The sequence below is a fragment of the Triticum dicoccoides genome, chromosome 7A, assembly GCF_002162155.2.
Source record: "Triticum dicoccoides isolate Atlit2015 ecotype Zavitan chromosome 7A, WEW_v2.0, whole genome shotgun sequence".
NCBI lineage: Eukaryota > Viridiplantae > Streptophyta > Magnoliopsida > Poales > Poaceae > Triticum > Triticum dicoccoides.
Window position 1 is genome coordinate 665,563,784 of NC_041392.1, and position 144,179 is coordinate 665,707,962.

Below are 144,179 nucleotides of genomic sequence, written 5' to 3' on the forward strand. Positions count from 1 at the left end.
CTTCGTACGTCGTGTCGAAGAGCCTGCTCAGAGTTCGGTGCTGCGCCGGGTTGAACTCCCACAAATTGAAATCCCATTCTTGACATGGAAGGATCCGGCGGACGAGCATGACCTGGACTATGTTGACAAGCTTGAGCTGCTTGTTCACCAGGGACTGGATGCATTTTTGCAGTCCGGTCACCTCTTCTTCGTCGCCCCACGACAAGCCCGTCTCCTTCCAGGACGTGAGCCGCGTAGGGGGTCCGGATCGGAATTCAGGGGCTGCGATCCACTTCGGATCGCGTGGCTCGGTGATGTAAAACCACCCTGACTGCCGCCCCTTCAAGGTCTCCACAAAGGAGCCCTCGAGCCATAGGACGTTGGCTATTTTGCCCGCCATGGCACCTTCGCACTCCGCCTGGTTGCCGCGCACCACCTTTGGCTTGATGTTGAAGGTCTTAAGTCAGAGGCCGAAATGGGGGCGGATGCAGAGGAAAGCCTCGCACACGACGATAAACGCCGAGATATTGAAGATGAAGTTCGGGGCTAGATCGTGGAAATCTAGGCCGTAGTAGAACATGAGCCCGCGGACAAATGGGTGGAGAGGAAAACCCAGTCCGCGGAGGAAGTGGGGAAGAAATACTACCCTCTCATGGGGCCTTGGGGTGGGGAGAAGCTGCCCCTCCTCAGGAAGCCGGTGCGCAATGTCTTTGGACAGGTATCCGGCCTTCCTTAGCCTTTTGACATGGCCCTCCGTGACGGAGGAGACCATCCACTTGCCTCCCGCTCCGGACATTGTTGGAGAAGGTTGAGGTAGGAAGTGCGGGCTTGGGCGCCGGAGCTCGGGTGCGCAGAAGATGGATAGGCAAAGGAGGAAGAAGGCGTAGGTAAAATGGTGGATCCTTATACCCTTATATGAGTGGATGCGACTATGCGTCCCCACCAGCCTAGTAAAACTCGCTTGCCTTCCAAGCGCCGTGATAAATGGCGCGGTTGGGTTACCCACGTCCGTATTGATGAGAATCCCGTAAATGGAGGACACGATCTCTGCTTTGACAAGACGTGACAAGGAAACTGCCTCGCAAAACACGCTGAGGTGGAAAAGTGAAAACGATTCGAATAAAGGCTTGGCCGTAGTGTGATGTCACGCTGTAGAATACGTCAACAGATTAGATTTGTGTTAATATTATTCTCTCTGTGGCAATACGTGGAAACTTATTTTGCAGAGCCGGACACTACTCTTGGTGTTTACAAACTTTTATGAAGAATTTGGAGGAGGAACCCGCCTTGCAATGCCGAAGACAATCTATGTGCCGGACTCGTCGTCATTGAAGCCTGGTTCAGGGGCTACTGAGGGAGTCCTGCATTAGGGGGTGTTTGGGTAGCCGGACTATACCTTCAGCCGGACTCCAGGACTATGAAGATACAAGATTGAAGACTTCGTCCCGTGTCCGGATGGGACTTTCCTTGGCGTGGAAGGCAAGCTTGGCGATGCGGATATTCAAGATCTCCTACCATTGTAACCGACTTTGTGTAACCCTAACCCTCTCCGGTGTCTATATAAACCGGAGGGTTTTAGTCTGTAGGACAACTTCATCATACAACAATCATACCATAGGCTAGCTTCTAGGGTTTAGCCTCCTTGATCTCGTGGTAGATCTACTCTTGTACTACCCATATCATCAATATTAATCAAGCAGGACGTAGGGTTTTACCTCCGTCAAGAGGGCCCGAACCTGGGTAAAACATCATGTTCCTTGCCTCCTATTACCATCCGGCATAGATGCATAGTTCGGGACCCCCTACCCGAGATCCACCGGTTTTGACACCGACACCTACTCTCATCAAGGATGCCTATAAGTTTGTCTTGTCTTGTGATGAATGTTAAAGGATTGGTAATATTAGTAGACGTCAAGAAATGCCTATGAATTATTCACTTGTTATTGAACCATTTGATGTTTGGGGCTTTGATTATATGGGACCCTTTCCTTCCTCTAATGGGTATACACATATTTTAGTTGCTATTGATTACGTTACTAAGTGGGTAGAAGCTATTCCAACTAGTAGTGCTGATCATAACACCTCTATTAAGATGCTTAAAGAAGTTATTTTCCCGAGGTTTGGAGTCCCTAGATATTCAACGATTGATGGTGGTTCACATTTTATTCATGGTGCCTTTCGTAAAATGATTGCTAAGTATGATGTTAATCATAGAATTGCATCTCCACATCACCCACAGTCTAGTGGTCAACTAGAATTAAGTAACAGAGAGCTCAAATTAATTTTGCGAAAGACTATTAATAGATCTAGAAAGAATTGGTCCAAGAAACTTGATGATGCATTATGGGCCTATAGAACTGCATATAAAAATCCTATGGGTATGTCTCCGTATAAAATGGTTTATGGTAAAGCATGTCACTTACCTCTTGAATTAGAACATAAGGCATATTAGGCTATTAAAGAGCTCAATTATGATTTCAAACTTGCCGGTGAGAAGAGGTTATTTGACATTAGTTCACTTGATGAATGGAGAACCCAAGCTTATGAAAATGCCAAGCTGTTTAAAGAAAAAGTTAAAAGATGGCATGATAAAAGGATACAAAAGCATGAGTTCAATGTAGGTGATTATGTATTGCTATACAACTCTCGTTTAAGATTTTTTGTAAGCAAAATTCTCTCTAAATGGGAAGGTCCTTACATTATCGAGGAGGTCTATCGTTCCGGTGCCATAAAAATCAACAACTTCGAAGGCACAAATCCAAGGGTGGTGAATGGTCAAAGAACAAAACACTATATCTCAGGTAATCCCATAAATGTTGAAACTAATATTATTGAAACTGTAATCCCGGAGGAATACATAAGGGACACTTTCCGGAACGTTTCAGACTCCGAAAAGGAATAGGTACGTGGTACGGTAAGTAAACCGACTACAACACAGTTCTAATGGCAATATTTCTTCGTTTTGGAATATTTAGAAAAATAGGAAAATAAGAAGCAGACCGGAAAGGACACAAGGCTTCCACAAGGGTGGGCGGCGCGCCCAACCCCCCTGGGCGCCCCCCTGCCTCGTGGGCACCTCGTGCGCTCTCCGGACTCTGTTTTCTTGCACGATACTTCTTTTGGTCGGTAAAAATTCATTATATAATCTCCCAAAGGTTTTGACCACTGAGGGAGTCCTGGATTAGGGGGTGTTCGGGTAGCCAGACTATACCTTCAGCCGGACTCCAGGACTATGAAGATACAAGATTGAAGACTTCGTCCCGTGTCCGGATGGGACTTTCCTTGGCGTGGAAGGCAAGCTTGGCGATGCGGATATTCAAGATCTCCTACCATTGTAACCGACTTTGTGTAACCCTAACCCTCTCCGGTGTCTATATAAACCGGAGGGTTTTAGTCCGTAGGACAACTTCATCATACAACAATCATACCATAGGCTAGCTTCTAGGGTTTAGCCTCCTTGATCTCGTGGTAGATCTACTCTTGTACTACCCATATCATCAATATTAATCAAGCAGGACGTAGCGTATTACCTCCATCAAGAGGGCCCGAACCTGGGTAAAACATCATGTTCCTTGCCTCCTGTTACCATCCGGCCTAGATGCACAGTTTGAGACCCCCTACCCGAGATCCGCTGGTTTTGACACCGACATTGGTGCTTTCATTGAGAGTTCCTCTGTGTCGCCGCTTTTAGGCCCGATGGCTCCTTCGATCATCAACAACGATGCAGTCCAGAGTGAGACTTTTCTCCCCGGACAGATCTTCATCTTCGGCGGCTTCGCACTGCGGGCCAATTCGCTTGGCCACCTTGAGCAGATCGAAAGCTACGCCCCTGGCCATCAGGTCAGGTTTGGAAGCCTAAACTACACGGCTGACATCCGCGGGGACTTGATCTTTGACGGATTCGAGCCACAGCCAAGTGCGCCGCACTGTCTCGATGGGCATGATATAGCTCTGCCGCCGAACAGCGCCTTGGAGGCCGCACACGCATCGGTTCCGACCATTGATTCGGAGCCTACTGCGCCGATCGAGGATCAGCGGTTGGACGCTGCCTCAAGGGCTGCGATCTCAGAGGCGATCGAGCCGAACTCCAGCCCCGTACTCCGCATGGCCCGTGACACCGAGGAGCCGGATTCCTCTCCGAACTCCGAGCCCCCCGCGCCCCTGCCGATCGAATCCGATTGGGCGCCGATAATGGAGTTCACCGCCGCGGACATCTTTCAGCACTCGCCCTTCGGCGACATCCATAATTCTCTAAAGTCTCTCTCTTTATCAGGAGATCCCTGGCCGGACTACGGTCAGCAAGGTTGGGATACGGACGATGAAGAAATTCAAAACCCACCCACCACCCACTTCATAGCCACTGTCGACGACTTAACCGACATGCTTGACTTCGACTCCGAAGACATCAACGGCATGGACGATGATGCAGGAGACGAACAAGAACCAGCACCTGTAGGGCGCTGGAAGGCCACCTCGTCATATGACATATATATGGTGGACACTCCAAAGGATGGAGATGGCGATGGAACAGCGGGGGATGATACCTCTAAGAAACAGCCCAAGCGCCGGCGTCAGCGGCGCCGCTCTAAATCCCGCCAAAGCAAAAACGGTGATTTCGGCACGAGAGATAATACTACTCCGGATAGCGCCGAAGAACACCCCCTCCAGCAAGATTCAGCACAGGAGGAAAGAGAAGCCAGCCCTCACGAGAGGGCGGCGGACCAAGAGGTTGAGGACGATAATTATACGCCTCCCTCCGAAGACGAGGCAAGCCTCGACGATGACGAGTTCGTCGTGCTAGAGGATCTCACCGAACAAGAGCATTTTAAACGCAGGCTTATGGCCACGGCAAGCAGCCTCAAGAAAAAGCAGCAACAGCTTAGAGCTGATCAGGATTTGCTAGCTGACAGATGGACTGAAGTCCTTGCGGCCGAAGAGTATGAACTCGAACGCCCCTCCAAGAGTTACCCAAAGTGCAGGCTGCTACCCCGACTAGAGGAGGAAGCACCTACATCACCAACGCATGACATGGCCGACCGGCCACCTCGTGGCCGCGATAGAGAGGCCTCTCGGCCCTCCACTCAAGACATGCCCCGGCGCCGCGTCAAGCATACTAAGGCACGGGAAAATGCGCTTGACCTGCGCGACATACTGGAGGACAAGGCAAGGCAAACAAGATCAATCTACGGATCTCGCAGGCGCCCCACGGCACGTGACGGTGATCGTCACTCCGGACGCAATGAATCTGGCCGGGCCGGACTCAACCAACAAAGCTCCTTCGAGCTGCGTCGTGATATAGCCCAATACAGAGGCGCCGCACACCCACTATGCTTCACAAATGAAGTAATGGATCATAAAATCCCTGAGGGCTTCAAACCCGTAAACATCGAATCATACGATGGCACAACAGATCCCGCGGTATGGATCGAGGATTATCTCCTTCATATCCACATGGCCTGCGGTGATTATCTACATGCCATCAAATACCTCCCACTCAAACTTAAGGGACCAGCCCGGCATTGGCTTAGCAGCTTGCCAGCAGACTCAATCGGTTCTTGGGAGGACCTAGAAGCCGCATTCCTTGACAACTTCCAGGGCACTTATGTGCGACCACCGGACGCCGATGACCTAAGCCACATAATTCAGCAGCCAGAGGAATCGGCCAAGCAATTCTGGACACGGTTCCTAACAAAGAAAAACCAGATAGTCGACTTTCCGGACGCAGAGGCCTTAGCGGCCTTCAAGCATAATATCCGTGATGAGTGGCTTGCCCGGCACCTGGGACAGGAAAAGCCGAAATCTATGGCAGCCCTCACGACACTCATGACCCGCTTTTGCGCGGGAGAAGACAGCTGGCTAGCTTGCAGCAACAATTTAACCAAGAACCCTGGTAATTCGAATACCAAGGACAAAAGCGATAGGTCGCGTCGGAACAAACAAAAGCGCCACGTTAACAACGACAGCAACGAGGATATGGCAGTTAATGCCGGATTCCGAGGCTACAAATCCGGTCAACGGAAAAAACCATTCAAAAGAAATACTCAGGGCCCGTCCAGTTTGGATCGAATACTCGACCGCTTGTGCCAGATACATGGCACCCCAGAAAAGCCAGCCAATCACACCAACAGGGACTGTTGGGTGTTCAAGCAGGCAGGCAAGTAAAGAGCTGAAAACAAAGACAAGGGGCTGCATAGCGACGACGAGGAGGAGCCCAGGCCGCCGAACAACAGTGGACAGAAGGGATTTCCCCCGCAAGTGCGGACGGTGAACATGATATACGCAACCTACATCCCCAAGAGGGAGCAGAAGCGTGCGTTACGGGACGTATATGCGATAGAGCCAGTCGCCCCAAAGTTCAACCCATGGTCCTCCTACCCGATCACCTTTAATCGAAGGGACCACCCCACTAGCATCTGCCACGGCGGCTTTACCGCATTGGTTCTAGACCCAATCATTGACGGATTTCATCTCACAAGAGTCCTCATGGACGGCGGCAGCAGCCTGAACCTGCTTTACCAGGATACAGTGCGAAAAATGGGCATAGATCCCTCGAGGATCAAGCCCACCAAAACGACCTTTAAAGGCATCATACCAGGTGTAGAAGCCAACTGTACAGGCTCAGTCACACTGGGAGTGGTATTCGGATCTCCGGATAACTTCCGAAGCGAGGAGTTAATCTTCGACACAGTCCCGTTCCGTAGTGGCTATCACGCACTGCTCGGGCAAACCGCATTCGCAAAATTCAACGCGGTACCGCACTATGCATACCTCAAGCTCAAGATGCCAGGCCCTAGAGGAGTAATCACGGTCGATGGGAACACTGAACGCTCCCTCCGAATGGAGGAGCACACGGCAGCGCTCGCTGCAGAAGTACAAAGCAGCGTCTCTAGGCAGTTCTCCAGTTCGGCCTTCAAAAAGCCGGACACTGCCAAGCGCGCCCGGAGTACCCTACAACAAGACCGCCTGGCATGTTCTGAGCTAGCGTAGCAATGAGGCCCCAACCCTAGCCCTCGCGATATAGCGAAACCAGTGCTTCGCGTACATAACTACGCTCTTGAAATACCATGGGCACAGGGGAAGGGGCACTATCAGGGCACGCCCGAAATACGGCTTAAACCGCACTAGGGGCTGCCGAATTCCTTTTTTTTTCTTTTTTTCTCTTACTCTCAGGACTCCATACTTCGGATGACCCATTCGGCAATTCAACTGCCGCACAAACGATGCAAGATCCAGGAATGCAGACAAGCCACGCCGCATTATGGAACTCCCAGGTGGTCTCTATTGCAAGCAGCATACCTGTTTTTTAATACAATTCCGCGGCCTGCCCCTGGCCAAGACATGTTAAATAGTCCAATTTCTTTTGCCTATCGCACTATTTGTATCGTTCCGCTTTCATAACAGCCTTTCTATAAACAAGGCATAGCTTTTTGTCTATTTTTTGCATTATCCCCTTTATATATATGTTTATTAATAACATGCTGCATCCGTACACTATGGTACGGCAAAATACGCCAGGGGCTTCAGTACCCATCAATATGGCGTGAGAAGTCCGTACACTTTCACAAGTGCGGCACCCCGAACTTATAGCACTATATGCATCAGCTCCGAATCATGATTTGGGTCAATAGTTGGGTTTGCCCGGCTCCTATGTTTTGGTGCCTTACGTTCCGCTATATCAGCTAAGGTAGCACTAGGAGAACTATTGCGATTGTGCCCCAGTTGAGCTGGGTTGAGCACCTCAGTAGAGAAAGCTAAAACTGACTGTCATGATGAGGCGAGAGACCGGTCGCTGTTCGAGAGGTTTTTCGAGTCCTTAAAGACTTATGCCGCTTCGAGCGAGGAACCGGCTTTGTCCGGCCAAGGCGTGGATAGCGCCCCGAACTCGGTCTTCCGAATACTAGGGGCTTCACCGAAATTTAAAATTATAGAGTTCTATGGCTAAGTGAGAGTGTTCAAGCATTATAGTCCGATTGCCTTGTTCGTTGTGCTGAGCGCCTCCCTCGACGGATCCAATCATGGGAAAAAGAGCGCTCAGGTTTATCCCAAACACCCCAGCACTAGTGGCATGGGGGCAGAAGCCGACGACTGGCAATCTCTCAATTTTTTGATAAACGACCGCACAGAAAGTAATATTTTAAATTCAAGCATTGCTTAGCGCATATGAACAAGTTTTCAGTGCACAGGATAACACGAGCGAGTTCATTCAAAAATTACATCCATGGTACATTCATCCGCCATAAGGCGGGCACCAGCCAGAACATCCTTGTAATAGTTCTCGGGCTTGCGATGCTCCTTCCCCGGCGGCGGCCCGTCCCTCACAAGCTTCTCGCCGTCCAGCTTACCCCAGTGCACCTTTGCACGGCCAAGGGCCCTACGGGCACCTTCGATGTAGACGGAGCGCTTGATGACCTCGAGCCTTGGACAAGCCTCCACCAGCCGCCGCACCAGTCTGAAGTAGCTCCCAGGCAGGGCCTCTCCAGGCCACAGCCGAACTATGAAGCCCTTCAGGGCCTGTTCGGCCGCCTTGTGGAGCTCGACCAGCTGCTTCAGCTGGTCGCTCAAGGGCACAGGGTGTCCGGCCTCAGCGTACTGAGACCAGAACACCTTCTCCGTCAAGCTGCCTTCCTCGGCTTGGTAGAATGCGGCAACATCGGATACGCTGCGGGGAAGATCTGCGAATGCCCTTGGAGAGCTCCGGATTCGGGTAAGTAACAAGTAGTTTACTTTTATATGTCTGCTTTGCATAGAGAATGACTTACCCGCCGCTATCTTCTTCACCGCATCCAATTCCTAGAGGGCCTTCTGGGTTTTGGCCTTGGCAGATTTGGCAGTTTTAAGGGCCGCAGCAAGCTCGGACGCTCGCGTCTTCGAGTCGAGCTCCAAACTCTCATGCTTTTTCATGAGAGCCTGAAGCTCTTGCTGCACCTCGCCGACCCGCGCCTCAAATTTCTCCCGCTCGGTGCGCTCCGTGGCCGCTCTCTTCTTGGCCTCGGACAGCGCCTGCTTAAGGGTCGCCACCTCAGTTGTGGCCCCTACAATAAGCAGTATACTCCTGTCATTTTTTGCAATTGCGTCTTCTTATAGGCATTTTTTCTATAAGGTATCTCTTACCTTCTTTCTCCTCGAGCTGCCGTTTGGCAAGGCCGAGCTCTTGCTCGGTCTGCTCGAGGCCCTGCTTCAGGGCACCCACCTCCGCAGTCAGTGCGGCGGTGGCCAGCAGCGAAGCCTGCATACGTATATTGACTCTTTCTAGTTAGACTCCTGCGATATTTAATAGATCCTCTATTCGGCTTTTCTTTCCGAACGCCAAACAGAGCATCAGGGGCTACTGTCTATGCGGTAATATTTTTTACATATTTTTACTTACCTCGAAGCCTGTCAGAAGGCTAGCACAAGCTTCAATAAGTCCGCTTTTGGCGGACCGAACCTTCTGGATCACCGTACTCATGATGGTACGGTGCTCCTCGTCGATGGAGGCGCCCTTAAGCACCTCCAGCAGATTGTCCGGCGCCTCCGGTTGGACGGAGGACGCCTGCTCAATAGGCTTGCTCCTCTTGGCAGGAGTTCGCCTGCCGCGGTCCGAAACCGTTGATGATTCCGGCGCGGTGTCCGGCTTAAAGCCGGACTTGGAGCCCTGGGAGGGTCTTGTCCCCTTTACTCTTGGAGTCCGGGAGGTTGCCTCGCGGCTCCTCCTGGACCACCTCCTCTTGCCCCGGAGCTTGTCGCGACGCCACTTCGGCGTCATCCGCAGCACAGGGGGAGGCAGCAGGCGGAACTGAATTCACGTCCGATGAATCCAGGGAGCCGCTCGACGACTCGTCGAGCCCGTCCTTGGGCGGGCTGCATGATTATATTCGACATTAGGGAAAGCTATGCAACAGAAGGAATATCATGAGTTACTCTGGTATCCGAACACTTATGATTTCGCCGGACGCTTGGCCCTGTCCGGCCACTCCTCTTCGTCCTCGTCGGCATCGGGGGCGTAGTCCGGCGGAGGGGTTTTCCTCTTCTTGGACCCCTCGGCCTCCCCTACTGGGGTGGCCTTCCTCTTCTTTCCTCCCCCCGCTGGAGGGGGAGAGGTTTCTTCTTCCTCCTCCTCCTCGTCTTCATGGGAGGAGTGCGTCTCGGACTCATCGGACGACGAGTCCGACACCACCATATGCCGGGAACTCTTTCGAGTCCCTGTGGCCTTCTTCTTCTTGGCCTTCTTCTCCAGCACCACATAAGGTGCCAGAACCAGCAGCTTCACTAGGAGAGCAGGGGCTGGGTCTTCGGGCATGGGAGCCGGACAGTTAATCATTCCGGACTTCGCCTGCCAATCCTGTCAAAGGTGAGGGAGTTTAGATCCCGCATAGAGTCAAACTATGAAGAAAACTTAACATCCTGTAAAAGATGAAAATATTTTACCTCGCCAGCAAGACGCTGCGAGCTGAATCCGCGGTCTTCGGAGGCGGATGTGGGAGCCTCGGCGCCTTTGGTTAGCCCCTTCCAGACATCTTCGTACGTCGTGTCGAAGAGCCTGCTCAGAGTTCGATGCTGCGCCGGGTTAAACTCCCACAAATTGAAATCCCGTTCTTGACATGGAAGGATCCGGCGGACAAGCATGACCTGGACTACGTTGACAAGCTTGAGCTGCTTGTTCACCAGGGACTGGATGCATTTTTGCAGTCCGGTCACCTCTTCTTCGTCGCCCCACGACAAGCCCATCTCCTTCCAGGACGTGAGCCGCGTAGGGGGTCCGGATCGGAATTCAGGGGCTGCGATCCACTTCGGATTGCGTGGCTCGGTGATGTAAAACCACCCTGACTGCCACCCCTTCAAGGTCTCCACAAAGGAGCCCTCGAGCCATAGGACGTTGGCTATTTTGCCCGCCATGGCACCTCCGCACTCCGCCTGGTTGGCGCGCACCACCTTTGGCTTGACGATGAAGGTCTTGAGCCAGAGGCCGAAATGGGGGTGGATGTAGAGGAAAGCCTCGCACACGACGATAAACTCCGAAATATTGAGGATGAAGTTCGGGGCCAGATCGTGGAAATCTAGGCCGTAGTAGAACATGAGCCCGCGGACAAATGGGTGGAGAGGAAAACCCAGTCCGCGGAGGAAGTGGGGAAGAAATACTACCCTCTCATGGGGCCTTGGGGTGGGGAGAAGCTGCCCCTCCTCGGGAAGCCGGTGCGCGATGTCTTTGGACAGGTATCCGGCCTTCCTTAGCCTTTTGACATGGCCCTCCGTGACGGAGGAGACCATCCACTTGCCTCCCGCTCCGGACATTGTTGGAGAAGGTTGAGGTAGGAAGTGCGGGCTTGGGCGCTGGAGCTCGGGTGCGCAGAAGATGGATAGGCAAAGGAGGAAGAAGGCATAGGTAAAAAGGTGGATCCTTATCCCCTTATATGAGCGGATGTGACTATGTGTCCCCACCAGCCTAGTAAAACTCGCTTGCCTTCCAAGCACCATGATAAATGGCGCGGTTGGGTTACCCACGTCCGTATTGATGAGAATCCCGTAAATGGAGGACACGATCTCTGCTTTGACAAGACGTGCCAAGGAAACCGCCTCGCAAAACACGCTGAGGTGGAAAAGTGAAAACGATTCGAATAAAGGCTTGGCCGTAGTGTGATGTCACGCTGCGGAATACGTCAGCAGATTAGATTTGTGTTAATATTATTCTCTCTGTGGCAATACGTGGAAACTTATTTTGCAGAGCCGGACACTACTCTTGGTGTTTACAAACTTTTATGAAGAATTTGGAGGAGGAACCCGCCTTGCAATTCCAAAGACAATCTACGCGCCGGACTCGTCGTCACTGAAGCCTGGTTTAGGGGCTACTGAGGGAGTCCTGGATTAGGGGGTGTTCGGGTAGCCGGACTATACCTTCAGCCGGACTCCAGGACTATGAAGATACAAGATTGAAGACTTCGTCCCGTGTCCGGATGGGACTTTCCTTGGCGTGGAAGGCAAGCTTGGCGATGCGGATATTCAAGATCTCCTACCATTGTAACCGACTTTGTGTAACCCTAACCCTCTCCGGTGTCTATATAAACCGGAGGGTTTTAGTCCATAGGACAACTTCATCATACAACAATCATACCATAGGCTAGCTTCTAGGGTTTAGCCTCCTTGATCTCGTGGTAGATCTACTCTTGTACTACCCATATCATCACTATTAATCAAGCAGGACGTAGGGTTTTACCTCCGTCAAGAGGGCCCGAACCTGGGTAAAACATCATGTTCCTTGCCTCATGTTACCATCCGGCCTAGACGCACAGTTCGGGACCCCCTACCCGAGATCCGCCGGTTTTGACACCGACACCTACTCTCATCAAGGATGCCTATAAGTTTGTCTTGTCTTGTGATGAATGTTAAAGGATTGGTAATATTAGTAGACGTCAAGAAATGCCTATGAATTATTCACTTGTTATTGAACCATTTGATGTTTGGGGCTTTGATTATATGGGACCCTTTCCTTCCTCTAATGGGTATACACATATTTTAGTTGCTATTGATTACGTTTCTAAGTGGGTAGAAGCTATTCCAACTAGTAGTGTTGATCATAACACCTCTATTAAGATGCTTAAAGAAGTTATTTTCCCGAGGTTTGGAGTCCCTAGATATTCAATGACTGATGGTGGTTCACATTTTATTCATGGTGCCTTTCGTAAAATGATTGCTAAGTATGATGTTAATCATAGAATTGCATCTCCATATCACCCACAGTCTAGTGGTCAAGTAGAATTAAGTAACAGAGAGCTCAAATTAATTTTGCGAAAGACTGTTAATAGATCTAGAAAGAATTGGTCCAAGAAACTTGATGATGCATTATGGGCCTATAGAGCTGCATATAAAAATCCTATGGGTATGTCTCCGTATAAAATGGTTTATGGTAAAGCATGTCACTTACCTCTTGAATTAGAACATAAGGCATATTAGGCTATTAAAGAGCTCAATTATGATTTCAAACTTGCCGGTGAGAACAGGTTATTTGACATTAGTTCACTTGATGAATGGAGAACCCAAGCTTATGAAAATGCCAAGCTGTTTAAAGAAAAGGTTAAAAGATGGCATGATAAAAGGATACAAAAGCGTGAGTTCAATGTAGGTGATTATGTATTGCTATACAACTCTCGTTTAAGATTTTTTGTAGGCAAACTTCTCTCTAAATGGGAAGGTCCTTACATTATCGAGGAGGTCTATCGTTCCGGTGCCATAAAAATCAACAACTTCGAAGGCACAAATCCAAGGGTGGTGAACGGTCAAAGAATCAAACACTATATCTCAGGTAATCCCATAAATGTTGAAACTAATATTATTTAAAATGTAACCCCGGAGGAATACATAAGGGACACTTTCCAGAATGTTTCAAACTTCGAAAAGGAATAGGTACGTGGTACGGTAAGTAAACCGACTCCAACATAGTTCTAATGGCAATATTTCTTCGTTTTGGAATATTTAGAAAAATAGGAAAATAAGAAGCAGACCGGAAAGGACACAAGGCTTCCACGAGGGTGGGAGGCGCGCTCTACCCCCCTGGGCGCCCCCTGCCTCATGGGCACCTCGTGCGCTCTCCGGACTCCGTTTTCTTGCACGATACTTCTTTTGGTCGGTAAAAATTCATTATATAATCTCCCGAAGGTTTTTACCACTGAGGGAGTCCTGGATTAGGGGGTGTTCGGGTAGCCGAACTATACCTTCAGTCGGACTCCAGGACTATGAAGATACAAGATTGAAGACTTCGTCCCGTGTCCGGATGGGACTTTCCTTGGCGTGGAAGGCAAGCTTGGCGATGCGGATATTCAAGATCTCCTACCATTGTAACCGACTTTGTGTAACCCTAACCCTCTCCGGTGTCTATATAAACCGGAGGGTTTTAGTCCGTAGGACAACTTCATCATACAACAATCATACCATAGGCTAGCTTCTAGGGTTTAGCCTCCTTGATCTCGTGGTAGATCTACTCTTGTACTACCCATATCATCAATATTAATCAAGCAGGACGTAGGGTTTTACCTCCATCAAGAGGGCCCGAACCTGGGTAAAACATCGTGTTCCTTGCCTCCTGTTACCATCCAGCCTAGACGCACAGTTCGGGACCCCCTACCCGAGATCCGCCGGTTTTGACACCAACAACCACCGTATCACGCAAATATCTCTTATCTTTGTTTCGAGCTGTTTTTCTGACAGATCTAGGTCATCGTGTCGTCTTCAAGCTCCCTCAAGGACAAGTTCTTCGAGAAGGTAATCAACCCCTACCTCGTGGAGGTGCTGCAACACCCTCAAACCATTGAGATGCGTGAGGGGTTGTTGCACATCCGTGATGTTGAGGGACCAAGGAGGACCGGAAGCACGGAGGCAAGGCTCGAGGCATTGAAGCGTGGACTCGAATCCAATCACATTATGATCACGGAGTTCACCAACAAATACAAGCTAGACATCAAGGACATTGTGCAGGCCATCTTCAAGCTTCATGAGAAAATCGAGCACCTTCAAGCCCAGATCTATGACCTGCAAAATCAAAACTGTGAGTATGAATATAGATTCAAGAGGATGAGTTTGGCTGCAGATTTGAGGATTCAGGAGACTCAATCATCCTTCTATGATGGTGAGCCCATGCCTTGGAAGAGGGACGACAAGCCTACATCATCAACAACTCCATCTCCTTCACCAGCAAAAGAGATATAATCACATGGGTATGGGCACTCCCCTTGGCAACTGCTAAGCTTGGAGGAGTGCCCCGGTATCGTATCACCATCACTTTTATCTTTACCGTTTTTCTTAGTTCGATCCTTTCGGTAATATCTTGATCTAGTAGAATAAAGTTTTAGTATGATCTAGTTGTGAGTTTTGCTTTATGATCCCTCTATGTAATCGAGTCCGTGAGCTATATAATAAAGATTAATGTTGAGTGAAGGGCTTGATTATTTTCTTATGATCTTGAGGGAATAAAATAAAAAGAGAAAGAATAAAAAGAAACAAAGAGATCATCTGGATCTTATGGAAAGTAATGAGCTCACATATAAAGAGTATGATGAATAAAAGTTGTTGAGAGTTGACAAACATAGTTTTGGTCATCGTTGCAATTAATAGGAAGTAATAAAGAAAGAGAGGTTCACATATAAATATACTATCTTGGACATCTTTTATGATTGTGAGCACTCATTAAAGTATGACATGCTAAGAGTTGATGTTGGACAAGGAAGACAACGTAATGGGTTATGTTTTCTTATATCTGAGATAAATTATATTGTCATGGATCATCCAACATATTGAGCTTGCCTTTCCCCACTCATGCTAGCCAATTTCTTCGCACCAAGTAGAGATACTACTTGTGCTTCCAAATATCCATAAACCTAGTTTTTCCATGAGAGTCCACCATATGTACCTATGGATTGAGTAAGATCCTTCAAGTAAGTTGTCATCGGTGCAAGCAATAAAAATTGCTCTCTAAATATGTATGACTTATTAGTGCGGAGAAAATAAGCTTTATATGATCTTGTGATATGGAAGAAATAAAAGCGATGGACTACATAATAAAGGTCCATATCGCAAGTGGCAATATAAAGTGACGTTCTTTTGCATTAAGATTTCGTGCATCCAACCATAAAAGCGCATGAAAACCTCTGCTTCCCTCTGCGAAGGGCCTATCTTTTACCTTTATCTTCTACCTTACATAAGAGTCATGGTGATCTTCACCTTTCCTTTTTACATTTTATCCTTTGGCAAGCACAATGTGTTGGAAAGATCCTGATATATATAGCTAATTGGATGTGAGTCTTTATGAACTATTATTGTTGACATTACCCTTGAGGTAAAACGTTGGGAGGCAAAACCATAAGCCCCTATCTTTCTCTGTCTCCGATTAAAACTTCATACCCATAAATATTGCACGAGTGTTAGCAATTGCGAAAGATTAAAGATGGTTGAGTATGTGGACTTGCTAAAAGCTCTTATATTGACTCTTTCCTATGTTATGATAAATTGCAATTGCCTCAATGACTGAGATTAGAGTTTGTTGGTTCTTAATGAAGTTTATGATTCATACTTGAAATTGTGATTGAATTGTTACTTTAGCATAGGAGATCATATGACTATATATGTGTGTGTGTGTGTTGCTGCTCTAAGAATGATCATGATGCCCTCATGTCCGTATTTTATTTTTATCGACACCTCTATCTCTTAACATGTGGACATATTTTTCAATTTCGGCTTCCGCTTGAGGACAAGCGAGGTCTAAGCTTTGGGGGAGTTGATACATCCATTTTGCATCATGCTTTTATATCGATATTTATTGCATTATGGACTGTTATTACACATTATGTCACAATACTTATGCATATTCTCTCTTATTTTACAAGGTTTACATGAAGAGGGAGAATGCCGGCAGCTGGGATCCTGGGCTAAAAAAGGAGCAAATATTAGAGACCTATCCTGCATAGCTCCAAAAGTCCTGAAACTTCACGGAAGCTATTTCCAGAATATATAAAAAATATTGAGCGCAAGAAGTTCCGGAGGGGGCCACACCCTGGCCACGACGGTGGGGGCGCGCCGTACCTCCATGGGCGCCCCCCCTGCATAGTGGACCCCCTGGTGGCCCTCCGATGCCCATCTTCTGCTATATGGAGTCTTTCATTGAGGAAAAAAATCATAAGCAAGCTTTTGGGACGAGACTCCGCCGCCACGAGGCGGAACCTTGGCGGAACAAATCTAGGGCTCCGGCGGAGCTGTTCTGCCGGGGAAACTTCCCTCCGGGAGGGGAAAATCATCACCATCGTCATCATCAACGATCCTCTCATCGGGAGGGGGTCAATATCCATCAACATCTTCACCAGCACCATCTCATCTCAAACCCTAGTTCATCTCTTGTATCCAATCTTTGTAGCCAAACCTCAGATTGGTACCTATGGGTTGCTAGTAGTGTTGATTACTCCTTGTAGTTGATGCTAGTTGGTTTACTTGGTGGAAGATCATATGTTTAGATCCATTATGCGTATTAATACCCCTCTGATTATGAACATGAATATGCTTTGTGAGTAGTTACGTTTGTTCCTGAGGACATGTGAGACGTCTTTCTATTAGTAGTCATGTGAATTTGGTATTCGTTTGATATTTTGATGAGATGTATGTTGTCATCCCTCTAGTGGTGTCATGTGAACGTCGACTACATGACACTTCACCATTGTTTGGGCCTAGAGGGAGGCATTGGGAAGTAATAAGTAGACGATGGGTTGCTAGAGTGACAGAAGCTTAAACCCTAGTTTATGTGTTGCTTCGTAAGGGGCTGATTTGGATCCATATGTTTCATGCTATGGTTAGGTTTACCTTAATACTTCTGTTGTAGTTGCGGATGCTTGCAATAGGGGTTAATCATAAGTGGGATGCTTGTCCAAGTAAGGACAGCACCCAAGCACCGGTCCACCCACATATCAAATTATCAAAGTACCGAACGCGAATCATATGATCGTGATGAAAACTAGCTTGACGATAATTCCCATGTGTCCTCAGGAGCGCTTTACATCATATAAGAGTTTGTCCAGGCTTGTCCTTTGCTACAAAAAGGATTGGGCCATCTTGCTGCACCTTATTTACTTTTATTACTTGCTACTCGTTACAAATTACCTTATCACAAAACTATCTGTTACCGACAATTTCAGTGCTTGCAGAGAATACCTTGCTGAAAACCGCTTATCATTTCCTTCTGATCCTCGTTGGGTTCGACACTCTTACTTATCGAAAGGACTATGATAGATCCCCTATACTTGAGGGTTGTCAGTAATCAAGTGATTTCAAAAGCCCATCAGCATGGACTTTCTTCATGAGCTTTATACCAATATGACCTAAATGGCAGTGCCGCAAATAAGTTGCACTATCAGCATTAAACTTATATCTTTTGGCTTCAATACTATGAATATGTGTATCACTACTATCGAGATTCAATAAAATTAGACCACTCATCAAGGGTGCATGACCATAAAAGATATTACTCATATAAATAAAACAATCATTATTCTCTGATTTCAATGAATAACCATCTCGCATAAAACAAGATCCAGATATAATGTTCATGCTTAACGCTGGCACCCAATAACAATTATTCAGGTCTAATACTAATCCCGAAGGTAGATGTAGAGGTAGCGTGCCGACCGTGATCACATCGACTTTGGAACCATTTCCCACGCGCATCGTCATCTCGTCCTTAGCCAATCTTCGCTTAATCTGTAGCCCCTGTTTCGAGTTGCAAATATGAGCAACAAAACCAGTATCAAATACCCAGGCGGTACTACGAGCATTAGTAAGGTACACATCAATAACATGTATATCAAATATACCTTTCACTTTGCCATACTTCTTATCCACCAAATACTTGGGGCAGTTCCGCTTCCAGTAACCAGTCCCTTTGCTGTAGAAGCACTCAGTCTCAGGCTTAGGTCCAGACTTGGGCTTCTTCACTTGAGCAGCAACTTGCTTGTCGTTTTTCTTGAAGTTCCCCTTCTTCCCTTTGCCCTTCTTCTTGAAACTAGTGGTCTTGTTGACCATCAACACTTGATGTTCCTTCTTGATTTCTACCTCCACAACCTTTAGCATTGCGAAGAGCTCGGGAATTGTCTTATCCATCCCTTGCATATTATAGTTCATCACGAAGCTTTTGTAGCTTGGTGGCAGTGATTGAAGAACTCTGTCAATGACACTATCATCAGGAAGATTAACTCCCAGTTGAGTCAAGTGGTTGTGGTACCCAGACATTCTGAGTATATGTTCACTGACATAACTATTCTCCTCCATCTTGTAGCTATAGAACATATTGGAGACTTCATGTCTCTCAATTCAGGCATTTTCCTGAAATATTAACTTCAACTCCTCGAACATCTCATATGCTCCATGACATTCAAAACATCGTTTAAGTCCCGATTCTAAGCCGTAAAGCATGGCACACTGAACTATCGATTAGTCATCAGCTTTACTCTACCAGACGTTCATAACATCTGGTGTTGCTCCTGCAATGGACTTTGCACCTAGCGGTGCTTCCAGGACATAATTCTTCTGTGCAGCAATGAGGATAATCCTCAAATTACGGACCTAGTCTGTGTAGATGCTACCATCATCTTTCAACTTAGCTTTCTCTAGGAACGTGTTAAAATTCAAAGGAACAGTAGCACGGGCCATTTATCTACAACAACATAGACACGCAAAATACTATTAGGTACTAAGTTCATGATAAATTAAAGTTCAATTAATCATATTACTTAAGAACTCCCCACTTAGATAGACATCCCTCTAGTCATCTAAGTGATCACGTGATCCATATCAACTAAACCATGTCCAATCATCACGTGAGATGGAGTAGTTTTCAATGGTGAACATCACTATGTTGATCATATCTACTATATGATTCACACTCGACCTTTCGGTCTCAGTCTTCCGAGGCCATATCTACATATGCTAGGCTCTTCAAGTTTAACTCGAGTATTCTGCTTGTGCAAAACTGGATTGCACCCGTTGTATGCGAACGTACAGCTTATCACACCCGATCATCACGTGGTGTCTCGGCACGACGAATTGTAGCAACGGTGCATACTCAGGGAGAACACATATACCTTGAAATTTAATGAGAGATCATCTTATAATGCTACCACCGTACTAAGCAAAATAAGATGCATAAAGGATAAACATCACATGAAATCAATATAAGTGATGTGATATGGCCATCATCATCTTGTGCCTTTGATCCCCATCTCCAAAGCACCGTCATGATCACCATCATCACCGGCTTGACACCTTGATCTCCATCGTAGCATCGTTGTCGTCTCGCCAACTATTGCTTCTACGACTATCGCTACCGCTTAGTGATAAAGTAAAGCAATTACATAGCGATTGCATACAATAAAGCGACAACCATATGGCTCCTGCCAGTTGCCGATAATTGTATTAAAAAACATGATCATCTCATACAACAATTTATATAATCACGTCTTGACCATATCACATCACAACATGCCCTGCAAAAACAAGTTAGATGTCGTCTACTTTGTTGTTGCAAGTTTTACGTGGCTGCTACGGGCTTAGCAAGAACCGTTCTTACCTACGCATCAAAAACCACAACGATTTTTGTCAAGTTTGTTGTTTTAACCTTCAACAAGGACCGGGCGTAGTCACACTTGATTCAACTAAAGCTGGAGAAACAGACACCCGCCAGCCACCTGTGTGCGAATCACATCGGTAGAACCAGTCTCATGAACGCGGTCATGTAATGTCGGTCTAGGTCGCTTCATCCAACAATACCGCCGAATCAAAGTATGACATGCTGGTAAGCAGTATGACTATTATCACCCACAACTATTTGTGTACTACTCATGCATATAACATCTACGCATATACATGGCTCTAATGCCACTGTTGGGATCGCAGTATTTCAAAAAAATTCCTACGATCACGCAAGATCTATCTAGGAGATGCATAGCAACGAGAGGGGAGAGTGTGTTACGTACCCTCGTAGACCGAAAGCGGAAGCGTTAAGTAACGCGATTGATGTAGTCGAACGTCTTCGCGATCCAACCGATCCAGTACCGAACGCACAGCACCTCCGCGATCTGCGCATGTTTAGCTCGGTGACATCCCTCGTACTCTTGATCCAGCTGAGGCCGAGGGTGAGTTCCGTCAGCATGACAGCATGTTTGACGGTGATGATGAATTTACCAACGCAGGGCTTCACCTAAGCACTGCGACAATATGACTGAGGTGGAAAACTGTGGAGGGGGCACCACACACGGCTAAAGATCAACTTGTGTGTCTATGGGGTGCCGCCCTCCCCCGTATATAAAGGAGGGGAGGAGGATGCCGGCCGGCCACAAGGGGAGAGCCAAGGGGGGAGGAATCCTACTCCTAGTAGGAGTAGGTTTCCCCTTTTCATAGTCCAAGAAGGAGAAGAAGGGAAAGAGGAGAGAAGAGAAGGAAGGAGGGGGCGCCCCCCCTTACCCTTGTCCAATTCGGACTGGGCAAGGGGGGGCACCTCTGGCCGGCCCTCTCTCTTCTCCACTAAGGCCCACTATGGCCCATTAATCCCCTGGGGGGGTTCCGGTAACCTCCAGGTACTCCGGAAAATACCCGATACACTTTGGAACCATTCCGGTGTCCGAATATAACCTTCCAATATATCAATCTTTATGTCTCGACCATTTCGAGACTCCTCGTCACGTCCGTGACCTCATCTGGGACTCCTAACACCCTTCGATACATCAAATCACATAACTCATAATACATATCGTCATCAAACGTTAAGCGTGCAGACCCTACGAGTTCGAGAACTATGTAGACATGACCAAGACACATCTCCGGTGAATAACCAATAGCGGAACCTGGATGCTCATATTGGTTCCTACATATTCTACGAAGATCTTTATCGGTCAAACCGCACAACAACATACTTTGTTCCCTTTGTCATCGGTATGTTACTTGCCCGAGATTCGATCGTCGGTATCATCATACCTAGTTCAATCTCGTTACCGACAAGTCTCTTTACTCGTTCCTTAATGCATCATGCTGCAACTAACTCATTAGTCACATTGTTTGCAAGGCTTATAGTGATGTGCATTACCGAGAGGGCCCAGAGATACCTCTCCGACAATCAGAGTGACAAATCCTAATCTTGATCTATGTCAACTCGACAAACACCATCGGAGACACCGGTAGAGCATCTTTATAATCACCCAGTTATGTTGTGACATTTGATAGCACACTAAGTGTTCCTCTGGTATTCGGGAGTTGCATAATCTCATAGTCATAGGAACATGTATAAGTTATGGAGAAAGCAATAGCAATAAACTAAACGATCATAGTGCTAAGCTAACGGATGGGTCTAGTCCATCACATCATTCTCTAATGATGTGATCCCATTCATGAAATGACAACACATGTCCATGGCTAGGAAACTTAACCATCTTTGATTAACGAGATAGTCAAGTAGAGGCATACTAGGGACACTCTGTTTGTCTATGTATTAACACATGTACTGAGTTTCTGGTTAATACAATTCTAGCATGAATAATAAACATTAATCATTATATAAGGAAATATAAACAACAACTTTATTATTGCTTCTAGGGCATATTTCCTTCACTCTCTCTAATAAGGCCCATGGTGGCCCACTAGTTCCCCCGGGGGTTCCGGTAACCCCCTCCGGCACTCCGGTTTTACCCGAAACCATCCGAAACACTTCCAGTGTCCGAATAACATGGTCCAATATATCAATATTTATGTCTCGACCATTTCGAGACCCCTCGTCGTGTCCGTGATCTCATCTGGGACCCCGAACACCCTTCAGTACATCAAATCACATAACTCATAATACAAATCGTCATCGAACATTAAGCGTGCGGACCCTACGGGTTTGAGAACTATGTAGACATGACCGAAACACAACTCCGGTCAATAACTAATAGCGAAACCTAGATTCTCATATTGGCTCCTACATATTCTATGAAGATTTTTATCGGTCAAACCGCATAACAACATACGTTGTTCCCTTTGTCATCGGTATGTTACTTGCCCAAGATTCGATCGTCGGTATCATCATACCTAGTTCAATCTCGTCAGCAGCAAGTCTCTTTACTCGTTCCGTAATGCATTATCCCACAACTAACTCATTAGTCACATTGTTTGCAAGGCTTATAGTGATGTGCATTACCTGGAGGGCCCAGAGATACGTCTCCGATAATCCGAGTGACAAATCCTAATCTCTATCTATGACAACTCAACAAACACCATCGGAGACACCTGTAGAGCATCTTTATAATCACATAGTTGTGTTGTGACGTTTGATAGCACACTAAGTGTTCCTCCGGTATTCAGGAGTTGCATAATCTCGTAGTCATAGGAACATGTATAATTCATGAAGAAAGCAATAGCAATAAACTAAACGATCATAGTGCTAAGCTAACGGATGGGTCTTGTCCATCACATCATTCTCTAATGATGTGATCTCGTTCATCAAATGAAAACACATGTCTATGGCTAGGAAACTTAACCATCTTTGATTAACGAGCTAGTCTAGTAGAGGCATACTAGGGACACTCTGTTTGTCTATGTATTCACACGTGTACTAAGTTTCCGATTAATACAATTCTAGCATGAATAATAAAAATTTATCGTGATATAAGGAAATATAAATAACAACTTTATTATTGCCTCTAGGGCATATTTCCTTCAGAAGATGGTCTCTCTCAAACAACCCTGCAACCAAATACAAGAAATATCTTGTGTCCCTAACACACCTAATACAATGGCAAATTGTATAGGTACACTAGTTAGGCGAAGAGATGGTGATAAAAGTGTCATACGGATGGTAGAAATATATTTTTACAATCTTAATAAATAAATAAAGCAAGGTAGCAAATAGTAAACGGGCACAAAAATGGTATTGCAATGCTTGAAAATGAGGCCTAGGGTCCGTACTTTCACTAGTGCAACCTCTCAATGATGCTAATATAATTGGATGATACAACCGTCCCTCAACGTGCAATGAAGAATCACTCCAAAGTTCCTATCTAGCGGAGAACATAAGACGGAATTGTTTGTAGGGTATGAAACCACCTCAAAGCTATTATTTCCAATCGATCTAACCGTGGCGCCCCCAATTCAATCGTACACTAATCATACATGCAAATGTGTACGATCAAGATCAGGGACTCACGGGAAGATATCACAACACAACTCTAAAAATAAAATAAGTCATACAAGCATCATAATACAAGCCAGGGGCCTCGAGGGCTCGAATACAAGTGCTCGATCATAGACAAGTCAGCGGAAGCAACAATATCTGAGTACAGACATAAGTTAAACAAGTTGCCATAAGATGGCTAGCACAAACTGTGATACAGATCGAAAGAGGCACAGGCCTCCTGCCTGGGATCCTCCTAAACTACTCCTGGTCGTCGGCGGCGGCCTGCACGTAGTACTAGGCACCTCCGGTGTAGTAGGAGTCATCGTCGACGGTGGCGTCTGGCTCCGGGGCTCCAACATCTGGTTGCGACAACCGAGAAGAATGGAAAGGGGGAAAAGAGGGAGCAAAGCAACCGTGAGTACTCATCCAAAGTACTCGCAAGCAAGGATCTACACTACATATGCATTGGTATCAATGAAATAGGTAGTATTTGTGGACTGGACTGCAGAATGCCAGAATAAGAGGGGGGCAGCCTCCATCTTGAAGCATATAGAAGAGAGTAGATGGTAAGTTCACCAAGTATCATCATATAGCATAATCCTACCCGGTGATCCTCCCCTCGTCGCCCTATGAGAGAGTGATCACCGGGTTGTATCTGGCACTTGAAAGGGTGTATTTTATTAAGTATCCGGTTCTAGTTGTCATAAGGTCAAGGTACAACTCCGGGTCATCCTTTTACCGAGGGACACGGCTATTCGAATAGATAAACTTCCCTGCAGGGGTGCACCACATAACCCAACACGCTCGATCCCTCTGGCCGGACACACTTTCCTGGGTCACGCCCGCCTCGGAAGATCAACACATCGCAGCCCTACCTAGGCACAATAGAGAGGTGTGCCAGTCTAAATCTTATGCGGGCAGGGGTCTGGGCCCATCACCCATTGCACTCCTGCATGTTGCATACGCGGCCGGTGAGCAGACCTAGCAACCTCCATTAGAAAGGAAGTTGCGTTACGTGGTCCAACTCGACGCACATCGCTCAGTCACTGACGTCAAGAAAGGCTTCGGCTGATACCACGACGTCGAGTGCCCATAACTGTTCCCGCATAGTTGGTTAGTGTGTATAGGCCAGTGGCCAGACTCAGATCAAATACCAAGATCTCGTTAAGCGGTTTAATTGATGTAACCGCGGACGCCGACCAGGGCCAGGCCCACCTCTCTCCTAGGTGGTCTCAACCTGCCCTGTTGCTCCGCCACAAAGTAACAATCGAGGGCCGTCGGGAACCCAGGCCCACCACTACCGGGATGGAACCACCTTTCCTTTCAGCCCCCACACCGGAATCACTCGCGGGTACTCTACGAGCCGACCCGACTTTAGTCACCAAGTATCACATATTATGTATATAAGTATATACCCGTGATCACCTCCCAAGTGATCACGGCCCGATAGTATAGCATGGCAAATGGACAAGAATGTAGGGCCACTGATGGAATACTAGCATCCTATACTAAGCATTTAGGATTGCAGGTAAAGGTAACAATAGTAGTAGCAAAGACAGGCTATGCATCAGGATAGGATTAACGGAAAGCAGTAACATGTTACACTACTCTAATGCAAGGAGTAGAGAGAAGAATAGGCAATATCTGGTGATCAAGGGGGGGCTTGCCTGGTTGCTCTGCAGACAGAAACGGACCATCGAAGGTGAAGTAGTCGATCATTGGTTCAACCGCGGTCTCGGGGTCTACCGGAAAGAAGTAACGGAGGGGAACACAATAAATAACTGAGCAATCAAAGAATCACAAAGCATAACATGGCAATACACGGGGTGACATAACGCAGTACTAGGTGCTACCGGCGAAAGGGGAAACATCCGAGAAAGCATTCCCGGTGTTCGGCATTTTCGGACAGATAAACCACAGAGGAAAGGTTGCATGTTCGCTATGCTAGTGACGTGTGGCAGATGAACGAACTGCGTATTCGGATTTGCCTCGTCTTTCTGAGCAACTTTCATGTACAGGGTATTTTCATCTGAGCTACGGATTACTTTATATGATTTTCCAAAGATTTAAACAGCTATTTGGAATCCTGAAAATTGGCTAAGTCTGAGAATTATTTAGTTTTTAAACTTCACTTAGCTGTTTTTTAAAGGCTATAACTATTGTTCTGCCCATCCTATGGATTAGTGCCTTATATCAATATTGACCACTTCCTGTGATCTACAAGATGATATCAATTGCATCATTGTTAGAGTTCATTTGCTTAATCAAAACCTTGCTTGAAAAGTGCCACTAGTTGTTAATTCCAGCAACTGTTAAAATATACGAACATAGGATTTTGTGATTTTCAGAGGATTTAATCCATGCCTTATTTGAATTTGGTTTAATGGGGTAACTTGGAGCTTGTCAAGTGTACTACCTGCCATATAATTCTTATCCACATTAGAAGTCGTTTTGGTGTTGTTTTGCTGCAGTACAGAGGGCTAGTCAGTGTAAGCGTACCAAAGCTAGCTACTACTACAGTAACTGAACATTACTGTAGCAGAGCAGCATCAAAATGCAGCGGCAAGCAGGCTTCAGCAAGCAAAGCAGCAGCAGGCATTAGCGAGCAGAGGCCGCAGCGGCGCTAGGCAGGTCGCGGGCGGGGAGCAACGGCAGCGACGACGCTAGCAAGGGACGGGCGCGATGCATGGGGGAAAAGCGGCAGGGCGCGGTGGCTGTGGCCAACGGCGGAAGCAACAGCGGCATCAGGCAGCCGCGGGGTCAGAGCAGCAGCAAAGCAGCGAGCGGGCGGCGCGGGGAAGAGGACAGCTAGGGGCGGCAGCGGACGAGTCGGATGGGGTGAAGCGCGGCGGCAGGGCGCCGAGGTGGCCGCGCGAGTCGCAGGCGGGCGTGCGGTCAAGCACGAGCTCGTGCGGCAGCAGCAGCCTAGAGCAACGGCAACAGCCACTAGCAGGAGCCATAGAGTAGTAGTAGCGGTAGCAGCTAGTAAGAGCAACAGCCAGCGGCAACAAGAAACAGCAGTAGCAGCGGCTAGAGGTAGCAGTAGCAAACAGACATGATTGCCGCGCCCGCGTACGATGCAGACCTACGGTGGCGCCTATGGCGACCACAAGGCGAAGGCTACGGTGACAGATGTAAGGGGGAAATGAGGTTAATCGGTAGAGGAGCTCACCGCGGAGCTCGTGGACGTGCTCAGGAGGTCGGGGGCGGCCCGGAGCAGCGGCAACCGACGACGGACGTCGGCGACCGTGGGCGGAGATGTGGACGATGGCGAAGCTACGGGGCGTTCGGTCTCGGGTTCTTCGGTGTAGACGAAGGAGACGACCGCGGGGAGGCTCCTGGACATGCTACCAGGCGACGGAAAGGCCGGTGGCCGCGGCTACGACAACGTCCATGGCTCACGTACTCGGGCGCCGTCAAACCGAGAGGAAGAGGAGAGCAAGGGGTAACAGAGAGGCTAGGGTTGTGCATCGTGTCGGGGAGGGTTTTATACACCTCCAGGGGGCTCCGGATGGTTTCCACGGCTACCATCGGCGGCGGACGGCGTGCGCGCGTACACGGCGCCATGGCCTCCCTGCCTCTGTACACGGGTGGGGGAAAAGGCCATTGTGGGCTGGGCCGATTGCACTGTAGTTGCATCGAGCCCACCAGCAGAGTAGCTTATTAGGCATTTTCCTTTTATATTTTTTGTTTTATATTTTGCTCTTTGATTTGTATTTCGTTTTCGATCCAAATAAATTTTGTTACATAGGAAACTTGTCTCATAAATACTTTGTAATATTTTGGAACTATCCACAAAGTTTTAGATTATTTTTTAAAGGCTTTAATCTCAGTTTGAATTTAAATGGGCCGCTAAGTGTTGTTTGCTCAATTCAAAAATAGATAAGGGCAAATTTAAGTTTCAAATGATGCTAGTTCCATCGTGAAAATTTATCAGGAGAATTTATACTTAAACTTGAACATTTTAGTTTTATAGTTTAAAGAAATAATATTTTGACTTTATTTTAAATTTTGAATGTGAACTCGGTTTGGATCAAAGTGAGGTTTAGCAAATTAATTGCGGTGACATGGCACCATTAGTGTGTGATTACTATAGGTTAAGTACCGGGGTGTTACAGATCTAACCAAGAGTTCGTACTAAAATAACACCAAAGCAAATTCAGATTCATAATATTCAATCGAACACAAAGAACTTTAAAGAGTGCCTCGAGATTTCTACCGGAGAAACAAAGACAAGAACGTGCGTCAACCCCCTATGCATAGATTACCCCAATGTCACCTCAGGAATCCATGAGTTGAGTGCCAAAACATATATCAAGTGAATCAATACGATACCCCACTATCACCACAAGTATTCAATTGCAAGACATATATCAAGTGTTCTCAAATCCATAAAAGTATTCAATCTGATAACAACGAAATCTCAAAGGGAAAAACTCAATTCATCACAACAAGATAGAGAGGGGAAAACACCATATGATCCGACTATATTAACAAAGCCCGCGATACATGAAGATTGTGACATCTCAAGAACACGAGAGAGACAGATTAAACACATAGCTACAGGTATAAACCCTCAGCCCCGAGGGTGGACTACTCCCTCCTCATCGTGGTGGCCGTCGGGATGATGAAGATGGCCACCGGAGATGATTGCCCCCTCTGGCAGGGTGCCGGAATGGGGTCTAGATTGGTTTTCGGTGGCTACAGAGCCTTGCGGCGGGGCAAAACTTCTGATCTAGGTTAACCCCGAAGGGTTTTGGAATATTTGTGAATTTATAGGGTAAAGAGGGGGTGTGGGAGGCCACCAAGGTGGGCACAACCCACCTGGGCGCGCCTGGGCCCCCAGGCGCGCCCTGGTGGGTTGTGCCCCCCTCGGGGCACCCCCAGGTGCTGCTCTGGCCCATCCTGGGTGTTCTGTCCATAAAAAATCCCCAAAAAGTTTCGCGGTGTTTGGATTCCATTTGGTATTGATTTCCTGCGATGTAAAAAACAAGCAAAAAACAGCAACTGGCACTAGGCACTAGGTCAATAGGTTAGTCCCAACAATGATATAAAGTTGCTATAAAATGATTGTAAAACACCCAAGAATGATAATATAACAACATGAATACTTCATAAATTATAGATACGTTGGAGACGTATCAGCATCCCCAAGCTTAATTCCTACTCTTCCTCGAGTTGGTAAATGATAAAATAAATAATTTATGAAGTGTGAATGCTAGCAAAGTGCACAAGTTTGATCAATAATAATTTCAATCACTTTTCCTAGCATCATAACAACAATTCTTTCTTATAAAACTTCTCATGTTATAGTAGCAACCAGTACATATGTTAAGGTTCAAACAATGAATTCTCTTGAAACTCAACAACCTATGTTCTTAGTCACCAAGCAATTGTAACTCAACTTATTCAACAGAGTTTAAGTAAGAGCTCCACATACTCAACCATCATATAGTCTGTCGGATCACGGGTTCCGAAAAAAACCTTAAGGTTCGAACACTGGGGTGCGCGCGAAGATCTCCCCCTACCGATCCACGTCCTAGCTCGGTTAAGATCTTACAGACTAACTCGACAAACTCACAACACAAAGGACACAAGATTTATATTGGTTTGGGCCACCGTTGTGGTGTAATACCCTACTCCAGTTGTGGTGGTGGTGGATTGCCTCTTGGGCTGAGGATGAATAATACAAAGGGGAGAACAGCCTCCTGAGGTTGAGGTGTTCTTGTGCTCGGAGAACTTGTGTGTGTGTGGATTCGATTCACCCTATCTCTCTCTTCTTCATCGATCGATCCCCCCACTGATGGTGGTGGCTAGTCCTATTTATAGAGGCCCTGGTCCTCTTCCCAAATATTGAGCGGGAAGGGATCCCACAACGGCCAATTTGAAAGGGGACAACTAGTACAGCTTATCCTGACAAAAGAAGTTTTCGCCTGCCAAAGGCTCTGGTGGTGACACCGTCTTGGGCTCCATGGTGACCTCCGTCTTGCCGACCTTCTAGTCTTGGTCTCGTTGCACCGATATGGAAACCTTTGCTTGATGCCTCGGTACTCCGCGCATGCGCTTGCCCCCTTAGCACCAAAGAGGAAACAAGGACTCTGCGCGCGCTGGCGCCCGCCTGGCGCCCACCCGGTCTCGATCGTCATGGCTCACGTCATGAGAACCTCGCGAGGTTTGCCTGGCCTTGAACTCTCCGCCCCTCGCGAGCCAACCTGGTGAGGCTGCTCCTGAGGAGGTCTTGCGTCATCCGCCTCGTGAGGCTTGGCCCCTCGCGAGGGTCTTGAATGCCTTGTAGATGAAGATGGGCCATACAGACCTGCTAGCAAAGCCATGCCGTGGGCCGCAGGCAGGCAAGTCTGGGGATCCCCGTTCCCAGAACGCCGACAGTAGCCCCCGGGCCCAAGGCGTGTTCGGGTTTGGCTTCGAGGCGAAGCCAAAGGTCAAGTGCAGAGCGCCGCAGGCCCAATAGCCTGCGGCCTTGGTCGACGCATGGCGGTTGATTGTACGTGGGCATCTCCGCTTCCCCGCGCTGCCTAGGCAATTGCTCAACTTGACAAGTCTCTGCGACATGCAAGGAAAACCATCATTACCTATGATCGTGGGGGTGCTGGTTGGCCTTCTCCTGCTATAAATGAGGAGGGGGGAAGAGCCCCCGTCGCCCATCTCTTCCTCTGCCTCTCCCGCTTCTTCTCCTTCCTTGCTCCTCTCCTGCTACCAATGGCGCCATCGAGGAGGTTCACTACCGCGGAGAAGGGAAAGGCCCCTCGCGTGGGGCCCGGCTCTCCGGTGCCTGATGACCCACAAGTATAGGGGATCTATCGTAGCCTTTTCGATAAGTAAGAGTGTCGAACCCAACGAGGAGCAGAAGGAAATGATAAGCAGTTTTCAGTAAAGTATTCTCTGCAAGCACTGAAATTATCGGTAACAGATAGTTTTGCGATAAGGTAATTGGTAACGAGCAGCAAGTAATAAAAGTAAATAAGGTGCAGCAAGATGGCCCAATCCTTTTTATAGCAAAGGACAAGCCTGGACAAACTCTTATATGAAGGAAAGCGCTCCCGAGGACACATGGGAATTATCGTCAAGCTAGTTTTCATCACGATCATATGATTCGCGTTCGGTACTTTGATAATTTTATATGTGGGTGGACCAGTACTTGGGTACTGCCCTTACTTGGGCAAGCATCCCACTTATGATTAACCCCTATTGCAAGCATCCGCAACTACAACAGAAGTATTAAGGTAAACCTAACCATAGCATGAAACATATGGATCCAAATCAACCCCTTACGAAGCAATGCGTAAACTAGGGTTTAAGCTTCTGTCACTCTAGCAACCCATCATCTACTTATTACTTCCCAATGCCTCCCTCTAGGCCCAAACAATGGTGAAGTGTCATGTAGTCGACGTTCACATGACACCACTAGATGGATGACAACATACATCTCATCAAAATATAGAACGAATACCAAATTCACATGACTACTAATAGCAAGACTTCTCCCATGTCCTCACGAACAAACGTAACTACTCACAAAGCATATTCATGTTCATAATCAGAGGGGTATTAATGTGCATAATGGATCTGAATATATGATTTTCCACCAAGTAAACCAACTAGCATTAACTACAAGGAGTACTCAACACTACTAGGAACCCACAGGTACCAATCTGAGGTTTGGATACAAAGATTGGATACAAGAGATGAACTAGGGTTTGAGATGAGATGGTGCTGGTGAAGATGTTGATGGAGATTGACCCCCTCCCGATGAGAGGATCGTTGGTGATGACGATGGTGATGATTTCCCCCTCCCGGAGGGAAGTTTTCCCGGTAGAACAGCTCCGCCACAGCCCTAGATTGGTTCCGCCAAGGTTCCGCCTCGTGGCGGCGGAGTTTCGTCCCGTAAGCTTGCTTATTATTATTTTTCTCGACAAAAGACTCCATATAGTAGAAGATGGGCATCGGAGGGCCACTAGGGGGCCCACGAGGCAGGGGGCGCGCCCAGGGGGTAGGGCGCGCCCCCACCCTCGTGGCTGGTAGGTGGGCCCCCTCTAGTACTTCTTGCGCTCAGTATTTTTATATATTCTGGAAATAACTTCCGTGAAGTTTTAGGACTTTTGGAGCTGTGCAGAATAGGTCTCTAATATTTGCTCCTTTTCCAGCCCAAAATCCCAGCTGCCGGCATTCTCCCTCTTCATGTAAACCTTGTAAATTAAGAGACAATAGGCATAAGTATTGTGACATAATGTGTAATAACAGCCCATAATGCAATAAATATCGATATAAAAGCATGATGCAAAATGGACGTATCAACTCCCCCAAGCTTAGACCTCGCTTGTCCTCAAGCGAAAGCCGAAATCGAAAAATATGTCCACATGTTTAGAGATAGGGGTGTCGATAAAAATAAAATACGGACATGAGGGCATCATGATCATTCTTATAGCAGCAACATATATATATATATATAGACACACACACACATATATATATATATAGAGAGAGAGAGAGAGTGGCACTATTCTAATCTCAGAATTAGAATAACTATTTGGATCATGGGGCCCTATATAGGGAGCGATGCGTTGTTCCTCAAATTCGAAAGATGCGAAAAAGCACCAACCACCGTCCCCCACCTCCCACACCTCTCTCCCCTGGATCCCCGCCGCCACCCAGGAAGCCGCCGCCCAGGGGCATTACGCAGTCGGCATGGCCTCTATCCAAACACACCATGCTCCTTAACTCAACTCTGCACCTGCTGCCTTGGCATCCTTCATGCGTGACCTTCTGCAGCTCCTTTGATTGACCTTCCCATCATCTCTTGCTTGAACCCCTGCACCACTTCTTCCAAATCAGCTCTACTCGTTCAAAGCTACAGGAAACTTTGTTGCTTCTACAATATTGTTTGCAAATTCAGTTTTGCTGGTTCTCTGCTGTTCATCTTAGTATGTTAAAAGAAGAACCATGGACGATTGGGTCTGTATTGATCTTCATAAAAGCGAGCCCATTTCTAAGTATCGATTTGACAATTCATTTCATATGCTGTTAAAAAAAGAATTAACCATGTATAATGTGACATGTGAGGAACTGAGATGTACATGCTAATGCATGTGTTCATACTTTATGTCTACAAATAGAGGACCATTTAGAAATCCTAATGTGCAGTTGTTCTTGTGTGTGTGTGTTTTGTCCTTCAGAGCCTTTTCTTTTAGGTAGTGGAGAGCACCCTCACCTTGATCCGATCTGCAGGGCCGCCCTGCGTCCTCTCAAAGCAACCCGAGCCGTTGAACTACACAGCCACGGGCCGTTCAACGACAGAGTCGGTGGTCGTCCATGAACACATCAGCCTAGATCCTGCTGCCCACCATCCAGTTCAACTTCTACTGAATCTAGTGAAGGAAGACTTCTTCTGAGACCAATTCCCTCTTAACTTTTTTTCATTCAAAGTTTTAGTTTATTACCTACCACGGGTGGCACGCATTCAGCTGGGACTTTCTTTATGTTTCCACATGTCGCTAGTTGCCATTTTCTTGAAAAGATTTATGTATACTGGGATGTCCATGTACTATACATGTTAAAAAGATATCTCATGTATATTCGTACCTCGTGTGCTGCAACCCCTTAGCTCGCCGCGACTTCTCCAGCAACCATGGTGGTGAGTTGTGCGTGACCCTACATCCAAAATTGTTCCTGGCGGAGACACCGCTCTGCTTGTCGCTACCTACATCCCGTGGAAGACAGCGCACATGGCCTTGTTGTAGACCCTGCACGTTGCTGGCGGTCGTACTCTTGGCTACCTAGACGTGCCCTTGCCTCTAGCACCCCCGGCTGCCCCGCTGGCCAACTCCAGAATCCCTCCAGAAAATGGCCACCATTGCAGGTTAGCTTCTCCTGATGGGCAAGTCCAGCTGCAAAAAGAAGAATGCATGGAAGCTTCTCCAGAAAATTGGCCACCATTACGGTTGCTTTCTGAATCAAGATGTTGCCTGTTTCAGAGTACAAGGAATAAGAACAAAAGCATGAAGAAGATAACGCATCAACACTTTGTGGATAACGTGAGACAAGATACGAAGGGAATGTGTGGTGGAGAAATGTAAGTCTGCCACTAGTTAGTGCATTTTTATGTAAAAAGGATTGGGTGCATGTAGTTACTGTGTGGCCAGGTCATTTGAGAATATTGTTTGTAAGCATGCACTGTCTTTTTACTGTTGATTCTTATGCTCAAATTATCCCCAAATTTCTACAGCTTTTGCACACTCATTTTAAATCTTTCCTTCTTCTTCTTTTGTGCATGTTTTGCAACTTAGAAATTGTCCTATTGAAAAGTTCATGTATTACTACCAAGGAATTCATGAAACAAAATTTAGAAGTTGATTTTTTAAATCTAGAATGAGTTTAATTTTTTAGCTCGGCAAGTTCATAGGAAAAAAATGGGTGGTTTTATTTTCTTTTTTTGTATATAAGAGAAAGAGAAAGAAGTTAAAATATAAGAAAAAAAAGTTCAAAAAATTGTAACATGATAAAAAGTCCATGTATGAAATTCACGTGCAGAAATAAAATGAAAATTCATAATGAAATTCATGTATAAAAAAACTTGAAGTTTGCGTAGAGTAAAAATGTGCATTTTTTAGAAGATGTGCTGAAAAGTAGATCTTCCTAATTCCTGATGTTTGCATGGTCGTCCCCGAGGCGTAAAAACACACGGTTTGAAGGTTATTAAAATAAAACTAAGATTTTTTTTCCGTTACTACAAAAAGTAATAAAAACCAAGAAGTCCATGTTGTGGTGCGTGGGCTACAGCAACGACTGAATCAGACCTTCCCCAGCATCACCATTCTTCCTCTCGCCTGTCTGACAACCTGCACCGCCACTTGTGAGGCTCCACCCACTAGTATCAGAGACCAAAAAATTGTACCAGAGAAGTTCATGTATTATGCTAAAAAAATCAGGGAAGTTCGCTTGTTTATGCTTGTGGGAGTGTAACCTTTTTCATTTGACTACCAAAAAAATTGTGGATGTGATGTGCGTGTGTGTGTGCTTAGTACACAAAAATGAGAAAAAATATATTTTCTCATGTACAACGAAAAAAGAACAGAGAAGAGAAGGGAGTTTGATGTTTACGAAAAATTATTGAGATTTGTTTTCATTACTAAAAGAAAAATAAAACCTAAAACGATGATTTTCTCGTAAAATACTAGAAGTTCAAATACAAATAGCAGAGCAGTTCAATGCTTATTATTACATTAGGATTTTTTCCGTTACTAAATAATAACCCAAGAAGGCCAAATTAAAAAAATAGAGCAACTCAAAATTTATAGAGGAAATGGAATATCCTCGTTCTACAAAAAAACCTAGAGGTTCTAATTTAAATAATGAAGAAGTTCCATGTTTATTACAATATCAAGAATGTCAAATTGAAAAAATAAAACTGCATAAGAACATAATTTTGTTTTGTAAGTTTAACCATTTCTAAAAAATACCTTGAAGTTCAAATTTATATAATACGGTGGTTCAATGTTTATTACAAACCTGTAATTTTTGCCGTTACTATAGAATAAACCAAGAAGTTCAAAAACTAAAAATGGAGTAGTTCGAAAAGTTTATAAAAAAAGGTGTTTCTACATTTTATTAAAAAATTGGAGAAGTTCCAATTTGAAAAACATAGAAGTTCAAAATGTTTATAAAAAACCAGGAAGGTCAAACTGAAAAAATGATCAGTTTAAAAAGTTTGTAAACATGGATTTGCCACTGTTATTTTAAGATCTGGAAGTTAAAATTTAAAGAAGTGAGATGTTCGATGTTTATTACATAACTAGGACTTTTCCCTATAGTAATGAATAACACCAAAAAATCATATAGTCCTAATTAAAAAATCCTAATATTTCAATTGGAAAAAGCAGAGCAGTTTGATATTATATTTGAAAAATTGGATTTTTCCAGTTACTAAAGAATAAACCAATAAGTTCAATTCAAATCAACGAAGAAGTTCGATGTTTCTAAAAAACCTCCAATTTTCACATTTCTAAAAATACACAAACGAAGTTCAAATAAAAAAGGTAGAGCACTTCAATGTCTATAAAAAACTCAGATATTTTCACGTAACCGAGAGAAGTTCGGTTTGATAACTGCCAGAAGTTCACGTACTACTTGGTGTGCATTTGTATGAAAAAAAAGAATGAAAAAGCAAAGGTTGAAGGTTTTGTTGCTAGAAGTTCAAGTGCTTGGCCCGATAAAGTTTAGAAATTCTTGCGAGAGAGGTTGAACAAAAATACGTGACAGAAATTCAAGGGGAAAACAATGGCAAGTTCAACTACTACACGGAATGCGTTTCAGGTGAGAATAAAAGAATGTAAAACTAAAAGCCTAAAATGTTTGTTGCAAGAAGTTCACGTGCTCCTCCCAGTGAAGTTCAAGAACTCTAGTCCGAGACGTCCGACCTTCAATTACATGTAAAAAATTGGCAAAATGATGTTGTTTTTGCCATTTTTAAAACTGCTCTCAAACGACAATAAATTTGTAAACACCTGTGTACATGAAAAAGATGCTCCTATTCATAAGCTTTCCAATTGTATATAATATGTGCTATATTCCGATGAATGGTTTAAAAGTTTTATGTATACTGTTTAAAATACATTTTTGTGTATTCAAAAAATTCTTTTGAACCATCACGGGTATGAAAAACTGATCAATATAGGAAAGTTGCGAGTTTTCAACAGGTTTCATCGGTATATCATTTGCTCAATTTCAGTAAGTGGTTTGGGAGTTACTGGCAAAAAATAGCACGTCAAAAACAGAGTGAAGTTCAACCAGACATGCCCCAGAAGTTCAACTACTTCACGCAGTGCATTTCCTTTCGCGTTGAACACAGAAATCATGATCTCGCCATTTTCCACTTTACTTCAAAACGGCAGGAATATCATTTGTGTAAGTTCAAGTCCTCGGTCGGAGAAAGTGCAAAAAATTATGGTGAGAGAGGTTTGTACAAAAGGAATATCATTTGTGTAACACTGATGAATGGATGAGAAAATTACAAACAAAAATAGGTCATAGAAGTTTAACGTGAAAACAACATGAAGTTCAACTACTATGCAGAATGGATTTTAGAGAAAAACTTTTATAACCGTCACGAGTATGAAAAAATGATCAACACGGGAAAATTGCGTGTTTACAGCAGCTTTCCATCGGTATATCACTTGCTCAATTCTGGGAGTGGACCGAGAGCTACGAGTAGTGGATGGAGCGCTGCGGCCAAAAAAAAGCACATGAAAAACAGAGTGAAGTTCAAGTAGACATGCCGAGAAGTTTAGGTTCATCACGCGGTGCATTTTCGAAGACTCTGTTTCGCGATAAAGGCAGAACGAATGATCCCGCCATTTTCAAAATTACTTGAAAACAGCTAGGAATCAGAGAAAACCATCAACATGAAAAAGTTTTGAATTTTTCTTAGCTTTTCAACGGTATATTATCTGTTCAATTCCGATAAAGTTTGTAGAAATTACGGCAAAAATACGTTTTTAGCCATTTTCAAAATTGACTTAAAATAGTAAGGAATTGGGAGAAACAATATATACCAAAATGTTTCGCATTTCCTCAAGCTTTCCAATGCCATACCATTTGCTACATTCGAACGTACAGTTAAAAAATTAGCGCGAAAATACAAACTCGGTGCAACATGGACCGTTTTATAAATCACTTTTAAACCGTTGAAAATTAGAAACAACTTTCAACATGAAAAAGTAGCACATTTTCATAAGCTTTTCAACGCCATATCATTTGCCTCAATTGGATTAGCCGTTTAGAAATGACATCAAAAATACGAACTCGGATGTTCGGTTTGTGAAATTTTACGATTTTCCAAATTACTCTTTAACCGTAGGGAACTAGAGAAAACTTTCAACATGTGCAAGGAGCAGTTTTGCAGGATCTTTCCAATGCCATATTATTTGCCTTATTCCAATGAACGGTTTTGAAATGCGATCGAAAATACGATTCACGTTTTTTGTGTGAAGAAAAAACGATTTTCAAAACTGCTCTTAAACCGCTTACATTTTGATAAAAAAATTAACTTGGGTCATGATACTGGTGTCCATAGCTTTCCAACGGTGTATCGCAAGCCCCATTTGGGCATTGTTGGCGGAAGTTCAACCTACACTAGGGGAAGTTCAGGTCGAACAACTCAAGCAGTAAAATTGCAAAAAACACAATTTTATCACGACCCGAAAGCAAAATCTGCCAACGAGCGAGATACCTATTTAGAACTGGTATTTAGTTGCTAAAAAGGTTTCTAGATGAAAGTGCAACTATCCCTAGGTGGTTTTGGTAATTCATAACAACATATAGCTCATTGAGCTAATGCTATTCCAAGATGATTATTTCAGGAAAGCTCAATGATTGGCATGGCATGGATGTGAAAGTGGAACCCTAAAAATGCTAAGGACAAAGGATTGGCTCAAGCTCAAAAGCTCAAGACTCTTCATTTTATATGTTAGTGATCCAAGATCACATTGAGTCTTTAGGAAAAGCCAATACTATCAAGGAGGGATGAGGTGTTGCTTAATGAGCCTCTTGCTTCATGTGCTTAGTGATATGCTCCAAAACCCTCAACTACTTTCCCATATCCACATATGACCTAAAACCTAAGCCAAACTCGGTCCTACCGATTCTTCCTATCCGGCGCCACCGAGTTTCACTTGTCATAAGCCACTGCCAAACCCTAGCAATCCGGTTCTACCGATAGGGATCTCGGTCTCACCGAGATGGGATTGCAAACTCTCTGTTTCCCTTTCGTAACTTTTCGGTCTCACCGAAAGAGCGAATCGGTCCCACCGAGATTGCAATGTAAATTCAGTGTTTCCCTTTTGTAACTTTTCGGTCTCACCGAAAGAGCAAATCGGTCCCGCCGAGTTTGCCTGACCAACTCTTTGGTTAGCTAATTACCAAATTCGGTCTCACCGAGTTTGTGTAATCGGTCTCACCGAGATTACGTTATGCCGAAACCCTAACCATATCGGTCCTACCGAGTTGCATGTCAGTCCCACCGAAAATCTCTAACGGTCACTAGGTTTACATTTTCGGTCCGACCGAGTTTGTTGATTCGGTCCCACCGAGATTGGAAAACTGTGTGTAACGGTTGGATTTTGTGTGGAGGCTATATATACCCCTCCACCTCCTCTTCATTCGAAGAGAGAGCCATCAGAACACATACACCATTCCAACTCATATGTTCTGAGAGAGAACCACCTACTCATGTGTTGAGACCAAGATATTCCATTCCTACCATATGAATCTTGATCTCTAGCCTCTCCAAGTTGCTTTCCACTCAAATCTTCTTTCCACAAAATCCAAATCCTATGAGAGAGAGTTGAGTGTTGGGGAGACTATCATTTGAAGCACAAGAGCAAGGAGTTCATTACCTACACACCATTTGTTACTTCTTGGAGAGTGGTGTCTCCTAGATTGGCTAGGTGTCACTTGGGAGCCTCCGACAAGATTGTGGAGTTGAACCAAGGAGTTTGTAAGGTCAAGGAGATCGCCTACTTCGTGAAGATCTACCGCTAGTGAGGCAAGTCCTGTGTGGGCTATGGCCATGGTGGGATAGACAAGGTTGCTTCTTCGTGGACCCTTTGTGGGTGGTTGCTTCTTCGTGGACCCTTCATGGGTGGAGCCCTGTGTGGACTCGGGCAACCGTTACCCTTTGTGGGTGGAGCCCTCCGTGGACTCTCGCAACCATTACCCTTTGTGGGTTGAAGTCTCCATCAACGTGGATGTAGGATAGCACCACCTATCCGAACCACGGGAAAAACATCCGTGTCTCCAATTGCGTTTGAATTCTCCAACCCTTCCCTTTACATTCTTGCAAGTTGCATGCTTTACTTTCCGCTGCCAATATACTCTTTGCATGCTTGCTTGAATTGTGTGATGATTGCTTGACTTGTCCTAAAATAGCTAAAATCTGCCAAGAACTAAAATTGGGAAAAGGTAAAGTTTTTATTTGGTCAAGTAGTCTAATCACCCCCCTCTAGACATACTTTCGATCCTACAAGTGGTATTAGAGCTTTGGTCTCCATTTGCTTTAATCTCCATAGCTTTTGGTGGTCATAGCCTTGGTTTCACAACCTAGGAGAGTATGGCGTCTAGCGAGGGAAATTATCACCGTAGAGGTCCCTACTTTGATGGTACTAATTTTGCTAGTTGGAAGCATAAAATGAAAATGCATATTCTTGGACATAACCCCGCCGTTTGGGCTATTGTGTGTGTTGGTTTGCAAGGTGACTTCTTTGATGGGAGAGAACCAAACCGTGAAGCTACCGCGGATGAGTTGAAGATGTTGCAATACAATGCTCAAGCTTGTGATATTCTCTTCAACGGATTGTGCCCCGAAGAATTCAACAAAATCAGCCGTCTTGAGAATGCGAAGGAAATTTGGGACACTTTGATTGATATGCGCGAAGGTACCGACTCCGTCAAGGAATCCAAGTTGGATGTGCTTCAAAGCCAACTTGACAAGTTCAAGATGAAGGATGGTGAAGGCGCCGCTGAAATGTACTCTAGGCTTGCTCTCATCACAAATGAGATTGCCGGCTTAGGAAGTGAAGAGATGACCGATATATTCATCATCAAGAAGATTCTAAGAGCCTTGGATGGAAAATATGATACCGTGTGACATTGATCCAAATGATGCCCAATTACAAAGGTCTCAAGCCAACGGAGGTGATTGGAAGAATTGTTGCTCATGAGATGTCACTTAAGGATAAAGAGGAACTTCACAACAAATCAAGTGGTGCCTATAAAGCCTCATGTGAAGCCCCTACATCATCAAGTGAGAAACAAGACTTCAATGAAGAATTGAGCTTAATGGTGAAGAACTTCAACAAGTTCTACAAGAGTAGAAGCAAAGATAGAAGCTTCAAGTCAAGGTCCTACAATGACAAAAGATCTTCTAGTCGAGAGCGAAACTGCTACAGTTGTGGAAGACCCGGACACTATTCCAATGAGTGTACGGCTCCCTACAAGAGAAGAGAAGATTCTCCAAAAAGAAGAAGCAAAGAATCACCACCAAGAGAGAGAAGGAGTAGAGATGATCGTTATGAACGAAGATACTCACGGAGAAGCAAGGATTCGGAAAGGAAGGAAAAATCATCAAGGAGCTACACAAGACGAAGACATCAAGCTCATGTTGGTGAATGGGTATCCGGCTCCGACTCCGACAGCCACTCCGAGAGAAGTTATCACTCCGACTCCGAAGATACTCAAGATGAAGGTGTTGCCGGTCTAGCACTTGTGTCAACCAACTCCTACGACATATTTGACTCACCAAATGAAGGAATTGGAAGATGCTTCATGGCCAAAGGTCCTAAGGTAACACACCCCGAGTATGTTGATTTCAATAGTGATGAAGATGACTTGTTAGGTGATGATTTGCTTATTGACAACTCTAGTGATGAATACTATGATGAAATGTCAATTAATCATGCTAATCAAGATAAAACAAATGACAATGATAAGGAAAAGATTGAGGCTCTAACTAAAGAACTAAACACTCTTAAGTTAGCTCATGAAACTATCTTCGAAGATCATTGAGAACTTTTAAGAGCTCATGAGAAATTACGCTTTGAAAAGCTCAATCTTGAGCAAGAGCATGAGTTCTTAAAAGCAATCAATGATGATCTCCGCAAGAAAAGTTCTTATTACATTGCCAAGCGTTTACTCTTATCCACTTACATGCCTCAAGTCAAGTCTAGTAACAAGAACAAGAAAGATTCTTCCTCTAGCAGTAACAATGATCATGCTAAATCCAATATTGTTGCTTCTAGTAGTTCTCTTGATTCCACTAATGACTCTCTTAGCCAAGTTACACTTGAGCAAGAAAATAGCTTATTGAAGGGAATTATAGAGAAAGGAGTGTACAAAAGCCTTGCCGGGAGCAAGCAATTCAAGGAAATTGTGCGCAAGCAAGGAATGCACCGGAAGAATCAAGGCGTTGGTTTTGAACGAAAGTTCAATGCCAATGGAGTTGAGTGGGAATAAGATCAATACCCCAAGACAAAGTTTGTTCCTCAACAAGAGAAGTATGATACTTCTTTCAAGGGGACACAAGCTCAAGATGATCTTCCACCACAAGACTACAAGCAAAAAGGGAAGGACAAGCTTCAAGAGGAAATTGACGCATTTGAAGAAGCTCCTAAGACCTTAGTCAAGTGGATTCCCAAGACTACTTCAAGTTCCACTTCATCAAGTACGACTACAACTCCAAGGATTCCCATCAAGATGATGTGGATCCAAAAGAAGAAGAACTAGAGAGTCCTTGAGGGTGACTCCGCCAACATACTTCACTCTTATCATTTTGGCAAGAACAAGTGCAATCAACTTCCACATCCTGCACTAGTTCAAGGAGTCACAAACCCTCTTGTTGGTAAGACAAGGGACAAGGTGACCTAAAAGTTTTCATGGACATCATCTTGTGTGTGCATCACTCTATGTCTATGGATATCCTTGTTTGTTACTTGTGGGACTAACCCATGTAGGTATTGAAAGTGCAATTCACTCAAATGGATAGCTCCAAGTGATCTACATCAACATTGAGCATCCACATCTTCAACATCTACATGAAGTCATCATCGATGAAACCCAAGGTTAGTTCATCCCTCCAAGGGGGGATATCACATCTAGAGGGAGCTTTACTCTAAGACTTGAGCTAAAGCAACTCTAAAGATGTGAACATAACAATGCTTTATGTAAAAGTGGTAACCCCACTTGAGCTTAAACGATGAGTATGACCTATGATCAAGTGTTCTCACTTGACTCCTAAGTCAATATACTCATATATAGATGACCTTGTCATCGAAAATTGCTTGATAGATGCTAGAATTTGTTGTGCATGCCTTGCCACATATTTCATTTGCTATCTTATTGTGTGAGCATGCTGGTTGCATATTTTACTCATTCGAGGACATCCACTTATTGTTTTGATCGTTTGGGTTTATTTCCTTTGCCAAGTGGATGGACAAGAATGCCTAAGAACCTCCTCTAGCTATCTATGCTTTTCTCGTCTCAAACTCTATTCATGCTGCATCACAAAATTTGATCAAGTCAGATTCGAACCACTCTGTGTGAGGAGCGCTCGGAGTCCCCGATTCGTCATAGACTGAAACTTCCAAAACCTCTTTATGATTCTCGGTCTGACCGATACCCCACTTTCGGTCCTACCGAGATCATTAAGTTGATCTAGATTTTTGATCTCGGTGCAACCGATTTGAACATTTCGGTCACACCGACAGGGTCGGGCTATATATAGTCACGGGCAAAATTTGGAAATTTCTCCGAACCCCTTCGCCCGCGCGATAGCCTGCTCTGCCAACGTGGTCTCTGGATCGTCTTCTCGCCGCCAGCCGCCTCCAGTCGCTGGTCTCCGTCGCCGTCAACGGGAATTCTGCCCCGCCGTTGCCGCCGTAGCGAGTCTCCGCCGAGCTAGGGTATGGACTCGATCTTTGTGCTATTCTCCAATCCAATTCTCAGCACATTGTGATCATCATGATTCTTGCCACGATTGAAACACTCCTATCCAGTCAATACGCCCGTAGATTAGCTTTGATTCGAAAATTTTAGGGTTAGGTTTCCGCCGAAACCATCTCGGACCCACCGAGTTGAAAAACTCGGTCCCACCGATATGGCTTATGCCATTGCACAAGTGAGACTCGGTCTGACCGAGAATTACTTATCGGTGTGACCGATTTTGGAACTCTGTGAAACCCTAGCAGTCTCGGTGCCACCGAACTGTGACTCGGTCTGACCGAGTTCACTAGTTTAGGTGCCAAAACTGCTTCGGTATCACTGAGTTTAAAAATCGGTAGATCCGAGATGATTTCAGTGGGAAACTAAAACTAAATTTTTGGATCATTCTTTTGCAAAAATCTCTGCATTTTGTGATGCTCATCTATTCTACCTCATCTATAAACTGTTCACAGGGTCAGCAGTCAGCTTGTTCAACATGTCAGATCAGAGTGACAGCCAGAATGTGTCAGAACAGCAAGTGGTGATGAGTGAGGGAACTAGTCCCTCCAGCTCTTCAGATGATGGCAGCAGAAGTACCCCAAGCAATCTGCCAAAAGCTGCCACTAGACAAAGGAAGAAGAGAACTTCTGATTCTGAAGATGAAGATTATGTGGTAGAGGAAGAGGCCACATCAAAGAGAGTTGAGCCAGCTCAAGGCACAAAGCCAGGACTGAAGATCAAAAGGCCAGCAGGCAGGCAGCCTATGTCAAAGGCTAGAGCCTCAACTGAGAAGCCCACTCCCAAAGAGCCAGTTGCTGCAGAAGGAAAGAAGAGGAAGGAAAGGGTCAAGAAGACTGTAGTCAGAGTGCTAGGAAAGGCTTCCATCATGGAAGAGGAAGAGGAAGAAGAGGTAGCTGCACCAGCACCTAAGGCACCCAAGCTGATGGGTGATGCCATAAGATCAGGAGCTACTGCATCTAAGCCCAAAGCTGCCTCCAAGCCAAAACCAAAGAGGAATACAAGGAGCATTCCTGCAGCTGAGAAGAACAAGGCCCCAGTGCCTGAGACTGTTGCTGAAGAAGAGGATGAAGAGCAAGTTCTTAAAAAGCTCAAGCCCAAGATCCCAGACCACAACGATGCTCATCCTGTGGCTGAGGACATGAAGCTCAGGAGAGATTCAGGACTGAGGAAGTGGAGAGAAGCAGACCCGTATGCTTCAAGGAGAAGGACTGCTGTGGATTACAGATTTCACACCAAGGAACAGCAGGACTTCTATGAGACGGTGCTGCTAGATAAGAAGCCCATTGTTTGTGACATGAGATGGGTCGACTGGACCTACATGAAGGAAAATGAGGAACACTACCCTGGAGTGTATGACAGCTTTAGTGCTTGTGGAGTTGCTGACTTTGTTGGGCAGAAGCTCACAAAGTGGAACGAGGAGCTTATCATGCAATTCTACTCCACGGCACACTTCTACCCAGATGGAAGGATCACATGGATGTCTAAAGGTACGAGGTACCAATCAACTGTTGAGGAATGGGCAAAGTTGATCAATGCCCCAGAGGAGCAAGCAGATGACTTGGACATTTATGCCAAGAAGAAGATGGACCACAACTCAATGTCCAACATGTACAAGGAAATTCCAAATGAAGCTCTTGACACTTTCAAATTTGGCTCAGTGCATTATCTTCTGTCAGGGCTGACAACCATCAATTGGATATTGAGGAACACCTTATTACCCAAGTCTGGAGATCACAAGATGATCAGAGGCCATGCAATCAACTTGCTTCACGTCTTTGATGTGCCACAGAAGTTCAAGGTCATGAGCCTCATAGTAGAGACTATCAAGAGGACTGCAGCAGATCAGAAGAGGAGCTGTGGATATGCACCTCAAATTCAGGAGCTCATCAACTCTAAGATGGGCACGGGCATATATTTATTGGACAAGGAACACCTGCCCATCCGTCCAGATTTTGAGGACAATCAAGTTGTCATGACTGAGAATGAGCCATCGTCTTCCCAAGCACAAGCAAAGAAGGAGAAGGCAAGGAAGGAGAAAGCTACCAAGATGCCAACTCAAGAGGAGGCATCTGAGTATTTCTTGAAAACTAAACAAGAGCAGCTTGGTTACCTGATTGCATCCACCCTGCGGATTGAGAAAGGACTAGCCACCCTAACTCAGAACCAGGCAAGCTTAGAGAAGATCATGGAACAAAAGTTCTATGACTTGGATGTCAAGGTGACAGAGATTCAGACTGCAGTGGAGCAGCTCCAGGATGACATGCAGGAGAGGAGAGGCAGGACTACCACTGATGCCTTTGCCAGAGTGCCACGAGGTCCGAGGTCGTCTGCCGTGCCAGTTGCTGACACAAGAGCCACCACTTCTGCACCAGCTACAGCTTCAGTTCCACCAGCTCCAGCATCTACTTCAGCTTCAACTCCAGCGTCTACTTCAGCATCTACAGAAGCCTTCGTCCTTGGAGTGATCCGGACTCCACCACCACTAGAAGATCAAGCCTGAGCGTCGATCTAGCACTATGCATTTTCTAGGAACTTTTTGGTAACTTGTTGCCAAAGGGGGAGAAAATGTATAGATCATAGGCTTCGAGAGAGAGAGTGTTGTTTTTTTCTCTCTTGCTTTATTTGGTGGTTTTTCGAACTTGTTTGCTTTTGAGTGCTTGAGATACCATGTCATTGCTTGTGAGACATTGATGATCATGTGTTTGATCATAAGCTACACTTAATGCTTGCTTAATGCTATTATCTTATCTATCTTATGTGATCATTCACTATTCTTGGTGATGAGTGCATGTATTTCATTATTATCATTTTAAGCGCTCCACCAAGATGTATGTGACATGGAAGAGTAACCCATGACTCTAACTCCTTGTGCATTTGCAGTCCAAAGCAAATTTTAAATATGCACAAACTTAGGGGGAGCTCTTACTTATCACATACTTCTCAAAGCGACGATATATTTCATGCTTATTATCATTTGTCGACGCTTTGATCTATATGTTGTCATCAATTACCAAAAAGGGGGAGATTGAAAGTGTAACTATCCCTAGGTGGTTTTGGTAATTCATAACAACATATAGCTCATTGAGCTAATGCTATTCCAAGATGATTATTTCAGGAAAGCTCAATGATTGGCATGGCATGGATGTGAAAGTGGAACCCTTTAAATGCTAAGGACAAAGGATTGGCTCAAGCTCAAAAGCTCAAGACTCTTCATTTTATATGTTAGTGATCCAAGATCACATTGAGTCTTTAGGAAAAGCCAATACTATCAAGGAGGGATGAGGTGTTGCTTAATGAGCCTCTTGCTTCATGTGCTTAGTGATATGCTCCAAAACCCTCAACTACTTTCCCATATCCACATATGACCTAAACCCTAAGCCAAACTCGGTCCTACCGATTCTTCCTATCCGGCGCCACCGAGTTTCACTTGTCATAAGCCACTGCCAAACCCTAGCAATTCGGTTCTACCGATAGGGATCTCGGTCTCACCGAGATGGGATTGCAAACTCTCTGTTTCCCTTTCGTAACTTTTCGGTCTCACCGAAAGAGCGAATCGGTCCCACCAAGATTGCAATGTAAATTCAGTGTTTCCCTTTTGTAACTTTTTGGTCTCACCGAAAGAGCAAATCGGTCCCACCGAGTTTGCCTGACCAACTCTTTGGTTAGCTAATTACCAAAGTCGGTCTCGCCGAGTTTGTGTAATCGGTCTCACCGAGATTACATTATGCCCAAACCCTAACCATATCGGTCCTACCGAGTTGCATGTCAGTCCCACCGAAAATCTCTAACGGTCACTAGGTTTACATTTTCGGTCCGACCGAGTTTGTTGATTCGGTCCCACCGAGATTGGAAAACTGTGTGTAACAGTTGGATTTTGTGTGGAGGCTATATATACCCCTCCACCTCCTCTTCATTCGAAGAGAGAGCCATCAGAACACATACACCATTCCAACTCATATGTTCTGAGAGAGAACCACCTACTCATGTGTTGAGACCAAGATATTCCATTCCTACCATATGAATCTTGATCTCTAGCCTCTCCAAGTTGCTTTCCACTCAAATCTTCTTTCCACAAAATCCAAATCCTATGAGAGAGAGTTGAGTGTTGGGGAGACTATCATTTGAAGCACAAGAGCAAGGAGTTCATTACCTACACACCATTTGTTACTTCTTGGAGAGTGGTGTCTCCTAGATTGGCTAGGTGTCACTTGGGAGCCTCCGACAAGATTGTGGAGTTGAACCAAGGAGTTTGTAAGGGCAAGGAGATCGCCTACTTCGTGAAGATCTACCGCTAGTGAGGCAAGTCCTGTGTGGGCGATGGCCATGGTGGGATAGACAAGGTTGCTTCTTCATGGACCCTTTGTGGGTGGTTGCTTCTTCGTGGACCCTTCATGGGTGGAGCCCTGTGTGGACTCGCGCAACCGTTACCCTTTGTGGGTGGAGCCCTTCGTGGACTCTCGCAACCGTTACCCTTTGTGGGTTGAAGTCTCCATCAACGTGGATGTAGGATAGCACCACCTATCCGAACCACGGGAAAAACATCTGTGTCTCCAATTGCGTTTGAATTCTCCAAACCCTTCCCTTTACATTCTTGCAAGTTGCATGCTTTACTTTCCGCTGCCAATATACTCTTTGCATGCTTGCTTGAATTGTGTGATGATTGCTTGACTTGTCCTAAAATAGCTAAAATCTGCCAAGAACTAAAATGGGGAAAAGGTTAAGTTTTTATTTGGTCAAGTAGTCTAATCACCCCCCTCTAGACATACTTTCGATCCTACACTAGATTACACTAACATCATATGGAACACGAGTAACTAGAATAATTCACAGGGGAAGCTGAGGTTGTGAAGATAGCCCGAAGGTCGGGTTTGTACAGAGGGAAGTTCAGGCGCGTTACTCAAGCAGTTCAGGTTGTGATCAGAATATTATTCTGATCCCGTGATCAGAATAGTGTTTATGTATGTATTCTAATCCCGTGATCAGAATAGTGTTTATTGCGATACACCGTTGAAAAGCTATATAGTAGCACTATTCTAATCCCAGGATTAGAACAGCTATTTGGATCACGATGCGCCCTATAAGGGCCCCATTAGCTGTTCCTGAGATCAGGCAGAAGAAAAAAAACATCCCAACCAACCGTCCCACCTCCCGCACCTCTCGCCCTCCCCTGGATCCCTACCCCCCTCCCGAGCGATAGCGGCCCCACCCCGCCGCTGACCCAGCGTGCCGCCGCCGACGCAACTGACCCCACGTGCCGCCGACGACGACCCCGCGCACCGCCGCCGCCACCCCTCATCCCTTGCGTCGCCGCCACCACAGAGCCCGCGCGCCGCCGCCCCTGACCCCACGCGACGCCGCCGCCACCACACACCCCAGCTCGTCGGCGCCACCTCGGACCCCGCGCGTCGCCGTCTCCACCAACCCTCCCATCGCCATGCCTGCCACATCCAGCACGCCGCCGCCGCAACTGCCCCCCTGTGACCGCCTACACGCGTGGATCCAGCAAGATCCCGGTCCTTACAGGATAGGGATGACCTCTATGGGCGCTGTGGTCGCCGCAGACTGCGCCAACCGTCATCGTGGACTGCTCCTCTCTCTCTCTCTCTCTCTCGCCATCCACCGTGCCTACATGCCCATCCACCTGCACCTCCAGGAGGGCTCGACCTGCAGCAAGATGAGAGCATGACCTGATGCTTGGTGGCCACATCCGGCAGAGAGGAAAAGAGGCGGTTGGGTGATAGATCTTGCACGCGGCCCTCCGGCCAGAGGGCTACCGAGCTGCTGGGTCGCCAGCCACCACCACCAGCAGGTCGCCTTTGCCATCTCTATACATAACGCTAAAACCGAGCCTCTCAGCCCCTCTGCCTCCTCCAGTGTTTGTTTCTAGAAAAACTCTGGTCACCATCCTGTTCCTCCCGACCTCCCTCTTCCCCCCAAGTGACAAAGCTTCTCCCAGCAGCAAGCTGCTATCCGTGGCATCCTCTCAGGCACCGTCAAACTATTGTTGGTGCGCTGCTACTGAAGTTCAGCTTGAGTGCGAGAGGAAAAAGATTTCTGAGACAGATTAGCTGCTGTTGTTGTCCTAGGTTTTTTTGGTCTTAAATTATTTCCGTTTCTAGGAAGTGTATGTGTTGGTTGTGCATGAAGCATGTGCAGTGTATGTGTTTTGTTGTGCATAATTTTCTTGATTTTCAATAGCACATTAAGTTAATGTTTCGGAAATTCCGAAGTTCACGTGTACTACATATAGAAGAAATTCATCGAATGAGAAAAAGGGACCGCCTAGGCCATTTCACCAAAAGAAAAAAATGAATAGAATGTCTCGACAAAAAAATAAAAAGTTCACAAGATGTAACATAGTGACTTCTAGGAAAATGGAAAAAACCATAATTTTGTTTTGTATGTTTAACCATTTCAGAAGTTTCAAAGTTTACAATTACTAAAGAAATAAACCAATAAGTTCAATTGAAAATAACGAAGAAGTTCGATGTTTCTAACAGAACTCCAATTTTCACATTTCTAAAAGAATACACAAAGAAGTTCAAATAAAAAGTTAGAGAGGTTTGATGTATATAAAAAACTCAGACTTTTTCTGTTACAAAAACGAAATAGAGAGAAATTCGGTTTGATAACTGTCAGAAGTTCATTTACTTTGTGGTGTGCATTTCGTATGAGAGAAAAAAAGAATAAAAAGGCAAAGTACAAAAAATTTGTTGCTAGAAGTTCAAGTGCTCGACCCGAGAAAGTTCAAAAATTCTTGTGAGAGAGGTTGAGTAAAAAATATGTGGCAGAAGTTCAAGGTGAAAACAATGAGAAGTTCAACTAGTGCAAGGAATGCATTTCAGGTAAGAATAAAAGTATAGAAAAATAAAAGCATAAAATGTTTGTTGAAAGAAGTTCAAGTGCTCTGTCCGGGAGGTTCAAAAATACTTGCGGGAGAGGTTCACCTTGTATTTCCATGCTCGATTTTTTCGTATAAAAATCGAATACAATTCTTTAATCAAAATATAAAAAGGTGAAGGTCAAATTGAAATGACACAGAAGTTCGGAGTTTATTAAAACCTAGGATTTACATGTTCAAAAAAATTTAAAACACAACGCCATTTTTTGCACTTTTAAAAACAGCTCATAAACTAAAAAAATGGTTGCTAGAAGTTCAAGTGCTCGGCGAGGAAAAGTTCAAAAAATCTTGTGAGAGAGGTTCACCATGTATTTAGATGTCCAAAATACATGAAAATGTAGTTTTTTGTGTTTTAAAGTAATTCTCTCAAACCAAAGAGAGGTTCAAAGTGATAACAACCAGAAGTTCACGTGCTACATGGTGTGTATTTCATATAAGAAAAATACAATAAAGTGAAAACAGAGTGAAGTTCAAACAGACATGCCCCAGAAGTTCAACTACTTCACGCGGTGCAAAAAGCAACACGTCAAAAAACAGCACGTCAAAAACAGAGTGAAGTTCAAACAAACATGCCCAAGAAGTTCAACTACTTCACACAGTGCATTTTTGTTCGCGATGAACGCATAAATCATGATCTCGCCATTTCCTAATTTACCTCAAAACGACAGGAATATCATTTGTGTAAGTTCAAGTCCTCGGTCGGAGAAAGTTAAAAAAATTATTGTGAGAGACATTTGCACAAAAGGAATATTATTTGTGTAACACTAACGAATGGATGAGAAAATTACAAACAAAAATACGTCACAGAAGTTCAACGTGAAAACAACAGGAAGTTCAACTACTACGCTGAATGAATTTTAGATGAAAAACTTTTAAAATCGTCGCGAGTATGAAAAGATGATCAACACGGGAAACTTGCGTGTTTACAGCAGCATTCTATCGGTATATCACCTGCTCAATTTTGGTGAATGGATGGAGAGCTACTTGAAGTGGATGGAGATCTACGAGAAAAAAACACATGAAAAACAGAGTGAAGTTCAAGCACACACGCTGAGAAGTTCAAGTTCTTCACGTGGTGCATATTTGAAGAATCTGTTTCGCGATAAAGGCAGAATGCATGATCTCGCCATTTTTGAAATTACTTGAAAACGGCCAGGATTCAGAGAAAACCATCACCATGAAAAAGTTTCGAATTTTCCGTAGCTTTTCAGCGTTATATTATTTGCCCCATTCCGATAAAGTTTGTAGAAATTACAGAAAATACGTTTTTAACCATTTTCAAAACTGACATAAAACCGTAATGAATTAGGAGAAACAATATATACAAAAAAGTTTCGCATTTCTTCAAGCTTTCCAACGCCATATCATTTGCTGCATTTGGACATACGGTTAAAAAATTAGCTCAAAAATACGAACTCGGTGGAACTTGTACCGTTTTCTAGATTACTTTTAAACCGTTCAAAATTAGAAAAAACTTTTAAAATGAAAAAGTAGCGCATTTTCATAAGCTTTCCAACGCCGTATTATTTTCCTCAATTGGATTAGCCGTTTAGGAATGGCATCGAAAATACAAACTCGGGTGTTCCGTTTGCGAAATTCTACGATTTTCCGAATTACTCTTTAACTGTAGGGAATTAGAGAAAACTTTCAACATGTGGAAGGAGCAGTTTTGCAGCAGCTTTCCAACGCCATATTATTTGCCTCATTCCGATAAACGGTTTAAAAATGCGATCGAAAATATGATTCACATTTTTTGTATGAAGAAAAAACGGTTTTCAAAACTGCTCTTAAACCGCTTACATTTTGCCAAAAATTTAACTTGGGTCATGATACTGATGTCAATAGCTATCCAACGGTATATCGCAAGCCCCATTTGGACACCTTTTAGCTGAAGTTCAACCTAGTACTCAGGGAAGGTCAGGCGCGTTACTCGGGAAGTTCATGTTGTGATCAGAATATTATTCTGATCCCGTGATCAGAATAGTGTTTATGTATATATATATATATATAGTCATATGATCTCTTATGCTAAAGTAACAATTCAATCACAATTTCAAGTATGAATCATAAACTTCATTGAGAACCAACAAACTCTAATCTCGGTCATTGAGGCAATTGCAATGTATCATAACATTGAGAACCAACAAACCATCTTTTAGTCTTTCAAAATTGCTAACACTCACGCAATATTTATGGGTATGAAGTTTTAATCGGACACAGAGAAAGATAGGGATTATAATTTTGTCTCCCAATGTTTTACCTCAAGGGTAATGTCAACAATAATAGTTCATGGAGACTCATGTCCAATTAGCTATATATATCAGGATCTTTCCAACAGAATGTGCTTGCCAAAGGATAAAATGTAAAAAGGAAAGGTGAAGATCACCATGATTCTTATGTAAGGTAGAAGATAAAAGTAAAAGATAGGCCCTTCGTAGAGGGAAGCAGAGGTTGTCATGCACTTTTATGGTTGGATGCACAAAATCTTAATGCAAAAGAACGTCACTTTATATTGCCACTTGTGATATGGACCTTTATTATGCAGTCTGTCGCTTTTATTTCTTCCATATCACAAGATCGTATAAAGCTTATTTTCTCCGCACTAATAAGTCATACATATTTAGAGAGCAATTTTTATTGCTTGCACCGATGACAACTTACTTGAAGGATCTTACTCAATCCATAGGTACATATGGTGGACTCTCATGGAAAAACTAGGTTTATGGATATTTGGAAGCACAAGTAGTATCTCTACTTGGTGCGAAGAAATTGGCTAGCATGAGTGGGGAAAGGCAAGCTCAATATGTTGGATGATCCATGACAATATAATTTATCTCAGATATAAGAAAACATAACCCATTATGTTGTCTTCCTTGTCCAACATCAACTCTTAGCATATCATACTTTAATGAGTGCTCACAATCATAAAAGATGTCCAAGATAGTATATTTATATGTGAACCTCTCTTTCTTTATTACTTCCTATTAATTGGAACGATGACCAAAACTATGTTTGTCAACTCTCAACAACTTTTATTCATCATACTCTTTATATGTGAGCTCATTACTTTCCATAAGATCCAGATGATCTCTTTGTTTCTTTTTATTCTTTCTCTTTTTATTTTATTCCCTCAAGATCATAACAAAATAATCAAGCCCTTCACTCAACACTAATCTTTATTATATAGCTCACGGACTCGATTACATAGAGGGATCATAAAGCAAAACTCACAACTAGATCATACTAAAACTTTATTCTACTAGATCAAGATATTACCGAAAGGATCGAACTAAGAAAAACGGTAAAGATAAAAGTGATGGTGATACGATACCGAGGCACTCCTTCAAGCTTAGCAGTTGCCAAGGGGAGTGCCCATACCCATGTGATTATATCTCTTTTGCTGGTGAAGGAGATGGAGTTGTTGATGATGTAGGCTTGTCGTCCCTCTTCCAAGGCATGGGCTCACCATCATAGAAGGATGATTGAGTCTCCTGAATCCTCAAATATGCAGCCAAACTCATCCTCTTGAATCTATATTCATACTCACAGTTTTGATTTTGCAGGTCATAGATCTGGGCTTGAAGGTGCTCGATTTTCTCATGAAGCTTGAAGATGGCCTCCACAATGTCCTTGATGTCCAGCTTGTATTTGTTGGTGAACTCCGTGATCATAATGTGATTGGAGTCGAGTCCACGTTCCACCATCTCCTGACACTTGGAAACTTATTGCTTCAATGCCTCGAGCCTTTCCTCTGTGCTTCTGGTCCTCCTTGGTCCCTCAACATCGCGGATGTGCAACAACCCCTCACGCATCTCAATGGTTTGAGGGTGTTGCAGCACCTCCACAAGGTAGGGGTTGATGACCTTCTCGAAGAACTTGTCCTTGAGGGAGCTTGAAGACGACACGATGACCTAGATCTGTCAGAAAAACATCTCGAAACAAAGATAAGAGATATTTGCATGATAGGGTGGTTGTTGGTGTCAAAACCGGCGGATCTCGGGTAGGGGGTCCCGAACTGTGCGTCTAGGCTGGATGGTAACAGGAGGCAAGGAACACGATGTTTTACCCAGGTTCGGGCCCTCTTGATGGAGGTAAAACCCTACGTCCTGCTTGATTAATATTGATGATATGGGTAGTACAAGAGTAGATCTACCATGAGATCAAGGAGGCTAAACCCCATAACCTAGCCTATGGTATGATTGTTGTATGATGAAGTTGTCCTACGGACTAAAACCCTCCGGTTTATATAGATACCGGAGAGGGTTAGGGTTACACAAAGTCGGTTACAATGGTAGGAGATCTTGAATATCCGCATCGCCAAGCTTGCCTTCCACGCCAAGGAAAGTCCCATCCTGATAAGGGACGAAGTCTTCCATCTTGTATCTTCATAGTCCTGGAGTCCGGCTGAAGGTATAGTCCAGCTACCCGAACACCCCCTAATCCAGGACTCCCTCATTGGTCAAAACCTTCGGGAGATTATATAATGAATTTTTACCGACCAGAAGAAGTATCATGCAAGAAAACAGAGTCTGGAGAGCGCACGAGGTGCCCACGAGGTAGGGGGGCGCCCAGGGGGGTAGGGCACGCCTCCCACCCTCGTGGAAGCCTTGTGTCCTTTCCGGTCTGCTTCTTATTTTCCTACTTTTCTAAATATTCCAAAACGAAGAAATATTGCCATTAGAACTGTGTTGGAGTCGGTTTACTTATCGTACCACGTACCTATTCCTTTTTGGAGTCTGAAACGTTACGGAAAGTGTCCCTGATGTATTCCTCTGGGGTTACAGTTTCAATAATATTAGTTTCAACATTTATGGGATTACCTGAGATATAGTGTTTGATTCTTTGACCGTTCACCACCCTTGGATTTGTGCCTTCGAAGTTGTTGATTTTTATGGCACCGGAACAATAGACCTCCTCGATAATGTAAGGACCTTCCCATTTAGAGAGAAGTTTGCCTACAAAAAATCTTAAACAAGAGTTGTATAGCAATACATAATCACCTACATTGAACTCACGCTTTTGTATCCTTTTATCATGCCATCTTTTAACTTTTTCTTTAAACAGCTTCGCATTTTCATAAGCTTGGGTTCTCCATTCATCAAGTGAACTAATGTCAAATAACCTCTTCTCACCGGCAAGTTTGAAGTCATAATTGAGCTCTTTAATGGCCCAATATGCCTTATGTTCTAATTCAAGAGGTAAGTGACATGCTTTACCATAAACCATTTTATATGGAGACATGCCCACAAGATTTTTATATGCAGTTCTATAGGCCCATAATGCATCATCAAGTTTCTTGGACCAATTCTTTCTAGATCTATTAACAGTCTTTCACAAAATTAATTTGAGCTCTCTGTTACTTAATTCTACTTGACCACTAGACTGTGGGTGATAAGGAGATGCAATTCTATGATTAACATCATACTTAGCAAGCATTTTACGAAGGCACCATGAATAAAGTGTGAACCACCATCAGTCATTAAATATCTAGGGACTCCAAACCTCGGGAAAATAACTTCTTTAAGCATCTTAATAGAGGTGTTATGATCAGCACTACTAGTTGGAATAGCTTCTACCCACTTAGTAACGTAATCAACAGCAACTAAAATATGTGTATACCCATTAGAGGAAGGAAAGGGTCCCATATAATCAAAGCCCCAAACATCAAATGGTTCAATAACAAGTGAATAATTCATAGGCATTTCTTGACGTCTACTAATATTACCAATTCTTTGACATTCATCACAAGACAAGACAAACTTACGGGCATCCTTGAAGAGAGTGCCAAATTGCAATACCTTGTGTGCAGTTCTATGTCTAGCATGGTGCCCTCCATAGGCTTCGGAATGACACTTGCGTAGGATCTGTTCCTGTTCATGCTCAGGTACACAACGTCTAATAATACCATTCACTCCTTATTTATAAAGATGTGGGTCATCCCAAAAGTAATGTGTCAAATCATAGAAGAACTTTTTCTTTTGCTGGTATGTCAAACTAGGTGGTATAAATTTAGCAACAATATAATTAGCATAATCAGCATACCATGGAGCAGTACGAGAAGCATTTATGACATTTAATTGTTCATCGGGAAAGCTATCATCAGTAGGTAGTGGGTCATCAAGAACATTCTCTAACCTAGATAAGTTGTTTGCAACGGGGTTCTCAGCTCCCTTTCTATCAATAATATTTAAATAAAATTCTTGTAGCAAGAGAACCCATCTAATAAGTCTAGGTTTGGCATCTTTCTTTTCCATAAGATATTTAATAGCAGCATGATCAGTGTGAATAGTTACTTTAGAATCAACAATATAAGGTCTGAACTTATCACAAGCAAAAATAACTGCTAAAAATTCTTTTTAAGTGGTACCATAATTTCTCTGGGCATTGTCTAGAGTTTTACTAGCATATTGAATAACATTTAATTTCTTATCAACTCTTTGCTCTAGAACAACACCTACAGCATTATCGCTAGCATCACACATAATTTCAAAGGGTAAATTCCAATCAGGTGGCTGAACAATAGGTGCAGAAATCAATGCTTTCTTAAGTATTTCAAATGCTTCTACACAATCATCATCAAAGACAAAAGGAATATCTTTTTGTAATAGATTAGTCAGAGACCAAGAAATTTTTGAGAAGTCCTTAATGAACCTCCTATAAAAACCGGCATGACCAAGGAAGCTTCTTATACCTTTAATGTCCTTGGGACATGGCATCTTTTCAATAGCGTCGACTTTAGCTTTATCAACTTCAATACCTCTTTCAGAAATTTTATGCCCCAAGACAATACCTTCATTAACCATAAAGTGGCACTTCTCCCAGTTCAAGACAAGATTAGTTTCTTCACATCTCTGCAAAACTCGATCAAGGTTGCTCAAGCAATCATCAAAAGAGGATCCATAAATGGAGAAATCGTCCATGAAAACCTCAGAAATCTTTTCAGAGAAGTCAGAGAATATAGCCATCATGCATCTTTGAAAGGTAGCAGGTGCATTACATAAACCAAAAGGCATACGTCTATAAGCAAAAGTACCGAAAGGGCAAGTAAAAGTGGTCTTTGATTGATCATCAGCTGACACATGTATTTGAGAGAAGCCAGAATAACCATCTAGAAAGCAAAAATGTGTGTGTTTGGATAATATTTCTAGCATTTTATCAATAAAAGGCAAAGGGTAATGATCTTTTTTAGTAGCCTTATTTAATTTGCGAAAATCAATTACCATCCTATAACCTGTAATAATTCTTTGCGGGATCAATTCATCTTTATCATTAGGAACAACCTCCCTTCTTAGGGACACAATGGACAGGACTTACCCACTGACTATCAGCAACGGGATAAATTATACTTGCCTCAAGGAGCTTTAATATTTCCTTTCTTACCACTTCTTTCATCTTAGGATTCAGCTGTCGTTGGTGATCAATAACTAGTTTGGCGTCTTCCTCCAAATTTATTTTGTGTTGACATAGAGTGGGACTAATGCCCTTAAGATCATCAAGAGTATATCCAATAGCAGCATGGTGCTTCTTCAGAGTTTTCAATAATTTCTCTTCCTCCTTCTCTGAAAGGTTAGCACTAATAATAACATGATATATTTTCTTTTCATCAAGATAAGCATATTTAAGAGTATCAGGTAATGGTTTAAGCTCAAACACGGGATCACCCTTGGGTTGAGGAGGATCCCCTAGGATTTCAACAGGCGGGTTGTGTTTCAAAATAGGTCCTTGTTTAAAGAATACTTCATCTATTTCCCTTCTTTCATTCATGAACATATCATTTTCATGGTCTAGCAAATATTGTTCTAAGGGATCAGTAGGAGGCACGGCAATAGAAGCAAGACCAATAATTTCATCTTTAGTAGGCAATTCTCTATCATGGGGTTGTCTATGAAATTTAGCAAAATTAAACTCATGAGACATATCCTCTAAACCAACAGAAACAATATCCTTATTGCAGTCTATCTTAGCATTAACAGTATTCAAGAAGGGTCTACCAAATATAATGGGACAAAAGCTATCTTGTGGGGAACCAAGAACAAGAAAATTAGCAGGATATTTAACCTTCCCATACTAGACTTCAACATCTCTAACAATCCCAACTGGTGAAATAGTATCTCTATTGGAAAGCTTAATGGTAACATCAATACCTTCTATCTCAGCTAGTGCAATATCATGCATAATTTCTTTGTATAAGGAAATAGGTATTGCACTAGCACTAGCACCCATATCACATAAGCCATGATAACAATGATCTCCTATTTTAACAAAAATAATAGGCATGCCTACCACAGGTCTATTTTTATTTTTAGCATCAGGTCTAGCAATTCTAGCAGCTTCATCACAGAAGTAAATAACATGCCCATCAATATTATCGGCCAAGAGATCTTTAACCATAGCAATTTTAGGTTCAACTTTAATTTGCTCAGGGGGTTTAGGTGTCTTAATATTACTTTTGTTGACCACGGTTGAAGCTTTAGCATGATTCTTTATTCTAACAGGGAAAGGTGGTTTCTCAACATAAGCAGTAGGAACAACAGGATCATTATAAGTGATAGTCTTTTCTTCAACTTTAATAGGTGCAACTACTTTTGTTTCAATAGGAGTATTATATTTAAACCACTTCTCCTTAGGGAGATCAACATGAGTAGCAAAAGATTCACAGAAAGAAGCTACTATCTCAGAGTCAAGTCCATATTTAGTGCTAAATTTACGAAAAACATCGGTATCCATAAAAGATTTAACACGATCAAACTTAGGTGTTATACCTGAGTCCTTACCTTCATCGAGATCCCAATATTCATAGTTGCATTTAATTCTCTCCTATAAATTCCATTTGAATTCAATAGTCTTCATCATAAAGGAACCAGTACAAGAAGTATCGAGCATGGAGCGATTGCTGTCAGAAAGCCGAGCATAAAAGTTTTGAATAATCATTTCTCTTGAGAGCTCATGATTGGGGCATGAATATAACATTGACTTAAGCCTCCCCCAAGCTTGAGAGATTCTTTCTCCTTCGCGAGGCCAAAAATTATATATATATATATATATATATATATATATATATATATATATATATATATATATAAAATTACGATCACGATGAACAAGATGCATAGGATAAAACCTCTGATGGAATTCCAATTTCAACAGTTTGCAGTCCCATGATCCCATATCATCACATAGCCTATACCATGTCAATGCATCTCCCTTCAAAGATAAAGGGAAGACCTTCTTCTTGATAACATCATCAGGCATACCTGCAAGCTTAAATAATCCACAAACTTCATCCACATAGATTAAGTGTAAGTCGGGATGCAATGTTCCATCTCCTGCAAAAGGATTAGCTAGCAGTTTCTCTATCATACCCGAAGGAATTTCACAGTAAACATTTTCAGTAGGTTCAGTAGGTTGAGGAGTAACTAATTGTGGTTCCGGACGAGGTGAAGATACCCCGAACAAACCCCCTCAAAGGATTATGTTCCATAGTAACAAGTGACAGTAAATTTTAGCACACTATATATTTTTTTCCTAACCAAAGTCCACCTACCAAAGGCGCTTCACTCCCCGACAACGGCGCCAGAAAAGAGTCTTGATGACCCACAAGTATAGGGGATCTATCGTAGCCTTTTCTATAATTAAGAGTGTCGAACCCAATGAGGAGCAGAAGGAAATGATAAGCAGTTTTCAGTAAGGTATTCTCTGCAAGCACTGAAATTATCGGTAACAGATAGTTTTGTGATAAGGTAATTGCTAACGAGTAGCAAGTAATAAAAGTAAATAAGCTGCAGCAAGATGGCCCAATCCTTTTTATAGCAAAGGACAAGCCTGGACAAACTCTTATATGAAGGAAAGCGCTCCCGAGGACACATGGGAATTATCGTCAAGCTAGTTTTCATCACGATCATATGATTCGTGTTTGGTACTTTGATAATTTGATATGTGGGTGGACTGGTGCTTGGGTACTGCCCTTACTTGGACAAGCATCCCACTTATGATTAACCCCTATTGCAAGCATCCGCAACTACAACAGAAGTATCAAGGTAAACCTAACCATAGCATGAAACATATGGATCCAAATCAGCCCCTTACGAAGCAACGCATAAACTAGGGTTTAAGCTTCTGTCACTCTAGCAACCCATCATCTACTTATTACTTCCCAATGCCTCCCTCTAGGCCTAAACAATGGTGAAGTGTCATGTAGTCGACGTTCACATGACACCACTAGAGGGATGACAACATACATCTCATCAAAATATCGAACGAATACCAAATTCACATGACTACTAATAGCAAGACTTCTCCCATGTCCTCAGGAACAAACGTAACTACTCACAAAGCATATTCATGTTCATAATCAAAGGGGTATTAATATGCATAATGGATCTGAACATATGATCTTCCACCAAGTAAACCAACTAGCATCAACTACAAGGAGTAATCAACACTACTAGCAACCCATAGGTACCAATCTGAGGTTTGGATACAAAGATTGGATACAAGAGATGAACTAGGTTTTGAGATGAGATGGTGCTAGTGAAGATGTCGATGGAGATTGTCCCCTTCTCGATGAGAGGATCGTTGGTGATGACGATGGTGATGATTTCCCCCTCCCGGAGGGAAGTTTCCCGGCAGAACAGCTCCGCCAGAGCCCTAGATTGGTTCCGCCAAGGTTCCGCCTCGTGGTGGCGGAGTTTCGTCCCGTAAGCTTGCTTATTATTTTTTCTCGACGAAAGACTCCATATAGCAGAAGATGGGCATCGAAGGGCCACCAGGGGGCCCACGAGGCAGGGGGGCGCGCCCCCACCCTCGTGGCTGGTAGGTGCCCCCCTCTGGTACTTCTCGCGCTCAGTATTTTTTATATATTCTGGAAATAACTTCCGTGAAGTTTCAGGACTTTTGGAGCTGTGCAGAATAGGTCTCTAATATTTGCTCCTTTTCCAGCCCAGAATCACAGCTGCCGGCATTCTCCCTCTTCATGTAAACCTTGTAAAATAAGAGAGAATAGGCATAAGTATTGTGACATAATGTGTAACAACAGCCCATAATGCAATAAATATCAATATAAAAGCATGATGCAAAATGGACATATCAGTGCCCAAGCGTGGACATGGCCGTCCACGCAAGCACACCCCAACCCCTGGCACGGCCCCGCGCAGCCGTGGTGGTGCCGCTTCGCGGGGCAAGGGTCGCTCCGGTCGTGGCGGTCCCGTTGATGAAGGGAGACGTGTCGTGGTCGCGTTGCCTCCCCCGCCGCGCTTCCACTCGGCGGAGATGCTGCCGGAGTTCGTCGTCTGGTCGGCGAACCCGGCCGGCAACTGGCTTCAGCTCCCGCGCTTCTTCGCCGACGAGTTTCCGACCTTAGGTCAAGGCTGGCTTTGGCTACAGGCAGACGGCTGCTACAGCAAGGCTTCCTGGGTCGCGGTCGAGGCCTCCACTGCGGGCAACATAGCCCTGGCCCGCGGTTGGCAGACATTCGCCCACGCGCGCGGCCTGAGCAGGCGGTGCACCCTCCACTTCAAGTACGACGGCGATGCAACCCTCAATGTGAGGGTGTTTGGGGAAGATGGTCGCCGCACCGGGTGCTGCCCCGAGGTGAACGACGACGAGGAGGTGCTCGGCCTTGGCGACAGCCGCGACGAGGATGAGGGCGAACCCGCCCTTGGTGCCGACCGCGTCTCGTCCGGCTATCGCAGCTCTTCCCCCAGCGACAGCTCCAGTAGTGGCGGCTATGACCAGCCGTCGCGCCCGCTTCAAAGATGATGGCGGGTCGTCTCGTCGCCACGCCTCCATGAAGCGCGAGGAAGGGTCCGGCTGAGCTCGGGAAGGAACTAGGGCCTGCCCCCGTGGACTGCTGTAGGCGCCGCTTCTATTTTGTTCTTCTTTTCCTTCCTACATCAGAAAGAAACCAGAATGGGCCATGGAGGGGCGTGTATTGAACTATGATCTCAATTGTTATGCTATGTTTGTCGTTCCTGTGATGTGTCGTGACATCGTCGTTTTATGTAGGGATAACTTAGCTCGACTTGTTTTGAATGGCCTCCTCCTCACGAGGTGATACGTCTCCAACGTATCTATAATTTTTGATTGCTCCATGCTGTATTATCTACTGTTTTGGACTATATTGGGCTTTATTTTCCACTTTTATATTATTTTTGGGACTAACCTATTAACCGGAGGCCCAGCCCAGAATTGCTGTTTTTTGCCTATTTCAGTATTTCGGAGAAACAAAATATCAAACGGAGTCCAAACGGAATAAAACCTTCGGGAACGTGATTTTCTCACCGAACGTGATCCAGGAGACTTGGACCCTACTCCAAGGAGTCAAAGAGGCGGTCACGAGGGTGGGGGTGCGCCCACCCCCTAGGGCGCGCCCCCTGCCTCGTGGGCCCCTCGGTGCTCCACCGACGTACTCCTTCCTCCTATATATACCTACGTACCCCCAAACGATCAGAACAGGAGCCAAAAATCTAATTCCACCACCGCAACTTTCTGTATCCACGAGATCCCATCTTGGGGCCTGTTCCGGAGCTCCGCTGGAGAGGGCCGTCATCACGGAGGGCTTCTACATCATCATAGCCTCTCCGATGAAGTGTGAGTAGTTTACCTCAGACCTTCGGGTCCATAGTTAGTAGCTAGATGGCTTCTTCTCTCTTTTTGGATCTCAATACAAAGTTCTCCCCCTCTCTTGTGGAGATCTATTCGATATAATCTTCTTTTTGCGGTGTGTTTGTTGAGACCAATGAATTGTGGGTTTATGATCAAGTCTATCTATGAATAATATTTGAAGCTTCTCTGAATTCTTTTATGTATGATTGGTTATCTTTGCAAGTCTCTTTGAATTATCCGTTTGGTTTGGCCAACTAGATTGGTAGTTCTTGCCATGGGAGAAGTTCTTAGCTTTGGGTTCGATCTTGCGGTGTCCTTTCCCAATGACAGAAGGGGCAGCAAGGCACATATTGCATCGTTGCCATCGAGGATAAAAAGATGGGGTTTATTTCATATTGCATGAATTTATCTCTCTACATCATGTCATCTTGCTTAAAGCGTTACTCTGTTTTTAACTTAATACTCTAGATGCATGCTGGATAGCGGTCGATGAGTGGAGTAATAGTAGTAGATGCAGAATCATTTCGGTCTACTTGTCACGGACGTGATGCCTATATACATGATCATGCCTAGATATTCTCATAACTATGCTAAATTCTGTCAATTGCACAACAGTAATTTGTTCACCCACCATAGAATACTTATGCTCTTGAGAGAAGCCACTAGTGAAACCTATGGCCCCCAGGTCTATTCTCATCATATCAATCTCCATCGCTCTAATCTTGTTTTGCTTTTTGCTTTGCCTTTTACTTTTCACTTTGCATCTCTATACCAAAAATATTATATCTATCAGATCTCACTATCGTAAGTGATCGTGAAGGGATTGACAACCCCTAATCGCGTTGGTTGCGAGTAGCTATCGTTTTGTGCAAGTACGAGGGACTTGAGCATGGCCTCCTACTAGATTGATACCTTGGTTCTCAAAAACTGAGGGAAATACTTATGCTACTCTGCTGCATCATCCTTTCCTCTTCGGGGAAATCCAATGCAAGCTCAAGAGGTAGCATGAGGCACTTGCTTCCGAGTACCTATCGAGGCCTCCTTGACCTGATATGCGCTTAGGAACTGCAAAAAAATCGTCAAGAAGTTTATCATTCACCCGGGGCTTGGTCACAGGCGCCGCTGGCCTTGACCCGGCGCCTTGCGTCATGATACCCGTGGGGCACGGACTAGGAGAGGTGCGCCGGCTTATGGGCTCGAACGAGGGTGCCTCGTGAAAAGACAAAAGGAGGAAGCTCGCGAAGGTGCCTGTTCAGCCCCCTCGCAAGGGACGCGAGGGAGAGTGCAGGCCGACCAAAGAGATGAAGGCAGAAACAGAGGCAGAAAGCGACAAGACGGGACCAGCAAGAGACACCAGAAAGCAAATTTCAATTAAAAGAGGGGCGAGCCAACTTCGGAAAGCAAATGAAAAGCCGCGTCCGGCACCTAGTCTAGTCTTCGACGTCTTATCACCAGCGCGGAGCTAAGTGCTGCCACTCGGCGTGGGAGGGAGCCCCCGAGGCCCACTCATTATTACGTGAGAGTGTCACAGGCGACGATTCTTCACAGGCACGGGGCCTTGCTTCACAGGCACTGGGCCTTTCTTCACAGGCACCGGGCCTTCTTCACAGGCACCGGACCTTCTTCACAGGCGCCGGGCCTTCTTCACAGGCACTGGGCCTTTCTTCATGGGTAGAACTTCCAGAGGTGTTGGATGTTCTAGGTGTTCTAGACGGGTACCCCGTCCTGCGTCTCCAGGCGCGAGGCGCCAGGCCTAGAGACATGGACGACCTTGAACGGGCCCTCTCACATGGGTGAGAGCTTATGCAGCCCCTCCCTGGAGAGCACCCGCCTCAGGACGAGGTCACCCACCTCAAGAGTCCTGGAGCAGACGCTGTAACAGTGGTACCGCCACAACGCCTGCTGGTATCTTGCCACCCGTAGTGCAGCTTCGCGGCGACGTTCCTCCCCCAGCACGAGGTCCATCCCCCGCGTGGCGTCCTGCTGCGTCTCATAAAACGCCAAGACCCGTGCGGAGCGATGCTCGACCTCGTGAGGGTGGACTGCTTCTGCTCCGTAGACGAGGAAGAACGGGGTTTTGCCCGTTGGCTTGGTGGTGGTGGTGCGGATTGACCACAACACGGACTAGAGCTCGTCGTGCCAGCCCCTGCCACAGGCTTCGAGCGTCTTCTTGAAGGTCCTGGTCTTGAGGCCCCTCAGGACCTCCGCGTTGGTGCGTTCGGCCTGGCCATTGCTCCTGGGGTGTGCCACTGAGGCGTAGTAGATCTGCGTTCCAAGGTTAGCACAATATGACTTGAAGATAATACTAGTGAATTGCGAGCCTTTATCGGTGATGATGCGGTTGGGGACCCCAAAACGGCTCACGAGGCCCTTGATGAACTTGACTGCAGAGCCAGCTGGGATGGCGCGGACGGCCTCAACCTCCAGCCACTTAGTGAACTTGTCGATGGCGACGTAGAGGTATCGATAGCCCCCAGGCGCCCGAGGAAACAAGCCCAGAATATCCAGCCCCCAGACTGCGAACGGCCACGAGAGTGGAATGGTCTGGAGGCCCTGAGCTGGCTGATGGATCTGCTTGGCATGGAATTGGCAGGCCTCGCAGGACTTCACCAACTCAGTCGTGTCGTTGAGTGCCGTAGGCCAGTAGAATCCACTTCAGAATGCCTTGCCGACGAGGGTTCGCGGCGATGAGTGGTGCCCGCAGTCCCCGTCGTGTATGTTAACTATCAGCTCTTTCCCCTGTTCCCTGGAGATACAACGCAGTGAAATGTCATTTGGTCGCTTCCTGTATAACTCACCGTCCCGGGTGTAGTATGTTGTGGCCTGACGGGCCACGCGCTCCGCGTCCTCCTCCTTCTCCGGCAACGTCCCTTGCATCAGGTATTCCTTGAATTCCTTGGTCCAGCATCCCTCCTTGGGCTCGAGCACTAGGAGTAGGCACGCTCCTGAGGTCGGGCCACAGGCCGGGGCTCCTGTGGCAGGCGGCTGCAGGAGTTACTCCCGAGGCTGAGCTGTTCTTGAAAGCGGTGGCATTGCTGATGGCTTGAAGAGCCGCTCCTCGAAGACGCCAGGCTCCTGGGGCTGTCGCTTGGATGCCCTTCTAGCGATGTCGTCAGCTTCCTTGTTGGTGCCACGGGGCACGTGCTACAACTCCAGGCCCAGAAATTGCTTCTCCATCTTGCGCACCTCCACGAGGCATGCTTCCATGTGCTCGTCCTTCGGCTCGTATACCTTGTTGGAGAAGTTGACGAGGAGCTGTGAGTCACCCCTGATAGTGAGACGCTTCACCCCCAGCGCCATCGCAGCCTTCAGGCTGGCTATGAGGCCTTCGTATTCTGCAATGTTGTTGGAGACCTTCTCGCCCTGCTCGAAGCAGAGCTGGACGGCGTAGTAGAGCTTGTCCTGAGTGGGTGAGATGAGCACTGCTCCGGCCCCCGCGCCCTGGCATGCGAAGGCACCATCGAAATACATGACCTAGCCATCAGGCGCCTCGCTTCCCGGCAAGAGGGACCGGTCTTCGCCTTCCTCAAGCGTCGGGCGTCTGTCCATTCTGCCATGAAATCAGCGAGCGTTACTCCCTTGATGACCCTGGTAGTACTGAACTCCAACTGGAAAGCTGGTAACTCGATGTTCCATTCAGTGACTCTTCCAGCAGAGTTGGGGCTCCTGAGCACTCTCTCCAATGGGTAAGCTGAGATGACCTTGATGGGGTGGCCCTAGAAGTAGTGTCGCAGCTTTCGCGAGGCCACTAGGAGTGTGAGTAGGAGCTTTTGAGGCAAGGAGTACCGCGCTCTTGCATCTCGCAACACCGTGCTGACGAAGTATACCAGGTGCTCGACGAGGGTAGGCGTGCTGATGAGGCTTGCGCCCTCCTGGAGTTGGGGTACCTCCTGAGGAGAAGGGACCCCTAATGCTTGATCGCTAGTCGGGGCCTTTGCGGGTTTGGGGACGTCGTCCTGCTGAGCCCGATCCTCTGTCGCTGCTGCTGCTGCCCTTGTGACGCCCTTCTGGTCTTGCGTCGTCTCTGCTTGAGGCATGGCATGGCGTGATGTGCCCTTGGCTTGGTGTTCTTCCCGAACTGCCACCAGAGCCGCGCTGGCTGAGTACGGGGTGGCGGAAAGATAGAGCACTAGGGGCTCGCGAGGTCGTGGCGCCACCATCACTGGAGGGTTGGTCAGGTATCTCTTGAGGTCTTGAAAAGCTTGGTCAGCCTCTGGGGTCCACTCAAACGGGCCCTTCTTTTTCATCAGCTTGAAGAAGGGTAGGGCGCGCTCTCCCAGCTTGGAGATGAAGCACCCCAATGCAGTCACCCGACCAGCCAACTTCTGCATTTCCTTGAGGGTCTGCGGTGGACTCATGTCTTCAATGGCCTTGACCTTCTCTGGGTTGGCCTCGATCCCCCTGTGGGACACCAGGAAACCCAGCAGCTTGCCGGAAGGGATGCCAAACACGCATTTCTTCGGGTTGAGCCGCAAGTCCACCTGGCGAAGGCTTTCAAAGGTCTCCTCCAGGTCTTGGATGAAGGTCCCCGCCTCCCGAGATTTCACCACGATGTCGTTGACCTAGGCTTCAGCGTTTCTCCCGAGCTGCCGCCCTAAGGCGATGTGCATGAGCCGCTGGAAGGTTGCGCCCTCGTTGCGCGGCCCGAACGGCATGCAAGTGTAGCAGTACACCCCACATGGGGTCAGGAAGGCCGTCTTCTCCACATCTTCTACCGCCATCTTGATCTAGTGATATCCTGAGAACGCATCCAGGAAGCATAGCAAGTCACAATCGACGGTGGAGTCGATGATCTGGTCGATGCGTGGAAGCGGGAACGGATCTTGGGGGCAGGCCTTGTTGAGGTTGGTGAAGTCGACGCACATCCGCTCCTTCCCGCCTTTCTTGGGGATGATGACGGGGTTTGCCAGCCACTCGGGGTACAAAACCTCGCGTATGACACCTGCAGCCTCCAACTTGCGGGTTTCTTGGACGATGAAAGCTTGCTTCTCTGTGGACTGCCGCCTCGCCTTCTGCTTCATGGGGCGTACGTTGGGGCACACCTTCAGGTGGTGCTCTATTACCTCCCTTGGGACCCCTACCAGTTGATCGGGCTCCCAGGCGAACACTCCCTTGTTTGCGCGCAAGAACCTCACTAGTGCCTCCTCCTGACCAGGCTCAAGGTTGGCGCCTATGGTAAAGGTTGCCCCTGAGGACCCGTCCTCCTCGACCGACACTTGCTTGGTTTCTGCCTTGTCCTGAGTGAAGAACTGCTTCTTCTTGGTTGGGTCGGCTCCCTTGGCCTTGGAGGTATCCGCGTCGGCGGGTCGTGCTGTCGCGGCGGCCTTGAGGGCAAGCTTGAGCGCCGCCAGGGGCTCCTTAGCGTCCCCTTTGATGGTGAGGACACCTTTGCTCCACGGCATCTTCATGAGGTTGTAAGCAAGATGGGATGCTGCTACGTCTTGAGCTTGCGTTGGTTTTCCCCGAAGAGGAAGGGATGATGCAGCAGAGTAGCGTAAGTATTTCCCTCAGTTTTTGAGAACCAAGGTATCAATTGAAGGAAATATGCCCTAGAGGCAATAATAAAGTTATTATTTATTTCCTTATATCATGATAAAAGTTTATTATTCATGCTAGAATTGTATTAACCGGAAACATAATACATGTGTGAATACATAGACAAACAGAGTGTCACTAGTATGCCTCTACTTGACTAGCTCGTTAATCAAAGATGGTTATGTTTCCTAACCATGGACAAAGAGTTGTTATTTGATTAACGGGATCACATCATTAGTTGAATGATCTGATTGACATGACCCATTCCATTAGCTTAGCACCCGATCGTTTAGTATGTTGCTATTGCTTTCTTCATGACTTATACATGTTCCAATGACTATGAGATTATGCAACTCCCGTTTGCCAGAGGAACACTTTGTGTGCTACCAAACGTCACAACGTAACTGGGTGATTATAAAGGAGCTCTATAGGTGTCTCCAAAGGTACATGTTGGGTTGGCGTATTTCGAGATTAGGATTTGTCACTCCGATTGTCGGAGAGGTATCTCTGGGCCCTCTCGGTAATGCACATCACTTAAGCCTTGCAAGCATTGCAACTAATGAGTTAGTTGCGGGATGATGTATTACAGAACGAGTAAAGAGACTTGCCGGTAACGAGATTGAACTAGGTATTGAGATACCGACGATCGAATCTCGGGCAAGTAACATACCGATGACAAAGGGAACGACGTATGTTGTTATGCGGTCTGACCGATAAAGATCTTCGTAGAATATGTAGGAGCCAATATGAGCATCCAGGTTCCGCTATTGGTTATTGACCGGAGATGTGTCTCGGTCATGTCTACATTGTTCTCGAACCCGTAGGGTCCGCACGCTTAAGGTTTCGATGACAGTTATATTATGAGTTTATGAGTTTTGATGTACCAAATTTAGTTCGGAGTCCCGGATGTGATCACGGACATGACGAGGAGTCTCGAAATGGTCAAGACATAAAGATTGATATATTGGACGGCTATATTCGGACACCGGAAGTGTTCCGGGTGATTTCGGAGAAAACCGGAGAGCCGGAGGGTTACCGGAACCCCCCCCCCCCCTGGGAGAAGTAATGGGCCATATGGGCCTTAGTGGAGAGAGAGAGGGGCAGCCAAAGGTGGGCCGCGCGCCTCCTCCCCCCTGGTCCGAATTGGACTAGGAGAGGGGGGCGGCGCCCCCCCTTTCCCTCTCCCTCCCCACTTCCTTCCCCCTCCTAGTAGGAGTCCTACTCCTACTAGGAGGAGGACTCCTCCTTGGCGCGCCTATAGGGCCGGCCGGCCTCCTCCCCTTGCTCTTTTATATACGGGGGCAGGGGGCACCCCTAGAGACACAAGTTGATCCATGTGATCATATTCTTAGCCGTGTGCGGTGCCCCCTTCCACCATAGTCCTCGATAATATTGTAGCGGTGCTTAGGCGAAGCCCTGCGATGGTAGTACATCAAGATCGTCACCACGCCGTCGTGCTGACGGAACTCTTCCCCGACACTTTGCTGTATCGGAGTCTGGGGATCGTCATCGAGCTAAACGTGTGCTAGAACTCGGAGGTGTCGTGGTTTCGGTGCTTGATCGGTCGGGCCGTGGAGACGTACGACTACATCAACCAAGTTAACACTTCCGTTGTTGATCTACAAGGGTACGTAGATCACACTCTCCCCTCTCGTTGCTACGCATCACCATGATCTTGCGTGTGCGTAGGAAATTTTTTGAAATTACTATGTTCCCCAACAGTGGCATCCGAGCCTAGGTTTTATATGTTGATGTTTTATGCACGAGTAGAACACAAGTGAGTTGTGGGCGATATAAGTCATACTGCTTACCAGCATGTCATACTTTGGTTCGGCGGTATTGTTGGACGAAGCGGCCCAGACCGACATTACGCGTACGCTTACGCGAGACCGGTTCTCCCGACGTGCTTTGCACATAGGTGGCTTGCGGGTGACAGTTTCTCCAACTTTAGTTGAACCGAGTGTGGCTACGCCCGGTCCTTGCGAAGGTTAAAACAGCACCAACTTGACAAACTATCGTTGTGATTTTGATGCGTAGGTAAGATTGGTTCTTGCTTAAGCCCGTAGCAGCCACGTAAAACTTGCAACAACAAAGTAGAGGACGTCTAACTTGTTTTTGCAGGGCATGTTGTGATGTGATATGGTCAAGACATGATGCTAAATTTTATTGTATGAGACGATCATGTTTTGTAACCGAGTTATCGGCAACTGGCAGGAGCCATATGGTTGTCGCTTTATTGTATGCAATGCAATCGCGCTATAATGCTTTACTTTATCACTAAGCGGTAGCGATAGTCGTGGAAGCATAAGATTGGCGAGACGACAATGATGCTACGATGGAGATCAAGGTGTCCCGCCGGTGACGATGGTGATCACGACGGTGCTTCGGAGATGGAGATCACAAGCACAAGATGATGATGGCCATATCATATCACTTATATTTATTGCATGTGATGTTTATCTTTTTATGCATCTTATCTTGCTTTGATTGACGGTAGCATTATAAGATGATCTCTCACTAAATTATCAAGAAGTGTTCTCCCTGAGTATGCACCGTTGCGGAAGTTCTTCGTGCTGAGACACCATGTGATGATCGGGTGTGATAGGCTCTACGTTCAAATACAACGGGTGCAAAATAGTTGCACACACGGAATACTCAGGTTATACTTGACGAGCCAAGCATATACAGATATGGCCTCGGAACACAGAGACCAAAAGGTCGAGCGTGAATCATATAGTAGATATGATCAACATAGTGATGTTCACCAATGAAACTACTCCATCTCACGTGATGATCGGACATGGTTTAGTTGATTTGGATCACGTAATCACTTAGAGGATTAGAGGGATGTCTATCTAAGTGGGAGTTCTTTAAGTAATATGATTAATTGAACCTAAATTTATCATGAACTTAGTACCTGATAGTATCTTGCTTGTTTATGTATAATTGTACAAAAATGGCCCGTGTTGTTGTTCTGTTGAATTTTAATGCGTTCCTTGAGAAAGCAAAGTTGAAAGATGATGGTAGCAATTACACGAACTGGGTCCGTAACTTGAGGATTATCCTCATTGCTGCACAGAAGAATTACATTCTGGAAGCACCGCTGGGTGCCAGGCCTGCTGCTGGAGCAACACCAAATGTTGTGAACGTCTGGCAGAGCAAAGCTGATGACTACTCGATAGTTCAGTGTGCCATGCTTTACGGCTTAGAACCGGGACTTCAATGACGTTTTGAACGTCATGGAGCATATGAGATGTTCCAGGAGTTGAAGTTAATATTTCAAGCAAATGCCCGAATTGAGAGATATGAAGTCTCCAATAAGTTCTATAGCTGCAAGATGGAGGAGAACAGTTCTGTCAGTGAGCATATACTCAAAATGTCTGGGTATAATAATCACTTGATTCAAATGGGAGTTAATCTTCCAGATGATTGCGTCATTGACAGAATTCTCCAATCACTGCCACCAAGCTACAAGAGCTTCGTGATGAACTATAATATGCAAGGGATGAATAAGACTATTCCCGAGCTCTTCGCAATGCTGAAAGCTGCGGAGGTAGAAATCAAAAAGGAGCATCAAGTGTTGATGGTCAACAAGACCACTAGTTTCAAGAAATAGGGCAAAGGGAAGAAGAAGGGGAACTTCAAGAAGAACAGCAAGCAAGTTGCTGCTCAAGAGAAGAAACCCAAGTCTGGACCTAAGCCTGAAACTGAGTGCTTCTACTGCAAGCATACTGGTCACTGGAAGCGGAACTGCCCCAAGTATTTGGCGGATAAGAAGGATGGCAAGGTGAACAAAGGTATATGTGATATACATGTTATTGATGTGTACCTTACTAATGCTCGCAGTAGCACCTGGGTACTTGATACTGGTTCTGTTGCTAATATTTGCAACTCGAAACAGGGACTACAAATTAAGCGAAGATTGGCTAAGGACGAGGTGACGATGCGCGTGGGAAACGGTTCCAAAGTCGATGTGATCGCGGTCGGCACGCTACCTCTACATCTACCTTCGGGTTTAATATTAGACCTAAATAATTGTTATTTGGTGCCAGCGTTAAGCATGAACATTATATCTGGATCTTGTTTGATGCGAGACGGTTATTCATTTAAATCAGAGAATAATGGTTGTTCTATTTATATGAGTAATATCTTTTATGGTCATACACGAGTGGTCTATTCTTATTGAATCTCGATAGTAGTAACACACATATTCATAATGTTGAAGCCAAAAGATGCAGAGTTGATAATGATAGTGCAACTTATTTGTGGCACTGCCATTTAGGTCATATCGGTGTAAAGCGCATGAAGAAACTCCATACGGATGGACTTTTGGAACCACTTGATTATGAATCACTTGGTACTTGCGAACCGTGCCTCATGGGCAAGATGACTAAAACGCCGTTCTCCGGTACTATGGAGAGAGCAACAGATTTGTTGGAAATCATACATACAGATGTATGTGGTCCGATGAATATTGAGGCTCGTGGCGGATATCGTTATTTTCTCACCTTCACAAATGACTTAAGCAGATATGGGTATATCTACTTAATGAAACATAAGTCTGAAACGTTTGAAAAGTTCAAAGAATTTCAGAGTGAAGTTGAAAATCATCGTAACAAGAAAATAAAGTTTCTACGATCTGATCGTGGAGGAGAATATTTGAGTTACGAGTTTGGTGTACATTTGAAACAATGCGGAATAGTTTCGCAACTCACGCCACCCGGAACACCACAGCGTAATGGTGTGTCCGAATGTCGTAATCGTACTTTACTAGATATGGTGCGATCTATGATGTCTCTTACTGATTTACCGCTATCGTTTTGGGGTTATGCTTTGGAGACGGCCGCATTCACGTTAAATAGGGCACCATCAAAATCCGTTGAGACGACGCCTTATGAACTATGGTTTGGCAAGAAACCAAAGTTGTCGTTTTTGAAAGTTTGGGGCTGCGATGCTTATGTGAAAAAGGTTCAACCTGATAAGCTCGAACCCAAATCGGAGAAATGTGTCTTCATAGGATATCCAAAGGAGACTATTGGATACACCTTCTATCACAGATCCGAAGGCAAGACTTTTGTTGCTAAGTTTGGAAACTTTCTAGAGAAGGAGTTTCTCTCGAAAGAAGTGAGTGGGAGGAAAGTAGAACTTGACGAGGTAACTGTACCTGCTCCCTTATTGGAAAGTAGTGCATCACAGAAAACTGTTTCTGTGACACCTACACCAATTAGTGAGGAAGCTAATGACAATGATCATGAAACTTCAGAACAAGATACTACTGAACCTCGTAGATCAACCAGAGTGAGATCCGCGCCAGAGTGGTACAGTAATCCAGTTCTGGAAGTCATGCTACTAGATCATGATGAACCTATGAACTATGAAGAAGCGATGGTGAGCCCAGATTCCGCAAAATGGCTTGAAGCCATGAAATCTGAGATGGGATCCATGTATGAGAACAAAGTGTGGACTTTGGTTGACTTGCGCAATGATCGGCAAGCAATTGAGAATAAATGGATCTTCAAGAAGAAGACTGATGCCGACGGTAATATTACTGTCTACAAAGCTCGACTTGTCGCAAAAGGGTTTCGGCAAGTTCAAGGGGTTGACTACGATGAGACCTTCTCACCCATAGCGATGCTTAAGTCTGTCTGAATCATGTTAGCAATTGCCGCATTTTCTGATTATGAAATTTGGCAGATGGATGTCAACACTGCATTCCTGAATGGATTTCTGGAAGAAGAGTTGTATATGATACAACCGGAAGGTTTTGTCGATCCAAAGGGAGCTAACAAAGTGTGCAAGCTCCAGCGATCCATTTATGGATTGGTGCAAGCCTCTCGGAGTTGGGATAAACGCTTTGATAGTGTGATCAAAGCATTTGTTTTTATACAGACTTTTGGAGAAGCCTGTATTTACAAGAAAGTGAGTGGGAGCTTTGTAGCATTTCTGATATTATATGTGGATGACATATTACTGATCGGAAATGATATAGAATTTCTGGATAGCATAGAGGGATACTTGAATAAGATTTTTTTAATGAAAGACCTCAGTGAAGCTTCTTACATATTAGGCATAAAGATCTATAGAGATAGATCAAGACGTTTAATTGAACTTTCACAAAGCACATACCTTGACAAGATTTTGAAGAAGTTCAAAATGGATCAAGCAAAGAAAGGGTTCTTGCCTGTGTTACAAGGTGTGAAGTTGAGTCAGACTCAATGTCCGACCACTGCAGAAGATAGAGAGAAAAAGAAAGATGTTCCCTATGCTTCAGCCATAGGCTCTATCATGTATGCAATGTTGTGTACCAGACCTGATGTGTGCCTTGCTATAAGTCTAGCAGGGAGGTACCAAAGTAATCCAGGAGTGGATCACTGGACAGCGGTCAAGAACATCCTGAAGTATCTGAAAAGGACTAAGGATATGTTTCTCGTATATGGAGGTGACAAAGAGCTCATCGTAAAAGGTTACGTTGATGCAAGCTTTGACACTGATCCGAACGATTCTAAATCGCAAACCGGATACGTGTTTTACATTAAACGGTGGAGCTGTCAGTTGGTGCAGTTCTAAACAAAGCGTCGTGGCGGGATCTACGTGTGAAGAGGAATACATAGCTGCTTCGGAAGCAGCAAATGAAGGAGTCTGGATGAAGGAGTTCATATCCGATCTAGGTGTCATACCTAGTGCATCGGGTCCAATGAAAATCTTTTGTGACAATACTGGTGCAATTGCCTTGGCGAAGGAATCCAGATTTCACAAGAGAACCAAGCACATCAAGAGACGCTTCAATTCCATCCGGGATCTAGTGCAGGTGCGAGACATAGAGATTTGCAAGATACATATGGATCTGAATGTTGCAGACCCGTTGACTAAGCCTCTTCCACGAGCAAAACATGATCAGCACCAAGGCTCCATGGGTGTTAGAATCATTACTGTGTAATCTAGATTATTGACTCTAGTGCAAGTGGGAGACTGAAGGAAATATGCCCTAGAGGCAATAATAAAGTTATTATCTATTTCCTTATATCATGATAAAAGTTTATTATTCATGCTAGAATTGTATTAACCGGAAACATAATACATGTGTGAATACATAGACAAATAGAGTGTCACTATTATGCCTCTACTTGACTAGCTCGTTAATCAAAGATGGTTATGTTTCCTAACCATGGACAAAGAGTTGTTATTTGATTAACGGGATCACATCATTAGTTGAATGATCTGATTGACATGACCCATTCCATTAGCTTAGCACCCGATCGTTTAGTATGTTGCTATTGCTTTCTTCATGACTTATACATGTTCCTATGACTATGAGATTATGCAACTCCCGTTTGCCAAAGGAACACTTTGTGTGCTACCAAAGTTCACAACGTAACTGGGTGATTATAAAGGAGCTCTACAGGTGTCTCCAAAGGTACATGTTGGGTTGGCGTATTTCGAGATTAGGATTTGTCACTCCGATTGTCGGAGAGGTATCTCTGGGCCCTCTCGGTAATGCACATCACTTAAGCCTTGCAAGCATTGCAACTAATGAGTTAGTTGAGGGATGGTGTATTACAAAACGAGTAAAGAGACTTGCCGGTAACGAGATTGAACTAGGTATTGAGATACCGACGATCGAATCTCGGGCAAGTAACATACCGATGACAAAGGGAACGACGTATGTTGTTATGCGGTCTGACCGATAAAGATCTTCGTAGAATATGTAGGAGCCAATATGAGCATCCAGGTTCCGCTATTGGTTATTGACCGGAGACGTGTCTCGGTCATGTCTACATTGTTCTCGAACCCATAGGGTCCGCACGCTTAAGGTTTCGATGACAGTTATATTATGAGTTTATGAGTTTTGATGTACCTAAGTTAGTTCGGAGTCCCGGATGTGATCACGGACATGACGAGGAGTCTCGAAATGGTCGAGACATAAAGATTGATATATTGGACGGCTATATTCGGACACCGGAAGTGTTCCGGGTGATTTCGGAGAAAACCGGAGAGCCGGAGGGTTACCGGAACCCCCCCCCCCCGGAGAAGTAATGGGCCATATGGGCCTTCGTGGAGAGAGAGAGGGGCAGCCAAAGGTGGGCCGCGCGCCTCCTCCCCCCTGGTCCGAATTGGACTAGGAGAGGGGGGGCGGCGCCCCCCTTTCCCTCTCCCTCCCCACTTCCTTCCCCCTCCTAGTAGGAGTCCTACTCCTACTAGGAGGAGGACTCCTCCTTGGCGCGCCTATAGGGCTGGCCGGCCTCCTCCCCTTGCTCCTTTATATACGGGGGCAGGGGGCACCCCTAGAGACACAAGTTGATCCACGTGATCATATTCTTCGCCGTGTGCGGTGCCCCCTTCCACCATAGTCCTCAATAATATTGTAGTGGTGCTTAGGCGAAGCCCTGTGACAGTAGTACATCCAGATCGTCACCACGCCGTCGTGCTGACGGAACTCTTCCCCGACACTTTGCTGGATCGGAGTCCGGGGATCGTCATCGAGCTGAACGTGTGCTAGAACTCGGAGGTGCCGTGGTTTCGGTGCTTGATCGGTCGGGCCGTGGAGACGTACGACTACATCAACCAAGTTAACACTTCCGTTGTTGATCTACAAGGGTACCTAGATCACACTCTCCCCTCTCATTGCTATGCATCACCATGATCTTGCATGTGCGTAGGAATTTTTTTTGAAATTACTACGTTCCCCAACATCAATCCAGTAGGAGCCCACGCTCAAGTCCCTCGTACCTGCACAAAGCGATAGCTACTCGCAACCAACGCGATTAGGGGTTGTCAATCCCTTCACGGTCACTTATGAGAATGAGATCTGATAGATATAATATTTTTGGTATTTTTGGTATAAAGATGCAAAGTAAAAAGTAAAAGCAAAGTAAAAACAAAGCAAGATTAAAGTAAAAGCAAAGCAAGATTTTATTCCGTTTGGACTCCGTTTGATATTCCGTTTATCTGAAACACTGAAATAGGCAAAAAACGGCAATTCTGGGTTGGGCCTCCGGTTAATAGGTTTGTCCCAAAATAATATAAAAGTGGAAAATAAAGCCCAATATAGTCCAAAACAGTAGATAATATAGTATGGAGCAATCAAAAATTATAGATACATTGGAGACGTATCAGATGCTGCCATGAACTGGGCCAGAGTTGGGTGCCCGAGGATGGCATTCTACGGAAGGTCGATGAGCTCGGTGCGGTAGTTGTCGCGCGTGCCGAAGGTCACGGGGAGGCGAATCTGCCCCAGGGAGCGGGCGGAGCCTCCACCAACCCCTGAGAAAGGCTTGTTGGGGCGGAGCCACTCGAGCGGTACGTGAAGAAGGCTAAAGGCCTCGACGGAGAGCACGTTGAGGCCGGCACCACCATCAATGAGCGTCTTGGTGATGGATACGTGGCAGATGGTGGGCGCGCACAGCATCGGGAGTGCACCCGAGATGAAGGTGGAGGTGGGATGATCCTCTGAGTCGAAGGTGAGGTCGGCCTCAGGCGCGGCCCAGCCAGGCGGAACCCCGGGCGCTTGGAAGCGGCACCGATCTGGCGAAAGTACGGCTTGACATGCCGATCTGAGGGTGGTGCTTGCGAACCGCCGAGGAGAGCTGCGACGATGGGGGCCGCCGGTTCCATGAAGCGAGTGATGAAGAGGTTGTGCAGCTCCTTCCAGGTGGTGACAGAAGACTCCGGCAAATGGAGGAGCCAGGCGCGCAGCGCGCCTACAAGGGCCATTGGGAACCAGTTGGCCATGATCTTGTCGTCGCCCCGGGCTTCCAGAACGGCCTCCTCCTACGCCAGCAGGAAAGCCGACGGGTCCGCCGCGCCGTCGTAGCGCGAAGGCATCTCCGGCTTGAACTTGGATGGCCACTGCACCTGTCGCAAGGCGGGGGCAAGGGCTCGGAGCCCCTGAGCGCCGCTATGGGCACCGGTAGATCCAGCTGGAGAAGCGCCCACCATGGGGGAGCGGACATGGAGATGGTGGAGCGCGAGTCGACGGAAGAAAGACTCCGGCGCACCCCTACCTGGCGCGCCAAATGTCGGATCACGGGTTCCGGCAAAACCCTTAAGGTTCGAACACTAGGGTGCGCGTGAATATCTCCCCCCTACCGATCCACGTCCTAGCTCGGCTAAGATCTTACGGACTAACTCGACGAATTCGCAACACAAAGGACACAAGATTTATACTGGTTCGGGCCACCGTTGTGGTGTAATACCCTACTCCAGTGTGGTGGTGGTGGATTGCCTCTTGGGCTGAGGATGAACAGTACAAAGGGAAGAACAGCCTCCTAAGGTTGAGGTGTTCTTGTGCTCGGCGAACTTGTGCATGTGTGGATTCGATTCACCCTCTCTCTCTCTCTCTCTTCTTCATCGATCGACCCCCCCCCCACAGATGGTGGTGGCTAGTCCTATTTATAGAGGCCCTGGTCCTCTTCCCAAATATTGAGCGGGAAGGGATCCCATAACGACCAATTTTGAAAGGGGACGGCTAGTACAGCTTATCCTAACAAAAGCAGTCTTCGCCTGCCAAAGGCTCTGGTGGTGACGCCGTCTTGGGATCCATGGTGACCTCCATCTTGCCGTCCTTCTGGTCTTCGTCTCGTTGCACTGATATGGAAACCTTTGCTTGATGCCTCGGTACTCCGCGCCTGCGCTTGCCCCCTTAGCACCAAAGAGGTAACAAGGACGCTGCGCGCGCTGGCGCCCACCTGGTCTCGATTGTCATGGCTCACGTCACGAGAACCTCGCGAGGTTTGCCTGGCCTTGAACTCTCTGCCCCTCGCGAGCCAGCCTGGTGAGGCCACTCCTGAGGAGGTCTTGCGTCGTCCGCCTCGCGAGGCTTGGCCCCTCGCGAGGGTCTTGAATGCCTTGTTGATGAAGATGGGTCGTACATGCCTGCTAGCAAAGCCACGCCGTGGGACGCAGGCAGGCAAGTCTGGGGACCCCTGTTCCCAGAACGCCGACATAGTCTTCTATGATTGCTAACACTCACCACATACACATGAGCAAAACGTTTCAACCAGACACAGAAAGATAGGGGCTTATAATTTTGCCTCCCAACGTATTCACCTCAAGGGTGATGTCAACAATAATAACTCATGCTACCCATATCCAACTGGATATATGTGCCTAGATCTTTCCTCACCACATGATGCTTGCCAAAAGAGAAAAATAAAAAAGGAATAGAGAGAAACTCTATGACTCTTTCATGAAATTAAATACATAAAATTAAAAGATAGGCCCTTCGCAGAGGGAAGCAGAGGTTGCCATGCGCTTATTTGTTTGTATACTCAACCCCTTAGTGCAAAAGAACGTCACGTTATATTGCCCCTTATGATAGCAACCTTTATTATGCAGTCTGTCGCTTTTATTCTTTGCCATCACAAGTTCGTACAATTCTCAATTTTCTCTTACACTAAATGATCTAACACTTTTAGAAGCAATTTTTATTGCCTTATTGCACTGATGAGAACTTACTCGAAGGATCTTATTCAATCCCTAGGTAGGTATGGTCGACTCTTGAAAATAAGATTTGGGTTTAAGGGTTTTTTGATGCACAAGTAGTATCTCTACTTGGTGCGGAATTTTTGGCTAGCAAAGATGGGGGGCAAGCACCACATGTTCAAGGATCTATGACAATATAAATTCTATGTGAATATGAACAAACATAAACCATTACGTCGTCTTCCTTGTCCAACGTCAACAATTTTGGCATATAATATTTTGATGGGGGCTCACAATCACAAAAGATTTCGAAGATAGTGTATTTGCATGTGAAAGTTCTCTTCCTTATACTAATTATTTGTGAATTTCTTGTATGACCAATATTGTGATTGTCAAGCCTCAAAAGATTTCACTTTCTAAACCCAATGTGAAGCTACCACTTGGCATGATATGATTTCAACTTCATGACATTCAATTTATTCAACAATTTACTCATATGATATAAGTGAAGCACAAGAGTAAATGACAAGCTACTCCAAAAAGATATAAATGAAGATCATGAGCATAATATTTCTTTCTTTCAAATTAATTTAAGAGAATCAAGAGAGAATTTCTTCAAAAATATTAAAGCACACCGTGCTCAAAAAGATATAAGTGAAGCACTAGAGCAATTCCATAGAAAAGAACTTCGTTGGCGGGATGTGAATGCCGCCTACCTAGCCTCTGTGGTAACTATTTGAGGACTCTATTTTATTTTAAAACTTTTAAATCTAAGAATTTAATTAAAACAACAAGCAAAACAAAATAAAATGACATTCCAATAATAGCACACATCATGTGAAGAAGCAAAAACTTAGGCTCAACCGATACTAACCGATAATTGTTGATGAAGAAAGGTGGGATGCCTACGGGGCATCCCCAAGCTTAGATGCTTGAGACTTCTAGAAATATTATCTTGGGATGCCTTGGGAATCCCCAAGATTTAGCTTTTGCATCTCCTTAATTCCTTTTATATCACGGTTGTCCTAAATCTTAAAAACTTCATCCACACAAAACACAACAAGAACTCGTGAGATAAGTCAGTATAAATCAATGCAAAAACCTCATCATTATATACTGTAGCAAATCACTAAAATTATTATTCAACATTGCATACTAAATGCCTCTGCATATTTAATACTCCTATCCTCAAATAGAATCATTAAACAAGCAAACATATGCAAACAATGCAAACATAACAGCAATCGGCCAAAACAGTACAGTCTGTAAAGAATGCAAGAGTATCAGTACTTATTCAATTACAAACATTATGAAATTCTACCACACTGTAGAAAATTTATCAGAGCTTATTATGCAAAAAGTTTCAACATTTTATCACATTCTTACTTTTCTAGGGAATTTTTGCAACAGCGGTAAACTTTCTGTTTTCAAACAGTAACATGTATACTTGCAAAACAAGCATGGCAAAGGCTATCATTGCCACTTTTATTGAAATAAGATTCAAAACATTATTCTAAATAACATTAATCAAAAGCTAACAAAATAAAATGACGCTCCAAGTAAAACTCATATCATGTGACGAATGAAAACATAGCTCCAAGTGAGTTTACCGATAATGTTGGAGACGAAAGAGGGGATGCCTTCCGGGGCATCCCCTAGCTTAGTTGCTTGGATATTCCTTATATATTAACTTGGGGTTCCTTGGGCATCCCCAATCTTAGGGTCTTGTCACTCCTTATCCTCCTCATATCGACATCTCACCCAAAACTTGAAAACTTCAATCACACAAAACTTGACGGAACTTCGTGAGATAGGTTAGTATGATAAGGAGCAAACCATTTCACTTTGGTACCGAAGACAAGATTCATAATTGTTCTCACAAAATTCCTACTGTAGCATATCATTTTCACAATTTATATTGAGCAATATAAGCCATGGAAATTAGAAAACAAGCAAACTATGCATTGAAAACAGAATCTGTCAAAAACAGAACAGTCTGTAGTAATCTGTATTCCAACCATACTTCTGCCGCTCCAAAAATTGTGAAAAAATAGGAAAACCTGAGCAATTTGTCTATTAATTTTCTCAAAAAAGAATCAGCATTTTTTCACGCTTCTGTTAAAAATTATAATTGTTTTCCTGAGCGCAAAAGTTTCTGTTTTTCAGCAAGATCAAATCAACTATCACCGTAAGCTATCCCAAAGGTCATACTTGGCACTTTATTGAAACAAAAGCAATAAAACATGATTACTACGGTAGCCTAATCATTTGAGCACACAAAAACAGTAGGTAAAAGTGTTGGGTTGTCTCCCAAAAAGCGCTTTTCTTTTATGCCTTTTAGCTAGGCATGATGATTTCAATCATGCTCGCATAAAAGATAAGAATTGAAACACAAAGAGAGCATCATTAAGCATATGACTAGCACATTTAAGTCTAACCCACTTCCTGTGCATAGGGATTTTGTGAGCAAACAACTTATGGGAACAAGAATCAACTAGCATAGGAAGGCAAAACAAGCATAACTTCAAGATTTTCAACACATAGAACTTGATATTATTGCAATACCTACAAGCATATGTTCCTCACTCATAATAATTTTCAGTATCATCATTAATGAATTCAACAATATAACCATCACATAAAGCATTCTTTTCATGATCCACAAGCATAAAAATTTTATTACTCTCCACATAAGCAAATTTATTCTCATCAATAATCGTGGGAGCAAACTCACCAAAATAACTCTCATTTGATTGGAAATTAAAAATCATGATGACAAGTTTCATGCTTATCATAATTCTTTGTATCATACATGTCATCACCATAATCATCATAGATAGGAACTTTGTTTTCATAGTCAATTGCAACCTCATCCAAAATGGTGGATTCATCACTAAATAAAGTCACGACCTTTCCAAATCCACTTTCCTCAATATAATCATCATAAATAGGAGGCATGCAATCATCATAATAAATTTTCTCATCAAAACTTGGGGGACTAAAAATATCATATTCATCAAATATAGCATCCCCAAGCTTATGGCTTTGCATATCATTAGCATCATGGATATTCAAAGAATTCATACTAGCAACAATGCAACCATGCTCATCATTCAAATATTTTGTGCCAAACATTTTATTCACTTCTTCTTCTAACAATTGAGCACAATTTTCTGAACCATCTTCAAGAAAGATATTATAAAGATGATCAATAATATGATGCAACCTCAATTCCATTTTTATGTAGTTTCCTTTTATAGACCAAACTAGTGATAAACAAAGATACAATTGCAAGATCTAAAGATATACCTTCATGCACTCACCTCCCCGGCAACGGCGCCAGAAAAGAGATTGATGTCTACTATGCAACTTTATTCTTGTAGACTCGTGTTGGGCCTCCAAGCGCAGAGTTTTGTAGGATAGTAGCAATTTTCCCTCAAGTGGATGACCTAAGGTTTATCAATCCGTGGGAGGCGTAGGATGAAGATGGTCTCTCTCAAACAACCCTGCGACCAAATACAAGAAATCTCTTGTGTCACCAACACACCTAATACAATGGCAAATTGTGTAGGTGCACTAGTTCGGTGAAGAGATGGTGATAAAAGTGTAATACAGATGGTAGAAATATATTTTTATCATCTGAATAAATAAAAATAGCAAGGTAGAAAATAGTAAATGGGCACAAAAACGGTATTGCAATTCTTGAAAACGAGGACTAGGGTCTATACTTTCACCAGTGAAACCTCTCAACAATGCTAATATAATTGGATCATATAACCGTCCCTCAACGTGCAACGAAGAATCACTCCAAAGTTCCTATCTAGCAGAGAACATAGGACGGAATTGTTTGTAGGGTACGAAACCACCTCAAAGCTATTCTTTCCGATCAATCTATCCTAGAGTTCGTACTAAAATAACACGAAGCTATTCTCTTCGATCGATCTAACAAAGAGTTCGTACTAAAATAACACCAAAGCAAAATCAGATTCATAATATTCAACCCAACACAAAGAACTTCAAAGAGTGCCTCAAGATTTGTACCGGAGAAACAAAGACAAGAACGTGCGTCAACCCCTATGCATATATTACTCCAATGTCACCTCGGGAATCCACGAGTTGAGTGCCAAAACATATATCAAGTGAATCAATACGATACCCCATTGTCACCACGAGTATTCAATTGCAAGACATATATCAAGTGTTCTCAAATCCATAAAAGTATTTGATCCGATAACAACGAAATCTCAAAGGGAAAAACTCAATTCATCACAACAAGATAGAGAGGGGGAAACACCATATGATTCGACTATATTAACAAAGCCCGTGATACATCAAGATCGTGACATCTCAAGAACACGAGAGAGACATATTAAACACATAGCTACAGGTACAAACCCTCAGCCCCGAGGGCGGACTACTTCCTCCTCATCGTGGTGGTCGCCGGGATGATGAAGATGGCCACCGGAGATGATTGTCCCCTCCGGCAGGGTGCCGGAACAGGGTCTAGATTGGTTTTTGGTGGCTACAGAGCCTTGTGGCGGCGGAACTTCCGATCTAGGTTAACCCCAAAAAGTTTTGGAATATTTGTGAATTTACAGGGTAAAGAGGGGGTGCGGGAGGCCACCGAGGTGGGCACAACCCACATGGGTGCGCTTGGTCCCCCACGCGTGCCCTGGTGGGTTGTGCCCCCCTCAGGGCACCCCCAGGTGCTGCTCTGGCCCATCCTGGGTGTTCTCGTCCATAAAAAATCTCCAAAAAGTTTCACGGTTTTTGGACTCTGTTTGATATTGATTTCACGTGATGTAAAAAACAAGCAAAAACAGCAACTGGCACTAGGAACTGGGTCAATAGGTTAATCCCAAAAATGATACAAAGTTGCTATAAAATGATTTTAAAACATCCAAGAATGATAATATAACAGCATGGATACTTCATAAATTGTAGATACGTTGGAGACGTATCATGGAGTAGTTTTCAATGGTGAACATCTCTATGTTGATGATATCTACTATATGATTCGCGTTCGACCTTTCAGTCTCAGTGTTCTAAGGCCATATCTGCATATGCTAGGCTCATCAAGTTTAACCCGAGTATTCTACACGTGCAAAACTATCTTATTCTACCTCTTGAGCATGTGTTGGTTTTCCCTTAAAGAGGAAAGGGTGATGCAGCAAAGTAACGTAAGTATTTCCCTCAGTTTTTGAGAACCAAGGTATCAATCCAATAGGAGATAACATGCAAGTCACCCAGTACCTGCACAAACAATCAAGAACCTCGCAACCAACGCGATAAAGGGGTTGTCAATCCCTTCACGGTCACTTACGAAAGTGAGATTTGATAAAGATAATAAGATAAATATTTTTGGTATTTTTATTATATAGATTGGAAAGTAAAGATTGCAAAATAGTAAACGAGATGCGATAATAAAAGAGATGCAATATAATAAGAAAGAGACACGGGGCCCATAGGTTTCACTAGTGGCTTCTCTCATGATAGCATGTATTACGGTGGGTGAACAAATTACTGTCGAGCAATTGATAGAAGAGCGCATAGTTATGAGAATATCTAGGCAATGATTGTGAAATATAGGCATCATGTCCGTGTTAAGTAGACCAAAACGATTCTGCATCTACTACTATTACTCCACACATCAACCGCTATCCAGCATGCATCTAGAGTATTAAGTTCATAAGAACAGAGTAACGCTTTAGGCAAGATGACATGATGTAGAGGGATAAACTCAAGATATATGATATAAACCCCATATTTTTATCCTCGATGGCGATAGTACAATACGTGCCTTGCTGCCCCTACAATCACTAGGAAAGGACACCGCAAGATTGAACCCAAAGCTAAGCACTTCTCCCATTGCAAGAAAGATCAATCTAGTAGGCCAAACTAAACCGATAATTCGAAGAGACTTGCAAAGATATCAAATCATGCATATAAGAATTCAGAGAAGAACCAAATATTGTTCATAGATAAACTTGATCATAAATCCACAATTCATCGGATCTCGGCAAACACACCGCAAAAAGTATTACATTGAATAGATCTCCAAGAACATCAAGGAGAACTTTGTATTGAGAACCAACAAGAGAGAAGAAGCCATCTAGCTAATAACTATGGACCCGAAGGTCTGTGGTAAACTACTCACACATCATCGAAGGGGCTATGGTGTTGATGTAAAAGCCCTCCATGATCGAATCCCCCTCCAGCAGATCGCCAGAAAAGGCCCCATATGGGATCTCACGAGTACAGAAGGTTGTGGTGGTGGAAAAGTGGTTTGGTGGCTCCCTCTGATGTTTTTAGGGTATAAGAGTATATATAGGCGAAAGAAGTACGTCAGTGAAGCTTTGTGGGGCCACGAGGGTGGGGGCGCGTCTGCCCCCCTGGACGCGCCTCCTGCCTCGTCTAAGCTCCACGGAGTTCCAGAATTCAACTCCAAGTCTCCTGGTTTGCGTTTGTTCCAAGAAAGATCCTCGCGAAGGTTTCGTTCCGTTTGGATTCCATTTGATATTCCTTTTCTGCGAAACACTAAAATAGGCAAAGAAACAGAAACTGGCACTAGGCCTCCGGTTAATAGGTTAGTCCGAAAAATAATATAAAAATGCATATTAAAGCCCATTAAACATCCAAAACAGATAATATAATAGCATGGAACAATCAAAAAATATAGATACGTTGGAGACGTATCAAGCATCTCCAAACTTAATTCATGCTCGTCCTCGAGTAGGTAAATGATAAAAACAGAATTTTTGATGTGGAATGCTAGCTAATATAATTTCAATGTAATTTCCTTTATTGTGTCATGAATTTTCAGCTCCAAAAGATTCAAGACAAAAGTTTAGTATTGACATAAAAATAATAATACTTCAAGCATACTAACCAAGCAATTATGTCTTCTCAAAATAACATAGCCAAGGAAATATCATCCCTACAAAATCATATAGTTTGGCCATGCTTCATTTTCGTCACACAAAATGCTCCCATCATGCACAACCCCGATGACAAGCCGAGCAATTGTTTCATACTTAGCCTTTTCAAACTTTTTCAACTTTTACGCGATATATGAGCGTGAGCCATGGACATAGCACTACAGGTGGAATAGAATGGTGGTTGTGGAGAAGACAAAAGGGAGTAAGATAGTCTCACATCAACTAGGCGTATCAATGGGATATGGAGATGCCCATCAATAGATATCAATGTGAGTGAGTAGGGATTGCCATGCAACGGATGCACTAGAGCTATAAGTGTATGAAAGCTCAACAAAAGAAACTAAGTGGGTGTGCATCCAACTTGCTTGCTCATGAAGACCTAGGGCAATTTGAGGAAGCCCATCATTGGAATATACAAGCCAAGTTCTATAATGAAAAATTCCCACTAGTATATGAAAGTGACAACATAAGAGACTCTCTATCATGAAGATCATGGTGCTACTTTGAAGCACAAGTGTGGAAAAAGGATAGTAACATTGCCCCTTCTCTCTTTTTTTTTCTTTTTTTTGTTTGGGCCTTCTCTCTTTTTTATGGCCTCTTTTTTCGTCCGGAGTCTCATCCCGACTTGTGGGGGAATCATAGTCTCCATCATCCTTTCCTCACATGGGACAATGCTCTAATAATGAAGATCATCACACTTTTATTTACTTACAACTCAAGAATTACAACTCGATACTTAGAACAAAATATGACTCTATGTGAATGCCTCCGGCGGTGTACCGGGATGTGCAATGAATCAAGAGTGACATGTATAAAAAAATTATGAATGGTGGCCATGCCACAAATACGATGTCAACTACATGATCATGAAAAGAAATATGACTATGATGAAGCGTGTCATAATAAATGGAACAATGGAAAGTTGCATGGCAATATATCTCGGAATGGCTATGGAAATGCCATAATAGGTAAGTATGGTGGCTGTTTTGAGGAAGGTAAATGATGGGTTTATGGTACCGTCGAAAATTGCGCGGTACAAGAGAGGCTAGCAATGGTGGAAGGGTGAGAGTGTGTATAATCCATGAACTCAACATTAGTCATAAAGAACTCACATACATTGCAAAAATCTACAAGTCATCAAAACCAAGCACTACGTGAGTGCTCCTAGGGGGATATATTGGTAGGAAAAGACCATCGCTCGTCCCCGACTGCCACTCATAAGGAAGGCAATCAAAGAACACCTCATGCTTCAAATTTGTCACACAACGGTTACCATACGTGCATGCTACAGGACTTGCCAACCTCAACACAAGTATTTATCAATTTCACAATTACTCAACTAGCATGACTCTAATATCACCATCTTTATATCTCAAAACAATTATCAAGTATCAAACTTCTCATAGTTTTTAATTCACTCTATATGAAAGTTTTTATTACCCATCTTGGGTCCCATCATATTAGGACTAATTTCATAACCAAAGCAAATTACCATGCTTTTCTAAAAGAATCTCAAAATAATATAAGTGAAGCATGAGATATCAATAATTTCTATAAAATAAAACCACCACCATGCTCTAAAAAGATATAAGTGAAGCACTAGAGCAAAATTATCTAGCTCAAAAGATATAAGTGAAGCACATAGAGTATTCTAATAAATTCTGATTCATGTGTGTGTCTCTCAAAAGGTGTGTACAGCAAGGATGATTGTGGTGAACTAAAAAGCAAAGACTCAAATCATACAAGACGCTCCAAGAAAAACACATATCATGTGGTGAATAAAATATAGCATCAAGTAAAGTTACCGATAGATGAAGGCGAAAGAGGGGATGCCTTCCCGGGCATCCCCAAGCTTAGGCTTTTGGTTGTCCTTGAATTTTACCTTGGGTGCCATGGGCATCCCCAAACTTAGGCTCTTGCCACTCCTTGTTCCAAAATCCATCAAATCTTTACCCAAAAACTTGAAAACTTCATAACACAAAGCTCAACAGAAAATCTCATGAGCTCCGTTAGTATAAGAAAACAAACCACCACTTTAATGTACTGTAATTAGCTCATTCTTTATTTATACTGGTGTTAAACCTACTGTATTCCAACTTCTATATGGTCCATACCCCACCTATACTAGCCATAGTTTCATCAAAATAAGAAAAGAACACACGAAAAACAGAAACTGTCAAAACAGAACAGTCTGTAGCAATCTGGAGGTTTCAAATACTTCTGTAACTCCAAAAATTCTGAAAAATTAGACGACCTAAATAATTTGTATATTGATCTACTACAGTTGTAATTGGTATTTTATTGCTCTCTGGTAAAAAATGAAAATTATTCTCGTGAGCGCATACTTTCTGTTTTTCAGCAAGATCAAACAACAATCACCCAAGAAGATCCTAAAGGCTTTACTTGGCACAAACACTAATTAAAACATAAAAAACACAATCATAATAGGGGCTAGATAAATTATTTATTACTAAACAGGAACAAAAAGTAAAGAACAAAAATAAAATCGGTTGCCTCCCAACAAGCGCTATCGTTTAACGCCCCTAGCTAGGCATAAAAGCAAGAATAAATATAGGTATTGTCGTCTTTGGCATACAATCCATAAGTGGCTCTCATAATTGATTCATAAGGCAATTTAATTTTGTTTCTAGGGAAGTGTTCCATGCCTTTCCTTAACGGAAATTGGAATCTAACATTTCCTTCTTTCATGTCAATAATTGCACCAATCGTTCTAAGGAAAGGTCTACCAAGAATAATAGGACATGTAGGATTGCAATCTATATCAAGAACAATGAAATCTACGGGCACATAATTCCTATTTGCAACAATAAGAAAATCATTAATCCTTCCCATAGGTTTCTTAACGGTGGAATCCGCAAGGTGCAAATTTAAAGAACAATCATCAAATTCACGGAGACCTAACACATCACACAAAGTTTTTGGAATCGTGGAAACACTAGCACCCAAATCACACAAAGCATAGCATTCATAATCCTTAATATTAATTTTAATAGTAGGTTCCCACTCATCATAAAGTTTTCTAGGAATAGAAACTTCTAGTTCAAGCTTTTCTTCATAAGATTGCATTAAAGCATCAATGATATGTTTAGTTAAAGCTTTATTTTGATTATAAGCATGAGGAGAATTTAACACAGATTGCAACAAGGAAATACAATCTATCAAAGAGCAATTATCATAATTAAATTCCTTAAAATCCAAAATAGTGGGTTCATTGCTATGTAAAGTTTTGACCTCTTCAATCCCACTTTTATTAATTTTAGCATCAAGATCTAAAAACTCCGAATCATTGGGACGCGTTTTAACTAAAGTTGACTCATCTCCAGTCCCATCTTTATCAAGATTCACATTGGAAAACAAAGATTTAATAGGAGACACATTAATCACTTTTAGATCTTCATCCTTATTATCATGTAGATCCTCCGGTTTAGCGGCCATCTTATTAACTAAGGTGGCTTGCTTATCCGAAATTTGAGCCACTAAATTTTCAAGATGAGCAAACTGAGATTTCAAACCATAAAATTCTTTAGACATATCATCGAGCTCTTTATTCATGTACTCCATAAAACTTTTTTGTTCTTTAAGCTCATTTCTAAAGAAATTATTATGCTCAAATTGCAAAGACATAAAGCTTCTAACATTGTTCTCAATTTCTTACAACCTTCTAAGGAGAGGATCAACGCTTTTAGGAAAGGCCATCAGGTCAAACAGGCATACAAGAGGCAAGCGAAAAGAGACGAACAGAAAAAGGGCGAATAAAATGGCAAAGGTGAAGTGGGGGAGAGGAGAACGAGAGGCAAATGGAAAATAATGTAATGCGAGGGGAAATGATATAAAGTTGCTATAAAATGATTGTAAAACACCCAAGAATGATAATATAACAGCATGAATACTTCATAAATTATAGATACGTTGGAGATGTATCATGGAGTAGTTTTCAATGGTGAACATCTCTATGTTGATCATATCTACTATATGATTCACGTTCGACCTTTCAGTCTCAGTGTTCTGAGGCCATATCTGCATATGCTAGGCTTGTCAAGTTTAACCCGAGTATTCTGCACATGCAAAACTGTCTTATGCTACCTCTTGAGCATGCTTTGGTTTTCCCTTGAAGAGGAAAGGGTGATGCAGCAAAGTAGCGTAAGTATTTCCCTCAGTTTTTGAGAACCAAGGTATCAATCCAGTAGGAGATAACACACAAGTCACCTAGTACCTGCACAAACAATCAAGAACCTCGCAACCAACGCGATAAAGGGGTTGTCAATCCCTTCACGGTCACTTACGAAAGTGAGATCTGATAAAGATAATAAGATAAATATTTTTGGTATTTTTGTTATATAGATTGGAAAGTAAAGATTGAAAAATAGTAAAAGAGATGCGATAATAAAAGAGATGCAATATAATAATAAAGAGACCCAGGGGGCATAGGTTTCACTGGTGGCTTCTCTCATGATAGCATGTATTACGGTGGGTGAACAAATTACTGCCGAGCAATTGATAGAAGAGCGCATAGTTATGAGAATATCTAGGCAATGATTATGAAATATAGGCATCACGTCCATGTTAAGTAGAGCGAAACGATTCTGCATCTACTACTATTACTCCACACATCGACCGCTATCCAACATGCATCTAGAGTATTAAGTTCATAAGAATAGAGTAACGCTTTAGGCAAGATGACATGATGTAGAGGGATAAACTCAAGCAATATGATATAAACCCCATCTTTTTATCCTCGATGGCAACAATACAATATGTGCCTTGCTGCCCCTACTGTCACTGGGAAAGGACACCACAAGATTGAACCCAAAGCTAAGCGCTTCTCCCATTGCAAGAAAGATCAATCTAGTAGGCCAAACTAAACCGATAATTCGAAGAGACTTGCAAAGATATCAAATCATGCATATAAGAATTCAGAGAAGAACCAAATATTGTTCATAGATAAACTTGATCATAAATCCACAATTCATCGGATCTCGGCAAACACACCGCAAAAAGTATTACATTGAATAGATCTCCAAGAACATCGAGCAGAACTTTGTAGTGAGAACCAAAGAGAGAGAAGAAGCCATCTAGCTAATAACTATGGACCCGAAGGTCTGTGGTAAACTACTCACACATCATCGGAGAGGCTATCGTGGTGATGTAGAAGCCCTCCGTGATCGAATCCCCCTCTGGCAGATCGCCGGAAAAGGCCCTAGATGGGATCTCATGGGTACAGAAGGTTGCGGCGGTGGAAAAGTGGTTTCGTGGCTCCCCCTGTTGTTTTTAGGGTATAAGAGTATATATAGGCGAAAGAAGTACATCGGTGGATCTCCATGGGGCCCACGAGGGTGGGGGCACGCCTACCCCCCTGGGCGCGCCCTCCTGCCTCGTAGAAGCTTCGCGGAGTTCCAGACTTCAACTCCAAGTCTCCTGGTTTGCGTTTGTTCCAAGAAAGATCCCTGTGAAGGTTTCGTTCCGTTTGGATTCCGTTTGATATTCCTTTGTACGAAACACTAAAATAGGAGAAAAAAATAGAAACTGGCACTGGGCCTTCGGTTAATAGGTTAGTCCCAAAAATAATATAGAAGTGCATATTAAATCCCATTAAACAACCAAAACGGATAATATAATAGCATGGAACAATCAAATATTATAGATACATTGGAGACGTATCATCTTACACCCGTTGTATTTGAACGTAGAGCTTATCACACCCTATCATCACGTGGTGTCTCGGCACGACAAACTGTAGCAACGGTGCATACTCAGGGGGAACACTTGTACCTTGAAATTTAGTGAGGGATCATCTTATAATGCTACTGTCGTACTTAAGCAAAATAAGATGCATAAAAGATAAACATCACATGCAATCAAAATATGTGACATGAGATGGCCATCATCATCTTGTGCCTTTGATCTCCATTTCCAAAGCATCGTCATGATCACCATCGTCCTCGGCTTGACACCTCGATCTCCATCGTAGCATCGTTATCGTCTCGCCAACTATTGCTTCTACGACTATCGCGACCGCTTAGTGATAAAGTAAAGCAATTACATGGCGATTGCATTTCATACAATAAAGCGACAACCATAGGGCTCCTGCCAGTTGTCGATAACTGTTACAAAACATGATCATCTCATACAACAATTTATATCTCATCATGTCTTGACCATATCACATCACAACATGCCCTGTAAAAACAAGTTAGACGTCCTCTACTTTGTTGTTGCAAGTTTTACGTGGCTGCTACGGGCTTCTAGCAAGAACCGTTCTTACCTACGCATCAAAACCACAATGATTTTTTGTCAAGTTTGTTGTTTTAACCTTCAACAAGGATCGGCCGTAGTCAAACTCGATTCAACTAAAGTTGGAGAAAGAGACACCCACCAGCCACATGTGTGCAAAGCACGTCGGTAGAACCAGTCTCATGAATGTGGTCATGTAATGTCGATTTGTGCCGCTTCAGCCAACAATACCGTCGAATCAAAGTAAGACATTGGTGGTAAGTAGTATGACTATTATGTTGGGGAACATAGTATTTCAAAAAAAAATCCTACGCACACGCAAGATCCATCTAGGTGATGCATAGCAACGAGTGGGATAGTGTGTCCACGTACCCTCGTAGACCGAAAGTGGAAGCGTTAAGTAACGCGATTGATGTAGTTGAACGTCTTCGTGATTAGGGGTGGAAATTGGTAGTGGATAATCTGAAATATCCGATATTCGTATTCGAGAAAATGCCTATTCGTATCCGAAACATCCGCATCCGAACCAAAATGAAAATGGAAATTATCCGTATCCGAATTTATTAAACAAATAAAAATAAAATATGGTAGGAGATTTTGAGACAAATATGGATATGGAAGTGGATATATCCGTATCCGAATAAGATTATGGGGGGTAATTTTCAAAATTCTAGACCCAATATTCCAATTATCCAACATAAAAGCCAAATAAGTGGTCAAATTTTACTCTTTATATGATTAAACATATAAATTATTATGCATTACAATAATATTTATTCATAAACCTATTTATCATTGACTTATTGTATGCCACAAGTTGATTATTTCAGGTCACATAGGTATCGACTAATTTACTTAAGCAATATGTTGATATTATTCGTATCCGTTCCGAATCAAGAAAATATCCGATACGTATCCGTATTCGAATAATATCCGAGCCGCATCCGTATCCGATAACATCCGTATTCGGATTCATATTCGTTTAGAAAATATGAAAATGGAAGTGGCAAGAGCACTATCCGATCCGTTTCCACCCCTATTCGTGATCCAATCGATCAAGTACCGAATACATGGCACCTCCATGATATGCACACATTCAGCTCGGTGACGTCCCTTGTACTCTTGATCCAGCTGAGTCCGAGGGAGAGTTTCGTCAGCACGACTGCGTGGTGATGGTGATGATGAAGTTACCGACGTAGGGCTTCGCCTAAGCACTACAACGATATGACCGAGGTGGAAATCTGTGGAGGGGGGCAACGCACACAGTTAAGATCAACTTTGATGTGTTCTAGGGTGCCCCCCTCCCCACGTATATAAAGGAGGGAGGGGGAGGCCGGCCGGCCCTCATAGGCGCCCCAAGGGGAGGAATCCTCCTCCTAGTAGGAGTAGGACTCCCCCCTTTCCTAGTCCTACTAGGAGAAGAAGGAAGGAGGGGAGAAGAGAAGGAAGGAGGGGGCGCCGCCCCTCCCCTAGTCCAAGTCGGACTAGGCCCATGGGGGAGGGACGCGATCAGCCCTTGGGAGCCCCTCTCTCTCTCCCCTAGGCCCAATAAGGCCCATTACTTCTCCGGTGGTTCTGATAACCCTTCCGGCACTCCGATATATATCCGGTGACCCCCGGAACTCATATGGTATCCGAATATAGTCATGCAATATATCAATCTTTATGTCTCGACCATTTTGAGACTCCTCATCATGTCCGTGATCACATCCGGGACTCCGAAAAACCTTCGGTACATCAAACCACATAAACTCATTATACCGATCGTCATCGAACGTTAAGCGTGCAGACCCTACGGGTTCGAGAACTATGTAGACATGACCGAGACTCATCTCCAGTCAATAACCAATAGCGGAACCTAGATGCTCACATTGGTTCCTACATATTCTACGAAGATCTTTATCGGTCAAACCGCATAACAACATACGTTGTTCCCTTTGTCATCGGTATGTTACTTGCCCGAGATTCGATCGTCGGTGTCTCAATACCTAGTTCAATCTCGTTACCGGCAAGTCTCTTTACTCGTTCTGTAATGCATCATCCCGTAACTAACTCATTAGTCACATTGCTTGCAAGGCTTATAGTGATGTGCATTACCGAGAGGGCCCAGAGATACCTCTCCGACAATCGGAGTGACAAATCCTAATATTGATCTATGCCAACTCAACAAACACCATCGGAGACACCTATAGAGCATCTTTATAATCACCAAGTTACATTGTGACATTTGATAGCACACTAAGTGTTCCTCCGGTATTCGGGAGTTGCATAATCTCATAGTCATAGGAACATGTATAAGTTATGAAGAAAGCAATAGCAATAAACTAAATGATCATAGTGATAAGCTAACGGATGGGTCTTGTCCATCACATCATTCTCTAATGATGTGATCCTGTTCATCAAATGACAATACATGTCCATGGCTAGGAAACTTAACCATCTTTGATTAACGAGCTAGTCAAGTAGAGGCATACCAGTGACACTCTGTTTGTCTATGTATTCACACATGTACTAAGTTTCCGGTTAATACGATTCTAGCATGAATAATAAACATTTATCATGATATAAGGAAATATAAATAACAACTTTATTATTGCCTGTAGGGCATATTTCCTTCAGTCTCCCACTAGCACTAGAGTCAATAATCTAGTTCACATCGTCATGTGATTTCACACCAATAGTTCACATCTTTATGTGATTAGTTCACATCTTCATGTGAATAATATCCAAAGGGTTTACTAGAGTCAATAATCTAGTTCACATCGCTATGTGATTAACACCCAAAGAGTGATCATGTTTTTCTTGTGAGAGAAGTTTAGTCAACGTTCTGCCACATTCAGAGCCGTATGTATTTTGCAAATTTTCTATGTCTACAATGCTCTACACGGAGCTACTCTTAGCTAATCGCTCCCACTTTCAGTATGTATCTAGATCGAGACTTAGAGTCATCCAGATCGGTGTCAAAGCTTGCATTGACGTAAATCTTTACGATGAACTCTTTGTCACCTCCATAACCGAGAAATATTTCCTTATTTCACTAAGGATAATTTTGACCGCTTTTCAGTGATCCACTCCTGGATCACTATTGTGCCCTCTTGCCAAACTCATGGTGAGGTACACAATAGGTCTGTACATAGCATATCTTACTTTATAGAACCTATGACTGAGGCATAGGGAATGACTTTTATTCTCTTTCTATTTTCTATCGTGGTCGGGTTTTTAGTCTTACTCAACTTCACACCTTGCAACACAGGCAAGAACTCCTTCTTTGGCTGTTCCATTTTGAACCACTTCAAAATCTTATCAAGGTATGTACTCATTGAAAAATCTTATCAAACGTCTTGATCTATCTCTATAGATCTTGATCTCAATATGTAAGTAGCTTTACAAGTAATTCTTTCTTTGAAAAACTCCTTTCAAAAACTCCTTTATGCTCTCCAGAAATTCTACATCATTTTTGATCAACAATATGTCATTCACATATACTTATCAGAAAGGCTGTAGTGCTCCCACTCACTTTCTTGTAAATACAGGCTTCACCGCAAGTATGTATAAAACTATATGCTTTGATCAACTCATCAAAGGTATATTCCAACTCCGAGATATTTGCACCAGTCCATAGATGCATCGATGGAGCTTGCACACTCTGTTAGTTCCTTTAGGATTGACAAAACTTTCTTGTTGTATCATATACAACTCTTCTTTAAGAAATCCATTAAGGAATGCAGTTTTGACATCCATTTGCCAGATTCCATAAAATGTGGCAATTACTAACATGATACGGACAGACTTAAGCATCGCTATGAGTGAGATAATCTCATCATAGTCAACACCTTGAACTTGTCGAAAACCTTTTGCGACAATTCGAGCTTTGTAGATAGTAACACTACTATCAGCATCCGTCTTCCTCTTGAAGATCCATTTATTCTCAATGGCTTGCCGATCAACGGGCAAGTCCAGCAAAGTCCACACTTTGTTCTCATACATGGATTCTATCTCCGATTTCATGGCCTCAAGCCATTTTGCGGAATCCGGGCTCATCATCGCTTCCTCATGGTTCGTAGGTTCATCATGGTCAAGTAACATGACCTCCATAATAGGATTACCGTACCACGATGGTGCGGATCTTACTATGGTTGACCTACGAGGTTTGGTAGTAACTTGATCAAAAGTTTTCATGATCATCATCATTAGCTTCCTCACTAATTGGTGTAGGAATCGCTGGAACTGATTTCTGTGATGAACTACTTTCCAGTAAGGGAGCTGGTACAATTACCTCATCAAGTTATACTTTCCTCCCACTCACTTCTTTCGAGAGAAACTCCTTCTCTAGAAAGGATCCACTCTTAGCAACAAAGATCTTGCCATCGGATCTGTGATAGAAGGTGTACCCAACAGTTTCTTTTGGGTATCCTATGAAATGCACTTCTCTGATTTGGGTTTGAGCTTATCAGGTTGAAACTTTTTCACATAAGCATCGCAACCCCAAACTTTAAGAAACAATGGCTTAGGTTTTTGCTAAACCATAGTTCATACGGTGTCGTCTCAACGGATTTTTAGACGGTGCCCTATTTAACATGAATGCAGCTGTCTCTAATGCATAACCCCAAAACAATAGTGGTAAATTGGTAAGAGACATCATAGATCGCACCATATCTAATAAAGTACGGTTACGATGTTCGGACACACCATTACTCCGTCGTGTTCCAGGTGGCATGAGTTGTGAAACTTATTCCACATTGTTTTTAAATGAAGGTCAAACTCGTAACTCAAATATTTGCCTCCGCGATCAGATCGTAGAAACTTTATTTTCTTATTATGATGATTCTTAACTTCACTCTGAATTTCTTTGAACTTTTTAAATGTTTCAGACTTGTGTTTCATTAAGTAGATATACCCATATCTGCTTAAATCATTTGTGAAGGTCAAAAAATAACGATACCCGCCGTGAGCCTCAATACTCATCAGACTGCATACATCAGTATATTATTTCCAATAAGTCAGTGGTTCTCTCCATTGTTCCGGAGAACAGAGTCTTAGTCATCTTTCCCATGAGGCATGGTTCGCAAGCATCGAATGATTCATAATCAAGTGATTCCAAAAATTCATCCGTATGGAGTTTCTTCATGCGCTTTACATCAATATGACCTAAACGATAGTGCTACAAATATGTTGCACTATCATTATCAACTTTGCATCTTTTGGCATCAATATTATGAATATGTGTATTACTACGATCGAGATTCAATAAACCATTCACCTTGGGTGTATGACCAGAGAAGGTTTTATTCATGTAAATAGAATAACAATTATTCTTTGACTTAAATGAATAACCGTATTGCAATGAACATGATAGAATCATGTTATGCTCAACGCAAACACCAAATAACATTTATTTTAGGTTCAACACTAATCCCGAAGGTAAAGGGAGCGTGCGATGGTGATCTTATCAACCTTGGGATTACTTCCAACACACATCGTCACATTGCCCTCAACTAGTTTCTTATTCATTTTGTAACTCATGTTTCAAGTTACTAAACATAGCAACTGAACCAGTATCAAATACCCAGGGGCTACTATGAACACTAGTAAGGTACACATCAATAACATGTATATCAAATATACCTTTCACTTTGCCATCCTTCTTATCCGCCAAGTATTTGGGGTAGTTCCGCTTCCAGTGACCATTTCCTTTGCAGTAGAAGCACTCAGTTTCAGGCTTGGGTCTAGCTTTGGGCTTCTTCATGGGAGTGGCAACTTGCTTGCCATTCTTCTTGAAGTTCCCTTTCTTTCCCTTGCCCTTTTGCTTGAAACTAGTGGTCTTGTCAACCATCAACACTTGATGCTTTTCTTGATTTCTACCTTCGCCAGTTTCAGCATCGTGAAGAGCTCAGAAATCGTTTTACGTCATCCCTTGCATATTATAGTTCATAACTAAGTTCCAGTAACTTGGTGATAGTGAGAATCCTATCAATCACTATATTATCTGGAAGATTAACTCCCACTTGATTCAAGTAATTGTAGTACCCAGACAACCTGAGCACATGCTCACTGGTTGAGCTATTCTCCTCCATCTTGTAGGCAAAGTACTGTCAGAGGTCTCATACCTCTTGACACGGGCATGAGTCTGGAATACCAATTTCAGATATTGGAACATCTTATATGCTCCATGGCATTCAAAGCGTTTTCGAATTCCCGGTTCTAAGCCGGGAAGCATGGCGCACTGAACTATTAAGTAGTCATTGATAACCCACAAGTATAGGGGATCAATTGTAGCCTCTTTTGATAAGTAAGAGTGTCGAACCCAACGAGGAGCTAAAGGTAGAAAAAATTATTCCCTCGAGTTCTATCGACCACCGATACAACTCTATGCACGCTTAACGTTCGCTTTACCTAGAACAAGTATGAAACTAGAAGTACTTTGTAGGTGTAACAAGATAGGTTTGCAAGAAAATAAAGAGCACATAAATAAAAACTAGGGGCTGTTTTAGGTAAGGAAGGAATAAAGTTAGTATAACGAGTGTGGAAAAGTGGTGGTAGGAGTTGCGAAATTGTCCCTAAGCAATTGACTACATTACTAGACCGATAGCAAGTTTTATGTGGGAGAGGCCACTGCTAGCATGTCATCCCTGACTTGGAATTCTATGCACTTATGATTGGAACTATTAGCAAGCATCCGCAACTACTAATGTTCATTAAGGTAAAACCCAACCATAGCATTAAGATATATTGGTCCCCCTTCAATCACGTATGCATCAATTTCTATGCTAGGTTGAAGCTTCTGTCACTCTTGCCCTCCAATACATATTCCTATCAACATACAACTAACCCTATGGTGTGATCCATGTGCGCGCTCATATGATGGGAACCAAAGGACAACAACATAACCACAAGCAAATTAAACCAATCATAGCAATTCACCAATTACCGATAGGACAACGAAAATCTACTCAGACATCATAGGATGGCAACACATCATTGGATAATAATATGAAGCATAAAGCACCATGTTCAAGTAGAGGGTACATCGGATTGCGGGAGAGTGGACCACTGTAGATAGATGGGGGGAGATGATGAAGATGTTGGTGAAGATGACAGAGGTGTTAGCAAGAATCAACAAGTGACGGCAAGCAATATGTATATACCCACGCCCACAACTCATTTGTGTTCTACTCGTGCATATACCATCTATGCATAGACCTGGCTCGGATGCCACTGTTGGGGAACGTAGTATTTCAAAAAAAATCCTACGCACACGCAAGATCCATCTAGGTGATGCATAGCAACGAGCGGGAGAGTGTGTCCACGTACCCTCGTAGACCGAAAGGGGAAGTGTTAAGTAACACGGTTGATGTAGTCGAACGTCTTCGCGATCCAACCGATCAAGTACTGAACGCACGGTACCTCCGCGATCTGCACACGTTCAGCTTGGTGACATCCCACATACTCTTGATTCAGCTGAGGCCGAGGGAGAGTTTCGTCAGCACGACAACGTGGTGATGGTGATGATGAAGTTACCGACGTAGGGCTTCGCCTAAGCACTACAACGATATGACTGAGGTGGAAATCTATGGAGGGGGGCACTGCACACGGTTAAGATCAACTTTGATGTGTTCTAGGGTGCCCCCCTCCCCACGTATATAAAGGAGGGAGGGGGAGGCCGACCGGCCCTCATAGGCGTGCCAAGAGGGGAGGAATCCTCCTCCTAGTAGGAGTAGGACTTCCCCCTTTTCCTAGTCCTACTAGGAGAAGAAGGAAGGAGGGGAGAAGAGAAGGAAGGAGGGGGTGTTGCCCCTCCCCCTAGTCCAATTTGGACTAGGCCCATGGGGGGCAGCCCTTGGCAGCCCCCCTCTCTCTCCCTAGGCCCAATAAGGCCCATTACTTCTCTGGTGGTTCTGATAACCCTTACAGCATTCCAAATGATGAATTTGATCTAGTAAAACTTTCCCTTTTTCAGATATGTGGTGTCGCACATAACAAGCATGCTCATCTAAATATTTGCCCTCAACTAAGCTAGTTGGGGTTTCAGCACGAGCACATAGGGATCAAAGATGATCCAAGTAAAAAACTTTAGGAGTGTGATAGATTCTGAGTGGTTCTTCAACCATTGGTGTAGTAGGTACAACTATTTTTTTTGGTATTTTGCGTTTCCTACCCATAATAAAGATAGAAAACAAGAGCACAAAATAAAAACTACTTAGTGATAAAGCAAACAAGCACACACGAGAATATTCACCCCGCGCTATAACTCCCCGGCAACAGCGCTAGAAAAAGGTCTTGATAACCCACAAGTATAAGGGATTAATGGTAGCCTTTTTCAATAAGTAAGAGTGTCGAACCCAACGAGGAGCTAAAGGTAGAACAAATATTCCCTCAAGTTCTATCGACCACCTATACAACTCTACGCACGCTTAACATTCGCTTTACCTAGAACAAGTATGAAACTAGAAGTACTTTGTAGGTGTAACGGGATAGGTTTGCAAGAATATAAAGAGCACGTAAATAAAAACTAGGGGCTGTTTTAGGTAAAGAAACAATAAAGTTAGTATAGCGAGTGTGGAAAAGTGGTGGTAGGAGTTGCGAAATTGTCCCTAAGCAATTGACTACATTACTAGACCGATCGCAAGTTTTATGTGGGAGAGGCCACTGCTAGCATGTCATCCCTGACTTGGAATTCTATGCATTTATGAATGGAACTATTAGCAAGCATCCGCAACTACTAACGTTCATTAAGGTAAAACCCAACCATAGCATTAAGATATATTGGTCCCCCTTCAATCCCGTATGCATCAATTTCTATGCTAGGTTGAAGCTTCTGTCACTCTTGCCCTCCAATACATAGTCCTATCAACATACAACTAACCCCATGGTGTGATCCACGCGTGCGCTCATATGATGGGCACCAAAGGACATCAACACAACCACAAGCAAATTAAACCAATCATAGCAATTCACCAATTACCGATAGGACAACGAAAATCTACTCAGACATCATAGGATGCCAACACATCATTGGATAATAATATGAAGCATAAAGCACCATGTTCAAGTAGAGGGTACAACGGGTTGCGGGAGAGTGGATGATATCTACTACACAACCTTCTTCTTGTAGACGTTGTTGGGCCTCCAAGTGCAGAGGTTTGTAGGACAGTAGCAAATTTCCCTCAAGTGGATGAACTAAGGTTTATCAATCCGTAGGAGGCGTAGGATGAAGATGGTCTCTCTCAAGCAACCCTGCAACCAAATAACAAAGAGTCTCTTGTGTCCCCAACACACCCAATACAACGGCAAATTGTATAGGTGCACTAGTTCGGCGAAGAGATGGTGAAACAAGTGGTATATGGATGGTAGATAAAGGTTTTTGTAATCTGAAATTATAAAAACAGCAAGGTAACTAATGATAAAAGTGAGCGTAAACGGTATTGCAATGCGTGGAAATAAGGCCTAGGGTTCATACTTTCACTAGTGTAAGTTCCCTCAACAATACTAACATAATTGGATCATAAAACTATCCCTCAACATGCAACAAAGAGTCACTCCAAAGTCACTAATAGCAGAGAACGAACGAAGAGATTATGGTAGGGTACGAAACCACCTCAAAGTTATTCTTTCCAATCAATCCGTTGGGCTATTCCTATAAGTGTCACAAGCAGCCCTAGAGTTCGTACTAGAATAGCACCTTAAGATACAAATCAACCAAAACCCTAATGTCACCTAGATACTCCAATGTCACCTCAAGTATCCATGGGCATGATTATACGATATGCATCACACAATCTCAGATTCATCTATTCAACCAACACAAATGACCTCAAAGAGTGCCCCAAAGTTCTACCGAGAATCACAACGAAAAGGTGTGCCAACCCCTATGCATAGGTTCATGGGCGGAACCCGCAAGTTGGTCACCAAAACATACATCAAGTGAATCACGTGATATCCCATTGTCACCACAGATATCCACGGCAAGACATACATCAAGTGTTCTCAAATCTTTAAAGACTCAATCCGATAAGATAACTTCAAAGGGGAAACTCAATTCATTACAAGAGAGTAGAGGGGGAGGAGAAACATAAGATCCAACTATAATAGCAAAGCTCGCGATACATCAAGATCGTATCACCTCAAGAACACGAGAGAGAGAGAGAGATCAAACACATAGCTACTGGTACATACCCTCAGCCCCGAGGGAGAACTACTCCATCCTCGTCATGGAGAGCACCGGGATGATGAAGATGGCCACCGGAGAAGGATTGCCCCCTCCGGCAGGGTGCTGGAACGGGTCTAGATTGGCTTTCGGTGGCTACAGAGGCTTCTGGCGGCAGAACTCCCGATCTATTGTGCTCTCTGGAAGTTTTACGATGCGTAGGTATATATGGGTGAAAGGAGTACGTCGGTGGACCCAAGGGGGGGCCACGAGGCAGGGGGCGCGCCCCTGGGGGGTGGGCGCGCCCCTACCCTCGTGAGCACCTCCTTCATCTTCTAACGTAGGGTCCAAGTCTATCTGGTAGGTTTCCTTCCAAAAATAACTTCTCTAGTTGATTTTGTTCCGTTTCGACTCCGGTTGATATTCCTTTTCTTCGAAACACTGAAATAGGCATAAAATAGCAAATCTGGGCTGGGCCTCCGGTTAATAGGTCAGTCCCAAAAGTAATATAAAAGTGGATAATAAAGCCCAATATTGCCCAAAACAATAGATAATATAGCATGGAGCAATCAAAAATTATAGATACGTTGGAGACGTATCAGCATCCCCAAGCTTAATTCCTGCTCGTCCTCGAGTAGGTAAATGATAAAAACAGAATTTTTGATGCGGAGTGCTACTTAGCATAATTTCAATGTAATTCTTCTTAATTGTGGTATGAATATTCAGATCTGAAAGATTCAAGACAAAAGTTCATATTGACATAAAAATAATAATACTTCAAGCATACTAACTAAGCAATCATGTCTTCTCAAAATAACATGGCCAAAGAAAGTTATCCCTACAAAATCATATAGTCTGGCTATGCTCTATCTTCACCACACAAAATATTTAAATCATGCACAACCCCGATGACAAGCCAAGCAATTGTTTCATACTTTTAATGTTCTCAAACTTTTTCAATCTTCATGCAATACATGAGCGTGAGCCATGGACATAGCACTATAGGTGGAATAGAATGGTGGTTATGGAGAAGACAAAAAGGGAGAAGATAGTCTCACATCAACTAGGCGTATCAATGGGCTATGGAGATGCCCATTAATAGATATCAATGTGAGTGAGTAGGGATTGTCATGCAACGGATGCACTAGAGCTATAAGCGTATGAAAGCTCAACAAAAGAAACTAGTGGGTGTGCATCCAACTCGCTTGCTCACGAAGACCTAGGGCATTTTGTGGAAGCCCATCATTGGAATATACAAGCCAAGTTCTATAATGAAGATTCCCACTAGTATATGAAAGTGACAACATAGGAGACTCTCTATCATGAAGATCATGGTGCTACTTTGAAGCACAAGTGTGGTAAAAGGATAGTAGCATTGCCCCTTCTCTCTTTTTCTCTCATTTTTTTTATTTTTTTATTTTTTATTTGGGCCTTCCCTTTTTTTGGCCTATTTTTTTATTTGGGCTTCTTTCGCCTCTTTTTTTATTTTTTGTCCGGAGTCTCATCCCGACTTGTGGGGGAATCATAGTCTCCATCATCCTTTCCTCACTGGGACAATGCTCTAATAATGATGATCATCACACTTTTATTTTTCTTACAACTGAAGAATTACAACTCGATACTTAGAACAAGATATCACTCTATATGAATGCCTCCGGCGGTGTACCGGGATGTGCAATGATGCATGAGTGAGATGTATGAAAGAATTATGAACGGTGGCCTTGCCACAAATACGATGTTAACTACATGATCATGCAAAGCAATATGAAAATGATGAAGCGTGTCATAATAATGGAATGGTGGAAAGTTGCATGACAATATATCTCGGAATGGCTATGGAAATGCCATAATAGGTAGGTATGGTGGTTGTTTTGAGGAAGGTGTATGGTGGGTTTATGGTACCGGCGAAAGTTGCGCGGTACTAGAGAGGCTAGCAATGGTGGAAGGGTGAGAGCGTGTATAATCCATGGACTCAACGTTAGTCATAAAGAACTCACATACTTATTGCAAAAATCTATTAGTTATCGAAACAAAGTACTACGCGCATGCTCCTAGGGGGATAGATTGGTAGGAAAATACCATCGCTCATCCCCGACCGCCACTCATAAGGAAGGTAACCAATAAATAAATCATGCTCCGACTTCATCACATAACGGTTCACCATACGTGCATGCTACGGGAATCACAAACTTCAACACAAGTATTTCTCAAATTCACAACTACTCAACTAGCATGACTCTAATATTACCATCCTCATATCTCAAAACAATCATCAAGTATCAAACTTCTCTTAGTATTCAACACACTCATAAGAGAATTTTATTATTCTTGAATACCTAGCATATTGGGATTTTAAGCAAATTACCATGCTATTAAGACTCTCAAAATAATCTAAGTGAAGAATGAGAGTTCATCTATTTATTCAAAATAAAACTACCACCATGCTCTAAAAGATATAAGTGAAGCACTAGAGCAAATGACAAACTACTCCGAAGGATATAAGTGAAGATCAATGAGTAGTTGAATAATTATGAAACTATGTGAAGACTCTCTAAAATTTAAGAATTTCAGATCTTGGTATTTTATTCAAACAGCAAGCAAAACTAAATAAAATGACATCTAAGAATAGCAAACATCATGTGAAGAAGCAAAAACTTAGGATCAACCGATATTAACCGATAGTTGTTGAAGAAGAAAGGTGGGATGCCAACGGGGGCATCCCCAAGCTTAGACGCTTGAGACTTCTTGAAATATTATCTTGGGATGCCTTGGGCATCCCCAAGCTTGAGCTTTTGTGTCTCCTTAATTCCTCTCATATCACGGTCTCCCTAAATCTCAAAAGCTTCATCCACACAAAACTCAACAAGGACTCGTGAGATAAGTTAGTATAAACCATTGCAAAAACCTTATCATATTATGCTGTAGCAAATCACTAAAATTATTATTCAACATTGCATACTAAAGGCCTCTGCATATTTAATAGTCCTATCCTCAAATAGAATCATTAAAGAAGCAAACATATGCAAACAATGCAAACATAACAGCAATCTGCCTAAACAGGATAGTCTGTAAAGAATGCAGCAACATCCATACTTCCCAAGCTCCAAAAATTATGAAATAAAATTCCCACTGTAGTAAATTTATCATAGCTTAACATTCAAAAGGTTTTAACATTTTATCACATTCTGGCATTTCTAGGGAATTATTGCAACAACGGTAAACTTTCTGTTTTCAAATAGCAACATGTATACTTGTAACATAGGCATAGTAAAGGCTATCAATGCCACTTTTATTGAAATAAAAGATGCAAAACATTGTTCTAAATAACAGCAATCAAATTCTAACAAAATAAATTGATGCTCCAAGCAAAACACATATCATGTGGTAAATAAAAATATAGCTCCAAGAAAGTTACCGATGAACGAAGACGAAAGAGGGGATGCCTTCCGGGGCATCCCCAAGCTTAGGCTCTTGGATATCCTTTAATATTACCTTGGGGTGAATTGGGAATCCCCAAGATTAGGCTATTGCCACTCCTTATTCCATAGTCCATCAAATCCTTACCCAAAACTTGAAAACTTCACAACACAAAACTTAACAGAAAACCCGTAAGCTCCGTTAGTATAAGAAAATAAATCACCACTTCAAGGTACTGTAATGAACTCATTATTTATTTATATTGGTGTTAAACCTAATGTATTCCAACTTCTCTATGGTTTATAAACTATTTTACTAGCCATAGATTCATCAAAATACGCAAACAACACACGAAAAACAGAATCTGTCAAAAACAGAACAGTCTGTAGTAATCTGGATCAAACGTATACTTCTAGAACTCATAAAATTTCTCAAATAAATTGCTGGACCTGAGGAATTTATCTATTAATCATCTGCAAAAATAATTAATTAAATAGCATTCTCCAAATAAAAATGGCAGCAGTTCTCGTGAGCGCTAAAGTTTCTGTTTTTGACAGCATGATTAACAAGACTTCCCCAAGTCTTCCCAAAGGTTCTACTTGGCACAAACACTAATTAAAAGCATAAAACCACATATAAACAGAGGCTAAATGAATTATTTATTAGTAAACAGGAACAAGAAGCAAGGAACAAAAATAAAGTTGGGTTGCCTCCCAACAAGCGCTATCGTTTAACGCCCCTAGCTAGGCATGATGATTTCAACGATGCTCACATAAAAGATAAGAATTGAAACATAAAGAGAGCATCATGAAGAATATGACTAGCACATTTAAGTCTAACATACTTCCTATGCATAGGGATTTTGTGAGCAAACAACTTGTGGGAACAATAATCAACTTGCATAGGAAGGTAAAACAAGCATAACTTCAAAATTTTAAGCACATAGAGAGGAAACTTGATATTATTGCAATTCCTACAAGCATATATTCCTCCCTCATAATAATTTTCAGTCGCATCATGAATGAATTCAACAATATAACCAGCACCTAAAGCATTCTTTTCATGATCTACAAGCATAGAAAATTTACTACTCTCCACGCAAGCAAAATTCTTCTCATGAATAATAGTGGGAGCAAACTCAACAAAATAACTATCATGTGATTGAAAATTAAGATCAAGATGACAAGTTTCATGGTTATCATTATTCTTTAAAGCATACGTGTCATCACAATAATCATCATAGATAGGAGGCATGCTTTCATCATAATAAATTTGCTCATCAAAACTTGGGGGACAAAAAATATCATCTTCATCAAACATAGCTTCCCCAAGCTTGTGGCTTTGCATATCATTAGCATCATGGATATTCAAGGAATTCATACTGACAACATTGCAATCATGCTCATCATCCAAATATTTAGTGCCAAACATTTTATAGATTTCTTCTTCTAGCACTTGAGCACAATTTTCCTTTCCATCATTGAGGGAGTCCTGGATTAGGGGGTGTTCGGGTAGCCGGACTATACCTTTAGCCGGACTCCTGGACTATGAAGATACAAGATTGAAGACATCGTCCCGTGTCTGGATGGGACTTTCCTTGGCGTGGAAGGCAAGCTTGGCGATGCGGATATTCAAGATCTCCTACCATTGTAACCGACTCTATGTAACCATAACCCTATCCGGTGTCTATATAAACCGGAGGGTTGTAGTCCGTAGGCAATCAACTCCATACACAACAATCATACCATAGGCTAGCTTCTAGGGTTTAGCCTCCTTGATCTCGTGGTAGATCTACTCATGTACTACCCATATCATCAATATTAATCAAGCAGGAGTAGGGTATTACCTCCATCGAGAGGGCCCGAACCTGGGTAAAAAACATCTTGTCCCTTGTCTCCTGTTACCATCCAGCCTTGACGCACAGTTCGGGACCCCCTACCCGAGATCCGCCGGTTTTGACACCGACATTGGTGCTTTCATTGAGAGTTCCTCTGTGTCGTCACAATCAGGAAGGATGCCTCCTCCCGTCTTTAAAGACGGCGCCGTTGCTAAGGGAGCCTTGGTTGTCGGCCAAACCCTCCGGCTAGGTGGTTTCCTCATGACCGCCTGTTCGGCTGTTGCGCCGACGGTGACCTCTCGGGTCATCAAAAGCAACCTACATGTCAGCTCGGAGCTCGTCGAGCAGCTAGATCCAATGGAGCTCTCTTCCGTAAACGAGCTCTTGGATCGCATCGCCGCCCTGGGGGTCGCTACAGATTACGACCAGGTTGGTCTTAAACCCGATCTAAGAGAAATTAACTCTCCCCAAGTCACCCACCACGTTGCCGTGGTAGAGGCGCAGTGCGGCGACCCTTCATCTATTTTAAGGACTAGCTACGTCCAAATTCCCGACTCCTCCAAGCCGGATACCCGCGGAGAGGAGGATGTAACTCAAGACCTGAGCTTAGGATCAGACAACGGGCTAGATTCGTTGGACAACATCCAAGAATCCGAACTTCAGAGCTCGGAAACTCTTCGGCCTCCGAATCTTGAATAGTAATCCCGTCCGAACTAAGAGGGTGCATCATCATAGGACACCCGGGATAAACACCAAAAAACCAAAACCCCCTACAGGGCATGGAACCGTACTGGAAAGGTGGCTTGATGGACCCTGTAGAATTCACAGTACAGAGGACGCCACACCAACTCACAGCCTTAGAGCATGTTGGATACTCCAGCAGGTGGCCAAAATTGGCGAGGACCTCTTAATTCTGGAGGCCGCAGAAAGCCAGCCCGAGGACACCAGTACCGTTCTCACAGTCTTCGAGACTTTCGCATCAAACAATATGCGAAAAAGAACACTCCACAGCCTCGCCGAAGTCTATCAAGTTGCAACAATAAATCCATGGAGCGACACTGCTATTACCTTCAACACAAGTGATGAACCTAGATTCCGAACAGCCCGAGCACCAGCCGCATTGGTCCTCAGTCCCATAGTGGACGGCTTTCGCCTCACCAAGGTGCTCATGGATGGAGGCAGCGGACTGAACCTCATTTATGAGGAAACCCTTCAAAAAATGGAAATAGACTGGAACCGCATCGAGCGAAGCAACACAACCTTTAGAGGAATAATCCCCAGTCGGGAAGCGCGCTGCACAGGAAATATCACACTAGATGTGGTGTTCGGCACGCCGGATAATTACAGGTCCGAAGAAGTCACGTTTCAGGTGGCCCCGTTTAAGAGCGGATATAACGCTTTACTAGGGCGAGAAGCATTCACAATCTTCCAAGCAATACCCCATTACGGGTACATGAAGCTTAAGATGCCCGGGCCGAATGGAATTATCACTCTAGCTAGTGATCCGGACATAGCACTCCACGCCGAAGACAAGACGGCCGCATTAGCCCTTGAGGCGCTATCCGAAGCCTTAGTGGCCGAGGAACTGACTGCGCTGCGCTCCACGGTTAACAGGGATGATGTGATACTCGATAAGAGATCCAAATCCACATCCTTCAAGCCAGCCGACGAAATAGTCAAATTCCAGGTCCATCCAACGAACCCCAATAAAACAGCTTCAATCGGGGCACGACTGAACCCTGATGCAGACGCCGCACTACGAGAGTTCCTACGAGAGAACTGGGACATCTTCGCCTGGCACCCTTCAAACATGCCAGGGATCCCACGCAGGCTGGTCGAACACAGCTTAAATAGCCTAAAAGGATTTAAACCTGTCAAACAAGCCCTTCGACGTTTTTTCGAACCCAAGAGACAGGCTATGGGAGAGGAGCTAGCCAAGCTATTGGAGGCCGGATTCATCAGAGACATAAAACATCCGGACTGGCTAGCAAACCTGGTGATGGTACCAAAGAAGGACAAATCCTGGCGCCTGTGTGTCGACTTTAAAGACCTTAACAAGGCTTGCCCAAAGGATCCCTTCCCTCTCCCCCGCATCGACCAAATTATCGATGCCACCGCAGGACACGATTTGTTGTGTTTCCTCGACGCATACTCCGCTTACCATCAAATCAAGATGGCAGAATCAGACCAAGCTGCAACAGCATTCATCACACCATACGGCCCATTTTGCTTCAACATAATGCCCTTCGGGCTAAAAAATGTCGGCGCAACATATCAGCGCATGATCCAGACATGTCTGGCAAATCAGATCGGCAAAACAGTGGAGGCGTATGTGGATGATGTGGTCGTCAAATCAAGACATGTCGAATCTCTAGTAGACGACTTGAGGCTTACATTCGATAACCTCCGAAAATATGACATCAAGCTCAACCCGGAAAAATGCATCTTCGGCATTCCATCCGGAAACCTCTTGGGCTTCATTGTATCCGGTAGAGGAATTGAAGAAAATCCAGCCAAGATCCGAGCTTTGTCACAATTGGATATCCCAAAGGACCTCAAACAAATACAAAAATTAACCGGATGTGTGGCGGCTTTAAGCCGCTTCATCTCCCGCTTGGGAGAAAAGGCACTACCCCTCTATCGCCTCCTTCGGTGCACCGAACACTTCGAGTGGACGGAGGCCGCCACGGCCGGACTTGATGAAATAAAAGACATATTGGCAACAAACCCAGTCCTGGCCGCGCTGAACACCGGTGAACCAATGTTATTGTACATTGCAGCAACACATCAAGTTGTCAGCGCAGTACTCGTTGTCGAGCGGGAAACGGATGGACACAAATTCCCCCTTCAAAGGCCGGTCTACTACGTATCCACCGTCCTCACTCCATGCAAATCACGGTACCCGCATTATCAAAAGATTGCATACGCGGTATTCATGGCATCCCGGAAGCTACGACACTATTTTCAAGAGTGTTCCATAACAGTAGCCTCGGAAGTACCACTCAACGATATTATCAACAACCGCGATGCAACGGGCCGGATTGCAAAATGGGCCATCGAGCTTCTCCCGTTCGATATAACCTACAAGCCACGGCGAGCTATTAAATTGCAAGTTTTGGCCGACTTCGTCGCAGAATGGGCGGAGGCCGAGCTCCCTAAAGAGTACGACACATATTCAAACTGGATTATGCATTTCGACGGCTCCAAAATGTTGGCCGGACTGGGGGCTAGCGTCGTCCTGACGTCCCCCACAGGAGACACAGTCCAATATGTGCTCCAGATCATGTACATGGATTCCAACAATGCAGCCGAATATGAGGCCCTCCTACATGGCCTCCGGATAGCAGTATCCATGGGTATCCAGCGCCTAGAGGTACGCGGGGATTCAAACCTCGCGATATCCCAAATAAATGGAGACTTCGACGCCAAGGACCCAAAAATGGCAGCTTACCGCAACGCCGTCCTAAAAATGTCAGCTCGGTTCGAAGGGCTGGAGTTTCACCATATAGCCCGAGAAAACAATCAAGCAACGGACGTCCTGGCACTCATCGGAGCAAGACGCGATGCAGTCCCCCCCCAACATCTTTTTGGAAAGATTGTTCAAGCCATTCGTAACATGGGAGGGGGAACCCACAAATAACAGCCCGGACCCAGCCGCACCACTCGACGCCGAACAATCTGACACAATTGGAGGCTCTGCCAATGAAATTACACCTTCAGCCCACGTAATAATGGCGGTCATCGCCCCGTGGACAGAACCATTCCTAGCCTACCTTACTAGGCAGGAACTCCCGGAGGACCAAAACGAGGCCCGCTGCATAGTGCGGCAATCTAAAGCCTATAGAGTCCATGAGGGAGAGCTTTATAAGAAAAGCACTACCGGAGTCCTTCAAAGGTGCATCTCCGAAGAGGAAGGGCGGAACCTTCTGGCTGAAATTCATGCCGGACTCGGTGGTCACCACGCCGCTGCTCGGTCCCTTGTTAGCAAGGCTTTCCGTACAGGCTTTTATTGGCTGATGGCCCAGGCAGACGCTCAGGACCTAGTCCAACGATGCGCTGGTTGCCAACTTTTTGCCAACCAAAGCCATATGCCACCCACCGCACTCCAAACTATACCCATCACCTGGCCTTTTGCGGTCTGGGGGCTTGACATGGTCGGACCCCTTAAAGGTGGGACCGATAGGAAAAAATACTTACCGGTCATGGTGGATAAATTCACCAAATGGATAGAAGCCAAGCCTGTTAAAATGGCCGAATCCGGACCTGTGATAGACTTCATATCCGGGGTTGTACACCGTTATGGCATCCCCCACAGCATCATAACCGATAACGGTACAAACTTTACCGCCGACGAGGTAAAACTCTGGTGCAAAAACATGGGCATCAAGCTCGATTATGCTTCCGTCTATCACCCACAAACCAACGGCCAGGTCGAACGTGCAAATGGTCTTATCATGAGCGGCATTAAACCCAGACTAGTGTGGTCCCTCAAGGAATCTAACACGCACTGGGTAGAGGAGCTCGACTCTGTGCTATGGGGGCTGCGGACCACGCCAAATCGCACCACCGGATACACACCATTTTTTATGGTGTACGGCGCAGAGGCAGTTCTGCCCTGCGACATAATTCATGATTCACCTAGAGTGCGCATGTACAAAGAAAGAGAAGCCGAGCTCGATCGGCAGGATAACTTGGACGCCCTGGAGGAGGAGCGTGACGTGCCAAAAGCCCGTTCCGCATTTTATCAACAGCAGGCCCGAAGATATCAAAGCAGAGAAGTACGGGCCAAAAATTACAATGTTGGCGAACTAGTTCTACGCCTGCCGGATAAGAAAAAGGACAAACTCAAGCCCGAGTGGGGAGGTCCATTCATAATCGACCAAGTCCTGACTGGTGGGGCATACCGCCTGTGAGATGCGTCAGATAACCGACTCGAGCCGAACCCGTGGAACGCCACCCGTCTCCGAAGATTCTATGCCTAGCGCCGGACTTTGTGTTCGTCTCCTTCCTCTATCCATTTTTTGCATTTTTCTGTCTTACATTTCTCTCCTTCCCCTCTTTTCTTTTATAGCCCTTAAAGGCTCATCTAGTGACGCGCCACTCACGCTCATTAAACCTGGGGGCTTCTTTAACAGAAGCTTATTTATACGGGCTTCACGCCCAACACATGCGTAAAACTTCCACATGTACCCTTTTTTTCACCATTATATGCATCGATATGACTTAAGTTTTGGCCAAGCTGGATTGCCTGGCTCCTATGCTTACCCCTACGTTCCCGATTGTTCGGCTAGGCGGTAAAGGGAGCACCTCTGCGATTGTTACTGCCGGGTCAGCCGGATGTGTACCTCAGACTGGGTGAAGCCGGAAGCTAGCGTTCTTAAGGGAATATTCGGTCGGTGAGATAAAAGATGATCTTTTTACTCATTCTATGCGCCCCCAGATGCTTTTTTCTACGTCTTTTTACGCAGTCCGGACATGCACTTTAGGGCATGCCTCCCAGCGAAAGGAACCCCTAACGGAACTATTCTCTCTGGAAGATGTTTCTTACTAACCATGTAATATAACATAACTAGTTGGGCACTTGTCTGATAAAGCACTAATGACCCCTACGCCTGGTCTCCACGCATACCACGGTTCTTATATAACCGCTATGGTATTCGGACACACTCTGGACCGTCAGGTCCAGAGGTTGAAGCGAAAAGGTCGGCAACGACAAACGATCTACAATCCGGCTAGAAGGCAATACACATGTCAATTCAAAATCACATAGTCATTCTGACTGATTGTATTCCTCTTCTATACCATTTAACAGGCTGTCTAATTTACAGTCTTGCTGGGAATACTTCGCGGCCAACTCTACTTGGCCGTATACTAAGCTCACAGGGATCTCCTTCCCGTTAGGCCCCACTGGTCCGACCTCGGCCATGTGGTTTGGGTCAGACTTCGTAAAACGGATCTTCACCATGGCCCAGGCTTCCCTAGCGCCTTGTCGGCAGGCCGATATCTTCCACAACCGGAAGCGCCGCTGAGCTTCCTTCAGCTTCTCCGCAAGCTCTCCAAGGCCCTCGGGCATGGAATGGGCAGGCCATAAGGCTCGGGCAACACCTCACATCGCCTGCCGAATTCGCTCGTGCAGTTGCATGAGTTCGGGAAGAAGGTCACCCGTAGAACCGGGCATCTCCTCTGCAGGACGACCTGTGAGCATACCTACAGACATTACTCTGTTAGTTGACTTCCTCGCCGAACTCTTTTTTCAAAGTTCGTTCAAGCACTTACTAAATATGCCGCGTCAAAGCCGCTGATTCTCCTTCGTGGAGTCCGACAGCTGGCCACGAACATCTTTAAGTTCGACGTCCAGCCTGGTGTTGGCATCCTGAAGATCATTCTTCTCTCACCTCACCTTTGTCAACGTACTCTCACCGGCCTTTAGCCGGCGTAAGAGTTGTTGCTTTTCCGGATCGAGTCCGGCGCCATCTGCAACATGATTTGTCAGATTTGCACCCACACCGCACAATACTAATCTTTCGAAGTGTATCTTACCTGAGGGGGTCTCTTTGGACTCCCCTGCTGCGGCTAGTGCGGCCTCTAGTTGGGCCTTGCACTTTTCCAGCTCCTGGGACAGTACAGTATTCTTCTCTGTAAGAACCTGAATATTAAATGATCCTTAAATCAGTTGCTCTAACTGTTTCAAGTCTCGGGGGCTACGGGTATATATATATTTGACCAAAATTTTCTTACCCGTATGTCTTTTACATACTGCTCCGTGGCTCTGGCTAAACCATTTTGAGCGGCACGGAGGTACGCATCTCCCGAATTAAAGGCATTTAAAGCCTCTTGGGAGAAACAAGCGTCGCGTAGAACTGTCCGGCGACGCCTGTGGTTCATGGCACTCTCCACTTCAGAATTTGTGGCAGACAGCCTGTCCGCATCCTCTGTCAGAGGAGCGTCCGGTGCGCGCCTTGTGCTCGCCTCCGCTTCCTGGCCAGACGTTGGAGCCTGGCTGGTGGAGGCGCGATTGGCAACCTCTCCGGATATAGTCTGGCGAGGTCTCTTCATTCTGAAGATAGCACGAACGTTAATATGCCCAGACAGAATAACACCAGGGAAGCAGAGGGTGCGCTATACCTTTGCGCCGGCATCTCAGTCCGGACTACATTCCTTTTTGCCCCACGGGGCCCTGCGGCCCCTCGTTGGCTAGCCGCCGCAGGTTCGGCCTCCTACCTCGGAAATCTCCCCTGCAAAACACGGTTGTCGTCAGAAACACCGGAATACGTGAGAGTGGAATCTCTCTCAAGGGAATGAGACTCCGGTTTCTGTCACCTGGGAGGCCGGGATTAACCCTGGGTAATCAGCCGTGATGGCTACCAAGGTATTGTCCTTGCTTAGCTGATGGAACACCCCGTCGATAAGCTCCACCGATATGTCCGGATCCTCTTCGGAGTCCGGATCGAGGGACCGTTCTGGGTCCTCGGGTTGTGGAGGGTGGCTGTTTATATCCTTTACCACATGTCGCAGTTCCTGCATTGAAGTCGTTAGACTACATATCTAACTGTGGGAGTACAAAACAAACGGGCAAGCGCAGTTGTTCACTTACCCAACTTGGAGGATCGTACATAGTAAATCCGGCCTGCGGGTTGACGCGGAGGAATTCCTCCTTTTCTCCCTTGTACAAAGAAGATAAGATCTTTACTAGGGCGGCAGCTGAAGCCGGCTCCTTACGACCGTAACGGGTGGCGTCATCCTCCCCGTTGAAATCCCACATGGGGTGGCCTCTATATTGAAGTGGCTGCACCCCCCGCATAATGCATGCGGCCATGACTCCAATCATGGTTAGTCAATGAGCCAACAGTCTTATCCGGCCCATCAGGTAAAGGATGTCTCTGTCGCTTTCTCTCTGAGAGCTCCGCGGACGCCAGCTCAAGCGTTTCTTCAATGGAGCACTGTTGAACTCAGGGAGACCGACCCAGATAGGGTCCGGTAGTGGGACGTCATCTATATAAAACCATTCCGAAGGCCAGTCCTCGGACGCCTTCTTCGGGGTTCCGGATAGGTATCCGGTCCCAGTGATGCGCCATACTTCGGCTCCGCCCACTTGGTATATAGACCCCTCTTTAGAACGGGGTACCAAGCAGAATAACCTCTTCCACGGCACGAAATGAGCCTCAACGCCTAAAAATAGCTCGCAAAGGACGACGAAACCCGCAATATGCAATACGGAGGCGGGCCTGAGGTTGTGCAGCTGGAGGCCGTAGAACTCCAGAAGCCCGTAGAGAAATGGGTGAATTGGAAATCCCAGTCCCCTTATTAGATAGGGGACGAGGCACACCCGCTCTCCTTTAGAAGGATTGGGGGTGCTCTCCGCTTGTTTTCCGCCATTATAGGTGGCGAGACCGGCTCGGACCGGGACCATGTATGCCTGAGGGAGAAATTCCTTGGCCTAAAGTGACGCTAACTCGCTATGCGGGATGGTGCAACTCTCCCAGTCCCTGGGTTTGGGACCGGAGGGGCGAGGGAGGAGCTGCGACGGCTGGTCATGTTGGAATGGACCTTTGCTGGAAGCGCTCTGATGATAACTCGCGGAAAGGAGAAGATGTGGTTTGGACCTAAATCCCCATCCCGTTAAATAGGCGGCTCGTTTAAACAGCTAGGGGAGTGGATGTAAAAACACCCTGGCTTTTCGCATTTGTTTGAACACGTGGAAGACGACCATTATTGGGCGTGGAAGCTGAGGAGCACTACATTACAAAAATCGGACATTATTCCTACAGGTACACAAGATTTGGAGAGGAACCCGCCTTGCAATGCCGAACAATCTGCGCGCTGGACTCATCGTCATTGAAGCCTGGTTCAGGGGCTACTGAGGGAGTCCTGGATTAGGGGGTGTTCGGGTAGCCGGACTATACCTTCAGCCGGACTCCTGGACTATGAAGATACAAGATTGAAGACTTCGTCCCGTGTTCGGATGGGACTTTCCTTGGCGTGGAAGGCAAGCTTGGCGATGCGGATATTCAAGATCTCCTACCATTGTAACCGACTCTATGTAACCCTAACCCTAACCGGTGTCTATATAAACCGGAGGGTTGTAGTCCGTAGGCAATCAACTCCATACACAACAATCATACCATAGGCTAGCTTCTAGGGTTTAGCCTCCTTGATCTCGTGGTAGATCTACTCTTGTACTACCCATATCATCAATATTAATCAAGCAGGAGTAGGGTATTACCTCCATCGAGAGGGCCCGAACCTGGCTAAAAAACATCTTGTCCCTTGTCTCCTGTTACCATCCGGCCTTGACGCACAGTTCGGGACCCCCTACCCGAGATCCGCTGGTTTTGACACCGACAATCATACTCACGAAAGATATTAAAAAGGTGAAGCGTATGAGACAAACTTAATTCCATTTTTTTGTAATTCTCTTTTATAAACTAAACTAGTGATAAAACACGAAACTAAAAGACTCGATTGCAAGTTCTAAAGATATACCATCAAGCGCTAACCTCCCTGGCAACGGCGCCAGAAAAGAGTTTGATGTCTACTACACAACCTTCTTCTTGTAGACATTGTTGGGCCTCCAAGTGCAGAGGTTTGTAGGACAGTAGCAAATTTCCCTCAAGTGGATGACCTAAGGTTTATCAATCCGTAGGAGGCGTAGAATGAAGATGGTCTCTCTAAAGCAACCCTGCAACCAAATAACAAAGAGTCTCTTGTGTCCCCAACACACCCAATACAATGGTAAATTGTATAGGTGCACTAGTTCGGCGAAGAGATGGTGAAACAAGTGGTATATGGATGGTAGATAAAGGTTTTTGTAATCTGAAATTATAAAAACAGCAAGGTAAGTAATGATAAAAGTGAGCGTGAACGGTATTGCAATGCGTGGAAATAAGGCCTAGGGTTCATACTTTCGCTAGTGTAAGTTCCCTCAACAATACTAACATAATTGGATCATAAAACTATCTCTCAACATGCAACAAAGAGTCACTCCAAAGTCACTAATAGCGGAGAACGAACGAAGGGATTATGGTAGGGTACGAAACCACCTCAAAGTTATTCTTTCCAACCAATCCGTTGGGCTATTCCTATAAGTGTCACAAACAGCCCTAGAGTTTGTACTAGAATAACACCTTAAGATACAAATCAACCAAAACCCTAATGTCACCTAGATACTCCAATGTCACCTCAAGTATCCGTGGGCATGATTATACGATATGCATCACACAATCTCAGATTCATCTATTCAACCAACACAAAGGACCTCAAAGAGTGCCCCAAAGTTCTACCGGAGAATCATGACGAAAACGTGTGCCAACCCCTATGCATAGGTTCATGGGCGGAACCCGCAAGTTGGTCACCAAAATATACATTAAGTGAATCACGTGATATCCATTGTCACCACAGATATCCACGGCAAGACATACATCAAGTGTTCTCAAATCTTTAAAGACTCAATCCGATAAGATAACTTCAAAGGGGAAACTCAATTCATTACAAGAGAGTAGAGGGGGAGGAGAAACATACGATCCAACTATAATAGTAAAGCTCGCGATACATCAAGATCGTATCACCTCAAGAACACGAGAGAGAGAGAGATCAAATACATAGCTACTGGTACATACCCTCAGCCCCGAGGGAGAACTACTCCCTCCTCATCATGGAGAGCACCGGGATGATGAAGATGGCCACCGGAGAAGGATTGCCCCCTCTGGCAGGGTGCCGGAACGGGTCTAGATTGGCTTTCGGTGGCTACGGAGGCTTCTGGCGGCGAAACTCCCGGTCTATTGTGCTCTCTGGAAGTTTTACGATACGTAGGTATATATGGGTGAAAGGAGTACGTCGGTGGACCGAAGGGGGGGCCACGAGGCAGGGGGCGCGCCCCGGGGGGTGGGCGTGTCCCCTACCCTCATGAGCACCTCCTTCATCTTCTGACGTAGGGTCCAAGTCTATCCGGTAGGTTTCCTTCCAAAAATAACTTCTCTAGTTGATTTCATTCCGTTTCGACTCCGCTTGATATTCCTTTTCTTCGGAACACTGAAATAGGCATAAAACAGCAAATCTGGGTTGGGTCTCCGGTTAATAGGTTAGTCCCAAAAGTAATATAAAAGTGGATAATAAAGCCTAATATTGCCCAAAACAGTAGATAATATAGCATGGAGCAATCAAAAATTATAGATATGTTGGAGACGTATCAGTGGACCGTTGTAGATAAATGGGGGAAGGTCATGAAGATGTTGGTGAAGATGATGGAGGTGTTGGTGTAGATCGCCGTCACACGATGATGGCCCCGACGGTGTTCCGGCGCCACCGGGAGAGAGGGGGAGAGAGCCCCCCTTCTTCTTCTTCTTCTTCTTCCTTGACCTTCTCCCTAGATTGTTGGGGATCGTAGCAGAAATTCAAAATTTTCCTACGTGTCACCAAGATCAATCTATGGAGAGACTGGCAACGAGAGAGAGGAGTGCATCTTCATACCCTTGAAGATCGCAATGTGGAAGCGTTACAAGAATGCGGTTGGTGGAGTCCTACACGCAGTGATTCAGATCGCGGTCGATTCGGATCTAAGCGCCGAACAACGGCGCCTCCGCGTTCAACACACGTACAACCCGGTGAAGTCTCTCACGCCTTGATCCAGCAAGGAGAGAGGGAGAGGTTGGGGAAGAATCCGTCCAGCAGCAGCACAACGGCATGGTGATGGTGGAGGAGCGCGGTACTCCAGCAGGGCTTCGCCAAGCACTACGAGAGACGAGGAGGGAGAGGGGTAGGGCTGCACCAAGAGAGAGATCAGATCACATGTATTCGGCAGCCCCCAATACCTCAAGTATATATAGGGGAAGGGGAGGGGCTGCGCCCCCATCTAGGGTTCCCTCCCTAGGGGTGGCGGCAGCCCCAAAACCCATCTAGGGTTGCGGCCAAGGGGGGGGGAAAGAGGGGGGCGCCCTAGGGTGCGCCTTAAGGCCCATCTGGACCTAGGGTTTGCCCCCTTCCCACTCTCCACGCGCCTTGGGCCTTGGTGGGGGGGGCGCACCAGCCCACCTGGGGCTGGTCCCCTCCCACACTTGGCCCACGCAGCCTTTTGGGGCTGGTGGCCCCACCTGGTGGACCCCCGGGACCCTCCCGGTGGTCCCGGTACGTTACCGATAGCACCCGAAACTTTTTCGGTGACCAAAACGGGACTTCCCATATATAAATCTTTACCTCCGGACCATTCCGGAACTCTGCGTGACGTCCGGGATCTCATCCGGGACTCCAAACAACATTCGGTAACCGCATACATACTTTCCCTATAACCCTAGCGTCATCGAACCTTAACTGTGTAGACCCTACGGGCTCGGGAGTCATGCAGACATGGCCGAGACAACTCTCCGGTCAATAACCAACAGCGGGATCTGGATACCCATGTTGGCTCCCACATGCTCCACGATGATCTCATCGGATGAACCACGATGTCAAGGATTCAATCAATCCCGTATACAATTCCCTTTGTCTATCGGTACGATACTTGCCCGAGATTCGATCGTCGGTATCCCGATACCTCGTTCAATCTCGTTACCGGCAAGTCTCTTTATTCGTTCCGTAACACATCATCCCGTGATCAAATCCTTGGTCACATTGTGCACATTATGATGATGTCCTATCGAGTGGGCCCAGAGATACCTCTCCGTTACACGGAGTGACAAATCCCAGTCTCGATTCGTGCCAACCCAACAGACACTTTTGGAGATACCCGCAGTGCACCTTTATAGCCACCCAGTTACATTGTGACGTTTGGTACACCCAAAGCATTCCTACGATATCCGGGAGTTGCACAATCTCATGGTCTAAGGAAATGATACTTGACATTAGAAAAGCTTTAGCATACGAACTACACGATCTTGTGCTAGGCTTAGGATTGGGTCTTGTCCATCACATCATTCTCCTAATGATGTGATCCCATCATCAACGACGTCCAATGTCCATGGTCAGGAAACCGTAACCATCTATTGATCAATGAGCTAGTCAACTAGGGGCTTACTAGGGACATGGTGTTGTCTATGTATCCACACATGTATGTGAGTTTCCTATCAATACAATTCTAGCATGGATAATAAACGATTATCATGAACAAGGAAATATAATAATAACTAATTTATTATTGCCTCTAGGGCATATTTCCAACAGTCTCCCACTTGCACTAGAGTCAATAATCTAGTTCACATCACTATGTGATTGTAGAGAATCCAACACCCATGGGGTGTGTTCATATCTTGCTTGTGAGAGAGGTTTATCAGTCAATGGGTTTGAACCTTTCAGATCCATGTGTGCTTTACAAATCTCTATGTTATCTTGTATATGCATCTACCACGCGCTACTTGGGGCTATTCCAAATAACTGCTCTACTATATGAATCCGATTTACTCCTCAGAGTCGTCCGGATTAGTGTCAAAGTTTGCATCGACGTAACCTTTTACGATGAACTCTTTTACCACCTCCATAATCGAGAAAATTCCTTAGTCCACTAGTTACTAAGGATAACCTTGACCGTTGTCCTTTGGTCCATTCCTAGATCACACTTGTACCCCTTGACTGACTCATGGCTTGGCACACTTCAGGTGCGGTACATAACATAGCATACTTTAGATCCTACGTCTAAAGCATAGGGGACGACCTTCGTCCTTTCTCTCTATTCTGCCGTGGTCAGGTCTTGAGTTTTACTCAATACTCATACCTTATAGCACAGCCAAGAACTCCTTCTTTACCGATCTATTTTTGAACTCCTTCAAAATTTTGTCATGGTATGTGTTCGTTTGAAAGTACTATTAAGCGATTTTGATCTATCCTTATAGATCTTGATGCTCAATGTTCAAGTAGCTTAATCCAGGTTTTCTATTAAAAAAACACTTTTCAAAATAACCCTGTATGCTTTCCAGAAATTCTACATCATTTCTGATCAACAATATGTTAACAACATATACTCATCAAAAATTCTATAGTGCTCCCACCCACTTCTTTGGAAATACAAGTTTCTCATAAACTTTGTATAAACCCAAAATATTTGATCATCTCATCAAAGCGTACATTCCAATTCTGAGATGCTTACTCCAGTCCTTAGAAGGATTGCTGGAGCTTTGCATACTTGTTAGCATCTTTCAGGATTGACAAAACCTTCTGGTTGTATCACATACAACCTTTCCTCAAGAAAAAAAACGTCGAGGAAACAGTGTTTTGACATCCTATCTGCAAGATTTCATAAATAATGCAGTAACTGCTAACATAATTCCAACTGACTCTTAGCATCGCTACGATTGAGAAAGTCTCATCGTAGTCAACTCCTTGAACTTGTCGGGAAACATCTTAACGACAAGTCGAGCTTTCTTAATGGTGACACTTATCATCATTGTCCGTCTTCCTTTTAAAATCCATCTGCACCCAACAGCCTTACGACCATCAAGTAGTTCTTTCAAAGTCTATACTTTGTTTTATACATGGATCCTCTCTCGGATTTTATGGCCTCAAGCCATTCGTCGGAATCCAGGCCCACCATCGCTTCTTCATAGCTCGTAGGTTCATTGTTGTCTAGCAACATGACTTCCAAGACAGGATTACGTACCACTCTGATGTAGTACACATCCTTGTCGACCTATGAGGTTTGGTAGTGACTTGATCTGAAGTTTCATGATCACTATCATAAGCTTCCACTTCAATTGGTGTAGGTGCCACAGGAACAACTTTCTGTGCCCTGCTACACACTAGTTGAAGTGACGGTTCAATAACCTCATCAAGTCTCCACCATCCTCCCACTCAATTCTTTCGAGAGAAACTTTTCCTCGAGAAAGGACCCATTTCTAGAAACAACCAATTTTGCTTCCGGATCTGAAATAGGAGGTATACCCAACTGTTTTGGGTATTCTACGAAGATGTATTCATCCGCTTTGAATTCAAGCTTATCAGCCTGAAACCTTTTCACATAAGCATCGCAGCCCCAAACTTTTAAGAAACGACAGCTCAGGTTTCTCTAAACCATAGTTCATACAGTGTCGTCTCAACGGAATTATGTGGTGCCCTATTTAAAGTGAATGCGGTTGTCTCTAATGCCTAACCCATAAACGATAGTGGTAATTCAATAAGAGACATCATGGTATGCACCATATCCAATAGGGTGCAGTTATGATGTTCGGACACACCATCACACTATGGTGTTCCATGCGGTATTAGTTGTGAAACAATTTCCACAATGTCTTAAATGTGTGCCAAACTCGTAACTCAGATATTCATCTCTATGATCATATCATAGACATTTTATCATCTTGTCACGACGATCTTCAACTTCACTCTGAAATTACTTGAACCTTTCAATAATTCAGACTTGTGTTTCATCAAGTAAATATACTCAGCATCTACTCAAATCATCTGTGAAGTAAGAACATAACGATATCCACTGTGTGCCTCAGCACTCATTGGACTGCACACATCAAAATGTATTACTTCCAACAAGTTGCTTTCTTGTTCCATCTTACTGAAAACGAGGTCTTTCAGTCATCTTGCCCATGTGGTATGATTTGCATGTCTCAAGTGATTCAAAATCAAGTGAGTCCAAACGATCCATCTGTATGGAGTTTCTTCATGCATATCTACCAATAGACATGGTTCGCATGTCTTAATCTTTTCAAAAACGAGTGAGTCCAAAGATCCATCAACATGGAGCTTCTTCATGCGTTTTACACCAACATGACTCAAATGGCAGTGCCACAAGTACGTGGTACTATCATTACTATCTTATATCTTTTGGCATGAACATGTGTATTACTACGATCGAGATTCAATAAACCATTCATTTTAGGTGCAAGACCATTGAAGGTATTATTCAAATAAACAGAGTAACCATTATTCTCCTTAAATGAATAACCATGTGGCGATAAACATAATCCAATCATGTCTATGCTCCACGCAAACACCAAATAACAATTATTTCGGTTTAACACCAATCCCGATGGTAGAGGGAGCGTGCGATGTTTGATCACATCAACCTTGGAAACACTTCCAACATATCATCATCTCACCTTTAGCTAGTCTCCATAGCCTTTTATTTCGAGTTACTAACACTTAGCAACCGAACCGACATTTATTACCCTGGTGCTACTAGGAGTACTAGTAAAGTACACAATAATATAATGTATATTCAAAATACTTCTGTCGACCTTGCCAGCCTTCTCATTTACCAAGTATCTAGGGTAGTTCTACTTCAGTGACCGTTCCCCTCATTATAGAAGCACTTAGTCTCGGGTTTGGTTCAACCTTGGGTTTCTTCACTAGAGCAGTAACTGATTTCCCGTCTCATGAAGTATCCCTTATTTCCCTTGCCCTTCTTGAAACTAGTGGTTTAACCATCAACAATTGATGCTCCTACTTGTTTTCTACTTTCGCGGTGTCAAACATCACGAGTTGCTCAAGGATCATCATGTCTATCCCTGATATGTTATAGTTCATCACTAAGCTCTAATAGCTTGGTGGCAGTGACTATGGAGAACTATCACTATCTCATCTCGAAGATTAACTCCCAATCGATTCAAGCGATTGCAGTACTCAGACAATCTGAGCACATGCTCAACGATTGAGTTTTTCTCCCTTAGTTTGCAGGCTTAAGAAACTTGTCAGAGGTCTCATACCTATTGACGTGGGCACTAGTCTGAAATCCCCATTTCAGTCTTTGGAACATCTCATATGTTCTGCGACGTTTAAAAAAAACGTCTTTGGTGCCACAATTCTAAACCGTTAGTATTACGCACTGAACTATCATGTAGTCATCAAAATGTGTATGTCAGATGTTTCCCAACATCTACAGACGACGCTCGAGGTTCAACGCACTAAGCGGTGCATTAAGGACATAGCCCTTCTATGCAGCAATGAGGACAATCCTCAGTTCACGGACCCAGTCTGCATAATTGCTACTGTCAACTCTCAACTAATTTTTCTCTAGGAACATATCTAAAATAGTAAAACCAAAGCGTGAGCTACGACATAATTTGCAAAGACCTTTTGACTATGTTCATGATAATTAAGTTCATCTAATCAAATTATTCAATAAACTCCCACTTAGATAGACATCCCTCTAGTCATCTATGTGATACACGATCCGAGTCAACTAGGCCGTGTCCGATCATCACGTGAGATGGACTAGTCATCATCGGTGAACATCTTCATGTTGATCATATCTTCTATACGACTCATGTTCGACCTTTCGGTCTTCCGTGTTTCGAGGCCATGTATGTACGTGCTAGGCTCGTCAAGTCAACCTAAGTGTATTGCGTGTGTAAATCTGGCTTACACCCGTTGTATTCGAACGTTAGAATCTATCACACCCGATCATCGCGTGGTGCTTCGAAACAACGAACCTTCGCAATGGTGCACGGTTAGGGGGAACACTTTCTTGAAATTATTGTGAGAGATCATCTTATTTAAGCTACCGTCATTCTAAGCAAATAAGATGTAAAACATGATAAACATCACATGCAACCAAATAGTGACATGATATGGCCAATATCATTTTGCTCCTTTTGATCTCCATCTTCGGGGCGCCATGATCATCATTGTCACCGGCATGACACCATGATCTCCATCATCGTGTCTTCATGAAGTTGCCTCGCCAACTATTACTTCTACTACTATCGCTAACGGTTAGCAATAAAGTAAAGTAATTACATGGCATTTTCATTGACACGCAAGTCATAAATAAATTAAGACAAGTCCTATGGCTCTTGCCGGTTGTCATACTCATCGACATGCAAGTCGTGATTCCTATTACAAGAACATGATCAATCTCATACATCACATATATCATTCATCACATCCTTTTGGCCATATCACATCACATTGCATACCCTGCAAAAACAAGTTAGACGTCCTCTAATTGTTGTTGCATGTTTTACGTGGCTGCTATGGGTTTCTAGCAAGAACGCTTCTTACCTACGCAAAACCACAACGGTGATATGTCAATTTCTATTTACCCTTCATAAGGACCCTTTTCATCGAATCCGATCCGACTAAAGTGGGAGAGACAGACACCCGCCAGCCACCTTATGCATCAAGTGCATGTCAGTCGGTGGAACCAGTCTCACGTAAGCGTACGTGTAAGGTCGGTCCGGGCCGCTTCATCCCACAATGCCGCCGAATCAAGATAAGACTAGTAATGGCAAGCAAATTGAACAAATCATCGCCCACAACTACTTTGTGTTCTACTCGTGCATAGAAACTACGCATAGACCTAGCTCTGATATCACTGTTGGGGATCGTAGCAAAAATTCAAAATTTTCCTACGTGTCACCAAGATCAATCTATGGAGAGACTAGCAACGAGAGAGAGGAGTGCATCTTCATACCCTTGAAGATCGCAATGCGGAAGCGTTACAAGAACGCGGTTGGTGGAGTCGTACACGCAGCGATTCAGATCACAGTCGATTTCGATCTAAGCGCTGAACAACGGCGCCTCCACGTTCAACACACGTACAACCCGGTGACGTCTCCCATGCCTTGATCCAGCAAGGAGAGAGGGAGAGGTTGGGGAAGACTCCGTCCAGCAGCAGCACAATGGCATGGTGATGGTGGAGGAGCGCGGTACTCCAGCAGGGCTTCGCCAAGCACTACGCGAGACAGGAGGGAGAGGGGTAGGGCTACACCAAGAGAGAGATCAAATCACATGTATTCGGCAGCCCCCAATACCTCAAGTATATATAGGGGAAGGGGAGGGGCTGCGCCCCATCTAGGGTTCCCTCCCTAGGGGTGGCGGCAGCCCCAAAACCCATCTAGGGTTGCGGCCAAGGGGGGGAAGAGGGGGGCGCCCTAGGGTGGGCCTTAAGGCCCATCTGGACCTAGGGTTTGCCGCCTTCCCACTCTCCACGCGCCTTGGGCCTTGGTGGGGGGCGCACCAACCCACCTGGGGCTGGTCCCCTCCCACACTTAGCCCATGCAGCCTTTTGGGACTGGTGGCCCCACCTGGTGGACCCCCGGGACCCTCCCGGTGGTCCCGGTACGTTACCGATAGCACCCGAAACTTTTCCGGTGACCAAAACGGGACTTCCCATATATAAATCTTTACCTCCGGACCATTCCAGAACTCCTCGTGACGTCCGGGATCTCATCCGGGACTCCGAACAACATTTGGTAACCACGTACATACTTTCCCTATAACCCTAGCGTCATCGAACCTTAAGTGTGTAGACCCTACGGGCTCGGGAGTCATGCAGACATGGCCGAGACAACTCTCCGGTCAATAACCAATAGCGGGATCTGGATACCCATGTTGGCTCCCACATGCTCCATGATGATCTCATCGGATGAACCACGATGTCAAGGATTCAATCAATCCCGTATACAATTCCCTTTGTCTATCAGTACGATACTTGCCCGAGATTCGATCATCGGTATCCCGATACCTCGTTCAATCTTGTTACCGGCAAGTCTCTTTACTCGTTCTGTAACACATCATCCCGTGATCAACTCCTTGGTCACATTGTGCACATTATGATGATGTCCTACCGAGTGGGCCCAGAGATACCTCTCCGTTACACGGAGTGACAAATCCTGGTCTCGATTCGTGCCAACCCAACAGACACTTTCAGAGATACCCGCAGTGCACCTTTATAGCCACCCAGTTACGTTGTGACGTTTGGTACACCCAAAGCATTCCTACGGTATCCGGGAGTTGCACAATCTCATGGTCTAAGAAAATGATACTTGACATTAGAAAAGCTTTAGCATACGAACTACACGGTCTTGTGCTAGGCTTAGGATTGGGTCTTGTCCATCACATCATTCTCCTAATGATGTGATCCCGTCATCAACGACATCCAATGTCCATGGTCAGGAAACCGTAACCATCTATTGATCAACGAGCTAGTCAACTAGGGGCTTACTAGGGACATGGTGTTGTATAAGTATCCACACATGTATATGAGTTTCCTATCAATACAATTCTAGCATGGATAATAAATGATTATCATGAACAAGGAAATATAATAATAACTAATTTATTATTGCCTCTAGGGCATATTTCCAACATAGATGGGAGAAGGGTTTCCCCTCTAGTCCATGGCCTCCATGGCGGCGGAGGGGCAAGAGCCCCTCCGAGATTGGATATGTCTATATGTCTCTCTTTGTTTCTGCATTTCAGTTCTGACCTTTCACCATTTCTTATATTCCTGGAGATCCATAACTCCGATTGGGCTGAAATTTTAACACGATTTGTACCCGGATATTAGCTTTCTTGCGGCGAAAGAAGGGCACCGACCGCCTTACGGGGTGGCCACGAGGGTTAGGGGCGCGCCCACCCCCTGGGGCGTGGCCCCCTCAGGCATCATCTCACGTTGATTTTTCTTCCCAAAAATCACATACATTCCAAAAAATCTCCGTAAGTTTTTATCCCGTTTGGACTCTGTTTGATATGGATTTTCTGCGAAACAAAAAACATGCAACAAACAGGAACTGGCACTAGGCACTGGATCAATATGTTAGTCCCAAAGATAGTATAAAAAGTTGCCAAAAGTATATGAAAGTTGTATAATATTGGCATGGAACAATCAAAAATTATAGATACGACGGAGACGTATCAGCATCCCCAAGCTTAATTCCCACTCATCCTCGAGTAGGTAAATGATAAAAAAGATAATTTTTGATGTGGAATGCTACCTAGCATAATCTTTATCATGTGATCTAATCATGGCATGAATATTAAGACACAAGTGATTCAAAGTAATAGTCTATCATTTGACATTAAGACAATAATACTTCAAGCATACCAAGCAAGCAATTATGTCTTCTCAAAATAACATAGCCAAAGAAAGCTCATCCCTACAAAATCATATAGTTTGGCCAAGCTTCATTTTCGTCACCAAAATGCTCTCATCATGCACAACCCCGATGACAAGCCAAGCAATTGTTTCATACTTTAGTATTATCAAACTTTTTCAACTTTCACGCAATACATGAGCGCGAGCCATGGACATAGCACTATGGGTGGAATAGAATATGATGATGGAGGTTGTGTGGAGAAGACAAAAAGGGAGAAAGTCTCACATCGACGCGGCTAATCAACGGGCTATGGAGATGCCCATCAACTGATGTCAATGCGAGGAGTAGGGATTGCCATGCAATAGATGCACTAAGAGCTATAAGTGTATGAAAGCTCAAACTGGAAACTAAGTGGGTGTGCATCCAGCTGGCTTGCTCATGAAGACCTCGGGCATTTGAGGAAGCCCATCATCGGAATATACAAGCCAAGTTCTATAATGAAAATTCCCACTAGTATATGAAAGTGATAACTCAAGAGACTCTATATATGAAGAACATGGTGCTACTCTGAAGCACAAGTGTGGTAAAAGGATAGTAACATTGCCCCTTCTCTCTTTTTCTCTCATTTTTTTGTTTTGGTGGGCTTCTTTGGCCTCTTTTTTTATTTGGCCTTCTTTGACCTCTTTTTTTAGTCTGGAGTCTCATCCCGACTTGTGGGGGAATCATAGTCTCCATCATCCTTTCCTCACTAGGGAAATGCTCTAGTAATGATGATCATCACACTTTTATTTACTTACAACTCAATATTACAACTCAATGTCTAGAACAAAGTATGACTCTATATGAATGCCTTCGGCGGTGTACCGGGATGTGCAACCTTCTAGCGTAGCAATGACATCAAAAAATGGACAAGCCATGAAAATATCATGGTAGCTATCTTACGATCATGCAAAGCAATATGATAATGAATGCTCAAGTCATGTATATGATGATGATGGAAGTTGCATGGCAATATATCTCGGAATGGCTATGGAAATGCCATAATAGGTAGGTATGGTGGCTGTTTTGAGGAAGATATAAGGAGGCTTATGTGTGATAGAGCGTATCATATCACGGGGTTTGGATGCACCGACGAAGTTTGCGCCAACTCTCGAGGTGAGAAAGGGCAATGCACGGTACCAAAGAGGCTAGCAATGATGGAAGGGTGAGAGTGTGTATAATCCATGGACTCAACATTAGTCATAAAGAACTCACATACTTATTGCACAAATTTACAAGTCATCAAAACCAAGCACTATGCGCATGCTCCTAGGGGGATATATTGGTAGGAAAATACCATCGCTCGTCCCCGACCGCCACTCATAAGGAAGGCAATCAAAGAAACACCTCATGCTTCAAATTTGTCACACAACGGTTACCATACGTGCATGCTACGGGACTTGCAAACCTCAACACAAGTATTTCTCAATTTCAAAATTACTCAACTAGCATGACTCTAATATCACCACCTTTATATCGCAAAACTATTGCAAGGAATCAAACATATCATTCAGTGATCTACAAGTTTTATGTAGGATTTTATGACTAACCATGTGAATGACCAATTCCTGTCATCTCTCTAAATAGATATAAGTGAAGCAAGAGAGTTTAATTCTTTCTAAAAAAGATATGCCCACGCTCTAACAAATATAAGTGAAGCAAAAGAGCATTCTACAAATGGCGGTTTTCTAAGTGAAAAGAGACAGGCAATCCAAACTTCAAATGATATAAGTGAAGCACATGAAGCATTCTATAAAGCCATACTCAAAAAATATAAAGTTAAGTGCAATGAGCATTCTATAAATCAACCAAGGACTATCTCATACAAGCATGGTGAATAAAAGAAAAGTGAAAACTAAATGCAAAAGACGCTCCAAGATTTGCACATATCACATGAACGAAACGAATTCGAAAATATACCGATACTTGTTGAAGAAAGATGGGATGCCTTCCGGGGCATCCCCAAGCTTAGACGCTTGAGTCTCCTTGAATATTTACTTGGGGTGACTTGGGAATCCCCAAGCTTGAGCTCTTGTCTCTCCTCCTTCTCCTCACATCGAGACATCCTCGATCTTCGAACAATCCACACAAAACTCAATAGAAAGCTCGGTAAGATCCGTTAGTATAATAAAGCAAATCACTACTCTAAGTACCATTGCAAACCAATTCATATTTTGCTTTTTCATTGTAGCTACTGTAATATAACTTTTCCACGGCTTAATCCACTGATAGAAATCGATAGTTTCATCAAAACAAGCAAACTATGCATCAAAAACAGAATCTGTCTTAAACAGGACAGTCTGTAGTAATCCGAACATTCACCATACTTCTGGTAGTCCAAAAATTCTGAAAGAATTAGGAAAAATATAAAATTTGTATAGAAAGACAGTGCAAAAAGTTTCAGAACCATTTTACGTTCCAGTAAAAAATGAAAAATCGCACACTACAGCCAAAGTTTCTGTCTTGCACCGCACAAACCAACAAGCAATGTAAACATCCTAAAGGCAAATCTTGGCACATTATTTTTATTTTTAAAATTTATAAAAGAACACAACAGAAATAAATGACTATCTAAAACTTCCGGGTTGTTTCCCTGGCAGCGCTTTCTTTGAAGCCATTAAGCTAGGCATATAGTGCTCAAGTAATGGATCCACCCGGATCCAAGGTATATCAAAGCCAATTTTAATTAACAATGATTTGTGATTTAGTAGTGAGCACAAAGTAACATATATCATGCAACAACGAAGTCTAACTCTCTTCCTATGCATCGGCATGTCATAAGAGAACAATTCATGCACACATAGTAAAGGCCAATGCATAGTATAAACAAGTTCTTGCAATTTTATCATATTGGAAACATGGAGAGGCGGAGATGTAGTTCCTCTCTCATAATAATTGCAAGTAGGAGCAGCAAGCACATGCATATTATATCTATCAAAATCATCATGTGTAGTAGTAAAACGCAACCCATCAATATAATCCTTAATAATGGCAAACTTCTCCGATATAGTGTAGTCAGGAGAATTAAAAAAGATAATAGGACTATCATGCGTGGGTGCAATAGCAAAAATTTCATGTTTAACATAAGGAACCATATCAAGTTCATCTCCATAAGCATAATTCATATTGGCATCTTGGCCACAAGCATAGCAAGCATCATCAAAAAGGGATATTTCAAAAAAATCAACGGGATCATAACAATCATCATAGCAATCATCCTTCGGTAAGCACGAAGGGAAGTTAAACAATGTATGAGTTGAAGAGTTACTCTCATTAGAAGGTGGGCACGGGTAGCTAATCCGCTCTTCCTCCTTTTGTTCTTCGCTCTCATAAGCCCACAGTTTCATCAATTTCTTCTTCCATAGACTCCTGCAAAATATTAGTCACTTCTTGGACAGCGGAGGAGTCCTCAATATATGGTTTAACATATGCATTAGAAGCATAATTGTCATAACAATATTTAAGTATGGCAAAATTTTCAGATTTGTAAAGAGTAGCATCATACTTTCCAATCAAAGACGCAATTTCATAAGCACCCTTAAAAGCAACATCTTTAATTTGTTAAACATCATAATAATTATAAACACCCTTAGCATACGAAAATACGATTCCATTGTCACTAAACTCACATTGGTAGGGAGGGTGTTTCTTAGGGTCTTTAGAACAACAAGTAAAATCATATAGCATACAATTGCAAATGATGAATTTGATCCAGTAAAAGTTTCCCTTTTTCAGATATGCGGTGTCGCACATAACAAGCATGCTCATCTAAAGATTTGCCCTCAACTAAGCTAGTTGGGGTTTCAGCACGAGCACATAGGGATCGAAGATGATCCAAATAAAAAGCTTTAGGAGTGTGATAGATTTTGAGTGGTTCTTCAACCATTGGTGTAGTAGGTACAACTATTTTTTTGGTATTTTGCGTTTCCTACCCATAATTAAAGATAGAAAACAAGAGCACAAAATAAAAACTAATTAGTGATAAAGCAAACAAGCACACACGAGAATATTCACCCCACGCTATAACTTCCCGGCAATAGCGCCAGAAAAAGGTCTTGATAATCCACAAGTATAAGGGATCAATTGTAGCCTTTTTCGATAAGTAAGAGTGTCGAACCCAACGAGGAGCTAAAGGTAGAACAAATATTCCCTCAAGTTCTATCGACCACCGATACAACTCTACGCACGCTTAACGTTCGCTTTACCTAGAACAAGTATGGAACTAGAAGTATTTTGTAGGTGTAACGGGATAGGTTTGCAAGAATATAAAGAGCACGTAAAAAAAACTAGGGGCTGTTTTATGTAAAGAAACAATAAAGTTAGTATAGTGAGTGTGGAAAAGTGGTGGTAGGAGTTGCAAAATTGTCCCTAAGCAATTGACTACCTTACTAGACCAATAGCAAGTTTTATGTGGGAGAGGCCACTGCTAGCATGTCATCCCTGACTTGGGAATTCTATGCACTTATGATTGGAACTATTAGCAAGCATCCGCAACTACTAACGTTCATTAAGGTAAAACACAACCATAGCGTTAAGATATATTGGTCCCCCTTCAATCCCGTATGCATCAATTTCTATGCTAGGTTGAAGCTTCTGTCACTCTTGCCCTCCAATACATAGTCCTGTCAACACACAACTAACCCTATGGTGTGATTCACGCGCGCGCTCATATGATGGGCACCAAAGGACAACAACATAACCACAAGCAAATTAAACCAATCATAGCAATTCACCAATTACCGATAGGACAACGAAAATCTACTCAGACATCATAGGATGGCAACACATCATTGGATAATATCTACATGTCGGTCTCCATGTCGATAGCTGGAAATATGAACTGTTCCGGTCTCCATGTCGCAGCCAAGTCACCCTGCCCCCTTTGGGCCCAATATATCTCGTCTTGTTCCAGTATGTTTTTCTATAAGAACTGTAAGCTCCTTCTGCCTCGCCTTAGCTTCATCGTTCATATGAGCTCGCATGAGCTTCTCTAGTTCTGTTTGAACTTTCCTCAACTTCGATCGTGAATTTTTTAGTACCGTCCGATCCCACACATGCAGATCATTATGGACAGACTCAAGCTTGTCTTGGATGCTCGGACACACGCCATTGTGTACTACTTTTTGCCATGCAGTTCGGACAATTTCCTCCACTGTATCTTCTGCTAACCAACGTGCCTCAAGTCTTCTTTCCTTCCTTTGGCCATCAGCTACATCACGGAGATGGTTTGTGTCTAGACAAATAGGCCGATAGTCAGATTTTCCCATCTCCAGGTTTATCAATCCTGCCCAAGGATGCATCTGCGCCCATGACTGGTTAGACACTGCCCGGTCTAGTCTTTCTCTTATTCCTTCTCAAAACCAAGTAAACTTATCCCCTTCGTAACCAATATCTTCTAGGGAGCAGTCTGATAAAGCATCTTGAAACGCTTGCATTTTTGACTGATGCCAAGGGCCCCCCTTCTTTTTCAGAAGAGTAAATAATCTCATTGAATTCCCCTATTACTGTCCACGGTAGATCTATTTTGAATGCAATTCACATAAATTATTATAGGTACGGTCCTTGTTATTCCAACTAGGTTCTCCGTATAAACAAGTCAGTCTCCAAGTGTCACCATTCGATTCTTCAACTGACACATCAATATAGTCTAATGTAGTTGTCTGGGAGTAGATCCTCACCTCCTTCTTCGAGACTAACAAGAGACCACCTCTTCGACCATCTAGACTTGGAGCAACTATCTTGTGGTCCATCTTTAATTTCTTCCTAACCTCATCTGCCTGAAGATCAACCAGGTGCATCTCAGACAGGAAGAACACATCCGGGCTATGCCTTCTCTGAATATCCAGAAGCGAGCGAACCGCCGGGGCACCAAGGATGGCCTCGACAGTTCCAGCTTATGAGTTTCATTATCCTTGATGGTACTCCAACCACTCCCAGCCACAAGCAAAATTTGCACGAACAGATCTTGAACTTGCACGTGCAGATCAACCACCTATATTTGTACGTACAAATCACTTGCCCTTGTACGAACAAATCACACCTCAGATAAACAATCAGTCAAGAGCATTGCTATGCAGCCGATGCTTTCAGACGATACTCAGACGACGTTGCCCATCAGGCCGTTTGTTAATTAGATTCATGTCAATCTCACGGTGTAGAGTCTGCGTCGGCTGCACATCGGCCATACCATGTCGTGTGTACATCAATTTCGATCAGTCAAAAACCAGATCACTAGTGCGTGGAGTCAGGTATGTGCTCTTTGGTCATTACTACACCGATGGTCCATGACCGTTCTAATATATGTGTCGATTTTCCCCTTGTTAAATTCAAGCACTTTGCATGATGATTTAAACCATGTTGCTCATGGCTTAGCTAGTATGGACGGAGCTCCTGGCCAATTTGCTGCTGAATGATGTATGCTGTTGGACATGAAATAAAGCTAAGCCGTGACGGCATTCCTCGAAAAAGAGCCACTTATTCGTCTTATTTTTTTGAGTGTTGCTTATTCATTTGTTTTTTGTTTTTTCAGGGAATGTTTGGTTATTCATCTCGTTTTTGTCCGGAGCAAAGCTTATTCATCTCGTGTGAAGTTCTCGCCACGTCTATCCAGGTCATCCCTTGGGCGATGTCAAAAACAAAAAGTCATCCCTTGGGGTGTTAAAAAAAAAGGTCCTCCCTTGGGCCAGGCGCTTGCCTGACTCCACCCAAACAGGCCTTCTGGGCCGTAATCGCGTGATCACCGTCTCCCCATTCGCGCATCTGGCCCGTCACAGTACCAGTATATATACCGGCAAGCGAAGCCGCCCTAGCCTCCCTCCCTCCACCCCTCCCATTCTCTCCGGGAGCGCCGCCGGCTTCCTCATCCCCCAGACTCTCGCCTCTCGACTCGGGAGGCGGAAGCGAAACCCCAAGGTGAGCCGGACCTCCGCTCCACCCTTTCCCCCAGCCCCCCTCGCTTCTCCGGTTGCTTCGTCGGCGCGTCGCTTCTCCGGTAGCTTGGCCCGCGCGTCGCATCTCCGGTTGCTTAGCCTGCGCGGTCGCTTCTCCGTAGTCCGTACTAGCTTCTACCTGGTCGATTGGTTGATTTCACCGCTTCCAGTCCCCCTCGGTAGCCGTATGCGCTGCAGTTCCCTTTGCTGGATTCGTCGTCGTTCGTCTGTACTTTTACCTGTCCCCAAGCGCTGTAGATCTGCTGTTTCCTTCGTCATGGTCTCCTGTTCCGGGGAACGATTTCGCTCTGACGAGAGTATACGCGTCGGCTGATTTATGTGCGGCATCCAAGGGCGCGGATCTGTGGTTCCGGTGCTGGTTTTGGATATTTCGCTACGCTGTTTGTTCACGGGGTTGTTAGTATATTAGGGTTTTTGCTCGCTTGCCTGTCTGTGGTACCTGGTCGGGTTTGTTCCGCTGCCTTTACATGCGTTCTGCATGAACTTCTCTGTGTGCATCAGCGTTTTATGTTATTTTAGTTCAGCCATTCTGCATGACTTTCTCTCTGACCAGACCATTTCGTTTATATGAGTATTTTCTGTGTGTTTCCTCAGTCCTCCCCATGTATGGATGGTTGCACCTTTGCAAAGTTCAACTCAATGACTGTTATGTGCCATTGTTTTAGTGTTTATATGTCGGTAATTACATGATATTGCAGTCAACAATTGTGCATAAAACTGTGATTCCGTTGCAAATAACTTTTGCTCCATCCCATTTACCCCAAGTCCTGTCTTAGCCTGTAATCATCTACTACACTGTTTTGCAATTCCTACATGATTTATTCTGGTGAAGTTTCTCTATGGTTTATCCCTTTATTAGTTTTGCACTCCTGGAAGTTCTTGAAGGTTTATTAAGTGAGTTGGTTACCTGTTTTTGCTTCATAGCTGTGTAGCTCCTTCAATTGTGGAGCACCAGCTTTTGCATCTACACTTCTCATGATGTATTCATTTATTTCTTAAACATTGGCTGGTCTAATTGCTTTGTGGCTATTGTACTTTGGACAATTAGGTTTTCAGATCATGGTCTGTTGGTGCTAGTGTTGGCTCAAGCATTTTTGTTTTAATATGCTTGATATATATATATTTCACTTCATCAGGTCTTGTTGGTTGAAGTGTTAGTTAAAATATTAAGGTAGCAGTGCTTCTGACTTCTGGGCATACAACAATATTGGTAGCAATTTTGATTTAGACAATTGTGATTTTAATTACCTGGGCAGAGTATTGTTATATTAGTGTCAGATTTTTCATATATTTGTTAATTTACACTTGATTCTCGTTTGATTCTGATAGCTTGCTATTCCTTGAACAGGAACCATATTTCCAGCGTGACATTCAAACACAGTCAAGATGGTGAAGTTTACAGCGGAGGAGCTCCGTGGAATCATGGACAAAAAGAACAATATCCGGAACATGTCGGTTATTGCTCATGTAGACCACGGTATGTGCCTGAACAGTGACATTATTGAGTTTACTCAGTAGGATCTTGTTGATTGATGTTCTTGTAGCCTGCTCATTCTACTGTTTCGATTTTCAAAACCGCATCTCTTTGAATTGGCTAAATTTAGTTAGCTGCTTTAGCATTGTTTTGAAATAATAACTACTTTCATCCCTAAAAACCTATAAATCCTATTTCATGTCTTGGAATCTACTGTTACTGTTTATTCTATGATGATTGATTTCTGCTTTAATAAGCTTAAATGTAACTATTGACACATCATCCCAGGCCTCAGAATCTCCCCAGTTTGGTGCTTGCTGATGCTATTTGCTGAATGCATTACAATTTCTATGATATGAAGTTCATGTGGTTGTACTTACTTCTAAATTGATTTCCTGATATTTGTGTTGTTTGCAATGTCCCACTAGATTTTGTTTAACCATGTTACTAAATAGCTGGTTCGCCTTATGTTTACCTTTTTATTTCTTGATTGTTTGAATTTACTGTACTGCTGTGTCCTACTTCTGTCTTATAAGTTATTATTTTCATTTGTAATCATATGGATTGTGTTCAACCGTCAAACAAGATGTTCGTGCACTGTTCTCACAGATTATTTACATATTTGCAGGCAAGTCTACGCTTACGGATTCCCTTGTGGCAGCTGCTGGGATTATTGCCCAGGAAGTTGCTGGTGATGTTCGCATGACCGATACCCGTGCAGATGAGGCAGAGCGTGGTATCACAATCAAATCCACGGGTATCTCTCTTTTCTATCAGATGACTCCTGAATCACTCGAGATGTACAAGGGCGATCGCGATGGGGATGAATACCTGATCAACCTTATTGATTCACCTGGCCACGTTGACTTTTCTTCGGAAGTCACAGCTGCTCTTCGTATCACTGATGGAGCTTTGGTGGTTGTTGACTGTATTGAGGGTGTCTGTGTGCAGACTGAAACTGTGCTGCGCCAAGCTCTTGGTGAGAGGATTAGGCCAGTCCTTACTGTGAACAAGATGGACAGATGCTTCCTTGAGCTTCAGGTGGAAGGTGAGGAAGCATATCAGACTTTCTCCCGTGTTATCGAAAATGCCAATGTCATCATGGCAACATATGAAGATGTGCTCCTTGGTGATGTCCAAGTGTACCCTGAAAAGGGGACTGTTGCATTCTCTGCTGGTCTGCATGGGTGGGCTTTCACCCTTACAAACTTTGCTAAGATGTATGCCTCCAAGTTTGGAGTTGACGAGGCAAAGATGATGGAGAGGCTGTGGGGTGAGAACTTCTTCGACCCAGCCACAAAGAAATGGACCTCCAAGAACACCGGGACAGCTACCTGCAAGAGAGGTTTTGTTCAGTTCTGCTATGAGCCAATCAAGCAAATCATAGCCACCTGCATGAATGATCAGAAGGATAAGTTGTGGCCTATGTTGAAGAAGCTTGGAGTGACCATGAAGAATGATGAGAAGGACTTGATGGGCAAGGCTCTCATGAAGCGTGTGATGCAAACTTGGCTGCCTGCCAGTCGTGCTCTGCTTGAGATGATGATATTTCACCTCCCCTCTCCTTCAAAGGCCCAGAGGTACCGTGTGGAGAACTTATACGAGGGCCCCCTTGATGACATATATGCAAATGCTATCAGAAACTGTGACCCTGATGGTCCTCTTATGCTGTACGTCTCCAAGATGATTCCAGCATCTGACAAGGGTAGATTCTTTGCCTTTGGACGTGTTTTTGCCGGGAGGGTTGCAACTGGCATGAAGGTCCGTATCATGGGTCCCAACTTTGTTCCTGGCCAGAAGAAGGATCTGTATGTGAAGAGTGTCCAGCGTACTGTTATCTGGATGGGAAAGAAGCAAGAGTCTGTTGAGGATGTTCCCTGTGGTAACACTGTTGCTTTGGTTGGTTTGGATCAGTTCATCACAAAGAATGCAACCCTGACAAATGAGAAGGAAGTTGATGCCTGCCCAATCAGGGCAATGAAGTTCTCTGTGTCCCCTGTTGTGCGTGTTGCTGTTCAGTGCAAGGTGGCCTCTGATCTTCCCAAGCTTGTTGAGGGTTTGAAGCGTCTGGCAAAGTCTGACCCTATGGTTCTCTGTACCATTGAAGAGTCTGGTGAACATATCATTGCTGGAGCTGGAGAGCTTCACCTTGAAATCTGTTTGAAGGATCTGCAGGATGACTTCATGGGTGGTGCTGAAATCATTGTTTCCCCTCCTGTCGTCTCCTTCCGTGAGACTGTTCTAGAGAAGTCCTGCCGTACAGTCATGAGCAAGTCCCCGAACAAGCACAACCGTCTTTACATGGAAGCTCGCCCCTTGGAGGAGGGACTGGCTGAGGCCATTGATGATGGGCGCATTGGCCCACGTGACGATCCTAAGGTGCGGTCTAAGATCCTGTCTGAGGAGTTTGGCTGGGACAAGGATCTTGCCAAGAAGATTTGGTGCTTTGGACCTGAGACGACTGGCCCCAACATGGTTGTTGACATGTGTAAGGGAGTGCAGTATCTTAATGAAATCAAGGACTCTGTTGTGGCTGGGTTCCAGTGGGCGTCGAAGGAAGGTGCACTGGCTGAGGAGAACATGCGTGGCATCTGCTTCGAGGTCTGTGATGTTGTTCTCCACACTGATGCTATTCACAGGGGTGGTGGTCAGGTCATTCCCACGGCCAGGAGGGTCATTTATGCTTCTCAGCTGACTGCCAAGCCAAGGCTGCTGGAGCCTGTGTACCTGGTTGAAATCCAGGCCCCGGAGAATGCGCTTGGGGGCATCTATGGTGTTCTGAATCAGAAGAGAGGGCACGTGTTCGAGGAGATGCAGAGGCAAGGTACCCCGCTCTACAACATCAAGGCCTACCTCCCCGTCATCGAGTCCTTTGGGTTCTCAAGCACCCTGAGGGCTGCGACGTCCGGCCAGGCCTTCCCCCAGTGTGTGTTTGACCACTGGGACATCATGGCTTCCGATCCTTTGGACCCCGGCACCCAGTCTGCGACGCTCGTCACGGAGATCCGCAAGAGGAAGGGGCTCAAGGAGCAGATGACCCCTCTATCCGATTTCGAAGACAAGCTCTAAATTTTTGGTGCTGTTATCCCTTACCTGGTCTTGTGTTGTTAAAGAGAGCCGCACTATTTTGTATCGATGAGTCTTGCTGTTAATGACCTATTTGTCGTGATACTGGGAACTATGTTTTGAGATGTCTGGTGATGTAACGGATGTTTTACTTAGATTATGTATCTGTTGTCCACTGGTTCTTTTGCTCTTGTGTTTGATCTTTAGATTTGCCTGATTCTTCGTCGATATAATCTTGCTTTCTCATGAAAAAGTTGCATCTTCTGATCAGTGGTCACTATTCTCGTTCGTTGACAGTTAAGAAACTGTTTTGTTTGCATTATTTTTGCCTGCTCTTATTATTATTTCCTTGTGCACTAGCCTCCACCCTATGTTCCTCACCAGCGTGTTTTATGCCCTTCTTATTACAGGCACTTCATGGTTGTTTAAATTTGTAGCAAAATATGTGTTCATGAAAGTAGAGGCTGCTCTCTATAATTTCCTGTATCCGAGCATGCAGCTTCTTTCCTCTAGGATTGCCGTTCTGCCGGTCTCCCTGCCCCCTTGCGAGTCCCTCCCATTGTGGCCTCCATCTCCCTTGCTGCCGGTAGCCATGGTGTTCGTGTTCGGTGGAATGGTGCTTTGAATTCTAGGTGAAGTTTTCTCCACGGTCACTAAGGTGCCTCCCAGATCTGGTGTTCTCATCGGTGGGGCATCTTCTTCTCTCCCTTGGGGCCATGCAGGTGGCGAAGAGGCTGAGAAAAAGTTTACCTCCGGCGAGGGATACTTTGGCGCCGGTTCCATGGCGAAGCTTAGACCCGTCTGATTTGGTGGATAAGAAGATGAGGAGAAGGGAGATGGAAGCTGCAAATGAGGTTGGTGTTCTTTATCGAGGTCTTTGTGGCAGAGCTATGATGCACGCCGGCTGCCACCCTCCACCGCCTCGCAATCGACTCTTCCAGCTGAAGGGCGACCACTCTTAGTCCTTTTGGCCTTGATGCTTAGGGGGAGGTAGTGCAACTCTGACCAGGTGTGGCGGTATCAATGGTCTCATTCTTACGCATGCGTCTCCGCGAAAATAGGGCTATGGAGGCCCCGTCGTCCCAAGTGGTGTAGTCCCCGATGATGGCGAGATTGGAACCATGAAGGAGTTGTTTTGCACCCAATCGTGTTTTCTCTTCTTTGTCGGGGGTCCTCTTTGCAGTCACTGACTAAGTTGAATTTTTGTTTCTCTTGAAGGCCTGATGTAAAGTGTACACCGATGCTTATCTAATGAAAAAGTCTGGATCCTTCGGATCCTCTGTTAGAAAAAAAGATACCGACTACCTGCTGAGCTTCACTGTACCACAGAAAAATGTGCATACCTTCTCCGGACCAACTCTCGTGCGTACCTGACGCGTATCGCTAACATGTTTCCAAGTTGTTAATGCCCACGTCGGCCTAGAACAACCCCTCTGCGTCAAAAGCTCCCTGGGTTGGCTTGGCTCCAACGTCGCCGACTCATCCTCCCCAACTCCAATGCGTCTTTCACCGAGTGATAAAGAATGGTTTGGTGGGCGCCAATCATGAGAAAAAAATTGTTTGTTGCCGTGAGCGTCGAGTGTCGGCGGCCAGAGGAAGACCGTGTCATCGGCAGGCTTCTCCTCCTCGGCGTCTTCATCGACATGCTTCTTGGCAACTCGATCAGTTTCAAGACAAAATCTGGTGCGCAACGCGCTTAACAACAAGAAGAACGTCGTGTGCAGGATTACTGCCCCAGAGGATGAGGTGATGTTGGAGTGGAGCCATGGGAGCGAGCGAGCTTCGAAGGTGCAGTTCCAGGCGACAATGGGATCAACAAATTGGACACGTGGCAACAACCCTTGTGAGGTATGGATCGGAGTTGGTTTGGAGACGGTAAGCACATGGCCCAAATTTTGGTCACATGTTAGGGCATCTCCAACGCTATCTCTGTAATTGGACACAATATTCATCCACGGACCACGTCTGAATGCGTCCAGGGGCAGGATACGTGAGCCGATCATCCAACGCTGTCTTTCAAATAGGCATTAAATTCGGACAATGGTGGTGGGCCAGGCGGACCTAAAGGACAAATCACATGGGCTGGGAGGACATGTGGTCCAACTGACAGTGGGTTAAGTGGACCTCCACATGATGTCCAGACTCCCGCAAAGACCTTGGTTCCGATTCGGGGGAAAACTGATATGCAAAGTAGCCCGTGAATGTTTAGGGGACTGCATTGGATGGCAAAAAGTGTTCGGCCACGTGGTCTGGATCTTTATGCAAGCTTTGCATTAGGGCAATGTACAATGGTGGCATATGGATACATATGTCTCATGTAAAAAAAATAGCTTGAGGCATCTATATTGATTTGTTCTCCCCCCAACACAAGCTACTACCGGTGGGCCTCATCAAAGAATATAAAGTAGATTCCACTACACATGCGCCCTTACTCTTCACTTCAACTTTTTCAGCTTTATGCATCAGATCACACTTTTTCTCCCCAAACACCAGCCTCCTACCGAGGATCCCGCCACCCCATCCGAACCTACTTTTCTTGACTTTCGATCCAAATGGCCTACGGGGCATCACCCCAGCTAGGGCTATGCATTGGCCATGCCGTTACCGCTTTGGAGATGCCCTTAGACTGTATCATTTTTGCAGAGATAACCCTTCACTTTATAAAATCAACCCATACTTCACATCGTTCACTCCCACTAGCAAACCTGTATTCTTATTTTTCTGGCTAAACATAAAAAGTACTCCCTCCGTCCCATAATGTAAGACATTTTTGACGTGTAGTGTCAAAAAAGTTTACATTATGGGATGAAGGGAGTAATATATTGAATTGAATGTTCGATTATGGATTCGTTTTGACTGTCATCTTTGTCTTGATGAGATATTTGAAACAAAATCATTGCTGAGTATTTTTGATTTTTTTCTTGTTTTAAACTTTACTCAAAACTTGATGTACTGGTCATAAGCACGTACATGTCTGGGGAGGGCAGATGTTTGTAGTCATGTTTCAAAAAGCATAATAATAATAATGATTTTGTAAACATATACTACATTGATCTTGTTTTAAAGTTCTCATAAATACAAAGATGCCAGTGAAAACAATTTTGAAACAATTGGTTCAAAAATATTTGACACAATTATTGATGGGAGAGTGAGAACGTGACATATGGAGTGCGGGTTGATTACCCAATTTCTTAGGTCAGACCGTCTCCCTCTACCCAATGGCTTATTCAGCACCTGTGCATTTGGTGCATGAATTAGACGGGTGCACTGGATACATCCTAGAGGAATCGAGGAATCCTTTGACGGCGCCCCCTGGTGGTTCCATGACGAAGTTTAGACCCGTTCGATTTCACTCCCACTCCCCTCCTCCCCTCTATATTCCTTGCTGGAATTGTCCCATTGATGGCTTGTATAGGAGGACCCTCTGCTAAGCCTCGACTTCAAAAGCCATACATCATGGTGGTGGATAAGAAGGTGGGGAGGAGAAGGGAGATGGAAGCTCCAGATGAGGTTCGGTGTTCTTTATCGAGGTCTTTGTGGCAGAGCTACGATGCACGATGGCTGCCACCCTCCACCGTCTCGCAATCGACTCTTCTGGCTGAAGGGCGACCACTCTTATTCCTCTTGGCCTTGATACCTAAGGGGAGGTAGTGCAACTCTGACCAGGTGTGGCGGTATCAATGGTCTCATTCTTAGGCATGCATCGCTGACGAGATA

The 144,179-nt window shown here is 44.4% G+C and overlaps 1 protein-coding gene across 1 annotated transcript; it reads left to right on the forward strand.

Moving 5' to 3' along the window:
* Positions 1-135,772: 135,772 nt before the first annotated feature.
* LOC119328724 (elongation factor 2-like) lies at positions 135,773-140,648 on the forward strand. Its single transcript, XM_037601698.1, has 3 exons — positions 135,773-135,884; positions 137,271-137,399; positions 138,025-140,648. The coding sequence occupies exons 2-3, from the start codon at positions 137,309-137,311 to the stop codon at positions 140,463-140,465; spliced, it is 2,532 nt and encodes an 843-aa protein (XP_037457595.1). The 5' UTR covers positions 135,773-135,884; positions 137,271-137,308; the 3' UTR covers positions 140,466-140,648.
* The last annotated feature ends 3,531 nt before the right edge of the window (positions 140,649-144,179 follow it).

Bases quoted from the DNA above. Each gene is read 5' to 3' on its own strand.
- LOC119328724 (XM_037601698.1), top strand. From the start codon at position 137,309: ATGGTGAAGTTTACAGCGGAGGAGCTCCGTGGAATCATGGACAAAAAG. The intron at 137,400-138,024 runs GTATGTGCCTGA...ACATATTTGCAG, and splicing joins TATTGCTCATGTAGACCACG to GCAAGTCTACGCTTACGGAT.